At 50.4% G+C, this 144,179-nt stretch overlaps 1 protein-coding gene and 2 pseudogenes across 1 annotated transcript; 1 reads left to right on the top strand and 2 right to left on the bottom strand.

Annotated features, from left to right (window-relative positions):
* Positions 1–31,696: 31,696 nt before the first annotated feature.
* LOC134935966 (zinc finger protein 84-like) lies at positions 31,697–79,429 on the bottom strand. The gene is made up of 2 exons (XM_063930827.1): positions 79,099–79,429; positions 31,697–34,833 (listed from the first exon to the last, which is right to left on the bottom strand). The coding sequence occupies exon 2, from the start codon at positions 34,650–34,652 to the stop codon at positions 33,108–33,110; it is 1,545 nt and encodes a 514-aa protein (XP_063786897.1). The 5' UTR covers positions 34,653–34,833; positions 79,099–79,429; the 3' UTR covers positions 31,697–33,107.
* A 44,059-nt stretch (positions 79,430–123,488) lies between these two features.
* LOC134939151 (5S ribosomal RNA) lies at positions 123,489–123,606 on the bottom strand (annotated as a pseudogene).
* A 1,426-nt stretch (positions 123,607–125,032) lies between these two features.
* Positions 125,033–125,150, top strand: LOC134939150 (5S ribosomal RNA; annotated as a pseudogene).
* Positions 125,151–144,179: the final 19,029 nt, after the last annotated feature.

The raw sequence follows: 144,179 nt of genomic DNA, 5'->3' as shown, positions 1-144,179 counted from the left end.
CTATAAGGGAAAACACTCTCTATAGGTGATATCCCTGTGGTATATAGCGCTCTGGTGTGTGCTGGCATACTCTCCCTCTGTCTCCCCAAAGGGCTTTGCGGGGTCCTGTCCTCTGTCAGAGCATTCCGTGTGTGTGTGTGCTGTGTGTCGGTACTGCTGTGTCGACATGTATGATGAGGATAATGATGTGGAGGCGGAGCAAATGCCTGTGAATGTGCTGTGACCCCCTGCGGGGTCGACACCTATGTGGATGGACTTATGGAAGGAATTACGTGACAGTGTCAACTCCTTACACAAAAGGTTTGACGACATAGAACAGCCGGCTACTCAGCTTGTGCCTGTTCCAGCGTCTCAAATGTCATCAGGGGCTTTAAAACGCCCGCTACCTCAGATGACAGATGTCGACACGGATACTGACTCCAGTGTCGACGACGATGAGACTAGTGTACCCTCCAATAGGTCCACCCGTTACATGATTGAGGCAATGAAAAATGTATTACACATTTCTGATAATACCCCAGGTACCACAAAAAAGGGTATTCTGTTTGGTGAGAAAAAACTACCAGTAGTTTTTCCTGCATCTGAGGAATTAAATGAGGTGTGTGAGGAAGTGTGGACTTCCCCAGATAAGAAATTGATTATTTCTAAACGGTTATTGGCTGCGTACCCTTTCCCGCCAGAGGATAGGTCACGTTGGGAAACACCCCCTAGGGTAGATAAAGCGCTGACACGCTTATCAAAAAAGGTGGCAATACAGTCTCCGGATACGGCCGCCCTAAAGGAACCTGCTGATAGAAAGCAGGAGACTACCCTTAAAGCTATTTACACACACACGGGCATTATATTGAGACCAGCTATTGCATCGGCATGGATGTGCAGTGCTGCAGCTGCGTGGTCAGATTCCCTGTCGGATAATATTGACACTATGGATAGGGACAATATTTTGCTGATGATAGAGCATATAAAAGACGCCGTCTTATACATGCGTGATGCACAGAGGCATCAAAAATAAGTGCTATGTCCATTGCCGCCAGAAGGGGGTTATGGACTCGGCAATGGTCAGGAGATGCCGACTCGAAGTGGCACATGGAAGTTCTGCCCTATAAGGGAGTGGAACTATTTGGGGATGGTCTTTCAGACCTCGTTTCCACAGCTACTGCTGGGAAATCTACTTTTTTGCCACAGACTACCCCACAGCAAAAGAAAGCACCATATTATCAGGTACAGTCCTTTCGGCCCCAGAAAAGCAAGAGGGCTAGAGGCTCATCCTTTCTGCCGAGAGGAAAAGGTAGAGGGAAAAAGCTGCAACATACAGCTAGTTCCCAAGAGCAGAAGTCCTCCCCTGCGTCCGGTAAGTCCACAGCATGACGCTGGGGCTGCCCAGGCGGACCCGGGTACGGTGGGGTAACGTCTCAGAAATTTCAGCGCACAGTGGGCTCTCTCACAGGTGGATCCCTGGGTCCTTCAAGTAGTATCTCAGGGGTACAGGCTGGAATTCGAGACGTCTCCCCCCCCCGCCGTTTCCTAAAATCTGCCTTACCAGCAACTCCCTCTGCCAGGGAGGCAGTGTTGGTGGCTATTCAAAAACTGTATTTACAGCAAGTGATTGTCAAGGTACCCCTCCTTCAACAAGGAAAGGGTTACTATTCCACAATGTTTGTGGTACCGAAACCGGACGGTTCGGTGAGACCCATCTTAAATTTAAAATCCTTGAACACTTATATAAAAAGTTTCAAGTTCAAGATGGAATCGCTCAGGGCGGTTATTGCGAGCCTGGACGAGGGGGATTACATGGTCTCCCTGGACATTAAGGATGCGTACCTGCATATCCCCATTTACCCTCCTCACCAGGAGTACCTCAGATTTGTGGTACAGGACTGTCACTATCAGTTCCAGACGCTGCCGTTTGGGTTATCCACGGCACCAAGGGTCTTTACCAAGGTAATGGCCGAAATGATGATGCTCGTTCGCAAGAAGGGAGTTTTCATTATCCCGTACTTGGACGATCTCCTGATAAAGGCGAGGTCCAAGGAACAGTTGGTAGTGGGTGATAATGTCGATTTGATTACCTTATAATATTCACTATGGATGGGTAAGAGACTAAGTACGCAATTGGCGTATGAGGTACCGTAAGGATACGCACTTAGCGTAGCAGACGCTTAGCCGTGGTCGAGACACACGAGCAGCACGTTCGCTCACGGCTTAATGCATAGAGTCAAGCACGCTATATGCTGTCGACTACCGTAATGATACGCTACCAGCGTAGCGGACGCTCGAGACCACGAGCGGCGCAGACGCTCACAAGATGACAATCAGTAAACCTTGAATGTAACACACAGGAAGGATACTCTTATGCTGTAAACCTTGTACTGAAACACTGTAGCGATATAACGCTGCTTAACCTAGTTAATACTAAAGCTGTTTGAGCGATCGAGACGCTCCTATTACCCTCTGCAATGTAATGAATACACAATACCGTGCTAAGGATCCAACACCTTTACTAACAAGCTTTTAGTTATATCGAAAAAGGGGAAAGAGTTGACAAGTCATAACAGAATATCTAGACAGAAATATACACACTAGAGAACGATCGCAAATACAAATATATAGACTAAGTGTGAATGGCTAACATTATACGGGTAACAAAGTGGCAACAGAGAAACATACCATACGGGGAACACTTGCAGGCGCAATCGGAATCCAGTCCTCCAATTATCAGAGATAAATGTTGAAGAGAGAGAGTACTGGCCGGTCTGGGGACAGTGACCCTTATATACACAACATACAGTGTACTTCAAAGGGCCCTACAACCTTATTGTTCATTGGACACAGGAATGTCTCTCTGCACTATAACAAAAGGTCATAGGTGGATTTGAACAGGTGGGCTGCGACTATTTCAAACAGCTCAGGTGGGAGGGAATCTCCGGATTCCCGCCGCATGGATAATGAACTGCAAATATAGGATATGTCCAGAAAATACTAATGGCCATAACTATACGCAGGAGCGTTTAATCTATACCTAACCAACACCGGATTGTTGCTATTAAAATACCCTTCGGTTAGGTACCAGACACCACTGTTCAACCTTAGACAGACCCTTTGTATCACGAAAAGAGGGATTCCCATGTCCATGAGCAAGTCACTTTAACCAAACTTACAGTTATTACTAAGGGGAACATTACCAATAAAACCTGCTATATGGATTTATTAAGGAGCGATTGAGTCGCTCGCTAGACGTACACAAACTCTACCGTAAGTGCACATACCATGCGCTCGAGCGCACGCCCGCACAGGCGCCGTCACGCATTTGCGAGTATGTGCACGCACGCCAGTGAAAGTGCATGTGCAGCGGGTAAGCGCATGAGGTGCATATATGGCAACGTGCAGCGTGATATTTTTCTGACTTTGACAGTGGGGTAGCACTTTCTCGGGAAGTGCTGTAACAGCACGGCTGGATTCTCAATATTCCAAAGTCACAGCTGGTCCCGACGACACGTCTTCTGTTCCTGAGAATGATTCTGGACACAGACCAGAAGAAAGTGTTTCTTCCAGTGGAAAAAGCCGAGGAGTTGTCATCTCTAGTAAGAAACCTCCTCAAACCAGGACAGGTGTCGGTACATCAATGCACACGAGTCCTGGGAAAAATGGTAGCTTCGTACGAAGCAATTCCATTCGGAAGGTTCCACGCAAGGATCTTCCAGTGGGACCTCTTGGACAAATGGTCCGGGTCCCATCTCCAGATGCAGCAGTGGATAACCCTGTCGGCAAGGACCAGGGTGTCGCTGCTGTGGTGGCTGCAGAGGGCTCATCTACTAGAGGGCCGCAGATTCGGAATACAGGACTGGGTCCTGGTGACCACGGATGCCAGCGGGCTGGGGTGCAGTCACACAGGGAAGAAATTTCCAAGGACTGTGGTCAACTCAGGAGATTTCACTTCACATAAATATTCTGGAGCTAAGGGCCATTTACAATGCCCTAAGCCAAGCAAGACCCCTGCTTCAGAACCAGCCGGTACTGATCCAATCAGACAACATCACGGCGGTCGCCCATGTAAACAGAGCGGCACAAGAAGCAGGAGCACAATGGCAGAAGCCACAAGGATTCTCCGATGGGCGGAAAATCACATGTTAGCACTGTCAGCAGTGTTCATTCCGGGAGTGGACAACTGGGAAGCAGACTTCCTCAGCAGGCACGACCTCCACCCGGGAGAATGGGGACTTCATCCAGAAGTCTTCCAAATGCTGGTAAACCGTTGGGAAAGACCACAGGTGGACATGATGGCGTCCCTCCTCAACAAAAAGCTAAAAAGGTATTGCGCCAGGTCAAGGGACCCTCAGGCGATTGCTGTGCACGCTCTAGTAACACCGTGGGTGTACCAGTCGGTTTATGTGTTTCCTCCTCTGCCTCTCATTCCCAAGGTACTGAGAATAATACGAAGGTGAGGAGTGAAAACTATACTCGTGGTTCCCGATTGGCCAAGAAGAGCTTGGTACCCAGAACTTCAAGAGATGCTTTCAGAGGACCCATGGCCTCTACCGCTACGGCGGGACCTGCTGCAGCAGGGGCCACGCCTGTTCCAAGACTTACCGCGGCTGCGTTTGACGGCATGGCGGTTGAACGCCAGATCCTGAAGGAAAAAGGCATTCCGGAGGAAGTCATCCCTACCCTGATCAAGGCCAGTAAGGATGTCACTGCAAAACATTATCACCGCATTTGGCGGAAATATGTGGCTTGGTGTGAGGCCAGGAAGGCCCCAACGGAGGAATTTCAACTGGGTCGATTCCTGCATTTCCTGCAAGCAGGGGTGACTTTGGGCCTCAAATTGGGGTCCATTAAGGTCCAGATTTCGGCTCTGTCGATTTTCTTCCAGAAAGAACTGGCTTCACTGCCTGAAGTTCAGACTTTTGTGAAAGGAGTTCTGCATATTCATCCTCCTTTTGTGCCCCCGGTGGCACCTTGGGATCTCAATGTGGTTTTGGAGTTCCGGAAATCACATTGGTTTGAGCCACTTAAGACTGTGGATTTGAAATATCTCACGTGGAAAGTGGTCATGCTGTTGGCCCTGGCTTCGGCCAGGAGTGTGTCAGAATTGGCGGCTTTGTCTTGTAAAAGCCCTTATCTGATCTTTCATATGGATAGGGCAGAGTTGAGGACTCGTCCTCAGTTTCTCCCGAAGGTGGTATCAGCTTTTCACTTGAACCAACCTATTGTGGTGCCTGCGGCTACTAGGGACTTGGAGGATTCCAAGTTACTGGACGTAGTCAGGGCCCTGAAAATTTATGTTTCCAGGATGGCTGGAGTCAGGAAAACTGACTCGCTGTTTATCCTGTATGCACCCAACAAGCTGGGTGCTCCTGCTTCTAAGCAGACTATTGCACGCTGGATTTGTAGTACAATTCAGCTGGCGCATTCTGCGGTGGGATTACCGCAGCCAAAATCTGTAAAAGCCCACTCCACAAGGAAGGTGGGCTCATCTTGGGCGGCTGCCCGAGGGGTCTCGGCTTTACAACTTTGCTGAGCTGCTACTTGGTCAGGGGCAAACACATTTGCAAAATTCTACAAATTTGATACCCTGGCTGAGGAGGACCAGGAGTTCTCTCATTCGGTGCTGCAGAGTCATCCGCACTCTCCCGCCCGTTTGGGAGCTTTGGTATAATCCCCATGGTCCTTACGGAGTCCCCAGCATCCACTAGGATCTCAGAGAAAATAAGAATTTACTTACCGGTAATTCTATTTCTCGTAGTCTGTTGTGGATGCTGGGCGCCCATCCCAAGTGCGGATTGTCTGCAGTACTTGTAAATAGTTACTGTTACTCAAATCGGGTTGTTATTGCGAGCCATCTGTTCAGAGGCTCTGTTGTTATCATACTGTTAACCGGGGTTCCTATCACGAGTTATATGGTGTGATTGGTGTTGCTGGTATGAGTCTTACCCGGGATTCAAAATCCTTCCTTATTGTGTTCGCTCTTCCGGGCACAGTGTCCTAACTGAGGCTTGGAGGAGGGTCATAGGGGGAGGAGCCAGTGCACACCAGATAGTCCTAAATCTTTCTTTAGATGTGCCCAGTCTACTGCGGAGCAGTCTATTCCCCATGGTCCTTACGGAGTCCCCAGCATCCACTACGGACTACGAGAAATAGAATTACTGGTGAGTAAATTCTTATTTTAATTTATTTTCCTTTTTCAAATGTTCTACATATACTATCAGTAGTCAGTTATACGGTGTCCATTTTATGGAGTTGTGGTTGCTGCAATGGTCAAAGACATGTAATTATCAGTACGAGGTCTCATTTCTCCTTTTAAAATACAAATTCTATATACAACATTCCGTCTTCTTAAACGTGTCCTTTCTTTTTGGAATATGAAATATCTGCAATGAGCTTTATAATGATTAGCGGCAATCATATGTAAAGTACATTTATTTACGGGTAGACTGTAGCAAAGATAAGTGCAAATCTGGATTAATTGAACATCTGACGTGCATAACCAGGAGTCCCTGTGCCTTTGGGATTTCTGAAATATAAATAATTAATATATGATGAAGCACACATCGTTGTAGCCAACATACGGCTGTTAATAATTATGCCAGCTGACAGTCAATTGGGATGAAGCAAGGAGATCCTGACTGACTGCCATCGAGGCTGTGAACAGTGTAGATCTAATGCAGACACCTGATGTTAGCAGTTTTACTAGCTCGGAGTATGCCGCTATGATCTGCTGTTTTAACATATGCTCAGACAGATACCAGTGCAGTCAATATGTGATTAATACGATCAGTAGTAATAAAAACTAGTAATGAGTCAAGATGTAACTAAATAGTTACTACCTATAATATCGGAGCGAGAACGATTCCCCAGAGAATAGAGGACGTCACTGATTGCGTCCGCCTCCGGGGGAGTGGTTGACGGCTTATAAGGAATTTGGACTGACGATACGTAGAAGCTGTTCCCCCTCTGTGAACAAGCCACGGGCGAAACGTACGTTAGAGGAAGGAGTGTTCAGGGCGCCCTGCCAGTGCGCACGGCGGGCTGCCCCCTGGTACAGGTCGTATGCATTAATTATCTTATGTGAAGCTATTAGTTATAACTTTAATACCGATCCAAAAACAGCGTGATGCAAGGTATATGGTTTGAGTACGATATATGGTGAAATTGCCTATTGAAACACCTGTGGCTGTGAGTGTTGGATCAAAATATTGTTTGTGACTGCTTCACAAAATAAGTATGCTAATACAGGTTGAGTCTCCCTTATCCAAAATGCTTGGGACCAGAGGTATTTTGGATATGGGATTTTTCCGTATTTTGGAATAATTGCATACCATAATGAGATATCATGGTGATGGGACCTAAATCTAAGCACAGAATGCATTTATGTTTCATATACACCTTATACACACAGCCTGAAGGTCATTTTAGTCAATATTTTTTATAACTTTGTGCATTAAACAAAGTGTGTCTACATTCACACAATTCATTTATGTTTCATATACACCTAATACACACAGCCTGAAGGTCATTTAATACAATATTTGTAATAACTTTGTGTATTAAACAAAGTTTGTGTACATTGAGCCATCAAAAAACAAAGGTTTCACTATCTCACTCTCACTCAAAAAAGTCCATATTTCGGAATATTCCGTATTTCGGAATATTTGGATATGGGATACTCAACCTGTATCTATATCTTTTTCTCCGTAACATTTATGAATGACCCTGATGTTAGAATATATCCGCATAAATCCTGAAGTCTCAACTTATGAGACAGGTATGCTTTAAATTACATTATTGAATACCCTCTATGATTAAGCAAATGATTAGTATAAAACTATATGCTCAGAGTAACACCTTAGAAAAATAGAATGTTGTTGGGAGCAATAGAACATTTCTGTGATGAAAATGTGTGTTAGCTAATTGGAGGAATGGTATTTAAGATTCTATGGTAGTCACAAAATAAGAGGAATGAGTAATTAAAGTGAACAGGGTACAAAAGCCGCAATTTGAAGTAAGAATATCTATGAATCATTTGTCCTTAGCAGATATAATTTGAGAAAAACACTGATGGTAGTTACTGGGAGAATATTTATCTGCTCAGTGATAAATATATGATGAACTCTGGTGTTAATATGCTTTAAATTATAATAAGACAAAATTCATACTTCTATTTTTCAGCACCACAGTAGCAAAGTGTCAGTAACCCACAAACTGGTTGCACTGATCATAGTATCATCAGCCAGTATACAAGGCGAATGGGACACATTGCATACTGATTGGCTGTATCTTTGTTTCCAATGACTAGCAATAGTAATGGTCTCTCACCATGCATATAATGTCTTATCACATGCATGGCAGCAGAACCACGAAACCTGCGATATAGTCATGTCTCTTCTCTTTATCTATACTTTTGAAAAAAATTTCAAACACCAGAGCAGATGAAGTGTGGGTAGCCCTCTCATTGGCTGCACTGACTTTAAGGTTATCAGCCAAAAGTAGAAGCGAATGATACACACTCCATAAAAGCTCTGGCACTGTCTATGACTCTAAAGACTGGCACAAGTAAAGGTCTCTCACCTACGTATATAATGCAAAAGCACATACGAGGCAGCAGAACCATGAAAAATGCCCCATAGGTCTTGACTAACTTACTAACAGGGTCATTCAATAATACAAATTTCCAATAAACTGAGTGGGCTGAGGCCCGTAGGAGTTTACAAAATACCTGTACCTTTTATTCTGTTACATGTTGTAGTGTATGTAGTGTGTTTATATTTTGCCTTTTTAGAACAAAAGAGTGTAATCTCTAAATTACGTTTTAATACTAATCCAATAAAAGTTAAGTTTTAGTTGAATGTGTCTCTACTTCTATCTTTCTCTTATACTTTCCTCCCTATATTGATCCAATGGTGTAGCACATAGATTTAAATACCAACTGAGTGCCCTACTATAGGAGAGTTCTTGTCTACCTCTCTTGGTATAGTTTTGTATAAAAGTTGAATTTAACTCTCAGGGAGCACCCCCCATCTGTTTCAATTAAAACACAGACACATGAGTGCACGATATAGAAATTTGGGGTTAGGGTATCATTGAATATTTTTCTTATTGTCCTTTCTTCTTTGATATTGATAATATCATTGTCCCTAAGACTGTGCGGTCAGCTATTTCTCTCTTTTTTCAACACGGTACAATTGTCAGCAGCACAATACCTCTTGCCCAAACCCCTGTGCAGTGTAGAACAAAAAAGGAAGAATAGGAGGTGGATGGTTGTGCTGTAAGAATTTATGCAGGCCTGGGGATAGTCTGGGAGTTCCCTGCAAACTCCAAACAGTAAAAATGCACTAAAATTGGTTAAGTGACTCCTCCCACTTAGCGTTAATCCAATGCTACACTTTTTGCAGGAACTTCTATTTTCTCAATAAAATGTAATGTACCGGCTTGATGTGAATAAAATATGAATTTTAATACTACACAATGATTAAAAGTGAGACAAAAACAGAACCCAACATGGGAAACACAGTCCTACCAAGATGATAATCGGAGCCGCAGGTGTTATGAATGCAGTTATTTCCAGGGAACAATACCCTGCATGTGGATCCGTCAGGCGTGTTCACCAGTGGTCCCTTTCACAGTCAAGGATGTCCAGAAGCACAGGAAAGTACTGGAAAGCAGGTGCCGACACGTTTCGGGACATCAAAGTGCCTTTTTCAAGGCTGTCTGAAAAAGGGACTTTGATGTCCCGAAACGCGTCGGTACCTGCTTTCCAGTTGGCGGGGGCAGGCCTGGTGTCTTGGTATAGATTTATTGATATTTTCTTTGTATGGAGAGATCATGAGTTTAGACTCCATTTGTGAAGAACGGAACAATAATGATTGTAATATAAAATTTATTTTCAATCAGTAGTTTGTAAATATTTTAGATTTACTTATCTACATAAAAAGATAATACAGGTTGAGTATCCCATATCCAAATATTCCAAAATACGGAATATTCCGAAATACGGACTTTTTTGAGTGAGATAGTGAAATCTTTGTTTTCTGTGGCTCAATGTACATAAACTTTGTTTAATACAGTTATTAAAAATATTGTATTAAATGACCTGCAGGCTGTGTGTATAAGGTGTATATAAAACATAAATGAATTGTCTAAATGTACACACACTTTGTTTAATGCACAAAGTTATTAAAAATATTGGCTAAAATTACCTTCAGGCTGTGAGTATAAAGTGTATATGTAACATAAATGCATTCTCTGCTTAGACTTAGGTCCCATCACCATGATATCTCATTATGGTATGCAATTATTCCAAAATACGGAAAAATCAGATATCCAAAATACCTCTGGTCCCAAACATTTTGGATAAGGGATACTCAACATGTACTATAGAAACGAAGATATACAAAAAAAAAACCACTGATGGCAACTCATTTATTGAATCTACAAGTCAAAAAGGAACAAGTGAAGGAAATGTCGGACTGCTTTATACAAGTGATATAAGGAGGAAAAGTTAAATCTCGCCATAGAAAAGGTTGATAAAATTAGTAGAGAAGATCTAATAAAATAACATGTTAAAAAAGATCAACCAAGAAATGGTTTGAATGGTCTTTTGTAGCGGGGAACAGCTCCCTACATAGACAAATAGAAAAAGTTATCAAGAGAAATTGGAAACTTTTAGAACAGGATCCCTGCTTAAAGGGTCATATCCCGAATAAACCAACATTTATCTAGAGAGTCTAAGTCGTTAAAAAATAAACTAGTAAAGAGCACACTAGAAGAAAATAAAAGCAGTGATCGCATTAGAGGTTTTCATAGATGTGGTTCTTGCCTTGTTTGTACAACTGTTAAAATGAGCAGTACTAAATAAAGGTTTCATTAAATGTTTCAACAGTATAAAATTAATCAATGTATTACCTGTACATCAAAGAATATTATTTATGCGACAGAATGTAAGTGTGTTTTGTTATATTTCGGCAACACAACACGTATGTTAAAATAAGATTTTACTCACAGGTAAATCTATTTCTCGTAGTCCGTAGTGGATGCTGGGACTCCGTAAGGACCATGAGGAATAGCGGCTCCGCAGGAGACTGGGCACAACTAAAGAAAGCTTAAGGACTACCTGGTGTGCACTGGCTCCTCCCTCTATGACCCTCCTCCAGACCTCAGTTAGGATACTGTGCCCGGAAGAGCCGACACAATAAGGAAGGATTTTGAATCCCGGGTAAGACTCATACCAGCCACACCAATCACACCGTATAACTCGTGACACTATACCCAGTTAACAGTATGAAATATAACTGAGCCTCTCAACAGATGGCTCAACAATAACCCTTTAGTTAAACAATAACTATATACAAGTATTGCAGACAATCCGCACTTGGGATGGGCGCCCAGCATCCACTACGGACTACGAGAAATAGATTTACCGGTGAGTAAAATCTTATTTTCTCTGACGTCCTAAGTGGATGCTGGGACTCCGTAAGGACCATGGGGATTATACCAAAGCTCCCAAACGGGCGGGAGAGTGCGGATGACTCTGCAGCACCAAATGAGCAAACTCTAGGTCCTCAGCCAGGGTATCAAACTTGTAAAATTTAGCAAGTGTGTTTGACCCCGACCAAGTAGCTGCTCGGCAAAGTTGTAAAGCCGAGACCCCTCGGGCAGCCGCCCAAGAAGAGCCCACTTTCCTCGTGAAATGGGCTTTTACAGATTATGGGTGCGGCAGTCCAGCCGCAGAATGTGCAAGTTGAATCGTGCTACAGATCCAGCGAGCAATAGTCTGCTTAGAAGCAGGAGCACCCAGCTTGTTGGGTGCATACAGGATAAATAGAGAGTCAGTTTTCCTGACTCCAGCCGTCCTGGAAACATATTTTCAGGGCCCTGACTACGTCCAGTAACTTGGAGTCCTCCAAGTCCCAAGTAGCCGCAGGCACCACAAAAGGTTGGTTCACATGAAAAGCTGATACCACCTTAGGAAGGAATTGGGAACGAGTCCTCAATTCCGCCCTATCCATATGAAAAATCAGATAAGGGCCTTTGCATGACAAAGCCGCCAATTCTGATACCCGCCAGGCCGACGCCAAGGCCAACAGCATGACCACTTTCCACGTGAGGTATTTTAGCTCTACGGATTTAAGTGGCTCAACCCAATGCGACTTCAGAAAATCCAACACCACGTTGAGATCCCACGGTGCCACTGGAGGCACAAAACAGGGCTGAATATGCAGCACTTCCTTAACAAAAGTCTGAACTTCAGGCAGTGAAGCCAGTTCTTTTTGGAAGAAAATGTACAGAGCCGAAATCTGGACCTTAATGGAACCCAATTTTAGGCCCATAGTCACTCCTGACTGTAGGAAGTGCAGAAATCGACCCAGTTGAAATTCCTCCGTTGGGGCCTTCCTGGCCTCACACCAAGCAACATATTTTCGCCATATGCGGTGATAATATTTTGCGATCACATCTTTCCTAGCCTTAATCAGTGTAGGAATGACTTCCTCCGGAATGCCTTTTTCCTTCAGGATCTGGTGTTCAACCGCCATGCAGTCAAACACAGCCGCGGTAAGTCTTGGAACAGGCAGGGCCCCTGCTGCAGCAGGTCCTGTCTGAGCGGCAGAGGCCATGGGTCCTCCGAGATCATTTCTTGAAGTTCTGGGTACCAAGCTCTTCTTGGCCAATCCGGAACCACGAGTATAGTTCTTACTCCTCTCCTTCTTATTATTCTCAGTACCTTGGGTATGAGAGGCAGAGGAGGGAACACATACACCGACTGGTACACCCACAGTGTCACTAGAGCGTCCACAGCTATCGCCTGAGGGTCCCTTGACCTGGCGCAATATCTTTTTAGCTTTTTGTTGAGGAGGGACGCCATCATGTCCACCTGTGGCCTTTCCCAATGGTGTACAATCATTTGGAAGACTTCTGGATGAAGTCCCCACTCTCCCGGGTGGAGGTCGTGCCTGCTGAGAAAGTCTGCTTCCCAGTTGTCCACTCCAGGAATGAACACTGCTGACAGTGCTAACACATGATTTTCCGCCCATCGGAAAATCCTTGTGGCTTCTGCCATCGCCATCCTGCTTCTTGGGCAGCCCTGTTGGTTTACATGGGCGACCGCCGTGATGTTGTCTGACTGGATCAGCACTGGTTGGTGTTGAAGCAGGAGTCTAGCCTGACTTAGGGCGTTGTGAATGGCCCTTAGTTCCAGAATATTTATGTGTAGGGAAGTCTCCTGACTCGACCATAGTCCTTGGAAGTTTCTTCCCTGTGTGACTGCCCCCCAGCCTCGAAGGCTGGCATCCGTGGTCACCAGGACCCAGTCCTGTATGCCGAATCTGCGGCCCTCTAGAAGATGAGCACTCTGCAGCCACAACAGCGACACCCTGGCCACTGGAGACAGGGTTATCAGCCGATGCATCTTAAGATGCGACCCGGACCACTTGTCCAACAGATCCCACTGGAAGATCCTTGCATGGAACCTGCTGAATGGAATTTCTTCGTAAGAAGCTACCATCTTTCCCAGGACTCGCGTGCATTGATGTACCGACACCTGTATTTGTTTTAGGAGGTCTCTGACTAGAGATGACAACTCCTTGACCTTCTCCAGGAGAAACACTTTTCTGTTCTGTGTCCAGAACCATACCCAGGAACAGTAGACACGTCGTAGGAACCAGCTGCGACTTTGGAATATTCCGAATCCAGCCGAGCTGTTGTAGCACTCCTCCTCCTCCTGAGATAGTGCTACTCCGACCAACAACTGCTCCCTGGACCTCGCCTTTATAAGGAGATCATCCAAGTACGGGATAATTAAAACTCCCTTTTTTCGAAGGAGTATCATCATTTCGGCCATTACCTTGGTAAGTACCCTCGGTGCCGGGGACAGACCAACGGCAACGTCTGGAATTGGTAATGACAGTCCTAAACCACAATTTTGAGGCACTCCTGGTGAAGAGGGTAAATGGGGACATGCAGGTAAGCATCCTTGATGTCCCGTGATACCATGTAATCCCCTTCGTCCAGGCTTGCAATAACCGCCCCGAGCGATTCCATTTTGAACTTGAACCTTTGTATATAAGTGTTCAAGGATTTCAATTTTTAGAATGGGTCTTACCGAACCGTCTGGTTTCGGTACCACAAACATTGTGGAATAGTAACCCCGGTCTTGTTGAAGGAGGGGTACCTAGATTATCACATGCTGGAAGTACAGCTTGTGAATTGCCGCCAGTACTACCTCTCGAGGGCAGCAGGCAAGGCTGATTTGAGGTAACGGCGAGGGGGAGTCGCCTCGAACTCCAGCTTGTATCCCTGATACTACTTGCAGAACCCAGGGATCCACCTGTGAGCGAGCCCACTGGTTGCTGAAGTTCCCGAGACGCGCCCCCACCGCACCTGGCTCCACCTGTGGAGCCCCAGCGTCATGCAGTGGACTCAGAGGAAGCAGGGGAACATTTTTGATCCTGGGAACTGGCTGTCTGGTGCAGCTTTTTCCCTCTTCCCTTGTCTCTGTGCAGAAAGGAAGCGCCTTTGACCCGCTTGCTTTTCTGAAGCCGAAAGGACTGTACCTGATAATACGGTGCTTTCCTAGGCTGTGAGGAAACCTGAGGTAAAAAATTTTCTTCCCAGCTGTTGCTCTGGATACGAGGTCCCAGAGACCATCCCCAAACAATTCCTCACCAAGGCAGAATCTTCATGTGCCTGCTAAAGACAGCATCGCCTGTCCACTGCCGGGTCCCTAATACCCTCCTGGCAGAATGGATATTGCATTAATTCTGTATGCCAGCCGGCAAATATCCCTCTGTGCATCCCTCATATATAAGACAACGTCTTTAATATGCTCTATGGTTAGCAAAATAGTATCCCTATCCTGACACACGCCTAGCCGAAGCCAAGGCTAATAGCATGACCACCTTCCACGCAAGATATTTTAACTCAACGGTTTTAAGTAATTCAAACCAATGTGACTTTAGGAAACTCAACACCACGTTAAGATCCCAAGGTGCCACTGGTGGCACAAAAGGGGGCTGAATATGCAGCACTCCCTTTACTAATGTCTGAACTTCAGGCAGAGAAGCCAGTTCTTTTTGAAAGGAAATAGACCGGGCCGAAAACTGGACCTTAATGGAACCCAATTTCAGGCCCAAAAACATTCCTGACTGCAGGAAGTGAAGGAAACGGCCCAGCTGGAATTCCTCCGTGGGAGCCTTCCTAGCATCACACCAAGCAACATATTTTCGCCATATACGGTGGTAATGTTTCGCTGTCACGTCCTTCCTAGCCTTTATCAGCGTAGGAATAACCTCATCCAGAATGCCTTTTTCTGCTAGGATCTGGCGTTCAACCGCCATGCCGTCAAACGCAGCCGCGGTAAGTCTTGGAACAGACAGGGCCCCTGTTGCAACAAGTCCTGTCTTAGAGGCAGAAGCCATGGGTCCTCGGTGAGCATCTCTTGCAGATCTGGATACCAAGTCCTTCTTGGCCAAACCGGAACAAAGAGTATTGTTCTCACTCCACTTTTCATTATAATTCTCAGCACCTTGGGTATGAGAGGAAGAGGAGGAAATACATAAACCGACAGGAACACCCAGTGTCACCAGTGCAACCACAGCTATTGCCCGAGGGTCTCTTGACCTGGCGCAATATCTCTGCAGCTTTTTGTTGAGGCGGGATGCCATCATGTCCACCTGTGGCAGTTCCCACCGACTTGCAATCTGCATGAAGACTTCTTGATGAAGTCCCCACTCTCCCGGGTGGAGGTCGTACCTGCTGAGGAAGTCTGCTTCCCAGTTGTTCACTCCCGGAATGAACACTGCTGACAGTGCGCGTACGTGATTCTCCGCCCAGCGAAGAATTCTGGTGGCTTCTACCATCACCACCCTGCTCCTTGTGCCGCCTTGGCGGTTTACATGAGCCACTGCGATGATATTGTCTGACTGAATCAGAACCGGTTGGTTGCAAAACAGGGACTCCGCTTGACGAAGGGCATTGTATATGGCCCTTAGATCCAGGATACTGATGTGAAGGCAAGTCTCCTGACGTGACCACAGCCCTTGGAAATATCTTCCCTGTGACTGCCCCCCACCCTTGGAGGCTTGCATCCGCGGTCACCAGGACCCAGTCCTGAATGCCGAATCTGCGACCTTCGAGAAGGTGAGCACTCTACAGCCACCACAGGAGAGGCCCTGGGGGATCGGGTGAATAACCGATGCATCTGAAGATGTGATCTGGACCACTTGTCCAGTAAGTCCCACTGGAAGGTCCTCGCATGGAACCTGCTGAAGGGAATGGCCTATTATGATGCCACCATCCTTCCCAGGACTCGAGTGCAGTGATGCATTAACACCTGTTTTGGTTTTAATAGATTCCTGACCAGTGTCACGAGCTCCTGAGCTCTCTCTATCGGGAGATAAACCTTTTTCTGGTCTGTGTCTAGGATCATGCCTAGGAGAGGCAGATGAGCTGTAGGAACCAACTGCGACTTTGGAATATATAGAATCCAGCCGTGTTGCCGTTACACTTCCAGAGAAAGTGATACGCTGTTCAGCAACTGCTCTCTTGATCTCGTTTTATGAGATCGTCCAAATACGTGATAATAGTGACACCTTGCTTCCGCAGGAGCACCATCATTTCCGCCATTACCTTGGTGAATATTCTCCAGGCCGTGGAGACCAAACGGCAACATCTGAAATTGGTAATGACAAACCCGTACCACAATTCTGAAGTACGCCTGATGAGGTGGATAAATGGGGACCTGAAGGTATGCATCCTTTATGTCCAGAGTTACCTTTCAGGCTTACAACGACCGCTCTTAGCGATTCCATCTTGAACTTGCACTTTTTCAGGTATATGCTCAGGGATTTTAAATTCAATATGGGTCTGACCGAACCATCTGGTTTCGAGACTACAACATGGTCAAATAATAACCCCCTTCTTGTTGAAGGAGGTGAACCTTGACCACAACCTGTTGAAGATACAATTTGTGAATTGCAGTTAACACTGTTTCCCTCTCTTGGGGGGAAGCCGGCAGGGTCGTCGGTGAGGGGGCATCTTCTCAAAGTCCAGCTTGTATCCCTGAGACACAATATCTATTGCCCAGGGATCTAAAGGGCCCTACACATTAAACGATGCGCCGCAGAGGTGCCCGACGGCCGACTCGGCGGCTGGGGGGGGGGCGCAGTGACGGGGGAGTCACTCCCCCGTCACGCGGCTGCATTGAAGTGCAGGCAAATATGGACAAGATCATCCATATTGGCCTGCATGCACAGCCGACGGGAGACCAGCGATGAACGAGCACGGGGCCGCGCATCGTTCATCGCTGGAGTCTCCACACAAAGATATGAACGAGTTCTCGTTCATTTATGAACGAGATCGTTCATATCTTTCAGAAAATCGGCCAGTGTGTAGGGCCTATAACAGGGAGCGAACCCACTTGTGGCTAAACTTCCGAAAGGCGTGCCCCCACCGGGCCTAGCTCCGCCTGTGGAGCCCCAGCGACATGCGGTGGATTTTTGTAGAGGACGGGGAGGACTCCTGTTTCTGGGAGCTAGCTGTGTTGTGCAGCTTCTTTTCTCTGCCCCCGCCTCTGGCAAGAAAGGACGCATCTCGGACTTTGTTTCTTTATTCGAAAAGCTGCATTTGATAATGTCGTGCTTTCCTAGGCTGTGCAGGGATATAAGGCAACATATCAGAATGACCAGCTATAGCTGTGGAGACCAGTCCGAGAACCATTCTCCACACAATCCTCAGCCTTCCATATGCCTCTTAAGTCGGCATCATCTGTCTATTGCATATTGTACAGGACACGTCAAGCCGAAATCGACATAGCTGTGACTCTAGGACCCAGTATACTCATGTCTCTATGGGCATGTTTTATATATACATCACTCTTAAGACAGCATCTTTAATATAATAAGAATTTACTTACCGATAATTCTATTTCTCGGAGTCCGTAGTGGATGCTGGGGTTCCTGAAAGGACCATGGGGAATAGCGGCTCCGCAGGAGACAGGGCACAAAAAGTAAAGCTTTTAACCATGTGGTGTGTACTGGCTCCTCCCCCTATGACCCTCCTCCAAGCCTCAGTTAGGTACTGTGCCCGGACGAGCGTACACAATAAGGAAGGATCTTGAATCCCGGGTAAGACTCATACCAGCCACACCAATCACACCGTACAACTTGTGATCTAAAACCCAGTTAACAGTATGATAACAGAGGAGCCTCTGAAAGATGGCTTCCTACAACAATAACCCGATGAAGGCAACAATAACTATGTACAATTATTGCAGATAATCCGCACTTGGGATGGGCGCCCAGCATCCACTACGGACTCCGAGAAATAGAATTATCGGTAAGTAAATTCTTATTTTCTCTATCGTCCTAGTGGATGCTGGGGTTCCTGAAAGGACCATGGGGATTATACCAAAGCTCCCAAACGGGCGGGAGAGTGCGGATGACTCTGCAACACCGAATGGAATGAGAGAACTCCAGGTCCTCTTTTGCCAGGGTATCAAATTTGTAGAATTTTACAAACGTGTTCTCCCCCGACCACGTAGCTGCTCGGCAGAGTTGTAATGCCGAGACCCCTCGGGCAGCCGCCCAAGATGAGCCCACCTTCCTTGTGGAATGGGCCTTAACAGATTTAGGCTGTGGCAGGCCTGCCACAGAATGTGCAAGTTGAATTGTGCTACAAATCCAACGAGCAATCGACTGTTAAAAGCAGGAGCACCCAGCCTGTTGGGTGCATACAGTATAAACAGCGAGTCAGATTTTCTGACTCCAGCCGTCCTTGAAATGTATATTTTTAAAGCTCTAACAACGTCCAACAACTTGGAGTCCTCCAAGTCGCTTGTAGCCGCAGGCACTACAATAGGCTGGTTCAGGTGAAACGCTGATACCACCTTAGGGAGAAAATGCGGACGCGTCCGCAGTTCTGCCCTATCCGAATGGAAAATTAGATATGGGCTTTTGTAAGATAAAGCCGCCAGTTCTGACACTCTCCTGACTGAAGCCAGGGCTAGTAGCATGGACACTTTCCATGTGAGATATTTCAAATCCACCTTTTTTAGTGGTTCAAACCAATGGGATTTGAGAAAATCTAAAACTACGTTTAGATCCCACGGTGCCACCGGAGGCACTACAGGGGGCTGTATACGCAGTACACCCTTAACAAAAGTCTGGACTTCAGGAACTGAGGCCAATTCTTTTTGGAAGAATATTGACAGGGCCGAAATTTGAACCTTAATAGATCCCAACTTGAGACCCATAGACAATCCTGATTGCAGGAAATGCAGGAATCGACCCAGTTGAAATTCCTCCGTCGGAGCACTCCGATCCTCGCACCACGCAACATATTTTCGCCAAATGCGGTGATAATGTTTCGCGGTTACTACCTTCCTTGCTTTAATCAAAGTAGGAATGACTTCTTCCGGAATGCCTTTTCCCTTTAGGATCCGGCGTTCAACCGCCATGCCGTCAAACGCAGCCGCGGTAAGTCTTGAAACAGACAGGGACCTTGCTGAAGCAGGTCCCTTCTCAGAGGTAGAGGCCACGGATCGTCCGTGATCATCTCTTGAAGTTCCGGGTACCAAGTCCTTCTTGGCCAATCCGGAGCCACTAGTATCGTTCTTACTCCTCTTTTCCGTATAATTCTCAATACCTTTGGTATGAGAGGCAGAGGAGGAAACACATACACCGACTGGTACACCCAAGGCGTTACCAGCGCGTCCACAGCTATTGCCTGCGGGTCTCTTGACCTGGCGCAATACCTGTCCAGTTTTTTGTTGAGGCGAGACGCCATCATGTCCACCATTGGTCTTTCCCAACGGGTTACAAGCATGTGGAAAACTTCTGGATGAAGTCCCCACTCTCCCGGGTGAAGGTCGTGTCTGCTGAGGAAATCTGCTTCCCAGTTGTCCACTCCCGGGATGAACACTGCTGACAGTGCCATCACATGATTCTCCGCCCAGCGAAGAATCCTCGCAGCTTCTGCCATTGCACTCCTGCTTCTTGTACCGCCCTGTCTGTTTACATGGGCGACTGCCGTGATGTTGTCCGACTGGATCAACACCGGTTTTCCTTGAAGCAGAGGTTCTGCCTGACTTAGAGCATTGTAGATTGCTCTTAGTTCCAGAATGTTTATGTGAAGAGACATCTCCAGGCTCGACCACACGCCCTGGAAGTTCCTTCCTTGTGTGACTGCTCCCCAGCCTCTCAGGCTGGCGTCCGTGGTCACCAGGATCCAATCCTGTATGCCGAATCTGCGGCCCTCCAATAGATGAGCGCTCTGCAACCACCACAGAAGAGATACCCTTGTCCTTGGAGACAGGGTTATCCGCCGGTGCATCTGAAGATGCGACCCTGACCATTTGTCGAGCAGATCCCTCTGGAAAATTCTTGCGTGGAATCTGCCGAATGGAATTGCTTCGTAAGAAGCCACCATTTTTCCCAGGACTCTTGTGCATTGATGTACAGACACCTTTCCTGGCTTTAGGAGGTTCCTGACAAGTTCGGATAACTCCTTGGCTTTTTCCTCCGGGAGAAATACCTTTTTTGAACCGTGTCCAGAATCATCCCTAGGAACAGCAGACGTGTTGTCGGAATTAACTGGGATTTTGGAATATTCAAAATCCACCCGTGCTGTTTTAGCACTTCTTGAGACAGTGCTACTCCCATCTCTAGCTGTTCTCTTGACCTTGCCCTTATTAGGAGATCGTCCAAGTATGGGATAATTAACACGCCTTTTCTTCGAAGAAGAATCATCATCTCGGCCATTACTTTGGTAAAGATCCGAGGTGCCGTGGACAATCCAAACGGCAGCGTCTGAAACTGATAGTGACAGTTTTGTACGACGAACCTGAGATACCCCTGGTGTGAGGGGTAAATTGGGACGTGGAGATACGCATCCTTGATGTCCAAGGATACCATAAAGTCCCCTTCTTCCAGGTTCGCTATCACCGCTCTGAGTGACTCCATCTTGAACTTGAACTTTTTTATGTACAGGTTCAGGGATTTCAGATTTAGAATAGGTCTTACCGAGCCGTCCGGCTTCGGTACCACAAATAGAGTGGAATAATACCCCTTTCCCTGTTGTAAAAGGGGTACTTTGACTATCACCTGCTGAGAGTACAGCTTGTGAATGGCTTCCAAGACCGTCACCCTGTCGGAGGGGGACGTTGGTAAAGCAGACTTCAGGAAACGGCGAGGTGGAGACGTCTCTAGTTCTAACCTGTACCCCTGAGATATTATCTGCAGGATCCAGGGATCTACCTGCGAGTGAGCCCACTGCGCGCTGAAATTCTTGAGACGACCCCCCACCGCCCCCGAGTCCGCTTGAGAAGCCCCAGCGTCATGCTGAGGCTTTTGTAGAAGCGGGGGAGGGCTTCTGTTCCTGGGAAGGAGCTGCCTGTTGCTGTCTCTTCCCCTTTCCTCTGCCTCGTGGCAGATATGAATATCCCTTTGCTCTCTTGTTTTTAAAGGAACGAAAGGGCTGCGGTTGAAAAGTCGGTGTCTTTTTCTGTTGGGGAGTGACTTGAGGTAAAAAGGTGGATTTCCCGGCTGTAGCCGTGGCCACCAAATCCGATAGACCGACTCCAAATAACTCCTCCCCTTTATACGGCAAAACTTCCATATGCCGTTTTGAGTCCGCATCGCCTGACCACTGTCGCGTCCATAAACTTCTTCTGGCCGAAATGGACATAGCACTTACCCGTGATGCCAGCGTGCAGATATCCCTCTGTGTGTGCATCACGCATATAAAGAAATGCATCCTTTATTTGCTCCAAAGACAGTAAAACATTGTCCCTATCCAGGGTATCAATATTTTCAATCAGGGACTCTGACCAAGCTACTCCAGCACTGCACATCCAGGCTGTCGCTATAGCTGGTCGTAGTATAACACCTGTATGAGTGTATATACTTTTTTGGATATTTTCCATCCTCCTATCTGCTGGATCTTTAAGTGCGGCCGTCTCAGGAGAGGGTAACGCCACTTGTTTTGATAAGCGTGTGAGCGCCTTGTCCACCCTAGGAGGTGTTTCCCAGCGCGCCCTAACCTCTGGCGGGAAAGGGTATAAAGCCAATAACTTCTTTGAAATTAGCATTTTTTTATCGGGGGCAACCCACGCTTCATCACACACCTCATTTAATTCTTCTGATTCAGGAAAAACTATAGGTAGTTTTTTCACACCCCACATAATACCCTGTTTAGTGGTACCTGTAGTATCAGCTATATGTAACGCCTCCTTCATTGCCAAAATCATATAACGTGTGGCCCTACTGGAAAATACGGTTGATTCGTCACCGTCACCACTGGAATCAGTGCCTGTGTCTGGGTCTGTGTCGACCGACTGAGGCAAAGGGCGTTTTACAGCCCCTGACGGTGTTTGAGGCGCCTGGACAGGCACTAATTGATTGTCCGGCCGTCTCATGTCGTCAAACGACTGCTTTAGCGTGTTGACACTATCCCGTAATTCCATAAATAAAGGCATCCATTCTGGTGTCGACCCCCTAGGAGGTGACATCCCCATATTTGGCAATTGCTCCGCCTCCACACCAATATCGTCCTCATACATGTCGACACACACGTACCGACACAGCAGACACACAGGGAATGCTCTAAACGAAGACAGGACCCACTAGCCCTTTGGGGAGACAGAGGGAGAGTCTGCCAGCACACACCAAAAGCGCTATATATGACAGGGATAGCCTTATAATAAGTGCTCCCTATATAGCTGCTTTAAATATATATATATATATATATATAATGCCACAATTTTGCCCCCCCTCTCTTGTTTTACCCTGTTTCTGTAGTGCAGTGCAGGGGAGAGACTGGGAGCCTTCCTGACCAGCGGAGCTGTGAGAGGAAAATGGCGCCGTGTGCTGAGGAGATAGGCCCCGCCCCTTTTTCGGCGGGCTCGTCTCCCGCTCTTCAATGGATTCAGGCAGGGGTTAAATATCTCCATATAGCCCCCGGAGGCTATATGTGAGGTATTTTATGCCTAAAAAAGGTTTCTCATTGCTGCCCAGGGCGCCCCCCCCCAGCGCCCTGCACCCTCAGTGACTGCCGTGTGAAGTGTGCTGAGAGCAATGGCGCACAGCTGCAGTGCTGTGCGCTACCTTAAGAAGACTGAGGAGTCTTCTGCCGCCGATTCTGGACCATCTTCTGTCTTCAGCATCTGCAAGGGGGCCGGCGGCGCGGCTCCGGTGACCCATCCAGGCTGTACCTGTGATCGTCCCTCTGGAGCTTGATGTCCAGTAGCCAAGAAGCCAATCCATCCTGCACGCAGGTGAGTTGACTCCTTCTCCCCTAAGTCCCTCGCTGCAGTGATCCTGTTGCCAGCAGGACTCACTGTAAAATAAAAAACCTAGCTAAACTTTTTCTAAGCAGCTCTTTAGGAGAGCCACCTAGATTGCACCCTTCTCGGCCGGGCACAAAAACCTAACTGAGGCTTGGAGGAGGGTCATAGGGGGAGGAGCCAGTACACACCACATGGTTAAAAGCTTTACTTTTTGTGCCCTGTCTCCTGCGGAGCCGCTATTCCCCATGGTCCTTTCAGGAACCCCAGCATCCACTAGGACGATAAATATATATATATATATATACATATATATCTCTCTATATATACATATATATCTATATATACATATATATCTATATACATACTAGGGTCTCAATCTCTGCTGATAAGGTACCCGTCCACGCTGCCACAGCGCTATAAACCCATGCAAACACAATCGCCGGTCTGAGTAGTGCACCAGAATGTGCACGCTATCTGCAGGATCCCTGAGAATAGCTGTAACATCAGGGCTGCCTTTTGTGACACCCTAGGGGAAGATTCCCATCATATCCTGGCCCTAGTGGGGAAAGGATACTGCCTGAGAATTCTTTGTGGGAAGCTGCAGTCTCTTGTCTGGAGATTCCCGATCTTTTTCCTCATGAGAGGAGGGAAATTTACCTCAGCTTTCTTCCCCTTACACCTGTGTACCCTTGTGTCAGGGACAGATGAGTCATCAGAGATATGCAAATCATCTTTTATTACAATAAACATATATTGAATACTTTTCTGCCAATCTGGCTGTAACTTTGCATTATCGTAGTCGACACTGGAGTCAAACTCCGTGTCGATATCAGTGTCTATTATTTTGGATAGTGATCACAGAGATTCTCTCTGCGACATAGGTACAGACATGGGTAGATTCCCTGTCTGTTCTCTAATCTTTTGTGCAATAAATTCACCTTAGCACTTAATTCCACATATCCAAACAGGTGTCGGCGTTGTCGACGGAGACACCCTCACACACACATTTGCTCCTTCTCCTCCTTAGGGGAGCCTTTTACCTCAGACATGTCGACACACACGTACCGACACACCACACACTCAGGGAATGCTCATCTGAAGACAATTCCCCCACAAGGCCCTTTGGAGAGACAGAGAGAGAGTATGCCAGCACACACCCCAGCGCTATTAACCCAGGAATAACACAGTAACTTAATGTTAACCCAGTAGCTGCTGTTTATATTGATTTTTGACCCTAATTTATGTGCCTCCCCCCTCTCTTTTTCACCCTCTTCTACCGTGTAACTGCAGGGGAGAGTCTGGGGAGCTTCCTCTCAGCGGTGCTGTGGAGAAAAAACATGGCGCTGGTGAGTGCTGAGGAAGAAGGCCCGCCCCCTCGACGGCGGGCTTCTGTCCCGCTTTCATGTATAATTTTGGCGGGGGCTCATACATATATACAGTGCCCAACTGTATATTATGTAACCTTTTGCCAAAGAGGTTTCTAATTGCTGCCAAGGGCGCCCCCCCCCCCCCCTGCACCCTACAGTGACCGGAGTATGTGGGTTAGTGTGGGAGCAATGGCGCACAGCTGCAGTGCTGTGCGCTACCTCATGTAAAGACAGGAGTCTTCTGCCGCCGATTTTGACGTCTTCTTGCTTCTGCCGGCTTCTGTCTTCTGGCTCTGCGAGGGGGACGGCGGCGCGGCTCCGGACGACCAAGGTTGAGATCCTGTGTTCGAACCCTCTGGAACTAATGGTGTCCAGTAGCCTAAGAAGCGCAACCTAGCTGCAGTTAGGTAGGTTTGCTTCTCTCCCCTCAGTCCCACGTAGCAGAGAGTCTGTTGCCAGCAACTCTCTGAAAATAAAAAACCTAACTAAAATACTTTCTTTTCAGCAAGCTCAGGAGAGCCTACTAAAAGCACCCAGCTCTGTCCGGGCACAGATTCTAACTGAGGTCTGGAGTAGGGACAGAGGGAGGAGCCAGTGCACACCCAGAATCCAAAGCTTTCTTAAAGTGCCCATGTCTCCTGCGGAGCCCATCTATTCCCCATGGTCCTTACGGAGTCCCCAGCATCCACTAGGACGTCAGAGAAAAGTTAAGTCTTTCCGACCATATAGATAACATTCGGAAGGGACTAGATACCCACACAGTGTCATCACATTTCAAACAGTGTCATAACTGTAAAGAATGTGAAATAAAAAATGTTTGGGTAATTGAACAATCCCCCATACATGCAAACAAAAGAATACAAAAAATAAGTTAGCAAGAACTGAAATGCAGTGGAACTTCACCTTAAATAGTTTGGTCCCTAATGGACTTAATAGTGACTTCAAATTAAAATGCTTTTTAAACGGATATACTGTTGTGCTTTTTAACTGTTAAATACATACTTATGAATTGTATAATACATATATTTTTCAAGAATTTGATAGTGTATTATTTTTACTTTTTATATATACCCTTACAAAATCATCATTGGGATAAACAATTCTATCTTGGAGTAATATGGTATAATGGGGAAATTCCGGGCACGCGACTTTTGGAACGCATTTGAGCCGCAAAAACTACTTACGGTAATTGAACAGCAGTGGAACGCAAAACCATTAACCGGAAGGCGCAGCGGCCATACTAGATCCGGACTATATGGAATGCACAAGCGGCTGCCACCCAACTTCCGGATCAAATAACCTGGTACAAAATCAGCTGCATACATTTAATGAAGGGGAGGTGGCGTTTCAGACATGTAGGGGTACATAAGGATAAAATAAGAATTTACTTACCGATAATTCTATTTCTCGTAGTCCGTAGTGGATGCTGGGACTCCGTAAGGACCATGGGGAATAGCGGCTACGCAGGAGACAGGGCACAAAAGTAAAAGCTTTAGGACTAGGTGGTGTGCACTGGCTCCTCCCCCTATGACCCTCCTCCAAGCCTCAGTTAGGATACTGTGTCCGGACGAGCGTACACAATAAGGAAGGATTTTGAATCCCGGTTAAGACTCATACCAGCCACACCAATCACACTGTACAACTTGTGATCTGAACCCAGTTAACAGCATGATAACAAAGGAGCCTCTGAAAAGATGGCTTCCAACAATAATAACCCGATTGTTATAACAATAACTATGTACAAGTATTGCAGATATTCCGCACTTGGGATGGGCGCCCAGCATCCACTACGGACTACGAGAAATAGAATTATCGGTAAGTAAATTCTTATTTTCTCTGACGTCCTAAGTGGATGCTGGGACTCCGTAAGGACCATGGGGATTATACCAAAGCTCCCAAACGGGCGGGAGAGTGCGGATGACTCTGCAGCACCGAATGAGAGAACTCCAGGTCTTCCTCAGCCAGGGTATCAAATTTGTAGAATTTAGCAAACGTGTTTGCCCCTGACCAAGTAGCTGCTCTGCAAAGTTGCAACGCCGAGACCCCTCGGGCAGCCGCCCAAGATGAACCCACCTTCCTTGTGGAGTGGGCCTTTACAGATTTTGGCTGTGACAGGCCTGCCACAGAATGTGCAAGCTGAATTGTACTACAAATCCAACGAGCAATCGTCTGCTTAGACGCAGGAGCACCCAACTTGTTGGGTGCATACAGTATAAACAGCGCGTCCGACTCCAGCCGTCCTTGAAATATATATTTTTAGGGCTCTGACAACATCTAGCAACTTGAAGTCCTCCAAGTCCCTAGTAGCCGCAGGCACCACAATAGGTTGGTTCAGGTGAAACGCTGAGACCTTAGGGAGAAACTGAGGACGAGTCCGCAGTTCTGCCCTGTCCGAATGGAAAATCAGATATGGGCTTTTGTAAGATAAAGCCGCCAACTCTGACACTCGCCTGGCCGAAGCCAGGGCCAGCAGCATGGTCACTTTCCATGTGAGATATTTCACATCCACAGATTTGAGCGGTTCAAACCAATGTGATTTGAGAAATTCCAGAACTACATTGAGATCCCACGGTGCCACTGGAGGCACAAACGGGGGCTGTATATGTAGTACTCCTTTGACAAACGTCTGGACTTCAGGAACTGAAGCCAATTCTTTCTGGAAGAAAATCGACAGGGCCGAAATTTGAACCTTAATGGACCCCAATTTGAGGCCCATAGACACTCCTGTTTGCAGGAAATGCAGGAATCGACCCAGTTGAAATTCCTCCGTCGGGGCCCTTCTGGCTTCACACCACGCAACATATTTTCGCCAAATGCGGTGATAATGCTTTGCGGTCACCTCCTTCCTGGCTTTGATCAGGGTAGGGATGACTTCCTCCGGAATGCCTTTTTCCTTCAGGATCCGGCGTTCAACCGCCATGCAGTCAAACGCAGCCGCGGTAAGTCTTGGAACAGACAGGGTCCTTGCTGTAGCAGGTCCCTTCTTAGCGGCAGAGGCCATCGGTCCTCTGTGAGCATCTCTTGAAGTTCCGGGTACCAAGTCCTCCTTGGCCAATCCGGAGCCACGAGTATAGTTCGTACTCCTCTCCGTCTTATAATTCTCAGTACCTTGGGTATGAGAGGTAGAGGAGGGAAAACATACACTGACTGGAACACCCAAGGTGTTACCAGAGCGTCCACAGCTATTGCCTGAGGGTCCCTTGACCTGGCGCAATACCTGTCTAGTTTTTTGTTGAGGCGGGACGCCATCATGTCCACCTTTGGTTTTTCCCAACGGTTCACAATCATGTGGAAGACTTCTGGATGAAGTCCCCACTCTCCCGGGTGGAGGTCGTGTCTGCTGAGGAAGTCTGCTTCCCAGTTGTCCACTCCCGGAATGAACACTGCCGACAATGCTATCACATGATTTTCCGCCCAGCGAAGAATCCTTGCAGCTTCTGCCATTGCCCTCCTGCTTCTTGTGCCGCCCTGTCTGTTTACGTGGGCGACTGCCGTGATGTTGTCCGACTGGATCAACACCGGCTGACCTTGAAGCAGAGGTCTTGCTAGGCTTAGAGCATTGTAAATTGCCCTTAGCTCCAGTATATTTATGTGAAGTGAAGCCTCCAGGCTTGACCACACATCCTGGAAGTTTCTTCCCTGTGTGACTGCTCCCCAGCCTCTCAGGCTGGCATCCGTGGTCACCAGGACGCAGTCCTGAATGCCGAATCTGCGGCCCTCTAGAAGATGAGCCCCCTGCAACCACCACAGAAGAGACACCCTTGTCCTTGGAGACAGGGTTATCCGCTGATGCATCTGAAGATGCGATCCGGACCATTTGTCCAGCAGATCCCACTGAAAAGTTCTTGCGTGGAATCTGCCGAATGGAATCGCTTCGTAAGAAGCCACCATTTTTCCCAGGACCCTTGTGCATTGATGCACTGACACTTTTCCTGGTTTTAGGAGGTTCCTGACTAGCTCGGATAACTCCCTGGCTTTCTCCTCCGGGAGAAACACCTTTTTCTGAACTGTGTCCAGAATCATCCCTAGGAACAGCAGGCGTGTCGTCGGGATCAGCTGCGATTTTGGAATATTTAGAATCCACCCGTGCTGTTGTAGTACCACTTGAGATAGTGCTACTCCGACCTCTAACTGTTCTTTGGACCTTGCCCTTATCAGGAGATCGTCCAAGTAAGGGATAATTAATACGCCTTTTCTTTGAAGAAGAATCATCATTTCGGCCATTACCTTGGTAAAGACCCGGGGTGCCGTGGACAATCCAAACGGCAGCGTCTGAAACTGATAGTGACAGTTCTGTACCACGAACCTGAGGTACCCTTGGTGAGAAGGGCAAATTGGGACATGGAGGTAAGCATCCTTGATGTCCAGGGACACCATAAAGTCCCCTTCTTCCAGGTTCGCTATCACTGCTCTGAGTGACTCCATCTTGAATTTGAACCTTTGTATGTAAGTGTTCAAGGATTTCAAATTTAGAATAGGTCTCACCAAGCCGTCCAGCTTCTGTACCACAAACAGTGTGGAATAATACCCCTTCCCTTGTTGTAGGAGGGGTACTTTGATTATCACCTGCTGGGAATACAGCTTGTGAATGGCTTCCAATACCGCCGCCCTGTCGGAGGGAGACGTCGGTAAAGCAGACTTCAGGAACCGGCGAGGGGGAGGCGTCTCGAATTCCAATCTGTACCCCTGAGATCCTACCTGCAGGATCCAGGGGTCCGCTTGCGAGTGAGCCCACTGCGCGCTGAAACTCTTGAGACGACCCCCCACCGTACCTGAGTCCGCTTGTAAGGCCCCAGCGTCATGCTGAGGACTTGGCAGAAGCGGGGGAGGGCTTCTGTTCCTGGGAAGAGGCTGACTGCTGCAGTCTTTTTCCCTTTCCTCTGCCCCGGGGCAGATATGACTGGCCTTTTGCTCACTTGCCTTTATGGGAACGAAAGGACTGAGGCTGAAAAGACGTTGTCTTTTTCTGCTGAGAGGTGACCTGGGGAAAAAAGGTGGATTTCCCGGCTGTTGCCGTGGCCACCAGGTCCGAGAGACCGACCCCAAATAACTCCTCCCCTTTATACGGCAATTCCATATGCCGTTTGGAATCCGCATCACCTGACCACTGTCGTGTCCATAAACATCTTTTGGCAGAAATGGACATCGCACTTACTCTTGATGCCAGAGTGCAAATATCCCTCTGTGCATCACGCATATAAAGAAAAGCATCCTTTAAATGCTCTATAGTCAATAATATATTGTCCCTGTCCAGGGTATCAATATTTTCAGTCAGGGACTCCGACCAAGCCACCCCAGCACTGCACATCCAGGCTGAGGCGATTGCTGGTCGCAGTATAACACCCGTATGTGTGTATATACTTTTTAGGATATTTTCCAGCTTCCTATCAGCTGGCTCCTTGAGGGCGGCCGTATCCGGAGACGGTAACGCCACTTGTTTTGATAAGTGTGTGAGCGCCTTATCCACCCTAGGGGGTGTTTCCCAGCGCGCCTCATCACACACTTCATTTAATTCATCTGATTCAGGAAAAACTACGGGTAGTTTTTTCACACCCCACATAATACCCCTTTTTGTGGTACTTGTAGTATCAGAAATATGCAAAACCTCCTTCATTGCCGTGATCATGTAACGTGTGGCCCTACTGGAAAATACGCATGTTTCTTCACCGTCGACACTGGAGTCAGTGTCTGTGTCGACCGACTGAGGTAATGGGCGCTTTAGAGCCCCTGACGGTGTTTGAGACGCCTGGACAGGTACTAACTGATTTGCCGGCTGTCTCATGTCGTCAAGTCTTTTGTAAAGTGCTGACGCTATCACGTAATTCCTTAAATAAGACCATCCAGTCAGGTGTCGACTCCCTAGATGACATCCCTATTATAGGCAATTGCTCCGCCTCCACACCATTATCCTCATACATGTCGACACACACGTACCGACACACAGCACACACACAGGGAATGCTCTGATAGAGGACAGGACCCCACTAGCCCTTTGGGGAGACAGAGGGAGAGTTTGCCAGCACACACCAGAGCGCTATAATATGTATAGGGACAACCTTACAATAAGTGTCTATCCCTTATAGCTGCTTATATATTTTTATCTAGCCAAATTAGTGCCCCCCCCTCTCTTTTTTACCTTTTCTGTAGTGCAGGGGAGAGTCTGGGAGCCTTCCTACCAGCGGAGCTGTGTGGAAAAATGGCGCTTGTGTGCTGAGGAGATAGGCTCCGCCCCCTTCTCGGCGGCCTTTTCTCCCGCTTTTTTTAGGAAAACTGGCAGGGGTTAAATACATCCATATAGCCCAGGAGCTATATGTGATGTATTTTTAGCCATATTTAGTGTTTTCATTGCTGCTCAGGGCGCCCCCCCAGCGCCCTGCACCCTCAGTGACCGCAGTGTGCTGAGAGCAATGGCGCACAGCTGCAGTGCTGTGCGCCACCTTGTATGAAGACAGGACGTCTTCTGCCGCCGATTTCTGGACCTCTTCTGTCTTCAGCATCTGTAAGGGGGCCGGCGGCGCGGCTCCGGGACCCATCCTTGGCTGGGCCTGTGATTGTCCCTCTGGAGCTAATGTCCAGTAGCCTAAGAAGCCCAATCCACTCTGCACGCAGGTGAGTTCGCTTCTTCTCCCCTTAGTCCCACGATGCAGTGAGCCTGTTGCCAGCAGGACTCACTGAAAATAAAAAACCTAAAATAAACTTTTACTCTAAGCAGCTCAGGAGAGCCACCTAGATTGCACCCTTCTCGGCCGGGCACAAAAATCTAACTGAGGCTTGGAGGAGGGTCATAGGGGGAGGAGCCAGTGCACAACACCTAGTCCTAAAGCTTTTACTTTTGTGCCGTCTCCTGCGGAGCCGCTATTCCCCATGGTCCTTACGGAGTCCCAGCATCCACTTAGGACGTCAGAGAAAGTGTGTTATACCAGCCATGCCCGCTTTTGAAAAATTATCTACATCCGAAATGCGTTAAGCGGAGGCTGGGGACTGCATCTACCAGGCACTGTGACTCTCTCCACCATTAGTATCTCCCTGCGTGTAAGACTGACATCTGGAATCTCTCTTGCCTTGCTGTTTGACCAACTCAGCAAACAGAAGGCATCAATACGAAATCCTGCCGGACGGGATCCCGGCGGTCGGAATACCGACACCGGGATCCCAACTGGCACAATCTCGCTGCGCTTGCCATGCTGCGGGCACAGTGCCTCGCTACGCTCGACACACTTATTTATTCTCCCTCTATAGGTGTCGTGGACACCCACAGAGGGAGAATATGTCTGGATTGTGCCGGTTAGGGTCCCAGTGTCGGTATTTCGACCGTCTGGATTCAGTCCGGCGGGATCTTGACCGCATCCCATACAGAAGGAGGAACCTGTGTCACTAATGGATTGTGCAGCCCTGATGTTTTATGTGCTTGTTTGTATTTTAACCTTGTGAGTGCATGTGTTTTATATTAAAAATTGATCCGATACAAGGATCTCTGCGCTACTGGTTGTTTCTATCTGTGTCTTAATTCTGCATCCTGAGGTACTTGGAGCAGATAGAGACGTATCTTGTAGGTGATCAAAAGGCATAAGAAACATTGTCTACTGCAAGATAGATCTATTTGAATTGATATCTACATGGTAATCCCTAAAGAGTGCCTGAAGTGAAGAAAAAAAAACCTTTTTGAAACACTGATTACAAGGAAGAAAGGTGAAAACTTCCTCTTGTTCTTTACTGGCTGAACTTTGGGACCAGTAGCACTCTGTATCATCCTAAAAATTGTTTTGTTATGCTAAAGGGGTGTTATTAGCCTGGTACACAATGTACTGTACTCTCCATGAGACCTGGTTAATAACAGGATGTGGAAAGCAAGGATGTACTGTAACCCACAGCAACAACAAAAATCAGCTATAAGCGGTCTACAAAGGTTATGATTGGTTACTATGTGATACAGGTAACACATATGCAAAACAGAGGTAAGGCAGCAATAAAAAGGCATGAGAGAAAGAAAAAATTAGGCGACCAGGGTAGACCTGTAGGGTGATATAGGGCAGCGTGCAGGGTTGCTGCAGAAACATCTAGAATAGCTCGGTCAATCTGAAACAGAATCCCAGGACTGAGAGCCGTTGATGGAACTCACTACTGGATATACAACTCTTTCCTCTACTAGTCCCAGCAGCTGCATGAGCAGAATAGCCGTATATTTACAGAGTTCAGTAATGGCAGCACCATCTGCAGCTCTAGTACCGAACAGAGAGAACATCCCAAGGGGTAAGTGTCCCCAAGTCCACTTGTCCGATCTCTCCTGTCTTAATCAGGACTGATTTATATAAAACACATTGCTCATTCTGAAATTAATAATGATCTCCCTTGAATGCATATTGTAGTGATTCAAGTTACCGTCCTTATGAAACACATGCTGCATTCAGGCCCTCAGAGTGAGAGATTAAAAAGGTACTGTTTTACTAGTAACACTACATGCATTTAGATCATTTTAAAGGTTTCTCTCCTGTGTGACTCCTCTGATGTATAACAAGTTGTTGCTTGGAGTTAAAACATTTGCTACATTCACAGCATTTAAATGGTTTCTCTCCTGTGTGACTCCTCTGATGACTGAGAAGATTAGGCTTCCGGGAAAAACATTTGCTACATTCAGAGCATTTAAATGGTTTCTCTCCTGTGTGACTCCTCTGATGACTGAGAAGATTAGGCTTCTGGGAAAAACATTTGCTACATTCAGAGCATTTAAATGGTTTCTCTCCTGTGTGACTCCTCTGATGTATAACAAGTTCTTGCTGGTAGGTAAAACATTTGCTACATTCACAGCATTTAAATGGTTTCTCTCCTGTGTGACTCCTCTGATGACTGAGAAGATTAGGCTTCCGGGAAAAACATTTGCTACATTCAGAGCATTTAAATGGTTTCTCTCCTGTGTGACTCCTCTGATGACTGAGAAGATTAGGCTTCTGGGAAAAACATTTGCTACATTCAGAGCATTTAAATGGTTTCTCTCCTGTGTGACTCCTCTGATGACTGAGAAGATGAGGCTTCTGGGAAAAACATTTGCTACATTCAGAGCATTTAAATGGTTTCTCTCCTGTGTGACTCCTCTGATGACTGAGAAGATGAGGCTTCTGGGAAAAACATTTGCTACATTCAGAGCATTTAAATGGTTTCTCTCCTCTGTGACTCCTCTGATGAATAAGAAGATTAGGCTTCCCGGAAAAACATTTGCTACATACAGAGCATTTAAATGGTTTCTCTCCTGTGTGACTCCTCTGATGTATAACAAGTTCTTGCTGGTAGGTAAAACATTTGCTACATTCAAAGCATTTAAATGGTTTCTCTCCTGTGTGACTCCTCTGATGTATAACAAGTTGTTGCTTGGAGGTAAAACATTTGCTACATTCAGAGCATTTAAATGGTTTCTCTCCTGTGTGACTCCTCTGATGTATAACAAGTTGTCCCTTGGAGGTAAAACATTTGCTACATTCAGAGCATTTAAATGGTTTCTCTCCTGTGTGACTCCTCTGATGTATAACAAGTTCTTTCTTGGAGGTAAAACATTTGCTACATTCAGAGCATTTAAATGGTTTCAGTCCTGTGTGACTCATCTGATGTATAACAAGTTGTTGCTTGGAGGTAAAACATTTGCTACATTCAGAACATTTAAATGGTTTCTCTCCTGTGCGACTCCTCTGATGAGTGAGAAGATGTGACTTACGGGAAAAACACTTGCTACATTCAGAGCATTTAAATGGTTTCTCTCCTGTGTAACTCCTCTGATGCATAATAAGTTGTTGCTTGGAGGTAAAACATTTGCTACATTCAGAACATTTAAACGGTTTCTCTCCTGTGTGACTCCTCTGATGACGGAGAAGAGGCGACTTACTGGAAAAACACTTGCTACATTCAGAGCATTTAAATGGTTTCTCTCCTGTGTGACTCCTCTGGTGTACGAGAAGATGTGACTTACATGTAAAGCTTTTGTCACACTCGGAGCACAGATATCTCTCTCCTGTGAGACTCATCATATAGGAGATGAGAAACAAATTAGGTTTTGAATGTTTCTTCTATCCAGAAAGTGAGAAGATTCTGTGACTCTCCCAGAGGTGGAAGGAGAAATGGTGTCTCTAGTTGGCTTGATCAGAGAACAAGGTCCCTTTCCCCAACGTCTTCTAATATTCTTAGAGAGAATCCTGCTCCTTATGAGTCCTGTAAGAAAGTTAATAGAGCAGAAAGGTTACCAGGTAATTCTACTTTTATAGCAGAAGTGTTATATTGTATTAGGAAGATAATGTATATTTATTTACAATAACAATAATCAATCACTGACCATTGTGTTATCTTTGTGTATGTTGCCAAATTGCTGGGACTATTTGCAGTGAGATGTGCAGCACAGAGACCTCTACCCTCCTGCAGCAGGTACCAATACTTATATATATGGTCTATTAATGTTCTATGATAATTGTATAACCCCCATCCTCTGACCATAGAATGTGCAGATCACACATTACTCATCCCCCTGCACTGACCATAGATAGGTAACGCATGCTATGGATACGGTCACAATTACTGTCACCAGTAAGACGCCATTCTCTCTGCACGCACCACGGGAATGGCGACAATGTGATAATCTCACAGTCACTCCGCTCAGTGTGATGTGTGCAGAGGAATCCGGGGTCACTGTTACACATTGCTATTTATGAGATGGGGGAGGGTTTGGTGCTAGGAATTAGGAGATAGCTATTAAAGAAAAAATAAGATTTAAAACCTACCGGTAAATCTTTTTCTCGTAGTCCGGAGGATGCTGGGGACTCCGTAAGGACCATGGGGATAGACGGGATCCACAGGAGACATGGGCACTTTAAGAAAGACTTTAGATCTGGGTGTGCACTGGCTCCTCCCTCTATGCCCCTACTCCAGACCTCAGTTGTAGGAACTGTGCCCAGGGAGACTGACATTTCGAGGAAAGGAATTACTTTACTAGTGGTGAGATATTTACCAACTCACACTCTCAACCATGCCGCACACATGGCATTTAACATAACACATGCCAACAGGCATGAACTAATTGCAGAACATGCTGAAACCAAGATAATACAACTTGTGTAACTGTAATAACTAAACTGCAGGCAAAGTACGCACTGGGACAGGCGCCCAGCATCCTCTACGGCAGGGCTGGCCAAACCGGTCCTCGAGATCTACCAACAGTTCAGGTTTTCCAGGCCTCCTTGAGATCTGTAGAATTGTCAGTTAGGAATGAATGCAGCACATCTTAATTAGTAATGACTACACCTGTGCACCAGCTAGGTGGTCTGGAAAATGTGTACTGTTGGTAGATCTCGAGGACTGGTTTGGCCAGCCCTGCTCTACGGACTAGGAGAAAAGGATTTACCGGTAGGTTATCAAAATCCTATTTTCTCATACGTCCTAGAGGATGGTGGGGACAACATCAAGACCATGGGGTCTATACCAAAGCTCCAGTACGGGCGGGAGAGTGCGGATGACCCTGCAGCACCGATTGACCAAACTTTAGGTCCTTACCGTTCAAGGTGTCAAACTTGTAGAATTTTGCAAATGTGTTTGACCCCGACCAAGTAGCTGCTCGGCAAAGTTGTAATGTCGAGACCACCCGGGCAGCCGCCCAGGAGGAGCCCCCTTCCTAGTAGAATGGGCCTTCACCGACATCGGTATCGGCAATCCAGCCGTAGAATGAGCCTGCTGAATTGTACCTCTGATCCAGCGCGCAACAGTCTGCTTGGAAGCAGGACACCCAATCCTGTTGGGAGCATACAGGACAAACAAAACCTGTTTTCCATATGCGAGCTGTTCTAGCGACATAAATCTTCAAAGCTCTAACCACATCTAGAGACTTTGACTCAGCGAACGTGTCAGTAGCAACTGGCACCACAATAAGTTGGTTTATGTGGAAAGAGGAAACCACCTTTGGAAGAAAATGTTGACGAGTTCTCAACTCTGCCCTATCTTCATGGAAGATCAGGTAAGGGCTCTAGTGGGACAAGGCCCCCAATTCAGACACCCGCTTTGCAGATGCCAACGCCAAAAGCATCACCACTTTCCAAGTGAGAAACTTCAACTCTATTTCTTGTAGAGGCTCAAACCAACCTGATTGAAGGAACTGCAACACCACATTAAGGTCCCATGGTGCCACTGGAGGCACAAATGGAGGCTGGATGTGCAGAACCCCTTTCACGAACACCAGAACTTCTGGAAAGGAGGCCAATTGTTTTTGAAAGAAAACTTATAAGGCCAAAATATGGACCTTGATTGACCCCAATCTAAGGCCCGCATCCACACCAGCCTGCAGAAAATCTCCCAACGCAAACTCTTCTGTAGGAGCCTTCTTGGATTCCCACCAAGACACATATTTTCTCCAAATACGGTGGTAATGTTTAGACGTTACTCCTTTCCTGGCCTGAATAAGAGTGGGGATGACTTCCTTGGGAATACCCTTTCGGGATAGGATCCGACGCTCAACAGCCATGCCGTCAAACGTAGCCGCGGTAAGTCTTGATACACACACGGCCCCTGCTGTAGTAGGTCCTCTCGAGGAGGAAGAGGCTGAGGATCTTCTATGAGCAACTCCTGAAGATCTGGATACCAAGCCCTCCTTGGCCAGTCTGGGGCAATGAAGATTGCTCAAACTCTTGTTATTATTATTTTGAGAACTTTTGGAATCAGTGGAAGTGGAGGGAAAACATATACCGACCAAAACACCTACTGGGTCATCAGTGTATCCACTGCCATTGCTTGAGGGTCTCTCGACCTGGAACAATATCTCTGAAGCTTCTTGTTTAGACGAGATGCCATCATGTCTACTTGAGGAACTCCCCAAAGACTCATCACCTCTGCGAAGACTTCTTGGTGGAGGCCCCACTCTCCTGGATGGAGATCGTGTCTGCTGAGGAAGTCTTCTTCCCAGTTGTCCACTCCCGGAACGAAAATTGCTGACAGAGCTCTAACATGTCTTTCTGCCCAGAGGAGAATCCTTGTCACCTCTGCCATTGCCGCTCTGCTTTTCGTTCCGCTTTGCCTGTTTACGTACACGACTGCTGTTACATTGTCCGACTGGATCTGCACGGGATCTTGAAAAAGATGTACCGCTTGTAGAAGGCCGTTGTAAATGGCTCTCAATTCCAGAACGTTTATGTGAAGGCAGGCTTCCTGACTTGACCATTTTCTTTGGAAGCTTACCCCCTGTGCGACAGCTCTCCAGCCTCGGAGACTTGCATCCGTGGTTATTAGGACCCAGTCGTGAATCCCAAACCTGCGTCCCTCTAGTAGGTGAGAACTGTGTAGACACCACAGGAGCGAAATCCTGGCTTTGAGGGACAGGATTATTTTCCGGTGTACGTGTAGGTGGCATCCGGACCACTTGTCCAACAGGTCCCACTGGAATACTCTGGCATGAAATCGGCCAAACTTTAGGGCCTCGTAGGCCGCTACCATTTTCCCTAACAACCGAATGCATTGATGGATCAACACGCTTGTTGGTTTCAATATTTGTTTGACCATTTTATGGATTTCCAGAGCCTTTTCTACTGGAAGAAATACTCTCCGTACATCTGTGTCCAGAATCATCCCTAAAAAGGACAATCTTGTCGTCGGTTCCAACTGCGACTTTGGAAAATTCATGATCCAACCGTGTTGTTGGAGTATTGACAGGGAGAGTGCGATGTTCTGCACCAACTGTACCCCTGAATCTCGCTTTTATCAGGAGATCGTCCAGATAAAGAATTATGGGGCAGATATATTAACCTGGAGAAGGCATAAAGAAGTGATAAACCAGTGATATGTGCAAGGTGATAAAGGCAGCAGCCAATCAGATCCTAACTGTTAATTTACATATTGGAGCTGATTGGCTGGTGCTCTTATCACCTTACACATATCACTGGTTTATCACTTCCTTATGCCTTCTCCAGGTTAATACATCTGCCCCTATAATGACTCCTTTTTAACGAAGGAGGACCATCATCTCCGCCATCACCTTGGTGAATACCCTCGGTGCCGTGGAGAGTCCGAACGGCAACGTCTGAAACTGGTAATGGCAATCCTGTACTGCAAATCTCAGATAAGCTTAGTGAGGAGGATAAATGGGAACATGCAAGTAAGCATCTTTTATGTCTACTGACACCATGAAGTCCCCCTCTTCCAGACTGGAAATCATTACCCTCAGAGATTCCATCTTGAACTTGAACCTTTTCAGGTAGAGATGCAGATTTTCAGGTTTAAAATCGGTCTGACCGAGCTGTCCGGCTTCGGAACTACGAAGAGGCTTGAATAAAAAAAACCTTCTCCTTACTGTGCCAAGGGTACCAGGACAATGACCTGATCCTGACATAATTTTTGAATTGTCATTGTTACTGCCTCTCTTCCCGGAAGAGAAGCTGGCATGGTCGATTTGAAAAATCGGCAAGCGTGGACGTCTTGAAACTCTAGTTTGTACCCATGGGACACTAAGTGTAAGACCCGTTGGTCCAGGCCAGATTGAATCCAGATTTGGCTGAAAAGTTTCAGACGTGCTCCAACCCAAGCGGACTCCCGCAAGGGAGCCCCAGCGTTATGCTGCAGATTTGGCAGAAACAGGGGTGGACTTCTGCTCCTGCGATCCGGGAGACGCTGCGGATTTCTTTCCTTTTCCCCTTCCCCTACGTGCAAAAAAAGGGGAGACATTTGGCATTTTTGTATTTGTTGGGCCGAAAGGACAGAGAGTGATGTGTTTTTTTTGCCATTTAGTACCATGGGGTATAGTCGGGTCCCTTGGGAGCCATGGGCACTTAAGAGTTTAGTAGTGCGGGTTGGCTCCTCCCTCTATGCCCCAACCAGACCCAGTCTAGAAACTGTGCTCTGGGAGACGGACATACTTTGAGAAAAGGAAATTACACAGATAGTGGTGAGATTCCCACCAGCTCACACATAAACAATAGGAAAGCCAAGCTAACCAACTTGAAACAATTCAGCAACAGCTGAACAACAGAACTTAACCAAGTAAAAATGCAGTACTGAACCAAGTAACAATGCAGTACTGAACCAAGTAACAACGCAGTACTGAACCAAGTAACAACGCAGTACTGAACCAAGTAACAATGCAGGAAACCGAAGCGCTGGCCGGGCGACCAGCATCCTCTACGGACTACGAGAAAAAGGATTTACCAGTAGGTAATTAAAATTAGGATTTTAATACCTACCGGTAAATCCTTTTCTCTTAGTCCGTAGAGGATGCTGGGGACTCCAAAAGGACCATGGGGTATAGACGGGTTCAGCAGGAGACATGGGCACACTATAAGACTTTGAATGGGTGTGAACTGGTTCCTCCCTCTATGCCCCTCCTCCAGACCTCAGTTAGAGAAACTGTGCCCGGAAGAGCGGACAGTACAAGGAAAGGATTTTGGAATTCAGGGCAAGACTCATCCAGCCACACCAATCATACCGTATCACTTGTGATAACTGGGTAAGTTTAACAGTATGAACAACAATAGAGCATCAGATCAACCCTGATGCAACTATAACATAACCCTTATGTAAGCAATAACAATATACAAGTATTGCAGAAGAATTCCACACTTGGGACGGGCGCCCAGCGTCCACTACGGACTACGAGAAATAGAATTACCGGTGAGTAAATTCTTATTTTCTCTAACGTCCTAGTGGATGCTGGGGACTCCGTAAGGACCATGGGGATTATACCAAAGCTCCCAAACGGGCGGGAGAGTGCAGATGACTCTGCAGCACCGAATGAGCAAACTCAAGGTCCTCCTCAGCCAGGGTATCAAACTTGTAGAACTTTGCAAAAGTGTTTGACCCTCACCAAGTAGCTGCCCGGCAAAGCTGTAATGCCGAGACCCCTCGGGCAGCCGCCCAAGAAGAGCCCACTTTCCTTGTGGATCCTTTACTGATCTTGGATGCGGCAATCCTGCCGCAGAATGAGCCTGCTGAATCGTGTTACAGATCCAGCGAGCAATAGTTTGCTTTGAAGCAGGAGCACCCAGCTTGTTGGGTGCGTACAAGATAAACAGCGAGTCAGTCTTCCTGACTCTAGCCGTCCTAGTGACATACATCTTCAAAGCTCGGACTACGTCCAGCAACTTGGAATCCTCCAAGTCACGAGTAGCCGCAGGCACCACAATAGGTTGGTTCAGATGAAAAGATGACACTACCTTAGGCAGAAACTGCGGACGAGTCCGCAATTCTGCCCTGTCCATATGGAAAATCAGATAGGGGCTTTTACATGATAAAGCCGCCAATTCTGACACCCGCCTAGCCGAAGCTAAGGCCAACAGCATAACCACTTTCCAAGTGAGATACTTCAGTTCCACTGTCTTAAGTGGTTAAAACCAGTGAGATTTTAGGAAATCCAATACCACGTTGAGATCCCAAGGTGCCACTGGAGGCACAAAAGGGGGCTAAATATGCAGCACTCCCTTGACGAACGTCTAAACCTCCGGTAAGGAAGCCAGTTCTTTTTGAAAGAAAATGGATAGGGCTGAAATTTGGACTTTTATGGATCCTAATTTTAGGCCCTTAGTCACACCTGACTGTAGAAAGTGAAGGAATCTACCCAGCTGGAATTCCTCTGTAGGGGCCTTTCTGGCCTCACACCAAGCCACATTTTCACCATATCCAGTGATAATGTTTTGCCGTCACGTCCTTCCTAGCCTTTATCAGCGTAGGAATTACCTCATCCAGAATGCCTTTCTCTGCTAAGATCCGGCGTTCAACCGCCATGCCGCCAAACGCAGCCGTGGTAAGTCTTGGAACAGACAAGGCCCCTGCTGCAACAGGTCTTGTCTTAGAGGCAGAGGCCATGGTTCCTCTGTCAGCATTTCTTGCAGTTTCGGGTACCAAGACCTTCTTGGCCAATCCGGAGCTATGAATATTGTTCTCACTCCTCTTCTTCTTACGATTCTCAATACCTTTGGTATGAGAGGAAGAGGAGGAAACACATAAACCGACTGGAACACCCACGGTGTTACTAGTGCATCCACTGCTATCGCCTGTGGTCCCTTGACCTGGCGCAATATCTTTTCAACTTTTTGTTGAGTCAGGATGCCATCATGTCCACCTGTGGCAGTTCCCAACGATCCGCAATCTGCGAGAAGACTTCTTGATGAAGTCCTCACTCTCCCGGGTGTAAGTCGTGTCTGCTGAGGAAGTCCGCTTCCCAGTTGTCCACCCCCGGAATGAACACTGCTGCCAGTGCTTGTACGTGATTCGCCGCCCAACGAAGAATCCTGGCTGCATCCGCCATCGCTACCCTGCTTCTTGTGCCGCCCTGGCGGTTTACATGGGCGACTGCCGTGATGTTGTCTGACTGGATCAGCACCGGCCGGTCCTGAAGCAGAGGTCCCGCTTGACTCAGGGCGTTGTATATGGCCCTTAGTTTCTGGATATTGATGTGCAGACAAGCCTCCTGACTTGACCACAGCCCCTGGAAGTTACTTCCTTGAGTGACTGCCCCCCAACCTCGGAGGCTTGCATCCGTGGTCACCAGGATCCAGTCCTGTATGCCGAACCTTCGGCCCTCGAGGAGGTGAGCACTCTGCAACCACCACAGAAGAGACAGCCTGGCTCTGGGGGACAGGGCGATCATCCGATGCATCAGAAGATGTGATCCGGACCACTTGTCCAGCAGATCCCATTGAAAAATCCTCGCATGGAATCTCCCGAAGGGGATGGCTTCGTACGAGGCCACCATTTTCCCCAGGACTCGCGTGCAGTGATGCACCGATACCTGCTTTTGTTTCAGGAGTCCTTTGACCAGAGACATGATCTCCTGCACCATCTCCTCCGGGAGAAACACCCTTTTCTGGTCCGTGTCCAAAATCATGCCCAGGAAGGGCAGACGCGTCGTAGGACTCAGCTGCGACTTTGGGATATTCAGAATCCAGCCGTGCTGACGCAACACTTCTTGAGAATGTGCTACGTTGAGCAGCAACTGCTCCCTGGATCTCGCTTTTATCAGGAGATCGTCCAAGTACGGGATAATTGTAACTCCTTGCTTCCGAAGGAGCACCATCATCTCCGCCATCACCTTGGTAAACAAAGAACAAAAACAAAATTGGGCGCTAATGTTTAAATCAAACGCTAGCCGCACGTTCCTGGGGCCTGGTTCGTAAGCCTCCAATTAATTAGAACAAAACAACTTGGAACTGCGCTTAGCATTTAATTATAGCTATTTTATTATTTATAAAATTAAATAAAAAATGATGATAAAAATAAAATTAAACAGATTATACAATTATACAATTACCGGCCGGATTTCTTGTATTATACAGTTAATACATAAAACATTTGGTGTGTATAAAATACATGATTATTGCGCACAGCGAGAATTCCTCTCCTGTAAATGTATATTCATGCACAACGAGGTATACTCCACTAATTAAAAGAAACCGCTTAAATGACAGTTATGACTTCGCAGGCGTCCCTGCACTGTAAATTGCCTCATATACTGTCCGTTTAGTTAAAGAAGAAAAATTGGTGAGTTATTACTTGGATAAATGAATCGTTCCAGGCTGTCCTGAAGATGCAGATAACAGCACAATATTTGGACGGATCTTATATACTCTGTCCTTCCTTTTAGCAGCGGAATATAACAACAGTCTCTGTGTAAAATATAAGGGAGTTCAGGTATCAGAATGTCCAAATATCAGCACAACGGTATTCTCTAAGCTGTTATATTGAGCTGATATTGTGATCCTCCCTTTAGCCCCAGGTGCCGCATCAGCCTCTATATTAAGATGTAATTTCGCTCAGATGCAGGAGAGCCCTCCTTATTCCCCCTTAGCACTGGGGTCCGGACAACCGGGTACTGAGACAGATGATATAATGGAGGCAGCAAGCGTTTCCTGGAATGATTGAATATGCCGGCCGGCTATAAACTCACTTGTTTTCACATACGCGTTTCTCCGCCTTCATGTGTCCTCGGCGGCTTCCTCAGTGTGTATGGTGGTAAACACTCTCGGTGCCGTAGATCGGCCAAACGGCAGCGTCTGGAACTGGTAATGACAGTCCTTTACCACAAACCTGAGGTACTCCTGATGAGGATAAATGGGGACATGCAAGTAAGCGTCCTTGATGTCCAGAGACACCATAAAATCCCCCTCTTCCAGGCTTGCAATGACCGCTCTGAGCGACTTCATTTTGAACTTGAATTTCCGCAGGTAAATGTTCAGGGACTTCAAATTCATAATGGGTCTGACCGAACCGTCTGGTTTCGGTACCACAAACATCGTGGAGTAGTAACCCTTTCCTTGTTGAAGGACGGGAACCTTTACAATCACCTGCTGGAGGTATAGCTTGTGAATTGCCGCCAGCACTACCTCCCTTTCCGTGGGGGAAGCTGGCAAGGCCGATTTTAGGAAACGGTGAGGAGGCGTCACCTCGAATTCCAGCATGTATCCCTGAGACACAATTTGTATAGCCCAAGGATCCACCTGTGAGCGAACCCACTGGTGGCTGAAATTTCGGAGACGCGCCCCCACCGCTCCTGGCTCCGCCTGCGGTGCCCCAGCGTCATGCGGTGGATTTAGTGGAAGCAGGGGAGGACTTCTGTTCCTGGGAACTGGCTGTGTGATGCAGCTTCTTTCCTCTACCCCTGGCAAGAAAGGAAGCACCCCTGACTCTCTTGCTTTTTGGTGGACGAAAGGACTGCATTTGATAATACGGTGCTCTTAGGTTGTGAGGAAACATACGGCAAGAACTTTGACTTCCCATCAGTAGCTGTGGTGACCAGGTCCGAGAGACCGTCCCCAAACAATTCCTCACCCTTATATGGCAAAACCTCCATATGTCTTTTAGAAACAGCATCTCCTGGCCATTGCCGAGTCCATAAGACCCTCCTAGCCGCAATGGACAATGTGTTTACCCTAGAACCCAGTAGGCAAATATCCCTCTGAGCGTCCCGCATATATAGGACGGTGTCCTTGATATGCCCCAGGGTTAATAAAACAAGAGTCCCTATCCAGGGTATCTAATTCTTCAGACAGTGTATCTGTCCATGCCGCCACTGCGCTACACATCCAGGCCGAAGCAATAGCTGGCCTCAGGAGGGTACCCGAACGCGTATAGACAGACTTCAGGATACCTTCCTGCTTCCTATCCGCAGGATCCTTTAAGGCGGCCGTATCCTGAGATGGCAGAGCCACCTTCTTAGACAAGCGCGTTAACGCCTTGTCTACCCTGGGAGACGACTCCCAGCGTAACCTGTCTTTTGGCGGGAAGGGATACGCCATTAGCAATCTCTTGGATATGACCACCTTCCTTTCAGAAGATTCCCAGGCCTTCTCACATAATTCATTTAATTCATGTGACGGGGGAAAAGTCACCTCTTGCTTCTTTTCCCCATACATATGTAATACATCCTTCATCGCTATAATCATGTAACGGATGGCCTTACTCATTTTAGGCTGTAATTTAGCCGCCTCCTCGTCGACACTGGAGTCCGACTCCGTGTTGACATCTGTGTCAACTAACTGGGATAGTGGACGCTTGTGAGCCCCTGAGCTGTGGGATCAGACACCGGCTGAGACCCTGACTGTCCCAATGCTTCAGCTTTGTCTAACCGTTTATGCAGAGTTTACATTCTCATTCAACACCTTCCACATATCCATCCAGTCGGGTGTCGGCGGCGACACCCCATCCATATGCACTTGCTCTGCCTCCACGTACCCCTCCTCATCAAACATGTCGACACTGACGTACCGACACACCGCAGACACATAGGGAATGCTCTGACTGAGGACAGGACCCCACAAAGGCTTTTAGGGAGACAGAGAGAGAGTATGCCAGCACACACCACAGCGCTATATATCCCAGGGATTACACTATAAAGAAGTGTCCACCCCGTAGCTGCTGATAATAAACACAATAATAATGTTTTTTTTGCGCCTAAATTTATGTGCCCCCCCTCTCTTTTGCCCTTGTTGTACCTTGGATACTGCAGGGGAGAGCCTGGGGAGCTGCTTCCAGCGGAGCTGTGAAGAAACAATGGCGCTGGTTAGTGCTGAGGAAGAAGCTCCGCCCCCTCAGTGGCGGGCTTCTGTCCCGCTCTCATGTGAAAAAAAATAAGAATTTACTCACCGGTAATTCTATTTCTCGTAGTCCGTAGTGGATGCTGGGAACTCCGTAAGGACCATGGGGAATAGCGGGCTCCGAAGGAGACTGGGCACAAAAGTAAAGCTTTAGGACTACCTGGTGTGCACTGGCTCCTCCCCCTATGACCCTCCTCCAAGCCTCAGTTAGGATACTGTGCCCGGATGAGCGTACACAATAAGGAAGGATTTTGAATCCCGGGTAAGACTCATACCAGCCACACCAATCACACCGTATAACTCGTGATATGAGACACAGTTAACAGTATGAAACAATAGAGCCTCTCAACAGATGGCTCAACAATAACCCGATTTAGTTAACAATAACTATGTACAAGTATTGCAGATAAACCGCACTTGGGATGGGCGCCCAGCATGTCTACGGACTACGAGAAATAGAATTACCGGTGAGTAAATTCTTATTTTCTCTGACGTCCTAGTGGATGCTGGGAACTCCCTAAGGACCATGGGGATTATACCAAAGCTCCCAAACGGGCGGGAGAGTGCGGATGACTCTGCAGCACCGAATGAGAGAACTCCAGGTCCTCCTCAGCCAGGGTATCAAATTTATAGAATTTTGCAAATGTGTTTGCCCCTGACCAAGTAGCAGCTCGGCAAAGTTGTAAAACCGAGACCCCTCGGGCAGCCGCCCAAGATGAGCCCAACTTCCTTGTGGAATGGGCGTTGACAGATTTTGGCTGTGGCAGGCCTGCCACAGAATGTGCAAGCTGAATTGTATTACAAATCAAACGAGCAATAGTCTGCTTAGAAGCAGGAGCACCCAGCTTGTTGGGTGCATATAGGATAAACAGCGAGTCAGATTTTCTGACTCTAGCCGTTCTGGAAACATATATTTTCAGTGCCCTGACAACGTCTAGCAACTTGGAGTCCTCCAAGTCCCTAGTAGCCGCAGGCACCACAATAGGCTGGTTCAGGTGACACGCTGACACCACCTTTGGGAGAAACTGGGGACGAGTCCTCAATTCTGCCCTATCCATATGGAAAATCAGATAAGGGCTTTTACAAGACAAAGCCGCCAATTCTGATACTCGCCTGGCAGAAGCCAAGGCCAATAACATAACCACCTTCCACGTGAGATATTTCAGATCCACGGTTTTTAGTGGTTCAAACCAATGTGATTTTAAGAAACTCAACACCACGTTGAGATCCCAAGGTGCCACAGGGGGCACAAACGGGGGCTGAATATGCAGCACTCCTTTAACAAATGTCTGAACTTCAGGCACTGAAGCTAGTTCTTTTTGAAAGAAAATCGACAGAGCCGAGATCTGTACCTTAATGGAGCCCAGTTTTAGGCCCATATTTACTCCTGCTTGCAGGAAATGCAGAAATCGACCTAGTTGAAATTCCTCCGTTGGGGCCTTTTCGGCCTCACACCATGCAAAATACTTCCGCCATATGCGGTGATAATGAGTTGCTGTGACCTCTTTCCTGGCTTTAATAAGCGTAGGAATGACTTCCTCCGGAATGCCCTTTTCCTTCAGGATCCGGCGTTCAACCGCCATGCCGTCAACGCAGCCGCGGTAAGTCTTGGAACAGACAGGGCCCCTGCTGTAGCAGGTCTTGTCTGAGCGGCAGAGACCACGGGTCCTCTGAGATCATCTCTTGAAGTTCCGGGTACCACGCTCTTCTTGGCCAATCCGGAACCACGAGAATTGTGTTTACTCCTCGCTTTCTTATTATTCTCAATACCTTTGGTATGAGAGGTAGAGGAGGGAACACATAAACTGACCGGTACACCCACGGTGTCACTAGAGCGTCCACAGCTATCGCCTGAGGGTCTCTTGACCTGGCGCAATACCTCTCTAGTTTTTTGTTTAGGCGGGACGCCATCATGTCCACCTGTGGACGACCCCATTGATTTACAATCATTTGGAAAACTTCTGGATGAAGTGCCCACTCTCCCGGGTGGAGGTCGTGCCTGCTGAGAAAGTCTGCTTCCCAGTTGTCCACTCCCGGGATGAACACTGCTGACAGTGCTAGTACATGATTCTCCGCCCATCGGAGAATTCTTGTGGCTTCTGCCATTGCCATCCTGCTTCTTGTGCCGCCCTGTCGATTCACATGGGCGACTGCCGTGATGTTGTCTGACTGGATCAGCACCGCCTGGTGTAGGAGCAGGGATTTTGCTTGACTTAGGGCATTGTAAATGGCCCTTAGTTCCAGAATATTTATGTGAAGGGCAGTCTCCTGACTTGACCATAGTCCTTGGAAGTTTCTTCCCTTTGTGACTGCCCCCCAGCCTCGTAGGCTGGCATCCGTGGTCACCAGGACCCAGTCCTGTATGCCGAATCTGCGGCCCTCCAGAAGATGAGCACTCTGCAGCCACCACAGAAGAGACACCCTGGTTCTTGGGGACAGGGTTATCAAGCGATGCATCTGAAGATGTGATCCGGACCACTTGTCCAACAGGTCCCACTAAAAGATTCTGGCATGGAACCTGCCGAATGGAATTGCTTCGTAAGAAGCTACCATCTTTCCCAGGACCCGCGTGCAGTGATGCACCGATACCTGTTTTGGTTTTAGGAGGTCTCTGACTAGAGAAGACAACTCCCTGGCTTTCTCCTCCGGGAGAAACACTTTTTTTTGGACTGTGTCCAGAATCATTCCCAGGAACATTAGACGTGTCGTGGGGACCAGCTGTGACTTTGGGATATTCAGAATCCAGCCGTGCTGGCGCAGCACTTCCTGAGATAGTGCTACTCCCACTAACAACTGTTCCTTGGATCGTGCCTTTATTAGGAGATCGTCCAAGTATGGGATAATTAAAACTCCCTTTTTTCGAAGGAGTATCATCATTTCCGCCATAACCTTGGTAAATACCCTCGGTGCCGTGGAGAGTCCAAACGGCAGCGTCTGGAATTGGTAATGGCAATCCTGTACCACAAATCTGAGGTACTCCTGGTGAGGATGGTAAATGGGGACATGCAGGTAAGCATCCTTGATGTCCAGGGATACCATGTAATCCCCCTCGTCCAGGCTTGCAATAACCGCCCTGAGCGATTCCATCTTGAACTTGAATTTTTTTATGTATGTGTTCAAGGATTTCAAATTTAAAATGGGTCTCACCGAACCGTCCGGTTTCTGCACCACAAATAGTGTGGAATAGTAACCCCGGCCTTGTTGAAGTAGGGGTACCCTGATTATCACCTGCTGGGAATACAGCTTGTGAATCGCTGCTAGTACCGCCTCCCTGTCTGAGGGAGCAATCGGCAAGGCGGATTTTAGGAACCGGTGGGGTGGAGCCGCCTCGAATTCCAGCTTGTATCCCTGAGATACTATTTGAAGGATCCAGGGATCCACCTGTGAGCGAGCCCACTGATCGCTGAAATTCATGAGGCGGGCCCCCACCGTACCTGGCTCCGCCTGTGGAGCCCCACCGTCATGCGGCGGACTTGGAAGAGGAAGCGGGGGAGGACTTTTGATCCTGGGAACCTGCTGTTTGCTGCAGCCTTTTTCCCCTACCTCTGCCTCTAGACAGAAAAGACCCTCCTTTTCCCCGCTTGTTTTTCTGGGTCCGAAAGGACTGAACCTGATAAAATGGCGCCTTCTTAGGCTGTGAGGGGACATGGGGTAAAAATGCTGACTTCCCAGACGTTGCTGTGGAAACTAGGTCGGAGAGACCATCCCCAAATAATTCCTCCCCTTTATAAGGCAAAACTTCCATGTGCCTTTTGGAATCTGCATCTCCAGTCCACTGGCGAGTCCATAAGCATCTCCTAGCAGAGATGGATAATGCACTTACTTTAGATGCCAGCCGGCAGATTTCCCTCTGTGCATCTCTCATGTATAAGACTGAGTCTTTGATATGGTCAATTGTTAGCAGAATCGTGTCTCTGTCTAATGTGTCAATATTTTCTGACAGTTTATCTGACCACGCAGCGGCAGCACTGCACATCCATGCTGACGCAATAGCTGGTCTAAGTATAATGCCTGAGTGTGTATATACAGACTTCAGGATCGCCTCCTGCTTTCTATCAGCAGGTTCCTTAAGGGCGGCCGTATCCTGGGACGGTAGTGCCCCCTTTTTAGACAAACGTGTGAGCGCTTTATCCACCCTAGGGGGTGTTTCCCAACGTAACCTATCCTCTGGCGGGAAAGGGAACACCATTAGTATCTTCTTAGGAATTACCAATTTCTTATTAGGGGAAGCCCACGCTTCTTCACACACTTCATTTAATTCATCTGACGGGGGGAAAACTACAGGTAGTTTTTTCTCCCCAAACATAATACCCTTTTTTGTGGTACCTGGATCAGAGCCGGATTAAGCCTTTGGGGGGCCCAGGGCACCTAAAATAGGGGGCCCCTGCATGTGTGTGTGGGGGGGGGGGAATCATGTATGCCTAGGGTGGTGGTGGAGGAGGGGGGGCAACTCCCAGGGGGGGGGGGATCAATAACTATTGGGGGTGAGGGAGGAATAATATACCGTTAAATTATGCTGGAGGAGATGGCAGGTCAAAATAATAATAATAAAAAAAATACATTGGCCGCAGGGTGGGGTAGTGTTTTTTTTGTTTAGTGCTTTTTAACGGGGGGGGGGGGGGGGGGGGGCTTTTCTTGCTTCATAGGGATATGGGGTAACTATTATAAAGGTTTAAGTCCCTGCCCATTGAGATTTAACACAGTATCCAGTCTGCACTGCCACGGACTATAACAGTAAACTCATTACTGTGTGGGGTAGGCGCTCACCTCCGGACTATCTTGCTTGACAGCCCTCCTTATCAGTGCAGCAGAGAGGTCTGTTCTGTCTCCTGTCCAGTCCGCTGATCCGGGTCCCTCTCTCCTCGGTGACGCTGGGAAGAGGCATGGTCCCTGCAAGCCAGGCAGCTGCTACTGCTGTAGCTACTGCTGTGAGTAACCCTTTGTGCAGCGTGACTGTGTATGCTGTGCAGGTAGTAGGGTCAGATGGATCTAAGCAGCTCTGTCCGGGGGGCCCCTTCAGGGAGGAGAGCCCGGGGTACTAACCCCCTGTGACCCCCCCTTAATCCGGCTCTGACCTGGATGTAAATCAGAAATATTTAACACCTCTTTCATTGCCTCAATCATGCAGTGAATGGCCTTAACGGGCATTAAATTTGACTCATCGTCGTCGACACTGGTGTCAGTATCCGTGTCGACATCTACTTGTGCCATCTGAGATAGCGGGCGTTTCAGAGCCCCTGATGACTTTTGAGACACCTGGACAGGCACGAGCTGAAGACTCGGCTGTCCCACAGTCGGCATGTCGTCAAATTTTTTATGTAAGGAGTCTATACGTGCACTCATTTCCTGCCATAAACTCATCCACTCAGGTGTCTGCCCCCCAGGGGGTGACATCCCTGCTAAAGGCATCTGCTCCCCCTCCACATCATTATCCTCCTCAAACATGTCGACACAGCCGTACCGACACACTCCACACACACAGGGAATGCTCAAACAGAGGACAGGACCCACAAAAAGCCCTTTGGGGGGACAGAGAAAGAGTATGCCAGCACACACCAGAGCGCTATATATATATATATATATATATATATATATATACATACACATACATACATACAGGGACTAACTGAGTTATGTCCCTAATAGCTGCTTTTCAATAATGTATATACTGCCAAATTTAATGCCCCCCCTCTCTTTTCCTTCTTACTGGTACTGTAGATTGCAGGGAAGAGCCAGGGAGCTTCCTTCCAGCGGAGCTGTGAGGGAAAAATGGCGCCAGTGTGCTGAGGAGATAGGCTCCGCCCCTTTTTCGCTGCCTATTCTCCCGCTTTTTATGGAATTCTGGCAGGGGTATTTACCTCATATATAGCCCCTGGGGCTATATATTGAGGTATTTTAGCCAGCCAAGGTGTTTTTATTGCTGCCTCAGGGCGCCCATCCCCAGCGCCCTGCACCCTCAGTGACCGGAGTGTGAAGTGTGAGAGAGGAGCAATGGCGCACAGCTGCAGTGCTGTGCGCTACCTTGGTGAAGACAGAGTCTTCATGCCGCCAATTTTCCGGACCATCTTCTTGCTTCTGGCTCTGTAAGGGGGACGGCGGCGCGGCTCCGGGACCGAACATCAAGGCTGGGCCTGCGGTCGATCCCTCTGGAGCTAATGGTGTCCAGTAGCCTAAGAAGCCCAATCCGGCTGCAAGCAGGCGAGTTCGCTTCTTCTCCCCTTAGACCCTCGCTGCAGTGAGCCTGTTGCCAGCAGGTCTCACTGAAAATAAAAATATCTAAGACTATTACTTTCTAAGAGCTCAGGAGAGCCCCTAGTGTGCATCCAACCTCGGCCGGGCACGAAATCTAACTGAGGCTTGGAGGAGGGTCATAGTGGGAGGAGCCAGTGCACACCAGGTAGTCTAAGATCTTTCTAGAGTGCCCAGCCTCCTTCGGAGCCCGCTATTCCCCATGGTCCTTACGGAGTTCCCAGCATCCACTAGGACGTCAGAGAAATGGTGGGGTTTTCACATATATATAGTCTAGGACTGTATATATGTCCATATTTTGCACAAAGGTATATAAATTGCTGCCCAGGGCGCCCCCCTCCATCGCCCTGCACCCTACAGTGACCGGAGTGTGTGGTGTGCAGTGGGAGCAATGGTGCACAGCTGCGGTGCTGTGCGTTACCTTACAGTGAAGACGGAGTCTTCATGCCGCCGATTTCAATGACTTCAGTCTTCTCCTGGTCTTCTGTACTTCTGGCTCTGCGAGGGGGACGGCGGCGCGGCTCCGGGAACGGACGATCGAGGTATGGTACCTGTGTTCGATCCCTCTGGAGCTAATGGTGCAACCTAGCTGCAGTTAGGTAGGTTCGCTTCTCTCCCCTCAGTCACACGCAGCAGTGAGTCCGTTGCCAGCAGAAGTTCACTGAAAATAAAAAAAACTAACAAATACTTTCTTTACTAGCAGGCTCAGGAGAGCCCACTAGGAGCACCAAGCTCTGGCCGGGCACAGATTCTAACTGAGGTCTGGAGGAGGGGCATAGAGGGAGGAGCCAGTGCACACCAGGTAGTACCTAATCTTTCTATAGAGTGCCCAGTCTCCTGCGGAGCCCGTCTATTCCCCATTGTCCTTATGGAGTCCCCAGCATCCACTAGGACGTTAGAGAAATGTGCTCGCGTAGCGGGCATGTGTGTGGGGTTAGTACATGGTGTATGCATTACAATATTTTTCGACTTTGACACTGCTCTCTAGAATTGTATCACTCCAAGGTTTTTGGTCTTTGTGTGAATAATAAATAATCTGCAGGCTTTCTCGTGGTACCAAGAGAGGTAATTATACACATCTTAACAATTGCTAATTATTTGCTGCCGGGACTTCCATGATCTGATAGCCTCTAAGTGCATGTTGCCTCTGCACTTATAAGAAATCCTGCAGATTATTTATTATTCACACAAAGACCAAAATCCTTGGAGTGATACAATTCTAGTGAGCAGTTACAATAACTATATTTTTTAACAGTGTTACCAATTTCTATTGCATTGATTCAATAATTTTAGATACTATAATAACAAATTTATCTGTGGATACTGTGTTTTGTTTATTGAAAATATGCATAGTTTTTTCAGAGTATATACAAATGTATAACTTTTTATAAAGTTTTATTGGTGTGTTATTAATTAAATTAAAAACATTTTTTTTATATATTAATCTTGTTTGTCAGCTCTCCACAAATATGTTCTACCAATAACACCATTAGCACAGCCTTTTCCTTCTCTTGGATTTATGCGGCCGAAAATAAGAATTTACTTACCGATAATTCTATTTCTCGCAGTCCGTAGTGGATGCTGGGAACTCCGTAAGGACCATGGGGAATAGCGGCTCCGCAGGAGACTGGGCACAAAAAGAAAGCTTTAGGACTACCTGGTGTGCACTGGCTCCTCCCCATATGACCCTCCACCAAGCCTCAGTTAGGATACTGTGCCCGGACGAGCTGACACAATAAGGAAGGATTTTTGAATCCCGGGTAAGACTCATACCAGCCACACCAATCACACCGTACAACTTGTGATCTGAAACCCAGTTAACAGCATGATAACAGCCTCTGGATAGATGGCTCACAACAACAATAACCCGATTTTTGTAACAATAACTAAGTACAAGTATTGCAGATAATCCGCACTTGGGATGGGCGCCCAGCATCCACTACGGACTACGAGAAATAGAATTATCGGTAAGTAAATTCTTATTTTCTCTGACGTCCTAGTGGATGCTGGGAACTCCGTAAGGACCATGGGGATTATACCAAAGCTCCCAAACGAGCGGGAGAGTGCGGATGACTCTGCAGCACCGAATGAGAAAACTCAAGGTCCTCCTCAGCCAGAGTGTCAAATTTGTAGAATTTTACAAAGGTATTTGACCCTGACCAAGTAGCAGCTCGGCAAAGTTGTAAAGCCGAGACCCCTCGGGCAGCCGCCCAAGATGAGCCCACCTTCCTTGTGGAGTGGGCTTTTACAGATTTTGGCTGTGGCAGGCCTGCCACAGAATGCGCAAGCTGAATTATACTACAAATCCAGCGAGCAATAGTCTGCTTAGAAGCAGGAGCACCCAGCTTGTTGGGTGCGTACAGGATAAACAGCGAGTCAGATTTTCTGACTCCAGCCGTCCTGGAAACATATATTTTCAGGGCCCTGACAACGTCTAGCAACTTGGAGTCCTCCAAGTCCCTAGTAGCCGCAGGCACCACAATAGGCTGGTTCAGGTGAAACGCTGAAACCACCTTAGGGAGAAACTGAGGACGAGTCCTCAATTCCGCCCTGTCCGAATGGAAAATCAGATAAGGGCTTTTACAGGATAAAGCCGCCAATTCCGACACGCGCCTGGCCGAAGCCAGGGCCAACAGCATGACCACTTTCCACGTGAGATATTTTAAATCCACAGATTTATGTGGTTCAAACCAATGTGATTTTAGAAACCCCAAAACTACATTGAGATCCCAAGGTGCTACTGGAGGCACAAAAGGAGGCTGTATATGCAGCACTCCCTTGACAACCGTCTGAAACTCAGTAACTGAAGCCAGTTCTTTCTGGAAGAAAATCGACTGGGCCGAAATCTGAACCTTAATGGATCCCAATTTGAGGCCCATAGACACTCCTGTTTGCAGGAAATGCAGGAATCGACCCAGTTGAAATTCCTCCGTCGGGGCCTTCCTGGCCTCGCACCCCGCAACATATTTTCGCCAAATGCGGTGATAATGCTTTGCGGTTATATCCTTCCTGGCTTTGATCAGGGTAGGGATGACTTCCTCCCGGAATGCCTTTTTCAGGATCCGGCGTTCAACCGCCATGCCGTCAAACGCAGCCGCGGTAAGTCTTGGAACAGACAGGGTCCATGCTGGAGCAGGTCCCGTCTTAGAGGTAGAGGCCATGGGTCCTCTGTGAGCATCTCTTGAAGTTCCGGGTACCAAGCTCTTCTTGGCCAATCCGGAACCACGACTATAGTTTTCACTCCTCGCCTTATCATTCTCAGTACCTTGGGTATGAGAGGTAGAGGAGAAAACACATAAACCGACTGGTACACCCATGGTGTCACTAGAGCGTCCCCATCTATCGCCTGAGGGTCTCTTGACCTGGCGCAATATCTTTTCAACTTCTTGTTGAGGCGGGACGCCATCATGTCCACCTGTGGTCTTTCCCACCGGTTTACCAGCATTTGGAAGACTTCTGGATGAAGTCCCCCTTCTCCCGGGTGGAGGTCGTGCCTGCTGAGGAAGTCTGCTTCCCAGTTGTCCACTCCCGGAATGAACACTGCTGTCAGTGCTAACACATGATTCTCTGCCCATCGGAGAATCCTTGTGGCTTCTGCCATCGCCATCCTGCTTCCTGTGCCGCCCTGTCTGTTTACATGGGCGACCGCCGTGATGTTGTCTGATTGGATCAGTACCGGCTGGTTCTGAAGCAGGGGCCTTGCCTGGCTTAGGGCATTGTAAATGGCCCTTAGCTCCAGGATATTTATGTGAAGAGAAATCTCCTGATCTGACCACAGTCCTTGGAAATTTCTTCCCTTTGTGACTGCACCCCAGCCCCGAAGGCTGGCATCCATGGTCACCAGGACCCAGTCCTGTATTTCGAATCTGCGGCCCTCTAGTAGATGAGCCCTCTGCAGCCACCACAGCAGCGACACCCTGGTTCTTGACGATAGTGTTATCCGCTGTTGTATCTGGAGATGGGACCCGGACCATTTGTCCAACAGGTCCCACTGGAACGACCTTGCGTGGAACCTTCCGAATGGAATTGCTTCGTAGGAAGCTACCATTTTTCCCAGGACTCGTGTGCATTGATGTACCGACACTTTTCCTGGTTTTAGGAGGTCTCTGACTAGAGATGACAACTCCTCTGCTTTTTCCACTGGAAGAAACACTTTTCTGGTCTGTGTCCAGAATCATTCCCAGGAACAGAAGACGTGTCGTCGGGACCAGCTGTGACTTTGGAATATTGAGAATCCAGCCGTGCTGTTGTAGCACTTCCCGAGAGAGTGCTACCCCCACTACCAACTGTTCTTTGGACCTCGCCTTTATCAGGAGATCATCTAAGTACGGGATAATAAAAACTTCCTTCTTGCGAAGGAGTATCATCATTTCGCTCATTACCTTGGTAAAGACCTTCGGTGCCGTGGACAACTCCAATGGCAGCGTCTGGAACTGATAGTGACAGACCTGTACCACACCTCTGAGGTACTCCTGGTGAGGAGGGTAAATGGGGACATGCAGGTACGCATCCTTGATGTCCAGGGAGACCTTGTAATCCCCCTCGTCCAGGCTCGTAATGAGCGATTCCATCTTGAACTTGAATCTTCTGATATAAAAATTCAAGTATTTTAATTTTAAGCTGGGTCTCACCGAACCGTTCCGTTTCGGTACCACAACCATTGTGGAATAGTAACCCCTTCCTTGCTGAGGTAGGGGCACCTTGACAATCACTTGTTGTGATTATAGTGTTGAATAGCCATCAACACCTCCTTCCTGGCAGAGGGAGGTGCCGGCAAGGCAGATTTTAGGAAACGGCGGGGGGACGAACGTCTCAAACTCCAGCCTGTACCCCTGAGATACAACTTGAAGGACCCAGGGATCCATGTGAGAGAGCCCACTGGGCGCTGAAATTTCTGAGACGGGCCCCCACCATACCCGGGTCCGCCTGAGCAGCCCCAGCGTCATGCTGTGGGCTCACCGGACGCAGGGAGGACTTCTGCTCTTGGGAACTAGCTGTGTGCTGCAGCTTTTTCCTCTACCTTTGCCTCTCGGCACAAAGGATGAGCCTCTAGCCCTCTTGCTTTTCTGGGGCCGAAAGGACTGTACTTGATGATACGGTGCTTTCTTTTGTTGTGGGGTAACCTGTGGCAAAAAAAGTAGATTTCCCAGCAGTAGCTGTGGAAACGAGGTCTGACAAAACCATCCCCAAACAGTTTTACCCCCTTATAGGGCAAACTTCCATGTGTCGATTCGAGTCGGCATCGCCTGACCATTGCAGAGTCCATAACCCCCGTCTGGCGGCAATGGACCTAGCGCTTATTTTTTATGCCAGCCGGCAAATATCCCTCTGTGCATCACGCATGTATAAGACTACGTCTTTTATATGCTCTATTGTCAGCAAAATATTGTCCCTATCCATAGTTATTTTCCGACAGGGAATCTGACCACGCAGCGGGAGCACTGCCCATCCATGCCGAGGCAACGGCTGGTCGCAATATAATGCCCTAGTGTGTGACTATATTTTATAGGGTAACCTCCTGCTTTCTATCAGCAGGATCCTTCAGGGCGGCCGTATCCGGAGACGGTAGTGCCACCTTTTCTGATAAGCGTGTAAACGCTGTATCTACCCTATGGGGTGTTTCACCACGTGACCTATCCTCTGGCGGGAAAGGGTACGCTGCCAATAACCGTTTAGAAATTATCAATTTCTTACCGGGGGAAGACCACGCTTCCTCACACACCTCATTTAATTTCTCAGATGCAGGAAAAACTACTAATAGTTTTCTCTCATCAAACACAATACCCTTTTATGTGGTACCTGGGGTATAATCATAAATGTGTAATACATTTTTCATTGCCTCAATCATGTAACGGGTGGACCTATTTGGAGGGTACACTAGTCTCATCATCGTCGACACTGGAGTCGGTATTCGTGTCGACATCTGTGTCTGCTATCTGAGGTAGCGGGCGTTTTTAGAGCCCCCCATGACATCCGAGACGCTGGAACAGGCACAAGCTGAGTAGCCGGCTGTTCTGTGTCGTCGACCTTTTATGTAAGGAGTTGACACTTTTACGTAATCCTTCCATAAGTTCCACCACACCGGTGTCGACCCCGCAGGGGGTGACAACATATTTACAGACATTCGCTCCGCCTCCACATCATTATCCTCCACATACATGTCGACACAGCCGTACCGACACACAGCACACACACAGGAATGCTCAGATAGAGGACAGGACCCCACAAAGCCCTTTGGGGAGACAGAGGGAGAGTATGCCAGCACACACCAGGGCGTATATATCACAGGGATATCACCTATAAAAAAGTGTTTTCCCTTATAGCTGCATATATATTGTATACTGCGCCTAAATTGTGCCACCCCTCTCTTTTTAACCCTTTCTGTAGTGTATTAACTGCAGGGGAGAGCCAGGGAGCTTCCCTCCAACGGAGCTGTGAGGGGAAAAATGGCGCCAGTGTGCTGAGGGAGATAGCTCCGCCCCTTTTTTGCGGACTTTTCTCCCGCATTTTTATGGATTCTGGCAGGGGTTAATGTACATCCATATAGCCCTGGGGGTTATATGTGATGTATTTTTGCCAGCCACGGTGTTAATATTGCTGCTCAGGGCGCCCCCCCCCCAAGGCGCCCTGCACCCATCAGTGACCGCAGTGTGAGGTGTGCATGAGGAGCAATGGCGCACAGCTGCAGTGCTGTGCGCTACCTTGATGAAGACTGATGTCTTCTGCCGCCGATTTTCCGGACCTCTTCTTGCTTCTGGCTCTGTAAGAGGGCCGGCGGCGCGGCTCTGGGACCGGACTCCGAGGCTGGGCCTGTGTTCGGTCCCTCTGGAGCTAATGGTGTCCAGTAGCCTAAGAAGCCCAAGCTGGCTGCAAGCAGGCAGGTTCGCTTCTTCTCCCCTTAGTCCCTCGATGCAGTGAGCCTGTTGCCAGCAGGTCTCACTGAAAATAAAAAACCTAAAACTAACTTTTTCTAAGAAGCTCAGGAGAGCCCCCTAGATTGCACCCTGCTCGGTTGGGCACAAAAATCTAACTGAGGCTTGGAGGAGGGTCATAGGGGGAGGAGCCAGTGCATACCAGGTAGTTCTAAAGCTTTCTTTTTGTGCCCAGTCTCCTGCGGGGCCGCTATTCCCCATGGTCCTTACGGAGTTCCCAGCATCCACTAGGACGTCAGAGAAAGGACTGCATCTTATAATGTGGCGCTTTCTTAGGCTGTGAGGAAACATAAGTTTAAAAAGTTGATTTACCTGCAGTAGCTGTGGAAACTAGGTCCGCTAGACCTTCCCCAAATAACTCCTCACCCTTGTAAGGCAAAACCTCCATATGCCGTTTCGAGACGGCATCACCCGTCCATTGTCTGGTCCACAGTGCTCGCCTGGCAGAAATCGCCGTAGCATTCGCTCTGGACCCCAGTATGCCTATATCCCTCTGAGCCTCTCATATAAAGGACTGCATCCTTAATGTGGCCCACGGTCAACAAAATAGACTCCTTATCCATCTTATCCATATCAGCAGATAAGGTATCTGTCCACGCCAGTACCACGCTACAAACCCAGGCCGACGCTATTGCCGGTCTGAGTAATGTACCGGTATGTGTGTAAATTGACTTCAAGGTAGTTTCCTACTTGTGGTGAGCAGGATCCCTGAGGGCAGCGGTATAATGAGACGGCAGCGCCACCTTTTTGGAAAGGCGCGTCAACACCTTATCCACTCTTGGGGAGGATTCCCACCGTATCCTGTCCTTGATCGGGAAAGGATACGCCGTAAGAATCCTTTTGGGAATCTGCAGTTTCTTATCTGGAGTTTCCCAAGCACTTTCAAATAACTCATTTAATTCAAAGGAGGGTGGAAAAGTAACCTCAGGCTTCTTTTCTTTAAACATGTGGATTTTAGGATTAGGCATTGTGGGGTCATCTATAATATGCAGCACATCCTTTATAGCAATAATCATATAATGAATACTCTTTGCCAATTTTGGCTGCAACCTCGCATCATCATAATCGACACTAGAGTCAGAATCTGAGTCGGTATCTGTGTCAACTATCTGAGAAAGTGGGCGCTTTTGAGACCCAGAAGGCCCCTGTGCCACAGGGAAAGGCAGGGTCTGACCCACCGAACCGTCCCTGGACTCTGCTTTGTCCAAACTCATGCGCTCCACCTCATCACTAGGAGAGCTTTCCGCTTCAGACATGCCGACACGCACGTACTGACACACCACACACTCAGGGAAAGCTCTATCTGAAGACAGTTTCCTCACAAGGCCTTTGGAGAGACAGAGAGAGAGTATGCCAGCACACACCCAGCGCCAATAACCCTGGAAATTTTTTTTTTACCCAGATATAGCGCTTTTTACATCTATTCACTGCGCCAAATTATGTGCCCCCCTCCCCTTCTTTAAAACCCTCTGTCACCGGTGATCAGCAGTGGAGAGTCCGGGGAGACAGCTTCTCAGCGTGTGCTGTGGAGAAAATGGCGCTGGTGAGTGCTGAGGGAGAAGCCCTGCCTCCTCAGTGGCGGGCTTCGGTCCCGCTCATTTTAAACAAACTGGCGGGGAATACTCATAATTAACAAAAATAAAGTGTATATATCAATATAGCCAGTCCTAGAGGTATAACATTGCTGACCCCCGCCCTGCACCCAACAGTGTGCGCTGTGTGTGTCCTGTGTGGGAGCAGTGGCGCGCAGCGTTACCGCTGCGCATTACCTCACTGAAGATCTGAAGTCTTCTGCCTTCCTATACTCACCCGGCTTCTATCTTACGGCTCCGCGAGGAGGACGGCGGCGCGGCTCCGGGACGAACCGCTAGGGGAGACCTGCGTTCCGACTCCCTCTGGAGCTAATGGTGTCCAGTAGACTAAGAAGCAGAGCCTATCACTTAAGTAGGGCTGCTTCTCTCTCTCCTCAGTCCCACTATGCAGGGAGCCTGTTGCCAGCAGGTCTCCCTGAAAATAAAAAACCTAACAAAATACTTTCTTTCAGGAAGCTCAGGAGAGCTCCCTGTAGTACACCCAGTCTCCTCTGGGCACAGTATTAAACTGAGGACTGGAGGAGGGGCATAGAGGGAGGAGCCAGTGCACACCCATACCTAAAGTTCTTTTTAGTACCCATGTCTCCTGCGGAGCCCGTCTATTCCCTATGGTCCTTACGGAGTCCCCAGCATCCTCTAGGACGTAAGAGAAAGAGTATTTAGCTCGTGGGAAGGAGGGAAAGTTACCTTACTTTTGTTTTCCTTATAGTAATAAGCCTTCTCCTAAAGTACAGGAGGGTCTTCCGTAACTTCCAAGACCTCCCTTATAGCAACAATCATATATTGAATGCTTTTTGCCAATTAAGGATCTATCCCCCTGGAATCACTATCGTGGACACAGGGATCAGAGTCCGTGTCGGTATCAGTATGTACAATATTTACAAACGGTCTCTTATGTGACCCTATGGATGAAAAAGCAGAACCCTCAAAAATCACGTCTTCCACTGATTTTCTCCAGGTTTCTGCATGAGACTCAGACTTATCTAATCTCCTACTGATATGACTCACACTATCACGTATTTCTTTCACCCATTCAGGATCGTGGTGTGCCGGCAGCGCCACCACATTATATCTCTGTGTCCCTAAAATGGCTCCATCAGGGAAAGAACTCCCTGCCTCAGACATGTCACACACGTGCACAAACACACCACAGACACTCCTGGACTTATAGGGGACAGACCCACAGTAAAATCTGTCAGGACACAGATAGGGGCAGCCAGTTCACAAACCCAGCTCAGTAACACAATGTCTGTGAAACATAAAATGCCCACTGACATGCAGCGCTTTTTATGATGTAAGTACACACTATAAAGCACCAATTTCACTGTGCCCACCCCCCCATTTTGCACCGATACTTGTATTCAGAAGTGGAGGAGAACCAGCGTGGTCTCTGCAGCCTAAGAGAGAGAAAATGGTGCTGAGCAGTGTGCTGGCTGACTGAGGAGGAAGCTCCGCTCCCATAATGGCACGTCTCTCCTCAGCATTTCTGAGGTAATTTTTTTATACTGGCGGGGGTTGGGCTGTTCCTTGGCATCTTATGCCCCTATTTCTGCCAGTTTTGTAGGTTATATGATGTCCAGGGAACTGGGGCACCCTGCAGTGCCTGTGTATGTGTGGGCAGCAATGGCGCGCTGCGCTCCCGCCAGCCACGTGGTACCTTTAGCCGTCACCTTGATTGAAGATCTCTCTTCTAACACTCACCTGTCTTCTGACTTCTGGTTCTGCAAGGGGGGTGACAGCGTGCTGTGGGACTGAGCATCTAGGCACAGCTAGCATTCAGTACCCTTCAGGAGCTAATGGTGTCCTGTCAGCCAGAAGCAGAGCCATGAAACTCTTTAGGAGGTTGGTTCTGCTTCTGCCCCCTCAGTCCCACGAAGCAGGGAGACTGTTGCCAGCAGATCTCTCTGAAAATAAAAAACCTAACAAAAGTATTTTCAGAGAAACTCAGTAGAGCACCTCAGAGTGCATCCAGTCTGCCTGGGCACATTTCTAAAACTGAGGTCTGGAGGAGGGGCATAGAGGGAGGAGCCAGTGCACACCCTTTGAAAAGTCTTAAAGTGCCCATGGCTCCTGCGGAACAGTCTATACCCCATGGTACTGAAGTAGACCCCGTATGGGGAATAGCGGAGACCACCAGGACCCAGTCCTGAATGCCAAATCTGCGGCCCTCTAGAAGATGAGCACTCTGCAACCACCACAGGAGGGACACCCTTGTCCTTGGTGACAGGGTTATCCGCCGATGCATCTGAAGATGCGACTCGGACCATTTGTCCAGCAGGTCCCACTGGAAAGTTCTTGCGTGGAAACTGCCGAATGGGATCGCTTCGTAGGAAGCCACCATTTTTCCCAGAATCCTTTCATTGATGTACTGAGACCTGGCTCGGTTATAAGAGGTTCCCGACTAGCTCGGATAACTCCGACTTTCTCCTACGGGAGAAACACCTTTTTTCTGGACTGGGCCCAGGATCGTCCCTAGAAAACAGAAGACGAGTCGTCGGAATCAGCCGCGATTTTGGAATATTAAGAATCCAACACGTGCTGCCGCAACACTACCTGAGATAGTGCTCCACCGACCTCCAACTGTTCCATGGATCATACCCTTATCAGGGGATCGTCCAAGTAAGGGATAACTAATATTCCCTTCCTTTGAAGGAGTATCATCATTTCGGCCATTACCTTGGTAAAGACCCGGGGTGCCGTGGACCATCCCTACGGCAGCGTCTGAACTTGATAGTCCTTGATGTCACGAGACATCATTTCTTTCAGGTTCGCAATCACTGCTCTGAGTGACTCAATCTTGAATTTGAACCTCCTTATGTAAGTGTTCAAGATTTTAGATTTAGAATCGGTCTCACCGAGCCGTCCGGCTTCGGTACCACACAGTGTGGAATAATACCCCATTCTCTGTTGCCAGAGGGGTACCTTGATTATCACCTGCTGGGAATACAGCTTGTGAATGGCTTCCAAACTGCCTCCCTGTCAGAGAGAGACGTCGGTAAAGCCGACTTTAGGAAACGGCGAGGGGGAGACGTCTCGAATTCCAATTTGTACCCCTGAGATATCACCTGAAGGATCCAGGGGTCTACTTGCGAGTGAGCCCACTGCGCGCTGAAATACATTGAGACGGTCCCCACCGTGCCTAAGCATGTAAAGCCCTAGCGTCATACTGAGGGCTTTGCAGAGGCGGGAGAGGGCTACTGTTCCTGGGAACTGGCTGATTTCTGCAGCCTTTTCCTCTCCTTCTGTCACGGGGCAGAAATGAGGAACCCTTTGCCCGCTTGCCAACGCAGGACTGCGCCTGCTAATATGGCGTCTTCTTATTTTGAGAGGCGACCTAGGGTACAAACGTGGATTTCCCAGCTGTTGCCGTGGCCACCAGGTCTGAAGGACCGACCCCAAATGACTCCTCTCCTTTATAAGGCAATACTTCCAAATGCCTTTTGGAATCCGCATCACCTGACCACTGTCGTGTCCATAACCCTCTACTGGCAGAAATGGACAACACACTTATACCTGATGCCAGTCGGCAAATACTCCGCTGTGCATCATGCATATATAGAAATGCATCTTTTAAATGCTCTATAGGCAATAATATATTGTCCCTATCTAGGATATCAATATTTTCAGTCAGGGAATCCGACCACGCCAACCCAGCACTGCACATCCAGGCTGAGGCGATTGCTGGTCGCAGTATAACACCAGTATGTGTGTAAATACCTTCCAGGATACCCTCCTGCTTTCTATCAGCAGGATCCTTAAGGGCGGCCATCTCAGGAGAGGGTAGAGCCCTTGTTCTTACAAGCGTGTGAGCGCCTTATCCCCCCTAGGGGGTGTCTCCCAACGCACCCTAACCTCTGGCGGGAAAGGATATACTGCCAATAACTTTTTAGAAATTATCAATTGTTATCGGGGGAAACCCACGCATCATCACACACCTCATTTAATTTCTCAGATTCAGGAAAACTACAGGTAGTTTTTCCTCAACGAACATAATACCCCTTTTTGGTGGTACTCGTATTATCTGAAATGTGTAAACATTTTTCATTGCCTCAAGCATGTAACGTGTGGCCCTACTGGAAATCACGTTTGTCTCTTCACCGTCGACACAGGAGTCAGTATCCGTGTCGGCATCTGTATCTGCCATCTGAGGTAACGGGTGCTTTAGAGCCGCTGACGGCCCATGAGACGTTTGGACAGGCACAAGCTGAGTAGCTGGCTATCTCATGTCATCAACTGTCTTAATACAGAGCTGACACTGTCACGTAATTTTCAACAGTTCATCCACTCAGGTGTCGACCCCCTAGGGGGTGACATCACTATTACAGACAATCTGCTCCGTCTCCACATCATTTTTCTCCTCATACATGTCGACACAACGTACCGACACACAGCACACACACAGGGAATGCTCTGATAGAGGACAGGACCCCACTAGCCCTTTGGGGAGACAGAGGGAGAGTTTGCCAGCACACACCAGAGCGCTATATATATACACAGGGATAACCTTATATAAGTGTTTTTCCCCTTATAGCTGCTGTATACACAATACTGCGCCTAATTAGTGCCCCCCTCTCTTTATTTAACCCTTTCTGCAGTGTAGTGACTGCAGGGGAGAGCCAGGGAGCTTTCCCTCCAACTGAGCTGTGAGGGAAAATGGCGCTTGTGTGCTGAGGAGATAGGCTCCGCCCCTTTTTCGGCAGCCTTTCTCCCGCTTTTTTATGGAATAACTGGCAGGGGTTAAATACATCCATATAGCCCAGGAGCTATATGTGATGTATTTTTAGCCATTAAAATAAGAATTTACTTACCGATAATTCTATTTCTCGTAGTCCGTAGTTGATGCTGGGAACTCCGTAAGGACCATGGGGAATAGCGGCTCCGCAGGAGTCTGGGCACATCTAAAGAAAGCTTTAGGATCACCTGGTGTGCACTGGCTCCTCCCCCTATGACCCTCCTCCAAGCCTCAGTTAGGATACTGTGCCCGGACGAGCGTACACAATAAGGAAGGATCTTGAATCCCGGGTAAGACTCATACCAGCCACACCAATCACACCGTACAACTTGTGATCTGAACCCAGTTAACAGTATGATAGCGTAGGAGCCTCTGAAAAGATGGCTCACAACAATAATAACCCGATTTTTGTAACAATAACTATATACAAGTATTGCAGCCAATCCGCACTTGGGATGGGCGCCCAGCATCCACTACGGACTACGAGAAATAGAATTATCGGTAAGTAAATTCTTATTTTCTCTGACGTCCTAGTGGATGCTGGGAACTCCGTAAGGACCATGGGGATTATACCAAAGCTCCCAAACGGGCGGGAGAGTGCGGATGACTCTGCAACACCGAATGAGAGAACTCCAGGTCCTCCTCAGCCAGGATATCAAATTTTTAGAATTTTACAAACGTATTTGCTCCTGACCAAGTAGCTGCTCGGCCAATTAGCCGAGACCCCTCGGGCATCCGCCCAAGATGAGCCCACCTTCCTTGTGGAGTGGGCATTTACAGATTTTTTGGCTGTGGCAGGCCTGCCACAGAATGTGCAAGCTGAATTGTACTACAAATCCAACGAGCAATAGTCTGCTTAGAAGCAGGAGCACCCAGTTTGTTGGGTGCATACCGGATAAACAGCGAGTCAGATTCCCTGACTCCAGCCGTCCTGGAAACATATATTTTTCCGGGCCCTGACAACGTCTAGCAACTTGGAGTCCTCCAAGTCCCTATTTGCCGCAGGCACCACAATAGGTTGGTTCAGGTGAACGCTGAAACCACCTTAGGGAGAAACTGAGGACGAGTCCTCAAATCTGCCCTGTCCGAATGGAAAATCAGATAAGGGCTTTTACAGGATAAAGACGCCAATTCTGACGCGCGCGTGGCCCAGGCCCGAGCCAACAGCATGACCACTTTTCCTGTGAGATATTTTAACTCCACAGATTTAAGTGGGTCAAACCAATGTGACTTTTTGGAACCCAAAAACTACATTGAGATCCCAAAGTGCCCCTGAAGGCACAAAAGGAGACTGTATATGCAGTACCCCTTTTACAAACGTCTGAACTTCAGGGACTGAAGCTAGTTCTTTTTGGAAGAAAATTGACAGAGCCGAAATTTGAACCTTAATGGACCCCAATTTCAGGCCCATAGACACTCCTGTTTGCAGGAAATGTAGGAATCGACCCAGTTGAATTTCCTCCGTCGGGCCTTACTGGCCTCGCACCACGCAACATATTTTCGCCAAATGCGGTGATAATGTTTTGCGATTACATCCTTCCTGGCTTTGATCAGGATAGGGATGACTTCATCCGGAATGCCTTTTTCCTTCAGGATCCGGCGTTCAACCGCCATGCCGTCAAACGCAGCCGCAGTAAGTCTTGGAACAGACAGGGTCCCTGCTGGAGCAGGTCCCTTCTTAGAGGTAGAGGCCACGGATCCTCCGTGAGCATCTCTTGAAGTTCCGGTCACCAAGTCCTTCTTGGCCAATCCGGAGCCACGAAAATAGTGCTTACTCCTCTCCATCTTATCAATCTCAGTACCTTGGGTATGAGAGGCAGAGGAGGGAACCCATACACTGATTGGTATACCCACAGTGTTACCAGAGCGTCAGCTATTGCCTGAGGGTCCCTTGACCTGGTGCAATACCTGTCGAGTTTTTCCCAACGGTTTATAAACATGTGGAAGACTTCTGGGTGAAGTCCCCACTCTCCCGGGTGGAGGTCGTGCTGAGGAAATCTGCTTCCCAGTTGTCCACTCCCGGAATGAATACTGCTGACAGTGCTATCACATGGTTTTCCGCCCAGCGAAGAATCCTTGCAGCATCTGCCATTGTCCTGCTTCTTGTGGCACCCAGTGTGTTTACGTGGGTGACTGCCGTAATGTTGTCCGACTGGATCAACACCGGCTGACCTTGAAGCAGAGGTCTTGCTAAGCTTAGAGCATTGTAAATGGCCCTTAGCTTCAGGATATTCATGTGAAGTGATGTCTCCAGGCTTGACCATAAGCCCTGGATATTCCTTCCCTGTGTGACTGCTCCCCAGCCTCGCAGGCTGGCATCCGTGGTCACCAGGACCCAGTCCTGAATGCCGAATCTGCGGCCCTCTAGAAGTTGAGCACTCTGCAACCACTACAGGAGGGATACCCTTGTCCTTGGTGACAGGGTTATCCGCTGATGCATCTGAAGATGCGACCCGGACCCTTTGTCCAGTAAGTCCCACTGGAAAGTGCGTGGGATCTGCCAAATGGGATTGCTTCGTAGGAAGCCACCATTTTTTACCCAGAACCCATGTGCATTGATGCACTGAGACTTGGCTCGGTTTTAGGAGGTTCCTGACTATGTCGGATAACTCCCTGGCTTTCTCCTCCGGGAGAAACACCTTTGTTCTGGACTGTGTCCAGGATCATCCCTAGGAACAGAAGACAAGTCATCGGAACCAGCTGCGATTTTGGAATATTGAGAATCCAATCGTGCTGCCGCAACACTACCTCAGATAGTGCTACACCGACCTCCAACTGTTCCCTGGATCTTACCCTTATCAGGGAATCGTCCAAGTAAGGGATAACTAAACTTCCCTTCCTTTGAAGGATTATCATCCTTTCGGCCATTACCTTGGTAAAGACCCGGGGTGCCGTGGACCATCCCTACGGCAGCGTCTAAACCGATAGTGACAGTTCTGTACCATAACCTGAGGTACCCTTGGTGAGAAGGGTAAATTTTGACATGAAGGTAAGCATCCTTGATGTCCCGAGACATCATGTAGTCCCCTTCTTCCAGGTTCGCAATCACTGCTCTGAGTGACTCAATCTTGAATTTGAACCTCTATATGTAAGTGTTCAAATATTTTTGATTTTTAGATTTAGAATCGGTCTCACCGAGCCGTCTGGCTTCGGTACCACAATAGTGTGGGATAATACCCCGTTCCCTGTTGCAGGAGGGGTATCTTGATTATCACCTGCTGGAAATACAGCTTGTGAATGACTTCCAAAACTGCCTCCCTGTCAGAGGGAGACGTCGGTAAAACCGACTTTTGGAAACGGCGAGGGGGAGACGTCTCAAATTCCAATTTGTACCCCTGAGATATTACCTGAAGTATCCCGGCGTCTACTTGCGAGTGAGCCCACTGCGCACTGAAATTCATTGAGAACGGGCTCCCACCTTGTAAAGCCCTAGCGTCATACTGAGGGCTTGGCAGAGGCGGGAAAGGGTTTCTGTTCCTGGGAACTGGCTGATCTCTGCAGCCTTTTTCCTCTCCCTCTGTCACGAGCAGAAAAGAGGAACCTTTTGTCCGCTTGCCAACAAAGGACTGCGCCTGATAATACGGCGTCTTATTTTGAGAGGCGACCTGGGGTACAAACGTGGATATCCCAGCTGTTGCCGTGGCCACCAGGTCTGAAAGACCGACCCCAAAGGTCCCCTTTTTTAAGGCAATACTTCCAAATGCAGTTTGGAATACGCATCACCTGACCACTTTACTGGTAGAATTGGACAACGCACTTATACTTGATGCCAGTCGGCAAATATCCCGCTGTGCATCATGCATATATAGAAATGCATCTTTTAAATTGCTCTATAGGCAATAATATACTGTCCTTATCTAGGATATCAATATTTCCAGTCAGGGAATCTGACCACGCCAACCCAGCACTGCACATCCAGGCTGAGGCGATTGCTGGTCGCAGTATAACACCATTATGTGTGTAAATACATTTTAGGATACCCTCCTGCTTTCTATCAGCAGGATCCTTAAGGGCGGCCATCTCAGGAGAGGGTAGAGCCCTTGTTCTTACAAGCGTGTGAGCGCCTTATCCCCCCTAGGGGGTGTTTCCCAACGCACCCTAACCTCTGGCGGGAAAAGGTATACTGCCAATAACTTTTTTAGAAATTATCAATTGTTATCGGGGGGAAACCCACGCATCATCACACACCTCATTTTATTTCTCAGATTCAGGAAAACTACAGGTAGTTTTTCCTCACCAAACATAATACCCCTTTTTGGTGGTATTCATATCATCAGAAAAGTGTAAACATTTTCCATTGCTTCAATCATGTAATGTGTGGCCCTATTGGAAATCACGGTTGTCTCTTCACCGTCGACACAGGAGTCAGTATCCGTGTCGGCGTCTGTATCTTTTAGAGCCCCTGACGGCCTATGAGACGTCTGGACATGCACAAGCTGAGTAGCCGGCTGTCTCATGTCAACCACTGTCTTTTATACAAAGCTGACACTGTCACGTAATTTCAACAGTACATCCATTCAGGTGTCGACCCCCTAGGGGGTGACATCACTATTACAGACACTCTGCTCCGTCTCCACATCATTTTTCTCCTCATACATGTCGACACAAACGTACCGACACACAGCACACACACAGGGAATGCTCTGATAGAGGACAGGACCCCACTAGCCCTTTTGGGGAGACAGAGGGAGAGTTTGCCAGCACACACCAGAGCGCTATACATATACATATATATATATATATATATATATATATATATATATATATATATATATATATATATATATAGGGATAACCTTATATAAGTGTTTTTCCCCTTATAGCTGCTGTATTGTTTATACTGCGCCTAATTTGTGCCCCCCTCTCTTTTTTAACCCCTTTCTGTAGTGTAGTGACTGCAGGGGAGAGCCAGGGAGCTTCCCTCCAACTGAGCTGTGAGGGAAAATGGCGCCAGGTTGCTGAGGAGATAGGCTCCGCCCCTTTCTCTGCGTCCTTATCATCCGTTTTTCTGTATGTTTTGGCAGGGGTTAAATGCATCCATATAGCCCAGGAGTTATATGTGATGCATTTATTTTAGCCATAAAAGGTTTTTATTGCGTCTCAGGGCGCTGCCCCCCCAGCGCCCTGCACCCTCAGTGACCGGAGTGTGAAGTGTGCTGAGAGCAATGGCGCACAGCTGCGGTGCTGTGCGCTACCTTAAGGAAGACAGGACGTCTTCTCCCGCCGATTTTCCGGACCTCTTCTTTCTTCAGCATCTGTAAGGGGGCCGGCGGCGCGGCTCCGGGACCCATCCAAGCTGGGCCTGTGATCGATCCCTCTGGAGCTAATGTCCAGTAGCCAAGAAGCCCAATCCACTCTGCACGCAGGTGAGTTCGCTTCTTCTCCCCTTAGTCCCACGCTGCAGTGAGCCTGTTGCCAGCAGGACTCACTGAAAATAAAAAACCTAAGATAAACTTTTACTCTAAGCAGCTCAGGAGAGCCACCTAGAGTGCACCCTTCTCGGCCGGGCACAAAAATCTAACTGAGGCTTGGAGGAGGGTCATAGGGGGAGGAGCCAGTGCACACCACCTAGTCCTAAAGCTATTCCCCATGGTCCTTACGGAGTCCCAGCATCCACTTAGGACGTCAGAGAAAAAATGGGTGTGGCCAGTTAAAATAAGAATTTACTTACCGATAATTCTATTTCTCATAGTCCGTAGTGGATGCTGGGACTCCGTCAGGACCATGGGGAATAGCGGGCTCCGCAGGAGACAGGGCACATCTAAATAAAGCTTTTAGGATCACATGGTGCGTACTGGCTCCTCCCCCTATGACCCTCCTCCAAGCCTCAGTTAGGTACTGTGCCCGGACGAGCGTACACAATAAGGAAGGATCTTGAATCCCGGGTAAGACTCATACCAGCCACACCAATCACACCGTACAACTTGTGATCTGAACCCAGTTAACAGTATGATAACAAAAAACGAAGTAGCCTCTGAAAAGATGGCTCACAACAATAGTAATAACCCGATCTTTGTAACAATAACTATGTACAAGTATTGCAGACAATCCGCACTTGGGATGGGCGCCCAGCATCCACTACGGACTATGAGAAATAGAATTATCGGTAAGTTTATTCTTATTTTCTCTAACGTCCTAGTGGATGCTGGGACTCCGTCAGGACCATGGGGATTATACCAAAGCTCCCAAACGGGCGGGAGAGTGCGGATGACTCTGCAGCACCGAATGAGAGAACTCCAGGTCCTCCTTAGCCAGAGTATCAAATTTGTAAAATTTTACAAACGTGTTCTCCCCTGACCACGTAGCTGCTCGGCAAAGTTGTAATGCCGAGACCCCTCGGGCAGCCGCCCAAGATGAGCCCACTTTCCTTGTGGAGTGGGCCTTTACAGATTTAGGCTGTGGCAGGCCTGCCACAGAATGTGCAAGTTGGATTGTGCTACAGATCCAACGTGCAATCGTCTGTTTAGACGCAGGAGCACCCATCTTGTTGGGTGCATACAATATAAACAACGAGTCAGATTTTCTGACTCCAGCTGTCCTTGAAATATATATTTTTAATGCTCTGACAACGTCCAGTAACTTGGAGTCCTCCAAGTCGCTAGTAGCCGCAGGCACCACAATAGGCTGGTTCAAGTGAAAAGCCGAAACCACCTTAGGGAGAAAATGAGGACGTGTCCGCAGTTCTGCCCTGTCCGAATGGAAAATCAGATATGGGCTTTTGTATGATAAAGCCGCCAACTCTGAAACTCTCCTGGCTGAAGCCAGGGCCAATAGCATGGTTACCTTCCATGTAAGGTATTTTAAATCTACCGATTTTAGAGGCTCAAACCAATGAGATTTGAGAAAATTCAAAACTACGTTCAAATCCCACGGTGCCACTGGAGGCACTATTGGGGGTTGTATATGTAGTACACCTTTGACAAAAGTTTGTACTTCAGGCACTGATGCCAATTCCTTCTGGAAGAAGATTGATAAGGCCGAAATTTGAACTTTAATGGACCCCAATTTTAGGCCCATAGACAATCCTGCTTGCAGGAAATGTAAGAATCGACCCAATTGAAATTCTTCCGTTGGAGCCTTCTTGGCCTCACACCACGCAACATATTTTCGCCAAATGCGGTGATAATGTTGTACAGTCACTTCCTTTCTAGCCTTAATCAAGGTAGGAATAACTTCCTCTGGAATGCCCTTTTCTTTTAGAATCCGGCGTTCAACCGCCATGCCGTCAAACGCAGACGCGGTAAGTCTTGGAACATACAAGGTCCCTGCTGAAGCAGATCCCTTCTTAGAGGTAGAGGCCATGGATCCTCCGTGAGCATCTCTTGAAGTTCCGGATACCAAGTTCTTCTTGGCCAGTCCGGAGCCACCAGTATTGTTCTTACTCCTCTTTTCCGTATAATTCTCAGTACCTTTGGTATGAGAGGCAGAGGAGGGAACACATACACTGACTGGTACACCCACGGTGTTACCAGAGCGTCCACAGCTATTGCCTGAGGGTCTCTTGACCTGGCGCAATATCTGTCCAATTTTTTGTTGAGGCGAGACGCCATCATGTCCACCTTTGGTCTTTCCCAACGGTTCACAATCATGTGGAAGACTTCTGGATGAAGTCCCCACTCTCCCGGGTGAAGGTCGTGTCTGCTGAGGAAGTCTGCTTCCCAGTTGTCCACTCCCGGGATGAACACTGCTGACAGTGCTATGACATGATTCTCCGCCCAGCGCAGAATCCTTGCAGCTTCTGTCATTGCTCTTCTGCTTCTCGTGCCGCCTTGTCGGTTTACGTGGGCGACTGCCGTGATGTTGTCCGACTGGATCAACACCGGCTGACCCTGAAGCAGCGATTTTGCCAGGCTTAGAGCATTGTAGATCGCTCTTAGCTCCAGTATATTTATGTGAAGGGACGTCTCCAGGTTTGACCACACGCCCTGGAAGTTTCTTCCCTGTGTGACTGCTCCCCAGCCTCGTAGGCTGGCATCCGTAGTCACCAGGACCCAGTCCTGTATGCCGAATCTGCGGCCCTCTAACAGATGGGCACTCTGCAACCACCACAGGAGAGACAACCTTGTTCTTGGTGACAGTGTTATCCGCTGATGCATGTGCAGATGCGATCCGGACCATTTGTCCAGCAGATCCCACTGAAATGTCCGTGCATGGAATCTGCCGAATGGAATCGCTTCGTAAGAAGCCACCATCTTTCCCAGGACTCTTGTGCATTGATGTACTGACACAGTTCCTGGTTTTAGGAGGTTCCTGACAAGTTCGGATAACTCCCTTGCTTTCTCCTCCGGGAGAAACACCTTTTTCTGAACCGTGTCCAGAATCATTCCCAGGAACAGCAGACGAGTTGTCGGGGTCAATTGAGATTTTGGAAGATTCAGAATCCACCCGTATTGCTGAAGCACTACCTGGGTTAGTGCTACACCGACTTCCAGCTGTTCTCTGGACTTTGCCCTTATCAGGAGATCGTCCAAGTAAGGGATAATTAATACGCCTTTTCTTCGTAGAAGAACCATCATTTCGGTCATTACCTTGGTAAAGACCCGAGGGGCCGTGGACAAACCAAACGGCAGCGTTTGAAACTGATAATGACAGTCTTGTATCACGAACCTGAGATACCCTTGGTGTGAGGGGTAAATTGGGACATGCAGATAAGCATCTTTTATGTCCAGGGACACCATGAAGTCCCCTTCTTCCAGATTCGCTATCACTGCTCTGAGTGACTCCATCTTGAACTTGAATTTCTGTATGTACAGGTTCAAGGATTTCAGGTTTAGAATAGGTCTTACCGAACCGTCCGGCTTCGGTACCACAAATAGTGTGGAATAATACCCCTTTCCCTGTTGTAGGAGGGGTACCTTGACTATCACCTGCTGAGAATACAGCTTGTGAATGGCTTCCAAAACCGACGTCCTTTCTGAGGGAGACGTTGGTAAAGCAGACTTTAGGAACCGGCGAGGGGGAGACCTTTCGAACTCCAACATGTAACCCTGAGATATTATCTGCAGGATCCACGGGTCCACTTGTGAGCGAGCCCACTGATTGCTGAAAATCTTGAGTCGACCCCCCACCGTTCCTGAGTCCGCTTGTAAAGCCCCAGCGTCATGCTGATGGCTTTGTAGAACCCGGGGCGGGCTTCTGGTCCTGGGCAGGGGCTGCTTGCTGCCCTCTCTTACCCTTTCCTCTGCCTCGCGGCAGATAAGACTGTCCTTTTGGTCGCTTGTTTTTATAGGAGCGAAAGGACTGCGGCTGAAAAGACGGTGTCTTTTTCTGTTGGGAGGGGGTCTGAGGTAAAAAAGTGGATTTGCCGGCAGTTGCCGTGGCCACCAGGTCCGAAAGACCGACCCCAAATAATTCCTCTCCTTTATATGGCAATACTTCCATATGCCTTTTGGAATCCGCATCACCTGACCACTGTCGCGTCCATAAACTTCTTCTGGCAGATATGGACATCGCGCTTACTCTTGATGCTAGAGTACAAATATCCCTCTGAGCATCTCGCATATAAAGAAAAGCATCCTTTAATTGCTCTAGAGTCAATAAAATACTGTCCCTATCCAGGGTATCAATATTTTCAGTCAGAGAATCCAACCACACTACCCCAGCACTGCACATCCAGGCTGAGGCTACTGCCGGTCGCAGTATAACACCAGTATGTGTGTATATACTCTTCAGTGTAGTTTCCAGCCTCCTATCTGCTGGATCCTTGAGGGCGGCCGTATCAGGAGACGGCAACGCCACTTGCTTTGATAAACGTGTGAGCGCCTTATCCACCCTAGGGGGTGTTTCCCAGCGCGCCCTAACCTCTGGTAGGAAAGGGTATAATGCCAATAACTTCTTGGAAATTAGCAGTTTTCTATCTGGGTTAACCCACGCTTCGTCACACACGTCATTCAATTCCTCTGATTCTGGAAAAGCTACAGGTAGTTTTTTTCACCCCCCACATAATACCCCTTTTTGAGGTACCAGCAGTATCAGAGATCTGCAAAGCCTCCTTCATTGCCGTGATCATATAACGTGTGGCCCTATTGGAAAATACGTTTGTTTCTTCACCGTCGACACTAGATTCATCTGTGTCGGTACCCGTGTCGACTGACTGAGGTAAGGGACGTTTTACAGCCCCTGACGGTGTCTGAGACGCCTGAGCCGGTACTAACTGGTTTTCCGGCCGTCTCATTTCGTCAACTGACTTTTGTAATGTGCTAACATTATCACGTAATTCCATAACTAAAGCCATCCATTCCGGTGTCGACTCCCTAGGGGGTGACATCACCATTACCGGCAATTGCTCTGCCTCCACACCAACATCGTCCTCATACATGTCGACACACACGTACCGACACACAGCAGCCACACAGGGAATGCTCTAATCGAAGACAGGACCCTCTTAGCCCTTTGGGGAGACAGAGGGAGAGTTTGCCAGCACACACCAAAAGCGCTATAAATGTATATAAACAACCCTAGAAGGTGTTGTTTTTGATATAAGCGCTTTTAATATATCAATATCGCCAAATTATGCCCCCCTTCTCTTTGTTACCCTGTTTCTGTAGTGCAGTGCAGGGGAGAGTCCTGGGAGCCTTCCTCACCAGCGGAGCTGAGCAGGAAAATGGCGCTGAGTGCTGAGGAGAATAAGCTCCGCCCCTTTTTCGGCGGGCTTTTCTCCCGGGTTTTAAGAAAACTGGCCTGGGTTAAATACATACATATAGCCTTAATGGCTATATGTGATGTATTTATTTTGCCACTAAAGGTATTTAATATTGCTGCCCAGGGCGCCCCCAGCAGCGCCCTGCACCCTCCGTGACTGAATCAGTGAGACGTGTAGCAACAATGGCGCACAGCTGCAGTGCTGTGCGCTACCTTCATGAAGACTGAGGAGTCTTCTGCCGCCTGCTTTCCGGACCTCCGTCTTCAGCGTCTGTAAGGGGGATCGGCGGCGCGGCTCCGGGACGAACCCCAGGAGGACCTGTGTTCCGACTCCCTCTGGAGCTAAGTGTCCAGTAGCCTAAGACTCCAATCCATCCTGCACGCAGGTGAGTTGGAAATCTCTCCCCTAAGTCCCTCGATGCAGTGATCCTGTTGCCAGCAGGATTCACTGAGATTTAAACCTAAAAAAAACTTTTTCTAAGCAGCTCTTTAGGAGAGCCACCTAGATTGCACCCTTCTCGGACGGGCACAAAAACCTAACTGAGGCTTGGAGGAGGGTCATAGGGGGAGGAGCCAGTACGCACCATGTGATCCTAAAAGCTTTATTTAGATGTGCCCTGTCTCCTGCGGAGCCCGCTATTCCCCATGGTCCTGACGGAGTCCCAGCATCCACTAGGACGTTAGAGAAAATGGGACGTGATACACATATGCCCCCAATAGTGCGGTGCCAGATCCACAATTGCCCCCACAGTGCCAGGTATACAAATGCCCCCACAGTGCCAGGTATACAAATGCCCCACACAGTGCCAGGTATACAAATGCCCCTCACAGTGCCAGGTATACAGATGCCCCCACAGTGCCAGGTGTACAAATGCCCCCCACAGTGCCAGGTATACAAATGCCCCCCACAGTGCCAGGTATACAGATGCCCCCCACAGTGCCAGGTATACAGATGCCCCCACAGTGCCAGGTATACAGATGCCCCCACAGTGCCAGGTATGCAGATGCCCCCACAGTGCCAGGTATACAAATGCCCCCACAGTGCCAGGTATACAAATGCCCCCACAGTGCCAGGTATACAAATGCCCCCACAGTGCCAGGTATACAAATGCCCCCACAGTGCCAGGTATACAAATGCCCCCACAGTGCCAGGTATACAAATGCCCTCACAGTGCCAGGTATACAGATGCCCCCCACAGTGCCAGGTATGCAGATGCCCCCACAGTGCCAGGTATACAGATGCCCCCCACAGTGCCAGGTATGCAGATGCCCCCACAGTGCCAGGTATGCAGATGCCCCCACAGTGCAAGGTATACAGATGCCCCCCACAGTGCCAGGTATGCAGTTGCCCCCCACGGTGCCAGGTATGCAGTTGCCCCCCACGGTGCCAGGTATGCAGTTGCCCCCCACGGTGCCAGGTATGCAGTTGCCCCCCACGGTGCCAGGTATGCAGTTGCACTCCCCCCTCCCCTCCGTGCTGCTTACCTGAGACACGGAGGAGAGCGCGGCTGTCGAGTGGAAGCGGCGGCGCCGTGTAGTACTTCAAACCAGCCGCCGGTTCGAGAGCCAATCAGAGCTCGCGGACCGGCAGCCGCGGCTCCTGATTGGCTGCCGGTCCGCGAGCTCTGATTGGCTCACGGACCGGCGGCTGGTTTGAAGTTCTACACGCCGCTGGTCCCACTCGACACAGCCGCGCTCTCCTCCATCTCCCTGTGCTGACAGCTGAGACACGCTGCCGCCGGACTGAGCGGCAGCGTGTCTCACTGACAAGCTGGTGGGCCGGACCATACGGCTTTGCGGGCCGTATACGGCCCGCGGGCCGGAGGTTCCCCACTCCTGTGTTATGTAGATGGCAGGTATAGTAATATTAATCTTTCACTGTATATGAAGGTATAGTAAAGTTACCTTATTTATTAAATGTTGCAACTTTTCTCAATATCGTGGCTGTCACATCAGATAAACATGTATCCACTGTGTATTAATTTCATAATACAGTTGGCGATATGCCCACAGTACCACATATGACCCCACAGTGCCATGTGCCCACAATGCTAGATATGACCCCACAGTGCCAGATACAGATACGCCCCCACTGTGCCATGTGCCCAGTGCCAGATATGCCCCCAGTGCCACATATGACCCTACAGTGCCAGATACAAATATGACCCCCACAGTGCTAGATATGCCCCCACAGTGCCATATGCCCACAGTGCCAGATATGCCCCCATAGTACTGCTCACCGTTTTGCTGTGTGTGGAGAGCGCAGCGCGCGCCTCTCCTGCCTGCCGCCCTGCCTCTCAGTCTGGTCTCCGACGGTGATGGCAGCTTGTATATCTCAAATCAGGCACCGGTCCGCAAGCTCTGATTGGCTAACGAACCGGCACCGGATTTGAGCTATATACTCCGCCGTCAATGCCGGAGACCAGACTGTGGGGCAGGGCGACAGGCAGGAGAGGCGCGCGCTGCGCTCTCCTCGTGTGAATGGGCGGCAGATCGCGATCGACTGTTTGGCCACGCCTGCACTTACATATGTGATTAGTATTCCACAAGGACAGCTCTCCCAATAAAAGTTGTCCTTTGCGATGCACTACCATCACTGGATACCGGATATCATATGGCAGCCGCGGGGCATGCTGGGAGGGATTTGATCAGATCCCTCTCACTTCACAGTGCAGAAAGAAGCCCATAGGCTTTTATAGGGAAACGCCAGCTACTCTCTGCACCGAAGACCCGGGATGCAGAGCTTGGTACATATGGAAACGCGGTAAAACCCTGAAAACAGAGTTTCGCCCGCATTTTTCTTCTAGTTCATCCCGTCCTGTGATATAAACGGGCCCTAGCGCATTACGCCGACGCACACGTCGTCTATAGCTTATGCATGAATAACCTACGGGAGAAATGCGCTAGCGGCATTGCCATTAAATCAAATACAGGTTATGGGGAACGTATAGTGATATAGCGGTCAGACATATCTGGTGTAATGTGCCCTGCTGTCTACCAGTGTGTATGGGTGCAGGGATATATCCCTTATACACAGCAATCACTATACTATTATAGAGAGAGGAGGATATTACACAGCAGTGCAGGCAATGAGAGAAGCTGCCCCCCGACTAGCAGCACACATGATGAGGGGGGCGGGGGCACATCTGGGTCACGTGCTGGGGCAGGAGCCGCCAGTTACTCCACCCCTTCCCTACACACAGGAGTACACTGCCCACTCCACCGTACATTCTACCCCACTCAGCCCCAGGGCCCGCACACACTAAGCGGCGGCTCACCTCACTGACTCCACGCAACTGCCGGCCCAGGCTTTCAATCACCGCGCACGTTCCCGCTCTCCCGCCATCTGCTGCTTTGTGAGCGAGCGCTCGCCGGGTGGTCAGTCAGTCAAGGGGGGCGCGCCCGCGAGATTACACTGGGCGGGGACACGATGGACTAAGGGAGGTTTGTGGGCGGCGACACAATGCAACGGGCTGGAGACTGGGCGGGGACACGAGGGAATAGGGGAGGAGATTCGGCGAGGACACGGGGACGCGCAGCTTTCTCCCATCGAGCTGGGTTCCCGCCACGGACGTTGCCGCTCTCGTGACGTCGCCGAGTCATGTGACTGTCCAGCAGTAGTGGCGGCGCTCAGGTGACGTCCCATAATGGGAGAAACTAGATCCCCTTTAGTTTCAGTAACTGAAGAGGAACTTATGATAAGCCCTCTATTTCCCCTTCTGTTTATGTACGTTTTTTACCCCCTGCTGTTCAGATGCAGAATTAGAAGTGGATCTACCTCATTGTTTATAAAAACAATAATTCCACTTCAGTTAATGTTACAGCTATATCTACTGCACGGGAAATAACATTCGCCCCCTACAGGTCAGGAATGGAATTAGAAGTAGATCTTTCTCATTACATGATATTTGGTACACTTAGACCCCTTTCACATCGCACAAATAACCATACTTGCCTACTTTTGAAAAAGCATTTCAGGGAGATTGTGAAAGTAACACCTATGAGCGCAGGCGAGTACTACTACATCGGGGAGGCGTGTCATGAAAATGACTTACATCCAAATGTAAATGAGCCCCAAAGTTACTAAGATCTATTTGTTGAAGAAAAGACACTGATATTTTGCAGGATTTGTTTGTGTATTGTGTCTTACAAGAGGTTCAATATACTGTAAGGGGCCATAGGGATCCATTGTGCCTTATAACCAATGCAGGGAAATGGCACTAAGGATCCCATTTGAATGTATGTATCTCTGATTTATTTTTCCCCCAAGAATGAGGGAGATTGATGGACTTTTCAGGGAGTGAGGGAGATTGCTGCTATTTCAGGGAGTCTCCTGCAGAATGAGGGAGGGTAGGCAACTATGACAAATAACCCGGTACCGACACGGCATATTGCCGTGTCGAACCGGGTCAGTGTGCGATGTGAAAGCACACTGGCCGATTTAGCGGGTCGCCTGACCCGGTAAGTCAACTCGGTAAAAAAGAAGGGTTTTACCCCATACCCTCCAACTGTACCTTTTTAATAGGTACAGTACCTTTTTTTCATGGTCTGTACCGATTTTTGACTCTCCAAACTTCCATTGAAAGTATAGGAAAAGGGGCGTGGCCACGCCCCCTTTACCCGCGGACACGCCCCTTTTCCGGATTTGTACCGATTTTTCTGTGTAAAATGTTGGAGGGTATGTTACCCGGGTTGATTACCGGGTCAGGTGCGGTGTGAATAGGAGCCGTGTCGATGCAACACGGTTCCCATTCACAGCATAGGGAGAGGCGGCGCTGGAGATAAGCTCATCCCCCGGCGCCGCCTCCATACCCGCCCCTGCTGCTCCCTCCGCTGCTATGGCAACCGACCCGGTATATTGCCGGGTCGGAAAGCCAGCAGCGGAGTGCAAATGCCGGATCCCACCCGGTAAGTACACGTTTGTCTTACCGGGTAGGATCCGGCATTTGCAGTCTGAATGCAGCATTATAAAGGAGTATCCCCTCTACCATTGTACCAAATATGGGGTGAATCGGTCCGGTAGAACCGGAGATATGCAGGGCTAAACATGGCAAATTTATGGCCCACTTAGGGAACTGGAGCGACTGTAAGCGTCAGCCGGTGTCTTGTGAACCTGTTCCGAAACAAAAATCTCTACTTGGAAAAAAGGAAAAAAGCACCTCAACTTCTTCCGACCGGTGCATGAGATGTTTTTGAATCCGGGGAACGACCCGGTCCCGGTTGGCTTAATAGTCCGCATATCCCATTGCGGTGCTGTTCAGCTGAGGCCAACCTAGGGAACCAGAGTATTTGTGCACTTGAGCCAGTGTCCTGGGAACTTGCGCTGAAACAAAACTCTGTACTTAGAAAAAAGCACCTCAACAACTTTTGACCGGTGCATGGGTGTGTTTGAACCCTGGGGGGTCACAGTCCCGGAGGGCTTAATAGTCCAGAAATTAGGGGGTGGGGGGAGGCCCAGTTCCTTCCAGTGTACCGATTTCCCCCAAACCTCGCCCATTTCTAGATAGACATCCTGGGGGCATGTCTGGCAATTTTGGTGTGATTCTGATTTATGGAACATGGTCAACCAACCGGAGAACGGCAAGGACTTTACCCCGTCAGAGCCCGGGTAAGTCAATGGCAAAGTACCGGTGCCTGGATGTCCTAGATCTCCGGTTCTGGAGGAGTTATTTACATAAAATTTAGACAGGTAGATGAGTATCCGCTCTATCAGTGTACCAAATCTGGGCTGATTTGGTCCAGCAGAACTGGATATAGACCGGCAAAGTGACGTTTCTCTACCCGGGAGAGGACGGGTTAAGCCCTGCCCAAGTACTGGTGACTGAAAGTCATGTATCTCTGGTTCTAGATAAGCTAAATACTTTCAGAACCGAAAAATATAGACCGGCAAAGTCACCAATCTCTACCCAGGCACAGCCTGGGTAAAGTCAATGGGAAAGTACCAATACCTGGAAGTCCTGTAACTCCGATTCTGAAGGAGCTAATTACATGAAAATTGTTAGACATCTAAATCCCCTCTACTAGCGTGCCAAATCTGGGGTGATTCGGTCCAGCAGAACCAGCGATATAGACCAGCAAAGTGACCTCTCTCTACCCGGGAGAGGACGGGTTAAGTTCTGACCAAGTACCGGTGACTGGAAGTCCTGGATCTCCTGTTCTGAAGGAGGTAAATTTGGTACACTAATAGCCAAGTATCCCCTCTTCTAGTGTGCCAAATTTGGGATAAATCGATCTGGTAGAACAGGAGATATAGACCATTAAAGTTACCACCACTCACTTATTCACAGAAATGCATTGGATGAAAGATAGGCCCCAACCGCATCCTGCCTCGATTTTGCTCATTCCCTGGGATATATTGGTTTCGTTGTAATTTGAATGCTGAATATTTCTGCTTTCAGGGGAAACCGGAACCAAGTTTCTATGTGCCCGGAATTAAAGGTTATGACCCGTTAAGTAAGCAAAAAAAGCTTTGCCATTGTAAGTCAATGGGACCGAATGGACCGGATTTGAGCCCGAAAAATATCCGGTTCAAAAAAAGTTTTTAGAAAATGGAGAGATACGTTTTGAAGAGGGGGAGCTCAGCTTTCAAACCCCATATTTGTAGACCTTCAGGAACCAGAGCTACACAATTTGAAAACCCAAGTTAATTTTGAACTGCGGTTCTGCAACTTTGAGCTTGAATATCTACGGTTCTGGATGGGCTAGGTTTCAACGGTTCCTGAATCCCCAGGGTCCCCTCTTTCCAACGAGCCCCTTCTCATAATTTTAGGGTGCACGGGGGCGGAACGCGGTCAAGCCGCCACTCACTAGTCCAGTTTCCAAAGTGAGGATTTGGTCATTTTTTTAACTTTTGGCCAGGGGGTCAAATTTGAATGGTTGGATCTCTGGTTCCCGAGTATGTAGAGACATGCGTTCAGTGTCCCCTGATAGCTTAGAGTCCCCTTTAATTTTAGAGTCTACAACTGAATATATAACCCTAAAGTTGGAAGAGATATCAGAGTTGAACCGCAAATTAACGGGTCTCATTATAGTCTATCGTATTTCGGTCAAGTTTGAACAGTTGTATCTCCGGTTCCTGTGGTCTTTAAAAAATCCAAGATTAGTTTTGTAGCGCTGGATCTCTTTTCTCAGCATACCAATCTGCTTGTATATAGGGTGTCATTCCGAGTTGATCGCACGCTGCATCTTTTTGCAGCCCGTGTGATCAACTACACGCCGCCTATGGTTTTCTTGCATAGCAAGGATGCGATCACTTGTGCAGCCCTGCTATGCAAATAAAGTTTTGTGCAGAAAAAGACCAGGGTATGAGTTACTTACCCTGTGCGATGAATCCAGCATTGATGGTCCTGGAATTGACGTCAGACATCCGCCCTCCAAACGCCTGCGTTCGCCGCCCCACTCCCAGAAAACGGTCAGTTGACGCCCCGGAACGCCTTCCTCCTGTCAAACTTCTTGCGGTCGTCACTGCGACCGCTTTCTTCAATAGTGGCACCATTGCCTGGCGACGCCGGACAATGACGCGCCTGCCCAATACAATCGCAGCGCATGCGCAGTTCCGACCCGATCGCACAGCTGCGACGAAGCACAGCGTGTGATCGGGTCGGAATGACCCCCATAGACTCCAAAGAACCTCCTATAGTGATTATATGTTTTGTAGTCCTGGATCTCTTCTCTCAGCATACCAATCTGCTTGTATATAGACCCCAAGGAACCGAAGCTACACCGGTTGGAAGCCGGTGACCATAACAGTGAACTGCTCCATTACAGTCTATAGTAATTCTACGTTTTGTAGCCCTAGATCTCTTCTCTCAGCTAACCGTGAACCGCTCCATTAAAGTCAACTTTGCCCTGTTGCATCTCCGGTTCCAGGGGGTCCATAAAAAAAATAGGATTTTAATACCTACCGGTAAAACATTTTCTCTTAGTACGTAGAGGATGCTGGGAACTCCAAAAGGACCATGGGGTATAGACGGGATCCGCAGGAGACATGGGCACACTATAAGACTTTAGAATGGTGTGCACTGGCTCCTCCCCCTATGCCCCTCCTCCAGACCTCAGTTATAGGAACTGTGCCCAGAGGAGACGAACATTTCGAGGAAAAGGATTTTGTTAAACTAAGGGTGAGATACATACCAGCTCACACAACACCACACTGTTGTAAACGTCGATTTACATATAGGACTAAAAGCAACACTTTAAAAACACATTAAATACACTTTAAAATGGAGCCGCTGTGGCCACTTGTGATCAAACCTTAGCCTGCGTACTTTTTACACCGTTAGCGTACAAAGCCCCGTACCGTGTACGTACTTTGCGTACAAACACTGCGCTGGCCGTACAAAGTACACGCAGTGAGTACACACCCAAAGACACGCCATGAGTGCTCTGCAGCTACAAGTGTGACTGAAATACACTTATAACCTTAGCAGGGAAAAGAGACACGACACCAGATTGTATTTAAGATGCTGGGTTCCGACACACCAACATATAATTGCTGAAAGGGGGTTACAATAACAACAATACAATACAATACAACAGAATAATGGCTACAGTCAATGGTACATACGTTTTGGTTTCGCCTGCGCTTCCCGGCTCGGTCCTCAGTCATCAAGGTAGATGACCTTCAGAGTCTGTGTGTGACCAGGCATGCAGCTGGCTTTTTATACAATAGTCCAAAACCTAACACAATGGAAACTGTAATATTTGTCCATTGGACACAGTGATGGTCATTTACAGTACAGGAGAGGTCATAGGTCGGTTTGAATAGGTGGGCGATGTCTGTTCCAGGTGCACTTGCAGATGGTCTCCTCTGGGTTCCCGCCGCATACCAAGTGTACAGTAAATACAGTTAATATTTATATTCTGCTCCTGCGCATAACTATTCGCAGGAGCGTGCGATCTTCTGCAAACCAACACCGGAATATTGCTCTTAAAATACCCTACAGCTAGATACCAAACACCACCTTATAACCTAGTGCTGTCCCCTCCTATCCTGTAAAGGTGAATCCCTTTGTTCTGATACCATTTAAACTAGTGTAATTTGCTGGTGTGGTGCAGGGAGACTATGTGTACATTGTGCACTATTTGGATTAAATATGTAATGTGTTTTTATGTCTTTTCCATGCGATTACAAACACTACCGTAATTACTCATACCACGCGCTAATACACAGGACCACGGGTGCGACCATACGTAAATTGCGAATATGTGCACGCATGGCAGAACAAGTACGCGCACGGAGGCCATCTGTGTGTAGTTTGTACGTGATGTGTGTACTGCAATATTTTTCGACTTCGACACCGTACAACATGGCATTTAATTAAACCCAGTTAACAGTGTGAAAAAAAAACAGATCAGCAACAGCCTGACCCCTACCAAACACAACCTTTGTGTAACTTAAGCAATAACTATATACAAGTACTGCAGATAGAGTCCGCACTGGGACGGGCGCCCAGCATCCTCCACAGACTAAGAGAAAAGGATTTACCGGTAGATTATTAAAATCCTATTTTCTCCTTCATCCTAGAGGATGCTGGGGACTCCAAGAGGAAAATACCAAAGCTCCAAACCGGGCGGGAGAGTGCGGATGACTCTGCAGCACCGATTGAGCAAACATGAGGTCCTCATCAGCCAGCGTAACAAACTTGCAAAAGTGTTTGACCCCGACCAAGTAGCTGCTCGGCAAAGCTGTAATGCTGAGACGCCTCAGACAGCCGCCCAAGATGAGCCCACCTTCCTAGTGGAACGGCAATCCAGCCGTAAAATGAGCCTGCTGAATCGTATTACAGATCCACAGCGCAATAGTCTGCTTAGAAGTAGGAGCGCCAACCTTGTTGGACGCATATAGGACAAACAGCGCCTCACCCAAGCCGTTCTGGCTACATACATTTTCAAAGCTCTGACAACATCAAGAGACTTTGAATCAGCCAAGGCTTCAGTAGCCACAGGCACCACAATAGGTTGGTTCATATGAAACGAAGAAACCACCTTCGGTAGAAAATGTTGACGAGTTCTCAACTCCGCTCTATCCTCATGGAAGATCAGATAGGGGCTTTTGTAAGACAAAGCCGCCAATTCGGACACCCGCCTTGCAAGGCCAATAGCATGACCACTTCCCAAGTGAGAAATTTCAACTCAACCATTTGTAAAGGTTCAAACCAATGTGACGTAAGGAACTGTAACACCACGATAAGGTCCCATGGAGCCACTGGGGGCACAAATGGAGGTTATATGTGTACTAGTGATGTGCACCGGAAATTTTTCGGGTTTTGTGTTTTTGTTTTGGATTCGGTTCCGTGGCCGTGTTTTGGATTCGGACGCATTTTGGCAAAACCTCCCTGAAAATTTTATGTCAGATTCGGGTGTGTTTTAGATTCAGGTGTTTTTTTTACAAAAAAACCCTCAAAAACAAGTTAAATCATAGAATTTGGGGGTCATTTTGATCCCAAAGTATTATTAACCTCAATAACCATAATTTACACTCATTTCCAGTCTATTCTGAATACCTCACACCTCACAATATTATTTTTAGTCCTAATGTTTGCACCGAGGTCGCTGGATGACTAAGCTAAGCGACCCAAGTGGCCGACACAAACACCTGGCCCATCTAGGAGTGGCACTGCAGTGTCAGACAGGATGGCAGATTAAAAAAATTGTCCCCAAACAGCACATGATGCAAAGAATAAAAGAGGTGCACCAAGGTCGCTAGATAGCTAAGCTAAGCGACCCAAGTGGCCGACACAAACACCTGGCTCATCTAGGATTGGCACTGCAGTGTCAGACAGGATGGCAGATTTAAAAAATAGGCCCCAAACAGCACATGATGCAAAGAAAAAAAGAGGCGCACCAAGGTGGCTGTTTGACTAAGCTAAGCGACACAAGTGGCCGACACAAACACCTGGCCCATCTAGGAGTGGCACTGCAGTGTCAGACAGGATGGCACTTCAAAAAAATAGTCCCCAAACAGCATATGATGCAAAGAAAAAAGAGGCGCAATGAGGTAGCTGGGTGACTAAGCTAAGCGACCCAAGTGGCCGACACAAACACCTGGCCCATCTAGGAGTGGCACTGCAGTGTCAGACAGGATGGCAGATTTAAAAAATAGGCCCCAAACAGCACATGATGCAAAGAAAAAAAAGAGGTGCACCAAGGTTGCTGGATGGCTAAGCTAAGCGACCCAAGTGGCCGACACAAACACCTGGCCCATCTAGGAGTGGCACCGCAGTGTCAGACAGGATGGCACTTCAAAAAATAGGCCCCAAACAGCATATGATGCAAAGAAAAAAAGAGGTGCACCAAGGTCGCTGGATGGCTAAGCTAAGCGACCCAAGTGGCCGACACAAACACCTGGCCCGTCTAGGAGTGGCACTGCAGTTTTCTAGCGAGAGGATGAGTGCTTCCATCCTCATGTGAATCTGAACCACTAGCCATGAACATAGGCCAGGGTCTCAGTCGTTCCTTGCCACTCCGTGTCGTAAATGGCATATTGGCAAGTTTACGCTTCTCATCAGACACTTTTAATTTTGATTTTTGGGTCATTTTACTGAACTTTTGTAGTATACTTGACGACACAGAGGTAGAGTAGTGGACTACTGTACTGTACTGCTATATATATACTGGTGGTCAGCAAAATTCTGCACTGTCCACCTACTATATACTGCACACTACTAAAATGCAGCACAGGTATGGATGCATAGTATACTTGACGACACAGAGGTAGAGCAGTGGCCTACTGTACCGTACTGCTATATATTATATAGTGGTGGTCAGCAAAATTATGCACTGTCCTCCTAATTATATATATATATATATATATATATATATATAGTTACTGTGCAAAACTTAAATGCACCACAGGTATGGATGGGATAGTATACTTGACGACACAGAGGTAGGTAGAGCAGTGGCCTACTGTACCGTACTGCTATATATTATATACTGGTGGTCAGCAAAATTCTGCACTGTCCTCCTACTATATACTGCAACGCAGCACAGCTATGGAGCGTTTTTCAGGCAGAGAACGTATAGTGGTGGTCACTGGTCTGCAAAACTCTGCACTGTCCTCCTACTATATAATACTGTTGGTCCCCAGTCCCCACAATAAAGCAATTAGCACACTGAGCACAGATATTTGCAGCACACTGAGCACAGATATGGGGCGTTTTTTAGGCAGAGAACGTAGATATTTGCAGCACACTGAGCACAGATATTTGCAGCACACTGAACATAGAAACTGAGAGGACGCCTGCCACGTCCTCTCACGATCATCTACAATGAGCGAGTGAAAAATGGCGGTGACGCGCGGCTCCTTATATAGAATACGAATCTCGCGAGAATCTGACCGCGGGATGATGACGTTCGGGCGCGCTCGGGTTAACTGAGAAAGGCGGGAGAATCCGAGTCTGCTCGGACCCGTGCAAAAAAGGGTGAAGTTCAGGGGGGGTTCGGATTCCGAGGAACCGAACCCGCTCATCACTAATGTGTATTACGCCTTTCACGAACGTCTGAACTTCAGGAAGCGAGGCCAATTCCCTTTGAAAGAAAATTGATAAAGCCGAAACCTGCACTTTAATGGAGCCTAACTTCAGTCCCGCACCACACCTGCTTGCAAAAAGTGGAGAAACCGCCTCAGGTGAAACTCTTCTGTAGGAGCCTTCTTGGATTCACACCAAGACACATATTTTCTCCAGATACGGTGATAATGCTTCGCCGTCACCTCCTTTCTAGCCTTAAGTAGGGTGGGGATGATTTCCCCGGGAATACCCTTCCTAGCTAGGATTTGGCGTTCAACCGCCATGCTGTCAACGCAACCGCGGTAAGTCCTGGAACACGCACGGCCCTTGCTGTAGCAGATCCTCTCTTAGAGGAAGAGGCCAAGGATCTCCTGTGAGTAATTCCTGAAGATCCGGATGCCAGGCCCTACGAGGCCAATCTGGAACAACGAGTATCACCTGAACCCCTGTTCTTCTCATGATCCTTATCACCTTTGGGATGAGTGGAAGTGGAGGGAACACATAGACCGACTGAAACACCCACGGTGTCACCAGAGCATCCACTGCTACTGCTTGACCTGGAACAATATGTCTGAAGCTTCTTGTTGAGGCGAGATGCCATCATGTCTATTTGAGGAATTCCCCAATGACTTGTCACTTCTGCAAAGACCTCTTGATGAAGACCCCACTCTCCTGGGTGGAGATCATGTCTGCTGAGGAAGTCTGCTTCCCAGTTGTCCACGCCTGGAATGAAGACCGCTGACAGGGAGCTTGTATGTTTTTCTGCCCAGCGAAGGATCTTGGTGGCCTCCGCCATCGCCGCTCTGCTCTTTGTTCCGCCCTGGCGGTTTATGTGCACCACGGCTGTTATGTTGTCCGACTGAATCAGGACGGGCAGGTCGCGAAGAAGATGTTCCGCTTGTAGCAGGCCGTTGTAGATGGCCCTTAATTCCAGAATGTTTATGTGCAGACAAGCTTTCTGGCTTGACCATCTTCCCTGGAAATTATTTCCCTGTGTGACTGCTCCCCAACCTCGGAGACTTGCGTCCGTGGTCACCAGAATCCAGTCTTGGATGCCGAACCTGCGACCCTCTAGAAGGTGAGAACTTTGGAGCCACCACAGGAGAGAAACCCTGGTCCTGGGGGACAGAGTTATTTTCCAGTGCATCTGCAGATGGGACCCCGACCACTTGTCCAGTAGGTCCCACTGAAACGTTCTTGCACGGAACCTGCCAAATGGAATGGCCTCGTAGACCGCCACCATTTTCCCCAGCACTCGAGTGCATTGATGAATCGACACTCTTGGCGGTTTCAGAAGCTCCCTGACCATGTTCTGGATTTCCTGAGCTTTTTCCAACGGAAGAAAAATCCTCTGCAGTTCTGTGTCCAGAATCATGCCCAAAAACGACAACCGAGTTGTCGGAATCAACAGCGACTTTGGCAAATTCAGGAGCCAGCCATGCTGTTGCAGCACCCGCAGTGAGAGCGCAACGTTTTTTAGTAACGGCACCTGTGATCTCGCCTTTATCAGGAGATCATCCAAGTATGGGATAATTGTGACCCCTTGCTTGCGCAGGAGCACCATCATTTCCGCCATTACCTTTGTGAAAATCCTCCGGGCCATGGAAGGAGCAACGGCAACGTCTGAAATTGGTAGTGACAATCCTGAACAGCGAACCTCAGGTATGCCTGATGAGATCATCAAAGTACGGGATAATTGTGACACCCTGCTTGCGCAGGAGAACCATAATTTCCGCCATTACCTTGGTGAAAATTCTCGGAGCCGTGGACAGACCAAACAACAACGTCTGAAATTGGTAATGACAATCCAGAACAGCAAACCTCAGGTAAGCCTGATGTGGAGGATATATGGGGACGTGTAAGTAGGCATCCTTTATGTCGACCGACACCATAAAATCCCCCTCCTCCAGACTGAAGATCACTGCTCGGAGAGATTCCATCTTGAATTTGAATTTTTTTAGATAGAAATTGTGGGATTTTAGGTTCAGAATCGGTCTGACTGAGCCATCCGGCTTCGGGACCACGAACAGTCTCAAATAAAAGCCTTCCCCCTGTTGTGACGGGGGTACTGTGACAATGACTTGATTTTGACACAGCTTTAGTATCGCAGCTCATACTACCTCCCTTTCTGGAAGAGAAGCTGGCAAGGACGATTTGAAAAATCGGTGAGGGGGCACGTTTTGAAACCCTTGGGTTACTATTTCTAATATCCAAGGATCCAGGGATGAGTGAGCCCAGACCTGACTGAAGAGTTTGAGACATGTCCCCCACCGGTGCGGACTCCCGCAGAGGAGCCCCAGCATCATGCGGTGGATTTGGTAGAAGTCGGAGAGGACTTCTGTTCTTGGGAACTTGCCACAGCCTGTGACCTTTTTCCCCTTCCTTTTGTAACAAGGAAAGAGGACCCTCGTCCTTTTTTGTATTTATTGGGCCGAAAGGACTGCATCTGATAGTGGGGCGTTTTATTTTGTTGTTCAGGAACATAAGGTAAAAATTATGACTTACCCGCGGTAGCCGTAGATACCAGGTCAGTGAGGCCGTCACCAAACAAGACACTACCATTAAATGGCAGAGACTCCATAGTCTTCTTAGAGTCAGCATCAGCATTCCATTGATGAATCCACAATGCCCTCCTAGCCAAGACTGCCATGGCATTGGCCCTTGATCCCAAAAGGCCAAGATCCCTCGCAGCTTCTTTTAAATATGCTGCAGCGTCCCTGATATGACCCAGAGTCAAAAGCACGCTATCCCTGTCCAGGGTATCTATTTCAGATGACAAGTTATCTGCCCACTTTTCAATAGCGCTACTCACCCATGCCGAAGCAACGGCAGGCCTGAGTAGCGAACCTGTAGTGACATAAATGGATTTTAGTGTATTTTCCTGCTTACGATCCGCAGGATCCTTTAGGGTTGCCGTGTCAGGAGACAGAAGCGCTACCTTTTTGGACAGACGCGAGAGAGCTTTGTCCACCGTAGGGGTTGACTCCCACTTTTCCCTGTCCCCAGAGGGGAACGGATATGCCACCGGAATTCTTTTTGGAACCTGCACCTTGTCAGGATTTTTCCAAGCCTTTTCAAAAAGAGCGCTCAGTTCATGAGAGGGAGGAAATGTTACCTCAGGTTTCTTTCCTTTAAACATACAGACCCTTGTATCAGGAACAGCACGGTCCCCCGTGAAATGTAATACATCTTTTATCGCCACAATCATGTACCGAATGCTCTTAGCAAGTTTAGGATTTAATCTGGCATCACTATAGTTGACACTGGAATCAGAGTCCGTGTCGGTATCTGCTATCTGGGTAAATGCACGTTTCTGTGACCCTGAAGGGGTCTGAGTTTGCAACAATGCATCCTCCATGGATCTTCTCCATGTCTGGTTCCTAGACTCAGATTTATCTAATCTTTTAGTCAATCGAGCCACATTTGCATTCAAAACACTCAACATATTTACCCAATCAGCTGTCGGCGGTGCCGACACACTCACTCCCACATTCTTTTCTGTCCCCACTCCAGCCTCCTCCTTGGAAGCGCCATCAGCCTCAGACATGTCGACACACGCGTACCGACACCCACAACCACACTGGGGCTATAGGGGACAGGCCCACAGCAAAGCACGTTAGAGAAACACAGAGGGAGTTCTGCCAGCTCACAACCCAGTGCCTATCCCGGTACTGAAGCGTGTAAAATACAGGCCAGACCTGTTAGCGCTTTTATAGTTAATAAAATAGCACCAAATCTCTTGCCCCCCCCCCCCCCCCCCCGTTTTGCACTCTGTTACTTGTACAGTAGTGTGGGAGGCCAGGCTCAGCGTCTCTGCAGCTGTGAAGAGAAAATGGCGCTGGTCAGAGCAGTGAGGGCTAAGCAACGCCCCTTAATGGCGCACTTCAGTCCCGCTTAATTTTATATATTTATACTGGCGGGGGTCTGTATTTAGTGCCCAGGCACTGTATACTCTTGTGCCAGAGTAAAATGAGGTTTTATGCTGCCCAGGGCGCCCCCCCTGCGCCCTGCAGGGCCGTTTTGTATGTGGGAGCATGGCGTGCAGCGCGTTACCTCAAAAGCCGTCTTCTGCCGTTGTAAGAGGGCGGCGGTGCGTGTGGTGGTGCCTGCTGCCGTGCAGGTGTAGTTTCGGTACTCACCAGGCGCCGCTCTCTCTCACCTTCAGGTACCGGAACCTTCAACGGACCTGGCAATCTTCAGTAGGATCCGGACACAGCGATTCCCTCTCGGAGCTGACAGACGAACGAGCTGAGGAGAAAATAGTCTACCTTAAGGGGGGTATCAACCCTTCTTCCACAGGAAAAGGGGATACCCCAGGGGTGACGGCGACCTTCACCTGTTGGGTGAAAGGTCATCACTGGCACAAAGCCTCAGCCACCCAGAAGTCACACACTCGCACTCTCACGCGTAGTGCGATGAAGGGGTTCTCACGTCCGTGAGCAAACCCCTATTCCAGCGCTTGGGGACAGACAAAGGGACAAACGTACACAGATGCTACTCACCGTCAGTTCCGCACTGCGAACGTCTTCTTTTCTTACAGGTCCCTGTAAGGAGGCAAACAAACAAGCAAACAGCCGTGCAGAGCCTAACTCCAACCTAGTGTCACACCCCTATACTAACTACAACGGCAGAGCCCTCAAACTAGCTCTGTGGGTGTGGTGCAACAAAACTAAACACACTTAACAAGCTCACACTTTGCCCCGCACGGTAACAACATATCCAATCACAATCCACAGCGCAAGCAACTACCACGATGCTGTCCCTTTAAGTACCTGAATCAGAACACCAGGTAGTGGGGGCCGCACAGCTCACCCACCTCCCGTACTTTCTTTCCAGGGGCTCAGGCCGAGTGGGCCTGCCTGCCTAAACACCTTGGGGTGGATTGGGCCTAGTGCCCAGTGCCACCTCTATTCACTTCGGGGGAACCGCTTATTTATTGGGCCTAACGCATACTTACCGACTTTTTGGCTGCTCTCTCCGGTTGAGAGCAGGCGTGGCGGAGGCGGGCCGGGGCGTGACTACGGGGATCGTGTTGTGTAAGCCCCGCCCCCCGCTGTGTAATGCCGCTATTATGGCATTATACAGCAGGGGGCGTGGCTATGATGACGCGATTCAACAAGAATCGCGCCATCGCCTGCCCGGACCGCCCACTTTACTCGCTAAGTGGGCGGCCGGGCTGGGGGGGACCTCTGTAATCGGGAGACTTGCCTGCTCTTCCGGGGGGCCGGGAGGGTCACACGATTTTCGGGAGCCTCCCGGCCATTCCGGGAGAGTAGGCAAGTCTGGCCTAATGCACCCTATTTGCGCACGGACCCGAGGCCCGACATTACCCACAGGCCTAGCGCACGCCTAACTCGTCACTCGTTGGGTGACCTGGGCCTAATGCCCATCCCTGATGGTCTAGGGAAGAAAAGGGATGGGGGGGGGGGGGTGAAAGTTGCCACACTGAGGCCTCACCTGCACCGGGGGTCTCCGGCGCCCTCTTCTGCCGCTGACCCGTCCTGGCCAGCGGCGCCGCCTCCGCTCTTCCGCGTCCAGCCGCCGCTGGCCATCTTCTTTCAAGAGACCGACGTCTTCTGACCTCTTCAACGGCCACCGGAGCTCTTCACCACTCTTCGGCGCTGCCTCCCGTCCTCTTCTCCACACGGCGTCTTTTTTCTTCTCCCGCCCGTCTTCTGCCACGCTCCTCCGCGCGCCCGGCCTCTTCGGCTCCCGCCCGGCGTCTTACGTCTGACGTCAGACGCTGGGGGCGGGCCTGTGACACGTCTCTGATTGGCTGCCGCGATTGGCTCCAGGAGGGTGCCAACATTTGAATGCCTCTGCAGCTGGAATGTGTCCTGTAAAACAGGACACATCTCCACGCCGTCACTGAAGTCTTCTGGTCTTCTTCTACTCACCCGGCTTCTGACTTCTGGCTCTGCAAGGGGGGTGACGGCGCGGCTCCGGGAACGGGCATCTAGGCGTACCTAGCAATCAGACCTGCTGGTGCTAATGGTGTCCAGTAGCCTAAGAAGCAGAGCCTTGAAACTCACAGAAGTAGGTCTGCTTCTCTCCCCTCAGTCCCACGATACAGGGAGCCTGTTGCCAGCAGGTCTCCCTGAAAATAATAAACCTAACATAAGTCTTTTTCTGAGAAACTCTGGAGAGCCTCTCAGTGTGCATCCATTCTCACTGGGCACAGAATCTAACTGGAGTCTGGAGAAGGGGCATAGAGGGAGGAGCAAGTTCACACCCCTTTTAAAGTCTTAAAGTGCCCATGTCTCCTGCGGATCCCGTCTACACCCCATGGTTCTTGAAGCATCCCCAGCATCCTCTAGGACGTATGAGAAATAAATCTAAAAAAAACTCCTAGGAGCTCCCCTAGCTGTGACCAGCTCCTCTGGGCACATTTTCTAAACTGGGCCTGGTGGGAGGGGTCAGCCCACACTATTAAACTCTCAGAATGCCAGTGGCTTCTAGCGGACCCCATCGTACTAAAGGGAACCCCAGCATCCTCTAGGACGTAAGAGAATTATTATTTTTTTAAAAGACGAACCCGCACACCCCAGATAAATGAAAAGTACCTGGGTCTCAGAGTACCGGCGTCCGGCCATCACACGGTCCCGCCACTGCGGTGTCCCCCCAGCGGCCGCTTGAAGATAGTTTAAAAAATAAATAAAGGAACAAAAAAATAAGAATTTACTCACCGGTAATTCTATTTCTCGTAGTCCGTAGTGGATTCTGGGGACTCCGTAAGGACCATGGGGAATAGACGGGCTCTGCAGGAGACGGGGCACTCTAAAGAAAGATTTAGGACTATCTGGTGTGCACTGGCTCCTCCCCCTATGACCCTCCTCCAGACCTCAGTTAAGATACTGTGCCCGGAAGAGCTGACACAATAAGGAAGGATTTTGAATCCCGGGTAAGACTCATACCAGCCACACCAATCACACCGTACAACTCGTGATAGGAACCCCGGTTAACAGTATGATAACAACGGAGCCTCTGAACAGATGGCTCGCAATAACAACCCGATTTGTTTAACAATAACTATTTACAAGTATTGCAGACAATCCGCACTTGGGATGGGCGCCCAGCATCCACTACGGACTACGAGAAATAGAATTACCGGTGAGTAATTTCTTATTTTCTCTGACGTCCTAGTGGATGCTGGGGACTCCGTAAGGACCATGGGGATTATACCAAAGCTCCCAAACGGGCGGGAGAGTGCGGATGACTCTGCAGCACCGAATGAGCAAACTCAAAGTCCTCCTCAGCCAGGGTATCAAATTTGTAAAATTTAGCAAAAGTGTTAGACCCTGACCAAGTAGCCGCTCGGCAAAGTTGCAGTGCCGAGACCCCTCGGGCAGCCGAAGATGAGCCCACCTTCCTTGTGGAGTGGGCTTTTACAGATTTTGGCTGCGGTAATCCCACCGCAGAATGCGCCAGCTGAATAGTGCTACAAATCCAACGAGCAATAGTGTGCTTAGAAGCAGGAGCACCCAGCTTATTGGGTGCATACAAGATAAACAGCGAGTCAGTTTTCCTGACTCCAGCCGTCCTGGAAACATAAATTTTCAGGGCCCTGACTACGTCCAGCAAGTTGGAATCCTTCAAACCCTAGTAGCCGCAGGCACCAAAATAGGTTGGTTCAAGTGAAAAGCAGATACCACCTTCGGGAGAAACTGAGGACGAGTCCTCAACTCTGCCCTATCCATATGGAAAATCAGATAAGGGCTTTTACACGACAAAGCCGCCAATTCTGATACACGCCTGGCCGAAGCCAGGGCCAACAACATGACCACCTTCCACGTGAGATATTTTAAATCCACGGTTTTAAGTGGCTCGAACCAGTGTGACTTCAGGAATCCCAAAACCACATTGAGATCCCAAGGTGCCACTGGAGGCATGTAAGGAGGCTGAATATGCAGAATTCCCTTGACAAATGTCTGAACTTCAGGCAGTGAAGCCAGTTCTTTCTGGAAGAAAATCGACAGAGCCGAAATCTGGACCTTAATGGACCCCAATTTGAGGCCAATCGTCACCCCTGCTTGCAAGAAATGCAGAAATCGACCCAGTTGAAATTCCTCCGTTGGGGCCTTCCTGGCCTCACACCAAGCCACATATTTTCGCCAAATGCGGTGATAGTGGTTAGCAGTGACATCCTTCCTGGCCTTGATCAGGGTAGGGATGACTTCCTCCAGAATACCTTTTTCCTTCAGGATCCGGCGTTCAACCGCCATGCCGTCAAACGCAGCCACGGTAAGTCTTGGAACAGGCAGGGCCCCTGCTGCAGCAGGTCCCGCCATACCGGTAGAGGCCATGGGTCCTCTGAGAGCATCTCTTGAAGCTCCGGGTACCAAGTTCTTCTTGGCCAGTCCGGAACCACGAGTATAGTTCTCACTCCTCCGCTTCGTATTATTCTCAGCACCTTGGGAATAAGAGGCAGAGGGGGAAACACGTAAACCGACTGGTACACCCACGGTGTCACTAGAGCGTCCACAGCTATCGCCTGAGGGTCCCTTGACCTGGCGCAATACCTTTTTAGCTTTTTGTTGAGGCGGGATGCCATCATATCCACCTGTGGTCTTTCCCACCGGTTTACAATCAATTGGAAAACTTCTGGATGAAGTCCCCACTCTCCCGGGTGAAGGTCGTGTCTGCTGAGGAAGTCTGCTTCCCAGTTGTCCACACCCGGAATGAACACTGCTGACAGTGCTAGCACGTGATTTTCCGCCCATCGGAGAATCCTTGTGGCTTCTGCCATTGCCCTCCTGCTTCTTGTGCCGCCCTGTCTGTTTACATGGGCGACCGCCGTGATGTTGTCTGATTGGATCAGTACCGGTTTGTTTTGAAGCAGGGGTCTTGCCTGGCTTAGGGCATTGTAAATGGCTCTTAGCTCCAGGATATTTATGTGTAGTGAAATCTCCTGATTTGACCACAGCCCTTGGAAATGTCTTCCCTGTGTGACTGCTCCCCAGCCCCGAAGGCTGGCATCCGTGGTCACCAGGACCCAGTCCTGTATTCCGAATCTGCGGCCCTCTAGGAGATGAGCCCTCTGCAGCCACCACAGTAGAGACACCCTGGTCCTTGCCGACAGGGTTATCCGCTGCTGCATCTGGAGATGCGACCCGGACCATTTGTCCAACAGGTCCAACTGGAAAATCCTTGCATGGAACCTTCCGAATGGGATTGCTTCGTACAAAGCTACCATTTTTCCCAGGACTCGCGTGCATTGATGTACCGACACCTGTCCTGGTTTTAGGAGGTTTCTGACTAGAGATGACAACTCCTCGGCTTTTTCCACTGGAAGAAGCACTTTTTCTGGTCTGTGTCCAGAATCATTCCCAGGAACAGAAGACGTGTCGTCAGGACCAGCTGTGACTTTGGGATATTGAGAATCCAGCCGTGCTGCTGCAGCACTTCCCGAGAAAGTACTACCCCCACTAACATCTGTTCCTTGGACCTCGCCTTTATCAGGAGATCGTCCAAGTACGGGATAATTAAAACCCCCTTCTTCTGAAGAAGTATCATCATTTCGGCCATTACCTTGGTAAAGACCCTCGGTGACGTGGATAACCCAAACGGCAGCGTCTGGAACTGGTAGTGACAGTCCTGTACCACAAACCTGAGGTACTCCTGGTGAGGAGGGTAAATGGGGACATGCAGGTAAGCATCCTTGATGTCCAGGGAGACCATGTAATCCCCCTCGTCCAGGCTCGCAATAACCGCCCTGAGCGATTCCATCTTGAACTTGAATCTTTTGATATATGTGTTCAAGGATTTTAAATTTAAGATGGGTCTCACCGAACCGTCCGGTTTCGGTACCACAAACATTGTGGAATAGTAACCCTTTCCTTGTTGAAGGAGGGGTACCTTGATAATCACTTGCTGTGCATACGGCTTTTGGATAGCCACCAACACTGCCTCCCTGGCAGAGGGAGTTGCTGGTAAGGCAGATTTTAGGAAACGGCAGGGGGGAGACGTCTCGAATTCCAGCCTGTACCCCTGAGATACTACTTGAAGGATCCAGGGATCCACCTGTGAGAGAGCCCACTGGGCGCTGAAATTTCTGAGACGGGCCCCCACCGTACCCGGGTCCGCCTGTGAAGCCCCAGCGTCATGCTGTGGACTTACCGGACGCGGGGGAGGACTTCTGCTCTTGGGAACTAGCTGTATGCTGCAGCTTTTTCCCTCTACCTCTGCCTCTCGGCAGAAAGGATGCGCCTCTAGCCCTCTTGTTTTTATGGGGCCGAAAGGACTGTACTTGATAATACGGTGCTTTCTTTTGCTGTGGGGTAGCCTGTGGCAAAAATGTCGATTTCCCAGCCGTAGCTGTGGAAACGAGGTCTGAAAGACCATCCCCAAACAGTTCCACCCCCTTATAAGGCAAAACTTCCATGTGCCTTTTTGAATCGGCATCGCCTGACCACTACCGAGTCCATAACCCCCTCCTGGCGGCAATGGACATTGCGCTTATTTTTGATGCCAGCCGGCAAATATCCCTCTGTGCATCACGCATGTATAAGACAGCGTCTTTTATATGCACTATTGTCAGCAAAATATTGTCCCTATCCAGAGTATCAATATTATCCGACAGGGAATCGGACCACGCAGCTGCAGCACTGCACATCCATGCCGATGCAATAGCTGGTCGCAATATAATGCCCGTGTGCGTGTTTATAGCTTTAAGGGTAGCCTCCTGCTTTCTATCAGCAGGTTCCTTTAGGGCGGCCGTATCCTGAGACGGTAGTGCCACCTTTTTTGATAAACGTGTAAGCGCTTTATCTGTCCTAGGGGGTGTTTCCCAACGTGACCTATCCTCTGGCGGGAAAGGGTACGCTGCCAATAACCGTTTAGAAATTATCAATTTCTTATCGGGGGAAGTCCACGCTTCCTCACACACCTCATTTAATTCCTCAGATGCAGGAAAAACTACTGGTAGTTTTTTCTCACCAAACATAATACCCTTTTTTGTGGTACCTGGGGTACTATCAGAAATGTGTAATACATTTTTCATTGCCTCAATCATGTAACGGGTGGACCTATTGGAGGGTACACTAGTCTCATCGTCGTCGACACTGGAGTCAGTATCCGTGTCAACATCTGTGTCTGCCATCTGAGGTAGCGGGCGTTTTAAAGCCCCTGATGACATTTGAGACGCTTGGACAGGCACAAGCTGAGTAGCCGGCTGTCCTATGTCATCAAACCTTTTGTGTAAGGAGCTGACACTGTCACGTAATTCCTTCCATAAGTCCACCCACACAGGTGTCGACCCCGCAGGGGGTGACATCACATTCACAGGCATTTGCTCTGCCTCCACATCATTATCCTCATCATACATGTCGACACAGCAGTACCGACACAGCACACACACCGGGAATGCTCTTACAGAGGACAGGACCCCACAAAGCCCTTTGGGGAGACAGAGGGAGAGTATGCCAGCACACACCAGAGCGCTATAAAACACTGGGATATCACTATACAGAGTGTTTTCCCCTATAGCTGCTTATATTTTATAAACTGCGCCTAAATTTATTGCCCCCCCCTCTCTTTTTTACCCTTTCTGTAATGCAGGACTGCAGGGGAGAGCCAGGGAGCGATCCTTCCAGCGGAGCTGTGAGGGAAAATGGCGCTTGTGTGCTGAGGGAGATGGCTCCGCCCCTTTTTCGGCGGGCTTTCTCCCGCTGTTTGTGTAACTCTGGCAGGGGTAATTTACATCTATACAGCCTCTGTGGCTATATATGGTGTCAGTTTTGCCAGCCAAGGTGTTAATATTGCTGCTCATGGCACCCCCCCCAGCACCCTGCACCCATCAGTGACCGAAGTGTGAGGTGTGCATGAGGAGCAATGGCGCACAGCTGCAGTGCTGTGCGCTACCTTGGAGAAGACAGAAGTCTTCAGCCGCCGATTTTCCGGACACTTCTTGCTTCTGGCTCTGTAAGGGGGACGGCGGCGCGGCTCCGGGACCGGACGACGAGGTCGGGTCCTGTGTGCGATCCCTCTGGAGCTAATGGTGTCCAGTAGCCTAAGAAGCCCAAGCTACCACCAGTTAGGTAGGTTCGCTTCTTCTCCCCTTAGTCCCTCGTTGCAGTGAGCCTGTTGCCAGCAGGTCTCACTGTAAAATGAAAAACCTAACAAATACTTTCTTTCTAGGAGCTCAGGAGAGCCCCTAGTGTGCATCCAGCTCAGCCGGGCACAGAAATCTAACTGAGGTCTGGTGGAGAGTCATAGGGGGAGGAGCCAGTGCACACCAGATAGTCCTAAATCTTTCTTTAGAGTGCCCAGTCTCCTGCGGAGCCCGTCTATTCCCCATGGTCCTTACGGAGTCCCCAGCATCCACTAGGACGTCAGAGAAATAAGTAAATGACTAGTACCCAGGCTGCTGGTTCCTCACCTGAAGTAGAGGGAGGGGGGGGGGGAAATACATTTAAAAAGGGAAAAAAATATTACCATAAAAACAATTATATCAATATAAAACAGGGAGAAACTTCCCGGCCTCTTGGTTGCAGGCCGCCTGGAGTGTTTTTCCCACAATCCCCGCTGCGGCGCCCCCCGCTGGCCATCTGAAACAGAGAGAGGATTTAAAAAATGTTTTTTCTCTGACGTCCTAGTGGATGCTGGGAACTCCGTAAGGACCATGGGGAATAGCGGCTCCGCAGGAGACTGGGCACAAATAGAAAGCTTTATTACTACCTGGTGTGCACTGGCTCCTCCCCCTATGACCCTCCTCCAAGCCTCAGTTAGATTTTTGTGCCCGAACGAGAAGGGTGCACACTAGGGGCTCTCCTGAGCTTCTTAGTGAAAGTTTTAGTGTAGGTTTTTTATTTTCAGTGAGACCTGCTGGCAACAGGCTCACTGCATCGAGGGACTAAGGGGAGAAGAAGCGAACTCACCTGCGTGCAGAGTGGATTGGGCTTCTTAGGCTACTGGACACCATTAGCTCCAGAGGGACCGATCACAGGCCCAGCCTTGGAGCTCGGTCCCAGAGCCGCGCCGCCGGCCCCCTTTCAGAGCCAGAAGACAGAAGAGGTCCGGAAAATCGGCGGCAGAAGACGTCCTGTCTTCCACAAGGTAGCGCACAGCACCGCAGCTGTGCGCCATTGCTCTCAGCACAATTCACACTTCGGTCACTGAGGGTGCAGGGCGCTGGGGGGGGGCGCCCTGAGAAGCAATAGAAACACCTTGGCTGGCGAAAAATGCATCACATATAGCTCCTGGGCTATATGTATGAATTTTAACCCCTGCCAGTTTTCCAAAAAAAGCGGGAGAAAGGCCGCCGAGAAGGGGGCGGAGCCTATCTCCTCAGCACACAAGCGCTATTTTCCCTCACAGCTCCGCTGGAAGGACGTCTCCCTGACTCTCCCCTGCAGTCCTGCACTACAGAAACAGGGTAAAAAAGAGAGGGGGGGCACTAATTGGCATATATTAACAATACAGCAGCTATATTAGGGAGAAACACTTATATAAGGTTGTCCCTATATATTTATATAGCGCTCTGGTGTGTGCTGGCAAACTCTCCCTCTGTCTCCCCAAAGGGCTAGTGGGGTCCTGTCCTCTATCAGAGCATTCCCGGTGTGTGTGCTGTGTGTCGGTACGTTTGTGTCGACATGTATGAGGAGGAAAATGATGTGGAGGCGGAGCAATTGCCGGTAATAGTGATGTCACCCCCTAGGGAGTCGACACCTGACTGGATGGTTTTATGGAAGGAATTACGTGACAGTGTCAGCACTTTACAAAAGACAGTTGACGACATGAGACAGCCGGCTAATCAGCTAGTGCCTGTCCAGGCGTCTCAAAAACCGTCAGGGGCTCTAAAGCGCCCGTTACCTCAGATGGTCGATACAGACCCAGACACGGATACTGACTCCAGTGTCGACGGTGAGGAGACAAACGTGACTTCCAGTAGGGCCACACGTTACATGATCACGGCAATGAAGGAGGTTTTAAACATTTCTGATTCTGCAAGTACCACAAAAAAGGGTATTATGTGGGGTGTGAAAAAACTACCCGTAGTTTTTCCTGAATCAGATGAATTAAATGAGGTGTGTGATGAAGCGTGGGTTTCCCCCGATAAAAAACTGATAATTTCTAAAAAAATTATTGGCATTATACCCTTTCCCGCCAGAGGTTAGGGCGCGTTGGGAAACACCCCCTAGGGTAGATAAAGCGCTCACACGCTTATCAAAACAAGTGGCGTTACCGTCTCCTGATACGGCCGCCCTCAAGGAACCAGGTGATAGAAAACTGGAGAATATCCTAAAAAGTATATACACACATACTGGTGTTATACTGCGACCAGCAATCGCCTCAGCCTGGATGTGCAGCGCTGGGGTGGCTTGGTCGGATTCCCTGACTGAAAATATTGATACCCTGGATAGGGACAGTATATTATTGACTATAGAGCATTTAAAAGATGCATTTCTATATATGCGAGATGCACAGAGGGATATTTGCACTCTGGCATCAAGAGTGAGTGCGCTGTCCATTTCTGCCAGAAGAGGGTTATGGACGCGACAGTGGTCAGGTGATGCGGATTCTAAACGGCATATGGAAGTATTGCCTTATAAAGGGGAGGAGTTATTTGGGGTCGGTCTATCGGACCTGGTGGCCACGACAACGGCTGGGAAATCCACCTTTTTACCCCAGGTCGCCTCTCAGCATAAAAAGACGCCGTCTTTTCAGGCTCAGTCCTTTCGTCCCAATAAGGGCAAGCGGGCAAAAGGCTCCTCATTTCTGCCCCGGGGCAGAGGAAGGGGAAAAAGACTGCATCAGGCAGCCTCTTCCCAGGAACAGAAGCCCTCTCCCGCTTCTGCCAAGTCCTCAGCATGACGCTGGGGCCTTACAAGCGGACTCAGGCACGGTGGGGTCCCGTCTCAAGAATTTTAGCACGCAGTGGGCTCACTCGCAAGTGGACCCTTGGATCCTTCAGGTAGTATCTCAGGGGTACAAATTGGAGTTCGAGACGTCTCCCCCTCGCCGTTTCCTGAAGTCTGCTTTACCAACGTCTCCCTCCGACAGGGAGGCAGTATTGGAGGCAATTCACAAGCTGTATTCCCAGCAGGTGATAATCAAGGTACCCCTCCTGCAACAAGGAAAGGGGTATTATTCCACGCTGTTTGTGGTACCGAAGCCGGACGGCTCGGTGAGACCTATTTTAAATCTGAAGTCTTTGAACACCTACATACAGAGGTTCAAATTCAAGATGGAGTCACTCAGGGCAGTGATCGCGAACCTGGAAGAGGGGGACTATATGGTGTCTCTGGACATCAAGGATGCCTACCTCCATGTCCCCATTTACCCGTCTCATCAAGGGTACCTCAGGTTTGTAGTACAAAACTGTCACTATCAGTTTCAGACGCTGCCGTTTGGGTTATCCACGGCACCCCGGGTCTTTACCAAGGTAATGGCCGAAATGATGATTCTTCTTCGAAGAAAAGGCGTCTTAATTATCCCTTACTTGGACGATCTCCTGATAAGAGCAAGATCCAGAGAACAGTTAGTAGTCGGAGTAGCACTATCTCAAGTAGTGCTACGGCAGCACGGCTGGGTTCTAAATATCCCAAAATCGCAGCTGACTCCGACGACACGTCTTCTGTTCCTAGGGATGATTCTGGACACAGTCCAGAAAAAGGTGTTCCTTCCGGAGGAGAAGGCCAGGGAGTTATCCGAACTAGTCAGAAACCTCCTGAAACCAGGGCAAGTCTCAGTGCATCAATGCACAAGAGTCCTGGGAAAAATGGTAGCTTCCTACGAAGCGATTCCATTCGGCAGATTCCACGCAAGAACGTTCCAGTGGGATCTGCTGGACAAATGGTCCGGATCGCATCTTCAGATGCATCAGCGGATAACCCTGTCCCCAAGGACAAGGGTGTCTCTTCTGTGGTGGTTGCAGAGTGCTCATCTTCTAGAGGGCCGCAGATTCGGCATTCAGGACTGGGTCCTGGTGACCACGGATGCCAGCCTGAGAGGCTGGGGAGCAGTCACACAAGGAAGAAATTTCCAGGGCTTGTGGTCAAGCCTGGAGACATCACTTCACATAAATATCCTGGAGCTAAGGGCCATCTACAATGCTCTAAGCCTAGCACGACCCCTGCTTCAAGGTCAGCCGGTGCTGATACAGTCAGACAACATCACGGCAGTTGCCCACGTAAACAGACAGGGCGGCACAAGAAGCAGGAGGGCAATGGCAGAAGTTGCAAGGATTCTTCACTGGGCGTAAAATCATGTGATAGCACTGTCAGCAGTGTTCATTCCGGGAGTGGACAACTGGGAAGCAGACTTCCTCAGCAGACACGACCTCCACCCGGGAGAGTGGGGACTTCACCCAGAAGTCTTCCACATGATTATGAACCGTTGGGAAAAACCAAAGGTGGACATGATGGCGTCCCGCCTCAACAAAAAACTAGACAGGTATTGCACCAGGTCACGGGACCCTCAGGCAATAGCTGTGGACGCTCTGGTAACTCCGTGGGTGTACCAGTCAGTGTATGTGTTCCCTCCTCTGCCTCTCATACCCAAGGTACTGAGAATCATAAGAAGGAGAGGAGTAAGGACTATACTCGTGGCTCCGGATTGGCCAAGAAGGACTTGGTACCCGGAATTTCAAGAGATGCTCACGGAGGACCCGTGGCCTCTACCTCTAAGAAGGGACCTGCTGCAGCAAGGACCCTGTCTTTTCCAAGACTTACCACGGCTGCGTTTGACGGCATGGCGGTTAAACGCCGGATCCTGAAGGAAAAAGGCATTCCGGATGAAGTCATCCCTACCCTGATCAAAGCCTGGAAGGATGTAACCGTGCAGCACTATCACCGTATTTGGCTTAAATATGTTGCGTGGTGCGAGGCCAAGAAGGCCCCTACAGAGGAATTTCAACTGGGTCGTTTCCTGCATTTCCTGCAAACAGGACTGTCTATCGGCCTAAAATTAGGGTCCATTAAGGTTCAAATTTCGTCCCTGTCGATCTTCTTCCAAAAAGAGCTGGCTTCAGTTCCTGAAGTTCAGACGTTTGTTAAAGGGGTGCTGCATATACAGCCTCCTTTTGTGCCTCCAGTGGCACCTTGGGATCTCAATGTGGTTTTGGGGTTCCTAAAATCACATTGGTTTGAACCACTCACCACTGTGGACTTAAAATATCTCACATGGAAAGTGGTAATGCTGTTGGCCCTGGCTTCAGCCAGGCGCGTGTCAGAATTGGCGACTTTATCCTATAAAAGCACTTACCTAATTTTTCATACGGATAGGGCAGAATTGAGGACTCGTCCTCAATTTCTCCCTAAGGTGGTTTCAGCGTTTCACCTGAACCAGCCTATTGTGGTACCTGCGGCTACTAGGGACTTGGAGGACTCCAAGTTGCTGGACGTAGTCAGGGCCCTGAAAATATATATTTCCAGGACGGCTGGAGTCAGAAAATCTGACTCGCTGTTTATTCTGTATGCACCCAACAAGCTGGGTGCTCCTGCTTCTAAGCAGACTATTGCTCGTTGGATTTGTAGTACCATTCAGCTTGCACATTCTGTGGCAGGCCTGCCGCAGCCAAAATCTGTAAAAGCCCATTCCACAAGGAAGGTGGGCTCATCTTGGGCGGCTGCCCGAGGGGTCTCGGCTTTACAACTTTGCCGAGCAGCTACTTGGTCAGGGGCAAACACGTTTGCTAAATTCTACAAATTTGATACCCTGGCTGAGGAGGACCTGGAGTTCTCTCATTCGGTGCTGCAGAGTCATCCGCACTCTCCCGCCCGTTTGGGAGCTTTGGTATAATCCCCATGGTCCTTACGGAGTTCCCAGCATCCACTAGGACGTCAGAGAAAATAAGAATTTACTTACCGATAATTCTATTTCTCGTAGTCCGTAGTGGATGCTGGGCGCCCATCCCAAGTGCGAATACTTGTACATAGTTATTGTTAACTAAATCGGGTTATTGTTGTAGTGAGCCATCTTTTCTAGAGGCTCCTCTGTTTATCATACTGTAAACTGGGTTCAGATCACAAGTTATACGGTGTGATTGGTGTGGCTGGTATGAGTCTTACCCGGGATTCAAAATCCTTCCTTATTGTGTACGCTCGTCCGTGCACAGTATTCTAACTGAGGCTTGGAGGAGGGTCATAGGGGGAGGAGCCAGTGCACACCAGGTAGTACTAAAGCTTTCTATTTGTGCCCAGTCTCCTGCGGAGCCGCTATTCCCCATGGTCCTTACGGAGTTCCCAGCATCCACTACGGACTACGAGAAATAGAATTATCGGTAAGTAAATTCTTATTTTTTTTTAAAAGAACAGTTTAAATTGAAAAAAAAAAATCTGTATCAATAAAAAACAGGGAGAAACTACCCAGCCTGTAGAGTGCAGGCCGCGTGGAGTGTTTCATCCCTCAGTCCCCACAGCAGCGCCCCCCGCTGGCCGCCTGGTGGCACGGCAGGCATTTTCGAAAAAGACGAGTCCTTCAATAAATGGAAAGGGAGATCAGTAAAGACAAAAATAGAATTGAAATTATAAAAAAAAAATCTGCCTATATCTACTACATACATACAGTACATACATACGTACTCACGTCCGTATAGATAGAAAATGAAAATAATGAACGGATGGATGGAAGAGAAGAACAACCCGGGCTCTCACAGGCCACGGGGGAGTCCTTCGCTGGAAAGGAAGCCCGGCGAGGTAGCTGCCGCGGGGCATGGACGGACTGTGGTCTAAGTCGCCCCCCGGGCAGACCAGGGAAAAACTCCCATTCCCGCGCTCCGCCGTACTCTGAGGCGCCGAGCGGATGGGGCGCCTCTGGCCAAGTCCTCGGCCGGGACTTAGCTCGCTGGTGAGAGAGGGAGAGGTAGGGCCTCTCCCCCCGCCCGTCGAATCAGAGCACCCGGTACAAGACCCCCGCTGGTGCAGAGCAGACGTTGGGCACCTGCGGTTGCTGATGGATGGAACAGACCATGCCACATGGGGTCGGTTGTGGGGACGCCCGTCTCTGGCTCGGAGCGTTCGGGCGGACGCCTGGGGTCCAGACGCACTCACCGGCGGAGGGTTTCCGGCCTCTCATTGGTCAGAGGGAGGGTTGGGTTCGCCTGGAGCCGGACAAGACCCCTGGGTTACGGCTAAGCGATCGTCCCTCCCTTCCGGGGGGCGCCACATCGATTGGGTTGCGAAAAAAAAGAGAAGAGTGGCCCTTCTCTCGCGTTACTCACCCTCAGTTTTCTCTTTTCCGGCTTGACTCTGTTCGCCGCCTGTGATTCTTTCGGGGGGGTTCTCTTGGGTGTAGCAAGATGGGGTGGTGTGCCCTCCAATGTTTCCACGGGGCTCACGGAGGCGCCCATCCGCACTCATCAGCAGGACTTTCGCAAATCACAGTACCCAATTCAGTCCGCCGGGGGGCAATCCCGCTGGAGGAGAGGGAGACGGGCCGGGTGGCAGGCTCTGCCGGACGCCCGGCGCGGCCCTATCTCGGCCTCGGAGGGGGAGTCGGGAAACGGGGAGGCTGGAAGTCCCGGAGACAGCGCTGCGTCTGCGGTTCCACCGACCACCGGGGGGACACCGTGCGACCGATCGGGACTTCCGGGCTCCCCGGCAGGGATCTCCCTCCCCGACCCTCTCCCCGGTTTGGAAGTCCGACAGCATCCGCTCTCCGCAGCTTAGGCAGGCGGATGGGGTGAGCTGGTCCAGGGCTCCTGGAGCCCTGCCTGGGCAGCCTCAGAACGGGAGAAGGCCGCGGCCCTGCCACTCTCCGAGCTCTGTGCCTCCTCTGCCATGGGTCCTTCCGCTGGAGCTCCAGGGAACTGGGCTTTTCGGACCCGGACAGAGCCACAGGCCTCACCCGTCCCTACAGATTCGCCTGAGGTGTGCTCCGGAGGGTAGCGACAGGAGAGGCCGAGGGCGCGCTCGACCCAGGCTTCCTCCTCTCCTCCCCAAACCCCTGGAAGGGCCACCCCGGTACGCACTCATCTGCGACACTTCCGCGCGGGAGGCGGATGCTCCCCAAGAGCTCCGTGCCCCCCGCAGCCTGCTCCCCAAGACCTCCATTCCCCCCTGCAGGCTGCTCCCCAAGAGCTCCGTCCACCCTCCCCCCCCCCGCAGCCTGCTCCCCAAGAGAGTCCGTTCCCCCTGCAGACTGCCCCCAAGTGCTCCTTGCCCCCCCCGAAGCCTGCTCCTCAAGTGCTCCGTGCCCCCCTGCAGCCTGCTCCCCAAGTGCTCCATGTCCCCCCCGCAGCCTGCTCCCCAAGTGCTCCGTGCCCCCCGCAGCCTGCTCTCCAAGTGCTCCGTGTCCCCCCAGCAGCCTGCACCCCAAGTGCTCCATGTCCCCCACCGCTGCTCCGTGCCTCCTGCTCCCCAAGTGCTCCGTGCCCCCCTGCAGCCTGCTCCCCAAGTGCTCCGTGTCCCCCCCCGCAGCCTGCTCCCCAAGGGCTCCGTGCCCACCTGCAGCCTGCTCCCCAAGTGCTCCGTGCCACCCTGCTCCCCGAGAGTTCTGTGCCCCACCTGCAGCCTGCTCCCCTAGTGCTCCGTGCCACCCCTGCAGCCTTCTTCCCTAGTGCTCCGTGTCCCCCTGCTCCCCAAGAGCTCCGTGCCCCCCTCCCCTGCTCCCCAGGTGCTCCGTGCCCCTCTGCAGCCTAGTCCCCTAGTGCTCCGTGCCCCCCTCCCGTGCTCCCCTGCAGCCTGGTCCCCTAGAGCTCCATGCCCCCCTGCAGCCTGGTCCCCTAGAGCTCCGTGCCCCCTGCAGCCTGGTCCCCTAGAGCTCCGTGCCCCCCTGCAGCCTGGTCCCCTAGTGCTCCGTGCCCCCCTGCAGCCTGGTCCCCTAGTGCTCCGTGCCCACGTCCCCTGCTCCCGTACTGCTCCGTGCCCACCTCCCCTGCTCCCCAAGTGCTCTGTGACCCCCTCCCCTGCTTCCCAAGTGCTCCATGCCCCCCTGCAGCCTGGTCCCCTAGTGCTCCATGCCCCCATCCCCTGCTCCCCAAGTGCTCCGTGACCCCCTACCCTGCAGGCCTGCTCCCCAAGTGCTCCGTGCCCCCCCTGCAGCCTGCTCCCCAAGTGCTCCTTGCCCCCCCTGCAGTCTGCTCCAAGTACTCTGTGCCCCCCGCAGCCTGCTCCCCAAGTGCTCCGTGCCCCCCACCGCTGCTCCGTGCCCCCTGCAGCCTGCTCCCCAAGTGCTCCGTGCCCCCCTGCAGCCTGCTCCCCAAGTGCTCCGTGTCCCCTCCCCCCACAGCCTGCTCCCCAAGGGCTCCCTGCAGCCTGCTCGCCAAGTGCTCTGTGCCCCCCGCAGCCTGCTCCCCAAGTGCTCCGTGCACCCCTGCAGCCTGCTCCCCAAGAGTTCCGTGCCCCACCTGCAGTCTGCTCCCCTAGTGCTCCGTGACCCCTGTGCAGCCTGCTTCCCTAGTGCTCCGTGCCCACCCCCCTGCTCCCCAAGAGCTCCGTGCCCCCCTCCCCTGCTTCCCAGGTGCTCCGTGCCCCTTTGCAGCCTAGTCCCCTAGTGCTCCGTGCCCCCCTCCCCAAGTGCTCCATGCCCCCCTCCCCTGCTCCACAAGTGCTCCGTGCCCCCATGCAGCCTGGTCCTTTAGAGCTCCGTGCCCCCCTGCAGCCTGGTCCCCTAGTGCTCCGTGCCCCCCTGCAGCCTGGTCCCCTAGTGCTCCGTGCTCCCCTCCCCTGCTCCCCAAGTGCTCCGTGCCCCCCTGCAGCCTGCTCCCCAAGTACTCCGTGTGTCCCCCGCATCCTGCTCCCCAAGTGCTCCGTGTCCCCCCGCAGCCTACTCCCCAAGAGCTCCGTGTCCCCCCCCCGCAGCCTGCTCCCCAAGTGCTCCGTGCCCCCCGCAGCCTGCTCCCCAAGTGCTCCGTGCCCCCCACCGCTGCTTCGTGCCCCCTGCAGCCTGCTCCCCAAGTGCTCCGTGCCACCCTGCAGCCTGCTCCCCAAGTGCTCCGTGTCCCGCCTGAGCCTGCTCCCCAAGGGCTCCGTGCCCGCCTGCAGCCTGCTCCCCAAGTGCTCCTTGCCCCCACAGCCTGCTCCCCAAGTGCTACATGCACCCCTGCTCCCCAAGTGCTCCATGCCACCCTGCAGCCTGCTCCCCAAGAGTTACGTGCCCCACCTGCAGCCTGCTCCCCTAGTGCTCCATGCCCCCCCTGTTGCCTGCTTCCCTAGTGCTCCGTGCCCCCCCCTGCTCCCCAAGAGCTCCGCCCCCCCCTCCCCTGCTCCCCAGGTGCGCTGTGCCCCTCTGCAGCCTAGTCCCCTAGTGCTTCGTGCCCCCCTCCCCAAGTGCTCCATGCCCTCCTCCCCAAATGCTCCATGCCCCCCATCCCTGCTCCACAAGTGCTCCGTGCCCCCCACCGCTGCTCCGTGCCCCTGCATCCTGCTCCCCAAGTGCTCCGTGTCCCCCCCGCAGCCTACTCCCCAAGGGCTCCATGCCCCCCTGCAGCCTGCTCCCCAAGTGCTCCGTGCCCCCCGCAGCCTGCTTTCCAAGTGCTCTGTGCACCCCTGCAGCCTGCTCCCCAAGGGCTCCGTGCCCCCCTGCAGCCTGCTCCCCAAGTGCTCCGTGCCCCCCGCAGCCTGCTTTCCAAGTGCTCTGTGCACCCCTGCAGCCTGCTCCCCAAGGGCTCCATGCCACCCTGCTCCCCAAGAGTTCCGTGCCCCACCTGCAGCCTGCTCCCCTAATGCTCTGTGCCCCCCCTGCAGCCTGCTTCCCTAGTGCTCCGTGCTCCCCAAGAGCTCCGTGCCCCCCATCCCTGCTCCCCAGGTGCTTCGTGCCCCCTGCAGCCTGCTCCCCAAGTGCTCCGTGTTCCCCCCGCAGCCTGCTTCCCAAGGGCTCCGTGCCCCCCCTGCAGCCTGCTGCCCAAGAGCTCCGTGCCCCCCAGCAGCCTGCTCCCCAAGAGCTCCGTGCCCCCCACAGCCTGCTCCCCAAGAGCTCCGTGCCTCCCCTGCAGCCTGCTCCCGTGCCCCCTCCCCTGCTCCCCAGGTGCTCCGTGCCCCCCTGCAGCCTGGTCCCCTAATGCTCCGTGCCCCCCTCCCCTGCTCCCCAAGTGCTCCGTGACACCCTCCCCTGCTCCCAAAGTGCTTCATGACCCCCTGCAGCCTGGTCCCCTAGTGCTCCGTGCCCCCCTCCCCTGCCCCCCAAGTGCTTCGTGACCCCCTGCAGCCTGGTCCCCTAGTGCTCCGTGCCCCCCCCCCTGCTCCCCAAGTGCTCTGTGCCCCCCCTGCAGGATAGGGTGCTCCGTACCCCCTGCAGCCTAGTCCCCTAGTGCTCCGTGCCCCCCCCTGCAGCCTGGTCCCCTAGTGCTCCGTGCCCCCCCTGCAGCCTGGTCCCCTAGTGCACCGTGCCCCCCCTGCAGCCTGGTCCCCTAGTGCTCCGTGCCCCCCCTGCAGCCTGGTCCCCTAGTGCTCCGTTTCCCCCACCCCTGCTCCCCAAGTGCTCCGTGCCCCTCCCTGCAGCCTGGTCCCCTAGTGCTCCGTGCCCCCCTGCAGCCTGGTCCCCTAGTGCTCCGTGCCCCCCCTGCAGCCTGGTCCCCTAGTGCCCCCCCTGCAGCCTGGTCCCCTAGTGCTCCGTTTCCCCCTCCCCTGCTCCCCAAGTGCTCCGTGCCCCTCCCTGCAGCCTGGTCCCCTAGTGCTCCGTGCCCCCCTGCAGCCTGGTCCCCTAGTGCTCCGTGCCCCCCCTGCAGCCTGGTCCCCTAGTGCCCCCCTGCAGCCTGGTCCCCTAGTGCTCCGTGCCCCCCTGCAGCCTGGTCCCCTAGTGCTCTGTGCCCCCCTCCCCTGCTCCCCAAGTGCTCTGTTCCCCCCTATCCCCTGCTTCCCAAGTGCTCCGTGCCCCCCTGCAGCCTGGTCCTCTAGTGCTCCATGCCCCCCTGCAGCTTGGTCCTCTAGTGCTCCGTGCCCCCCTGCAGCCTGGTCCCCAAGTGCTCTGTGACCCCCTCCCCTGCTTCCCAAGTGCTCCGTGCCCCCCTGCAGCCTGCTCCCCAAGTACTCCGTGTCCCCCCCCGCAGCCTGCTCCCCAAGTGCTCCGTGTCCCCCCCGCAGCCTACTCCCCAAGAGCTCCCTGCCCCCCCCCCCCCCGCAGCCTGCTCCCCAAGTGCTCCGTGCCCCCCGCAGCCTGCTCCCCAAGTGCTCCGTGCCCCCCACCGCTGCTCCGTGCCCCCTGCAGCCTGCTCCCCAAGTGCTCCGTGCCACCCTGCAGCCTGCTCCCCAAGTGCTCCGTATCCCCCCGGAGCCTGCTCCCCAAGGGCTCCGTGCCCCCCTGCAGCCTGCTCCCCAAGTGCTCCGTGCCCCCACAGCCTGCTCCCCAAGTGCTCCGTGCACCCCTGCAGCCTGCTCCCCAAGTGCTCCGTGCTACCCTGCAGCCTGCTCCCCAAGAGTTACGTGCCCCACCTGCAGCCTGCTCCCCTAGTGCTCCATGCCCCCCCTGTAGCCTGCTTCCCTAGTGCTCCATGCCCCCCCCCCCTACTCCCCAAGAGCTCCGCGCCCCCCCCCTCCCCTGCTCCCCAGGTGCGCTGTGCCCCTCTGCAGCCTAGTCCCCTAGTGCTTCGTGCCCCCCTCCCCAAGTGCTCCATGCCCTCCTCCCCAAATGCTCCATGCCCCCCATCCCTGCTTCACAAGTGCTCCGTGCCCCCCACCGCTGCTCCGTGCCCCCGCATCCTGCTCCCCAAGTGCTCCGTGTCCCCCCCGCAGCCTACTCCCCAAGGGCTCCGTGCCCCCCTGCAGCCTGCTCCCCAAGTGCTCCGTGCCCCCCGCAGCCTGCTTTCCAAGTGCTCTGTGCACCCCTGCAGCCTGCTCCCCAAGTGCTCCGTGCCACCCTGCTCCCCAAGAGTTCCGTGCCCCACCTGCAGCCTGCTCCCCTAATGCTCCGTGCCCCCCCTGCAGCCTGCTTCCCTAGTGCTCCGTGCTCCCCAAGAGCTCCGTGCCCCCCTCCCCTGCTCCCCAGGTGCTTCGTGCCCCCTGCAGCCCAAGTGCTCCGTGCCCCCCTGCAGACTGCTCCCCAAGTGCTCCGTGTCCCCCTCCCGCAGCCTGCTTCCCAAGGGCTCCGTGCCCCCCCTGCAGCCTGCTGCCCAAGAGCTCCGTGCCCCCCTGCAGCCTGCTCCCCAAGAGCTCCGTGCCCCCCACAGCCTGCTCCCCAAGAGCTCCGTGCCCCCCCTGCAGCCTGCGCCCGTGCCCCCTCCCCTGCTCCCCAGGTGCTCCGTGCCCCCCTGCAGCCTGGTCCCCTAATGCTCCGTGCCCCCCTCCCCTGCTCCCCAAGTGCTCCGTGCCCCCCTCCCCTGCTCCCAAAGTGCTTCATGACCCCCTGCAGCCTGGTCCCCTAGTGCTCCGTGCCCCCCCACTGCTCCCCAAGTGCTCTGTGCCCCCCCTGCAGGATAAGGTGCTCCATACCCCCTGCAGCCTGGTCCCCTAGTGCTCCGTGCCCCCCCCCTGCAGCCTGGTCCCCTAGTGCACCGTGCCCCCCCTGCAGCCTGGTCCCCTAGTGCTCCGTGCCCCCCCTGCAGCCTGGTCCCCTAGTGCCCCGTGCCCCCCCTGCAGCCTGGTCCCCTAGTACTCCGTGCACCCCCTGCAGCCTGGTCCCCTAGTGCTCTGTGTCCTAGTGCCCCGTGCCCCCCTGCAGCCTGGTCCCCTAGTACTCCGTGTCCCCCTCCCCTGCTCCCCAAGTGCTCCGTGCCCCCCCCTGCAGCCTGCTCCCCTAGTGCTCCGTGCCCCTTCCCGCATCAGCCTGCTCTCCAAGGGCTCCTTGTCGTCCACTCGCTGCAGCCTGCTCCCTCCATGTGAAAAATTGAGGTCTTAAGAAGAGAGCAAAAGACAAAAGGCTGTTATATGCCTTTTCCGGGGCACACTTAAAAAGATATGTGAAGAATTGTAAGAATATGTGTGAATTAAAACGTAACCTTTATTGGGATATACTTACTAAAAGGGAGGAGGCAGAAAAGGATATTTTATGCAAATTTTGGGCGAAAAAACATTTTTTTGGAAGAGCAAAAATATGTTTACTCCCTTAGTGAATCCAAAAGGATTTTGTGGTATATTTCTGAATTGAACAAATGTTGGCCCTCATTCCGAGTTGTTCGCTCGGTATTTTTCATCGCATCGCAGTGAGAATTCTCTTAGTGCGCATGCGTAATGTTCGCACTGCGCATGCGCCAAGTAACTTTACTATGAAGAAAGTAATTTTACTCACGGCTTTTTCATCGCTCCGGCGATCGCATTGTGATTGACAGGAAATGGGTGTTACTGGGCGGATGTATGGCGTTTTATGGGCGTGTGGCTGAAAACGCTACCGTTTCCGGAAAAAACGCAGGCGTGTCTGGAGAAACGGTGGGAGTGCTTGGCCGAACGCTGGGTGTGTTTCTGACGTCAGCCGGGACCGAAAAGCACTGAACTGATCGCACAGGCAGAGTAAGTCTGGAGTTACTCAGAAACTGCTAACTCGTTTTTGATCGCAAAAATGCGCATACATCGGTCGCACATTTAAGAAGTTTAGATTCACTCCCAGTAGGCGGCGGCTTAGCGTGTGTAACTCTGCTGAAATCGCCTTGCGAGCGAACAACTCGGAATGAGGGCCGTTAATGGGAGTAAGTGGACTCCATGGGGTTAAGCTATCCCATATCAGAATATCCCAGCCAAGTAGAAAGCCTGAGGGTGCACAGACAACTGGAAGGGCTCATATTATTACATTACTAATACTGTATTCTGTGCAGATTTACCAATCTCTTAGCATGCTCCCTCCATGTGCCTAATTTGCTCTGTTCCACAGCTCTATAGAAGAGAATTTGTTACCTGTCATAACAGCTAACTCCTTTTGAAGTGCGCGCCAAGAAACGCTGCAGTGTGAGAGTCACATGGTCTGGTCACATGGCCTGTGACGTCACCGGCTTACATCTACGGAAGGGGAACTAGTCCCTTCCGTCCCATAATCCTTTGCACCCTCACACACAAAAACAATCTCCTATCATCACAGAGCCCTCTCCTGCCAAGCAGTGGGTTCCCCATCACTCCTCCTGCTGCCTGGTACCTGTGCCGGGCCCAGTGTGGTGTCAGCCCCTGTATTGCCCCATATGCTGTTTTTCTGCTGCGGGGTACACTGGGCTCCACAAGGAATGGACAATGGGGTGTTGAGTGGGATCTTGATCCGAGGCACCAACAGGCTCAAAGCTTTGACTGTTTCCAGAATGCATAGCGCCGCCTCCTATATCACCCCGCCTCCCTGCACAGGAGCTCAGTTTTGTAGTTGGTGCTGCAGTAGCAGGCACTTAATAGAGGGGCTGCTCCAGGCAGCCCTAAGAAGAGCTTTTTTTCTGAGGAAAAAAGTGAAGACTTCAAGGGCAGCAGCGGTTGATACATGTCAGTGGACATTCACGGCCGTAGCTCCGGCTCTCCCCAGCGGCGCTGTACACTCCCGAGCCCTGGTTGCCGGGTAACTACAGCAGGAGGCTGCGGTTTTCTTCTTGTCAGGCACACACGACGGGGGCTCTCTGGGATCGCGTGGCCACGCTTCAGGAGGTGGTAAGTGGGTCCTGCTTGCGGGACCCGGTCTTTATCGCGATCTGGCGTGGTCAGTGGGAGGCGGGCCGCGCGCGCTGGCGGTGGACACTGTGGCAGTACAGGCGATCCCACTAGATCATCAGGGCATGGGACAGGTCAGGTTTTCTCTATAAACCGTTTTATTAGAGCCCGCAGTACCCGGTGGTTTTGCCAGCAGGGGGATAGGGCTTAGACCTGTAGCCCCTCCCCCAACCCCAGGGCGCCATTTTCTGCAAATGTTCCGCCCTGGAGCTGCATATCTGTCTCTCCCTCACTCTCTGGCAGTGTCTGCGGCGCCATTATTCCTCAGCTCACTGTTCCTGGGAATGCTTGGGCAAATCCTATGTAAAGCCACCTGGTTGTCAGTGCTATGACTTTACAAGACACTTAGGCATCCGCTCTCCGCAGCTTAGGCAGGCGGATGGGGTGAGCTGGTCCAGGGCTCCTGGAGCCCTGCCTGGGCAGCCTCAGAACGGGAGAAGGCCGCGGCCCTGCCACTCTCCGAGCTCTGTGCCTCCTCTGCCATGGGTCCTTCCGCTGGAGCTCCAGGGAACTGGGCTTTTCGGACCCGGACAGAGCCACAGGCCTCACCCGTCCCTACAGATTCGCCGGAGGTGTGCTCCGGTGGGTAGCGACAGGAGAGGCCGAGGGCGCGCTCGACCCAGGCTTCCTCCTCTCCTCCCCAAACCCCTGGAAGGGCCGCAGCCACCCCGGTACGCACTCATCTGCGACACTTCCGCGCGGGAGGCGGATGCTCCCCAAGAGCTCCGTACCCCCCGCAGCCTGCTCTCCAATACCTCCGTTCCCCCCTGCAGGCTGCTCCCCAAGAGCTCCGTTCCCCCCTGCAGCCTGCCCCCAAGTGCTCCTTGCCCCCCCCGCAGCCTGCTCCTCAAGTGCTCCGTGCCCCCCACAGCCTGCTCTCCAAGTGCTCCGTGTCCCCCCAGCAGCCTGCTCCCCAAGTGCTCCGTGTCCCCCACCACTGCTCCGTGCCCCCCTGCAGCCTGCTCCCCAAGTGCTCCGTGTGTCCCCCGCAGCCTGCTCCCCAAGTGCTCTGTGCCACCCTGCTTCCCAAGAGTTCTGTGCCCCACCTGCAGCCTGCTCCCATAGTGCTCCGTGCCACCCCTGCAGCCTTCTTCCCTAGTGCTCCATGTCCCCTGCTCCCCAAGAGCTCCGTGCCCCCCTCCCCTGATCCCCAGGTGCTCCGTGCCCCTCTGCAGCCTAGTCCCCTAGTGCTCCATGCCCCCCTCCCGTGCTCCCCTGCAGCCTGGTCCCCTAGAGCTCCGTGCCCCCCTGCAGCCTGGTCCCCTAGAGCTCCGTGCCCCCCTGCAGCCTGGTCCCCTAGTGCTCCGTGCCCCCCTGCAGCCTGGTCCCCTAGTGCTCCGTGCCCCCCTCCCCTGCTCCCCAAGTGCTCTGTGACCCCCTCTCCTGCTTCCCAAGTGCTCCGTGCCCCCCTGCTGCCTGGTCCCCTAGTGCTCCATGCCCCCATCCCCTGCTCCCCAAGTGCTCTGTGACCCCCTACCCTGCAGGCCTGCTCCCCAAGTGCTCCGTGCCCCCCTGCAGCCTGCTCCCCAAGTGCTCCTTGCCCCCCCTGCAGCCTGCTCCAAGTACTCTGTGCCCCCCGCAGCCTGCTCCCCAAGTGCTCCGTGCCCCCCACCGCTGCTCCGTGCCCCCTGCAGCCTGCTCCCCAAGTGCTCCGTGCCCCCCTGCAGCCTGCTCCCCAAGTGCTCCGTGTCCCCCCCCCCCCCACAGCCTGCTCCCCAAGGGCTCCGTGCCTCCCTGCAGCCTGCTCGCCAAGTGCTCTGTGCCCCCCGCAGCCTGCTCCCCAAGTGCTCCGTGCACCCCTGCAGCCTGCTCCCCAAGAGTTACGTGCCCCACCTGCAGTCTGCTCCCCTAGTGCTCCGTGACCCCCGTGCAGCCTGCTTCCCTAGTGCTCCGTGCCCCCCCTGCTCCCCAAGAGCTCCGCGCCCCCCTCCCCTGCTTCCCAGGTGCTCCGTGCCCCTTTGCAGCCTAGTCCCCTAGTGCTCCGTGCCCCCCTCCCCAAGTGCTCCATGCCTCCCTCCCCTGCTCCACAAGTGCTCCGTGCCCCCATGCAGCCTGGTCCCCTAGAGCTCCATGCCCCCCTGCAGCCTGGTCCCCTAGTGCTCCGTGCCCCCCTGCAGCCTGGTCCCCTAGTGCTCCGTGCCCCCCTCCCCTGCTCCCCAAGTGCTCTGTTCCCCCCCATCCCCTGCTTCCCAAGTGCTCGGTGCCCCCCTGCAGCCTGGTCCTCTAGTGCTCCATGCCCCCCTGCAGCTTGGTCCTCTAGTGCTCCGTGCCCCCCTGCAGCCTGGTCCCCAAGTGCTCTGTGACCCCCTCCCCTGCTTCCCAAGTGCTCCGTGCCCCCCTGCAGCCTGCTCCCCAAGTACTCCGTGTCCCTCCCGCAGCCTGCTCCCCAAGTGCTCCGTGTGTCCCCCGCAGCCTACTCCCCAAGAGCTCCTTGCCCCCCCCCCCCCCCGCAGCCTGCTCCCCAAGTGCTCCGTGCCCCCCGCAGCCTGCTCCCCAAGTGCTCCGTGCCCCCCACCGCTGCTCCGTGCCCCCTGCAGCCTGCTCCCCAAGTGCTCCGTGCCACCCTGCAGCCTGCTCCCCAAGTGCTCCGTGTCCCCCCGAGCCTGCTCCCCAAGTGCTCCGTGCCCCCCTGCAGCCTGCTCCCCAAGTGCTCCGTGCCCCCACAGCCTGCTCCCCAAGTGCTCCGTGCACCCCTGCAGCCTGCTCCCCAAGTGCTCCGTGCTACCCTGCAGCCTGCTCCCCAAGAGTTACGTGCCCCACCTGCAGCCTGCTCCCCTTTTGCTCCATGCCCCCCCTGTAGCCTGCTTCCCTAGTGCTCCATGCCCCCCCCCTACTCCCCAAGAGCTCCGCGCCCCCCTCCCCTGCTCCCCAGGTGCGCTGTGCCCCTCTGCAGCCTAGTCCCCTAGTGCTTCGTGCCCCCCTCCCCATGTGCTCCATGCCCTCCTCCCCAAGTGCTCCATGCCCTCCTCCCCAAATGCTCCATGCCCCCCATCCCTGCTCCACAAGTGCTCCGTGCCCCCCACCGCTGCTCCGTGCCCCCGCATCCTGCTCCCCGAGTGCTCCGTGTCCCCCCCGCAGCCTACTCCCCAAGGGCTCCGTGCCCCCTGCAGCCTGCTCCCCAAGTGCTCCGTGCCCCCCGCAGCCTGCTTTCCAAGTGCTCTGTGCACCCCTGCAGCCTGCTCCCCAAGTGCTCCGTGCCACCCTGCTCCCCAAGAGTTCCGTGCCCCACCTGCAGCCTGCTCCCCTAATGCTCCGTGCCCCCCCTGCAGCCTGCTTCCCTAGTGCTCCGTGCTCCCTAAGAGCTCCGTGCCCCCCTCCCCTGCTCCCCAGGTGCTTCGTGCTCCCTGCAGCCCAAGTGCTCCGTGCCCCCCTGCAGACTGCTCCCCAAGTGCTCCGTGTCCCCCCCCGCAGCCTGCTTCCCAAGGGCTCCGTGCCCCCCCTGCAGCCTGCTGCCCAAGAGCTCCGTGCCCCCCTGCAGCCTGCTCCCCAAGAGCTCCGTGCCCCCCACAGCCTGCTCCCCAAGAGCTCCGTGCCCCCCCTGCAGCCTGCGCCCGTGCCCCCTCCCCTGCTCCCCAGGTGCTCCGTGCCCCCCTGCAGCCTGGTCCCCTAATGCTCCGTGCCCCCCTTCCCTGCTCCCCAAATGCTCCGTGACCCCCTCCCCTGCTCCCAAAGTGCTTCATGACCCCCTGCAGCCTGGTCCCCTAGTGCTCCGTGCCCCCCCCTGCTCCCCAAGTGCTCTGTGCCCCCCCTGCAGGATAGGGTGCTCCATACCCCCTGCAGCCTGGTCCCCTAGTGCTCCGTGCCCCCCCCCTGCAGCCTGGTCCCCTAGTGCACCGTGCCCCCCCTGCAGCCTGGTCCCCTAGTGCTCCGTGCCCCCCCTGCAGCCTGGTCCCCTAGTGCTCCGTGCCCCCCCTGCAGCCTGGTCCCCTAGTGCTCCGTTTCCCCCTCCCCTGCTCCCCAAGTGCTCCGTGCCCCCCCCCTGCAGCCTGGTCCCCTAGTGCTCCGTGCCCCCCTGCAGCCTGGTCCCCTAGTGCTCCGTGCCCCCCCTGCAGCCTGGTCCCCTAGTACTCCGTGCCCCCCCTGCAGCCTGGTCCCCTAGTGCTCCGTGTCCCCCCTGCAGCCTGGTCCCCTAGTGCCCCGTGCCCCCCTGCAGCCTGGTCCCCTAGTACTCCGTGTCCCCCTCCCCTGCTCCCCAAGTGCTCCGTGCCCCCCCCCCCCTGCAGCCTGGTCCCCTAGTGCTCCATGCCCCACCTGCAGCCTGGTCCCCTACTGCTCCGTTTCCCCCTCCCCTGCTCCCCAAGTGCTCCGTGCCCCCCCCTGCAGCCTGGTCCCCTAGTGCTCCGTGCCCCCCCTGCAGCCTGGTCCCCTAGTGCCCCGTGCCCCCCCTGCAGCCTGGTCCCCTAGTACTCCGTGCCCCCCCCTGCAGCCTGGTCCCCTAGTACTCCGTGCCCCCCCCTGCAGCCTGGTCCCCTAGTGCTCCGTGTCCCCCCTGCAGCCTGCGCCCCCTCCCCTGCTCCCCAGGTGCTCCGTGCCCCCCTGCAGCCTGGTCCCCTAATGCTCCGTGCCCCCCTCCCCTGCTCCCCAAGTGCTCCGTGACCCCCTCCCCTGCTCCCAAAGTGCTTCATGACCCCCTGCAGCCTGGTCCCCTAGTGCTCCGTGCCCCCCCCCCCTGCTCCCCAAGTGCTCTGTGCCCCCCCTGCAGGATAGGGTGCTCCATACCCCCTGCAGCCTGATCCCCTAGTGCTCCGTGCCCCCCCCTGCAGCCTGGTCCCCTAGTGCACCGTGCCCCCCCTGCAGCCTGGTCCCCTACTGCTCCGTGCCCCCCCTGCAGCCTGGTCCCCTAGTGCTCCATGCCCCCCCTGCAGCCTGGTCCCCTAGTGCTCCGTTTCCCCCTCCCCTGCTCCCCAAGTGCTCCGTGCCCCCCCCATGCAGCCTGGTCCCCTAGTGCTCCGTGCCCCCCTGCAGCCTGGTCCCCTAGTGCTCCGTGCCCCCCCTGCAGCCTGGTCCCCTAGTACTCCGTGCCCCCCCTGCAGCCTGGTCCCCTAGTGCTCCGTGCCCCCCCCGCAGCCTGGTCCCCTAGTACTCCGTGCCCCCCCTGCAGCCTGGTCCCCTAGTGCTCCGTGTCCCCCCTGCAGCCTGCGCCCGTGCCCCCTCCCCTGCTCCCCAGGTGCTCCGTGCCCCCCTGCAGCCTGGTCCCCTAATGCTCCGTGCCCCCCTCCCCTGCTCCCCAAGTGCTCCGTGACCCCCTCCCCTGCTCCCAAAGTGCTTCATGACCCCCTGCAGCCTGGTCCCCTAGTGCTCCGTGCCCCCCCCCCCCCTGCTCCCCAAGTGCTCTGTGCCCCCCCTGCAGGATAGGGTGCTCCATACCCCCTGCAGCCTGGTCCCCTAGTGCTCCGTGCCCCCCCCTGCAGCCTGGTCCCCTAGTGCACCGTGCCCCCCCTGCAGCCTGGTCCCCTAGTGCTCCGTGCCCCCCCTGCAGCCTGGTCCCCTAGTGCTCCGTGCCCCCCCTGCAGCCTGGTCCCCTAGTGCTCCGTTTCCCCCTCCCCTGCTCCCCAAGTGCTCCGTGCCCCCCCATGCAGCCTGGTCCCCTAGTGCTCCGTGCCCCCCTGCAGCCTGGTCCCCTAGTGCTCCGTGCCCCCCCTGCAGCCTGGTCCCCTAGTACTCCGTGCCCCCCCTGCAGCCTGGTCCCCTAGTGCTCCGTGTCCCCCCTGCAGCCTGGTCCCCTAGTGCCCCGTACCCCCTGCAGCCTGGTCCCCTATTACTCCGTGTCCCCCTCCCCTGCTCCCCAGGTGCTCCGTGCCCCCCCCCCCCTGCAGCCTGGTCCCCTAGTGCTCCATGCCCCACCTGCAGCCTGGTCCCCTACTGCTCCGTTTCCCCCTCCCCTGCTCCCGAAGTGCTCCGTGCCCCCCCCCTGCAGCCTGGTCCCCTAGTGCTCCGTGCCCCCCCTGCAGCCTGGTCCCCTAGTGCCCCGTGCCCCCCCTGCAGCCTGGTCCCCTAGTACTCCGTGCACCCCCTGCAGCCTGGTCCCCTAGTGCTCTGTGTCCTAGTGCCCCGTGCCCCCCTGCAGCCTGGTCCCCCTAGTACTCCGTGTCCCCCTCCCCTGCTCCCCAAGTGCTCCGTGCCCCCCCTGCAGCCTGCTCCCCTAGTGCTCCGTGCCCCTTCCCGCATCAGCCTGCTCTCCAAGGGCTCCTTGTCGTCCACTCGCTGCAGCCTGCTCCCTCCATGTGCCTAATTTGCTCTGTTCCACAGCTCTATAGAAGAGAATTTGTTACCTGTCATAACAGCTAACTCCTTTTGAAGTGCGCGCCAAGAAACGCTGCAGTGTGAGAGTCACATGGTCTGGTCACATGGCCTGTGACGTCACCGGCTTACATCTACGGAAGGGGAACTAGTCCCTTCCGTCCCATAATCCTTTGCACCCTCACACACAAAAACAATCTCCTATCATCACAGAGCCCTCTCCTGCCAAGCAGTGGGTTCCCCATCACTCCTCCTGCTGCCTGGTACCTGTGCCGGGCCCAGTGTGGTGTCAGCCCCTGTATTGCCCCATATGCTGTTTTTCTGCTGCGGGGTACACTGGGCTCCACAAGGAATGGACAATGGGGTGTTGAGTGGGATCTTGATCCGAGGCACCAACAGGCTCAAAGCTTTGACTGTTTCCAGAATGCATAGCGCCGCCTCCTATATCACCCCGCCTCCCTGCACAGGATCTCAGTTTTGTAGTTGGTGCTGCAGTAGCAGGCACTTAATAGAGGGGCTGCTCCAGGCAGCCCTAAGAAGAGCTTTTTTTCTGAGGAAAAAAGTGAAGACTTCAAGGGCAGCAGCGGTTGATACATGTCAGTGGACATTCACGGCCGTAGCTCCGGCTCTCCCCAGCGGCGCTGTACACTCCCGAGCCCTGGTTGCCGGGTAACTACAGCAGGAGGCTGCGGTTTTCTTCTTGTCAGGCACACACGACGGGGGCTCTCTGGGATCGCGTGGCCACGCTTCAGGAGGTGGTAAGTGGGTCCTGCTTGCGGGACCCGGTCTTTATCGCGATCTGGCGTGGTCAGTGGGAGGAGCGCTGCATGCGCTGGCGGTGGACACTGTGGCAGTACAGGCGATCCCACTAGATCAAAGAAATTGTATGGTTCCTGTATAGTGCAGGAGCCAAAGAGAAGAAGAAAAACTACAAGTCTCTTCTGGGGCACTCTTCTGTAATAATTTAGGTGATATTATAGTATTAAGAAATAACTTTTATTGATATTCCTCTTAAAATATATGGCTATGAGGCAAAAAAATATATAAGTAGAACAAAATGAAGTTGCTATCTATTGATAAGAGGATAATCCATCCAATTTCAGTAGAATTGACTGTATAAGGTGATACAGATCAACAAAAAATGACCGGCTCCGTTTAAGCAAAGTATATATTCACATATATGTCTCTCTGGTATTGAAGGTGCTGTGATCCAGATGTAAGTGATATAATTATCTTGTTTTAATTTCCAAATAGTTGAGAGTGTTGTTGCATGGGATCACACTGTTAGTGTACTAGAAAGGAGAGATATTTCTCAGTATAGTACCGCTGGGCTCACTGTGTTCCTTTGAGTGAGATTCAGTTTTGATGGGTTATGACTGGTATTGACTGGTGCTTGGGCTCCAGGTCTACTTGATTATAGCAGGATAAAAATACCTGCAGTGCCAGGTATTCTCTGGTGGTCTCCCAACCAAGTACTGACCTGGCCCACAGTGCTTGGCTTCCAAGATCAGACGAGGTTGGGCATACTCAGTGTGGTATGACCGCAGGTGATTTATCCTGCTTTATAATGCCCAGAACTGAGTACGGTGTATTGTCAATTAATCAGGAACTCTTATAGTCCGGATGTCGTGGACTCTTGGAGGTCCAGAATTTGGAAGTACGATAATGTATGTAAATGGTGTGGGGGAGGACTATTGAAAATAAGTCCTAAGCCACAGTTCAGTTTGCTGTTGGGTATAATGTTGTCCCAAAAGCTTCTAGTTGCACAAGGTTGTTTTCCTTCCTAATCAGTCATAAATTGATGATAATTGATGTAAACTTGTGTTTATACAGCAATCCCATAGAAATATGGAAAACCAGGTGCAACAAATGAGAAATGTATCCCCTTTTCGCTGTATAAAGGTTTTTTTTATATAAATAGTCACAGACAATTAGTATAGATAATAGTTACTGTGAAATCGTAGGAAATCACAGTAATGTCTGAAAAAATGATACAGCGAATGGAATTGCAGTTATTTTTTGAAAAATTATTTTTTGCAAAAGATACTTGTGGTAAATGAAATAATGTAGTTGAGGCTTCAAAATTGAAGTATATTCCTACTGTTAGGTGGAGAGGTCAGAATACCCCCCTTGATGGAGTTGTCAGCGGGAACCGTCACTCTGGATCCAGGGTAAGCGATGAGTCCAGCAGAGAGACACACACGCGCCGGTGTCCGCGGTCCGTCGACCGGAAGTTCGGAAACCGGAAACGGCAGTGGCGCGACGTACGTTTCGCTCTTGGAGCTTGTTCACGGATTGCCGCGGACCGCGGACACCGGCGCGTGTGTGTCTCTCTGCTGGACTCATCGCTTACCCTGGATCCAGAGTGACGGTTCCCGCTGACAACTCCATCAAGGGGGGTATTCTGACCTCTCCACCTAACAGTAGGAATATACTTCAATTTTGAAGCCTCAACTACATTATTTCATTTACCACAAGTATCTTTTGCAAAAAATAATTTTTCAAAAAATAACTGCAATTCCATTCGCTGTATCATTTTTTCAGACATTACTGTGATTTCCTACGATTTCACAGTAACTATTATCTATACTAATTGTCTGTGACTATTTATATAAAAAAAACCTTTATACAGCGAAAAGGGGATACATTTCTCATTTGTTGCACCTGGTTTTCCATATTTCTATGGGATTGCTGTATAAACACAAGTTTACATCAATTATCATCAATTTATGACTGATTAGGAAGGAAAACAACCTTGTGCAACTAGAAGCTTTTGGGACAACATTATACCCAACAGCAAACTGAACTGTGGCTTAGGACTTATTTTCAATAGTCCTCCCCCACACCATTTACATACATTATCGTACTTCCAAATTCTGGACCTCCAAGAGTCCACGACATCCGGACTATAAGAGTTCCTGATTAATTGACAATACACCGTACTCAATTCTGGGCATTATAAAGCAGGATAAATCACCTGCGGTCATACCACACTGAGTATGCCCAACCTCGTCTGATCTTGGAAGCCAAGCACTGTGGGCCAGGTCAGTACTTGGTTGGGAGACCACCAGAGAATACCTGGCACTGCAGGTATTTTTATCCTGCTATAATCAAGTAGACCTGGAGCCCAAGCACCAGTCAATACCAGTCATAACCCATCAAAACTGAATCTCACTCAAAGGAACACAGTGAGCCCAGCGGTACTATACTGAGAAATATCTCTCCTTTCTAGTACACTAACAGTGTGATCCCATGCAACAACACTCTCAACTATTTGGAAATTAAAACAAGATAATTATATCACTTACATCTGGATCACAGCACCTTCAATACCAGAGAGACATATATGTGAATATATACTTTGCTTAAACGGAGCCGGTCATTCATTTTTTGTTGATCTGTATCACCTTATACAGTCAATTCTACTGAAATTGGATGGATTATCCTCTTATCAATAGATAGCAACTTCATTTTGTTCTACTTATATATTTTTTTGCCTCATAGCCATATATTTTAAGAGGAATATCAATAAAAGTTATTTCTTAATACTATAATATCACCTAAATTATTACAGAAGAGTGCCCCAGAAGAGACTTGTAGTCTTTCTTCTTCTCTTTGGCTCCTGCACTATACAGGAACCATACAATTTCTTTGTATCAGTTTACTGAACTACCTCTGGGAGCACCACCAACCCAGTGCCGGCTATGAATTACTCAAACATACGGCCATATGTTGGTTAACAAATAAATCATAGGGTTACCCTATGCCAAAATAACCAGTAAGTTTTCATATTGAGAGATCCTGTGCAGACTCCACCACTCCCCGTCCCCTTCATAGCGATCCCACTAGATCATCAGGTTATGGGACAGGTCAGGTTTTCTCTATAAACCGTTTTATTAGAGCCCGCAGTACCCGGTGGTTTTGCCAGCAGGGGGATAGGTCTTAGACCTGTAGCCCCTCCCCCAGCCCCAGGGCGCCATTTTCTGCAAATGTTCCGCCCTGGAGCTGCATATCTGTCTCTCCCTCACTCTCTGGCAGTGTCTGCGGCGCCATTATCCCTCAGCTCACTGTTCCTGGGAATGCTTGGGCAAATCCTATGTAAAGCCACCTGGTTGTTAGTGCTGTGACTTTACAAGACACTTAGGTATTCTACCTGCCTTTTTTTTTAGTCAGTGTTAGTTAAGAAAGAGTGCACTTAGTCAGGGTTTCCTAGTACAATTACCCTGTGGTATACATCCAGTTCTTACTGTGTACTGTTATATCTATTGTTATATAGCTGTGTAAGCTAGTCCAGTGCAGTGTTATTGTTAGTAATAACCTCTGCATTGTACAGACTGTGACTATTTGTGTGTGCATTTGATAGCTGAGTGGTGTCCATTTTGTGTCTTTCACTCAGCCTGCTATCCCTATATTCTATAACCTGAGGGGGCTTGGTGCGTCAGGTTTTATCTAATATAGGATTTTCACAAAGATATACTGTATTATGTATTTTTCTCTGTGATTTAGTCACCATATCTCTCCTTTATCTCTGCTGGTGCTGACTACACTGCGCAGGGGTTTGGGCTAGAGGTATCGTGCTGCTGACAAATTGTACTGTATTACCTGATACTGCAAGTTATATCATGTCTGCTTCTGAGGGTAACGGTTCTGGGGCTGAACACACTGCCGGTGTTGCTGAAGCCGCAGATACCTATGAGGAGAATATAGCAGCTTTGGGCTCTGGTTCTGGGGGCTCCTTGCCCCCAGTGGGACGGGGGCAAATAATGACCCACCATGGGCCGCTTTTTCAACGCTTCTGCATACACTAGTTCATAAACTAACACCCCCTTTGGGACCCCCAATGCCGGTGCAACCGTTTGTGGTCCCTGCAGCTAACCCGCCGTGGGCGGACGATTTATCTGCTCAAATAAAGAAGTTGAACCAGTCCCTGACTACTAAAAAGTCTGACCGTCGCTCGCCTACGTCCAAGGGGTTCAAGTGTCAGAAGGTGATTAAACAAGTTTTACCTCACTCTGACCACCTAGTGGATATACGTCAGGAACCCTGAGAAAACCCGGGTACGAAGTTTGTGCCTCAAAAGAAGATGCTGGCTCGCTATCCCCTCGCGCCGGAGCTCTCTAAGAATTGGGAAACGCCTCCTCCAGTGGACTCACATGTGGCTAGGTTGATGGTTTCCTCAGCTCTTCCGGTCACCACCGTCACGTCTCTAAAAGAGCCTATGGATAAACGTGTAGAGGGTTGTCTGAAAGCGATTTACACCCTCACGGGTGCTGGACAAAGGCCCACTATTGCAGCTACTTGGGCTGCAGAGGCCATTGAAGCATGGGCCTTGGAGTTAGATGCTGAAATCTCCTCTGACCATGCTAGACAATGCTTGTCTTATATTGTCACAGCTTCTCGTATATTAAAGAGGCGGCTTCTGATGCCGGTATCCTGGCAGGCAATGCCTCTACTACGTCAGTCCTGGCTCGCCGGATATTGTGGCTGAGATCCTGGTCTGTGGATCTGGACTCTAGAAAAACCCTGGAGGCACTCCCTTTTAAGGGAGATATTCTGTTTGGGGAGGATTTAAATAAGATTGTGGATGACTTGGCTACTGCCAAAACTGCCTGTCTGCCAAGTACTGCTCCTTCTGTGTCGAAGGCTAAAGGTACTGTACTTCCTTTCGTCCTTCAGGTAAAGCAAAAGGTCAGGTGTACAACAAGCGTACAACAAGCAGGCCCGCACTTCCAAACCTGGTAAGCCTAAGTCCAAAAGAGCCTGGGCGGCCCGTCAGCCAGCTTCCAAAACAGATAAGCCTGCCGCATGACGGGGCGGGCCTCCCTCTGGGTGATCCCAGGGTGGGGGGCCGGCTTCTAGGGTATACCCAGGAATGGTTGAAGACCACTTCAGATGCCTGGGTACGGGAAGTCGTCACTCGAGATTACGCCATAGCCTTCAAAAACCGACCCCCTCATCGATTTTGACAGACAGATGTCCCGTTGGACAAGACATAGGCAAACACTCTACATTCGGTGGTACAGACCCTCCTGGATACAGGATTCGTAGTACAGGTGCCTCTTGTGCAGAGGGGCAAGGGGTACTATTTTCTGCTGTTTCTAGTCCCGAAACCGAATGGGTCCTCCCGGCCCATTCTCATCCTCAAGGCATTGAACAGGTTTGTGAAGGTTTTCAAGTTCCGGATGGATACCCTTTGCTCTATAGTTCTGGGCTTCATGGTCTCCCTGGATATACAGGATGCTTACCTTCATATTCCTGTAGCAGTGTCTCATCAGCAATACCTGAGATTTGCGATTGGCAACTGCCATTACCAGTTTCGGGCGTTAACTACGGTTCCGCGAGTCTTTACAAAAGTCATGGCGGTGATGACGGTGGTACTCCGCCGTCAAGGGGTCAGGATACTGCTGTATTTGGACGACTTGTTAATCCTGGCAAAACTTCTCCTGCGTCATCTAGATGTGATGGTCCGGTTTCTGCAAGCCCACGGGTGGCTCATCAACTGGAAGAAGGTATCCCTGATCTCTGCTCAGAGCATGGTGCATCTGGGAGCACTATTGGACACTCACAACCAGGAGAAAGTCCTGAAACTTAAGGACAGGATTCGTTGCTTCCTATCTCGTCCGCAAATGTCGATACATTCGGCGATGCAGGTGCTGGGCCTCATGGTGTCAGCATTCGACATGGTGGAGTACGCTCAATTTCACTCTCACCCTCTCCAGAGGCTGATTCTAGCCAAATGGGATGGCCTGCCTCACCGGATCAGTTCTCAAATGATCTCATTGACTCCGGAGGTCCATCTGTCGCTGCTCTGGTGGCTCCGGGACCAACAACTGTGCAGGGGCCATCCATTCTGGATATCCGACTGGGTCCTGTTGACGACAGATCTAAGAGGTTGGGGCACGATGCTGGAGCAACACTCCCTTCAGGGGCGGTGGACCAAGGAGGAGTCCCTCCTCTCGATCAATATTCTGGAGTTGCGGGCGGTCTTTAATGCCTTGAACCTAGCCCAGCATTTAATTCAGAACCGTCCTGTTCAAGTACAGTCGGACAACGCCACCACAGTGGCTTACATAAATCATCAAGGTGGCACTCGAAGCCACCTAGCAATGAAGGAAGTCTCACAGATTCTACAGTGGGCAGAACGCCATCTACCGGCCATATCGGAAATATTCATTCTGGGAGTCCTGAATTGGGAAGCGGACTTTCTCAGGTGTCAGGACGTGCATGCCGGCGAGTGGGGCCTCCATCCAGAACTGTTTCAACTCCTAGTGGAAAGGTGGGGCCTTCCAGACGTTGATCTGATGGCGTCTCAACACAATCACAAGGTTCCGGACTTCGGAGCAAGGACAAGGGATCCTCAAGCAGCATTCGTGGATGCACTGGCGGTACCGTGGAGATTTCGGCTGCCGTACGTGTTCCCTCTGGTGTCACTCCTGCCCAGGGTAATTCGGAAGTTCAAGCAAGAAAAAGGAATTTTGCTTCTCATAGCTCCAGCGTGGCCCAGACGGCACTGGTCCTCAGACCTGCAAGGCCTATCGTCATAGCGTCCAATTCTACTTCCACAACGCCCAGACCTCCTCATTCAGGGACCCTGTGTCTACCAGGACCTAGCCCAGCTGTCTTTGACGGCGTGGCTCTTGAAGCTTCCGTCTTGAGGGCTAAAGGGTTTTCCGAGGCAGTCATTCAAACTATGTTGCGGGCCCGGAAACCGTCTTCGACTCGGATTTACTATAGGGTCTGGCATTCTTACTTTGTTTGGTGCGCATCTAACGATTATGACCCTTCCAAGTTTAGTATAGCCAAGTTGTTGGCTTTTCTTCAGCAGGGCCTGGACTTAGGCCTGTGTCTGGCCTCCCTCAAGGTTCAAATATCTGCCTTGTCGGTGTGGTTTCATAGAAAAATTGTGACCTTACCTGATGTGCATACCTTTACTCAGGGCGTGTTGCGTATCCAACCTCCCTATGTCTCGCCTGTGGCTCCTTGGGACTTGTCGGTGGTTTTGGAGGCGTTACAAGAGTCTCCGTTTGAACCTCTTGGTTCAGCTGACCTTAAGTGGCTTTCCCTTAAGGTGGTGTTTCTGCTGGCTATTGCTTCAGCTAGAAGAGTGTCAGATTTGGGTGCCTTGTCCTGTAGTTCCCCATATCTGATATTTCACCGTGGCCGGGCAGTTCTTAGGACTCGTCCTGGCTATCTATATCTACCTAAGGTGGTTTCTTCGTTCCACCTTAATCAGGAGATTGTAGTTCCGGCACGTTTCTCCTGATCTGTCTCCCAAAGAGCGGTCTTTGGATGTGGTACGGGCTCTACGTATCTATGTGAAGAGAACTGCTCCTATTAGGAAATCTGATTCTCTTTTTGTTGTGTTTGGGTTTCACAAACGGGGCTGGCCTGCTCACAAGCAAACTCTGGCCAGATGGATTAGAATGGTGATTGCACATGCTTATGTGAAGGCTGGTCTCTCTGTTCCTGATCACATTAAGGCCCATTCTACTCAGTCTGTTGGACCTTCTTGGGCGGCCCAACATGGTGCGACCCTTGGACAATTGTGCAAGGCGGCTACGTGGTCCTCTGTGAACACGTTCATAAGGTTCTATGCCTTCGATACAGCCATTTCCCAGGATGCTTCCTTTGGACGCCGGGTTCTTGTGCCCTCTACAGTGCGTCCCATCCCATAAGGAACTGCTTTAGGACATCCCCATTGTCCATTCCTTGTGGAGCCCAGTATACCCCGCAGCAGAAAACAAGTTTTATGGTAAGAACGTACCTTTGTTAAAACTCTTTCTGCGAGGTACACTGGGCTCCACAAGGCGCCCACCCTGACGCACTTAGCTTCTTTGGGTTGGTATGGCATTAGCCGCTGACACGTCTCCTGTCGTGAGAATGCGATGTTGTGGCTACTAACCATTGTCGTCTCTTTTCCTGCTACTGCATTGGACTGGTTAACTAAAAACTGAGTTCCTGTGCAGGGAGGCGGGGAGATATAGGAGGCGGCGCTATGCATTCTGGGAACAGTCAAAGCTTTGAGCCTGTTGGTGCCTCGGATCAAGATCCTACTCTACACCCCATTGTCCATTCCTTGTGGAGCCCAGTGTACCTCGCAGAACGAGTTTTAACAAAGGTAAGTTTGTACCATAAAACTCGTTATTCCATCACTAAGGGCCATTTACAGAGCTGTGGCCACACAGCGCCCTACTCTATGGGTTTGCTCAGGGTTTAACATAACAAGCATCTAGGGGCATGCAGATGGTGCAGCCGCCTGGGATGCCAGGCCGAGGTGGTGGTACCTTTGCTACCCTGGTGGCTCTTGTATTCGTCTTTAAGGGGTCTTGGACAGGGCCGGGTTAAGGGTGCTGGAAGCCAAGAGGAAAGGGGGGAGGGGCACACCAGTGCAACCTCAGTAGTAAATACTAGAAATACTAGCACAGCTGCAGCAGGAGCAGCATCCCGGGAAAGCTGCTGAACACAGATGGTCTCCTCGCCAGATTCACAGCTCAGCCGTTAAAGAGGAACCACTGCACTTCAACACAACTTTGTGTTCAGAAGGGCTCTAATGTGTGGGGATGCCAGGAGAACTGTCCATCACCCCCCCCTAATCTGGGCCTGGAGTGGCATCCTGCAGTCTGGAGAGCCACTAGGATTTCCCTCAGGAGGCTCTCAGCGTGTGTGTCTGTGGGGGTGTTTGGGGCAGGTTGGTTCCTTCCCCGAGTGTCCTCTTGCCCTGCCGTGGACTGGACAAATCCCTGCTAAAGCACTACTTACATGGCTGCAGTGACTGTCTGTGGCACCTCATTATACAAAGGCTCATACCACCTACTTCTGGGTATGTGTGGGGACGCTGCTGTAACACCTCCTGGGTAATGTTGGATAATTCCCACTGGTCCTTCACTATGGGCCCGTCTACACTGAGTAGTTGGCAGAGGGTTTCAGCTTGGAGACACCAGGCTCTATCCTGAACTGCCAGGGAATGTAGTAGCATTTAGTGCTTCGCTGGTAGTCACAGGATACAGGTAGATGCAGGAGTCTTAAGGCAAGATGTTTATTGCTCAAATATTTTGAAAATGGCAAGTCCTTTGCTGAAGGAGCTTTGTAAATCACATCATACAGATATTCTTCAGTAGTATTAATCCTGCCCATGGGGGGTAATTCCAAGTTTATCGCAGCAGGAATTTTGTTAACAGTTGGACAAAACCATGTGCACTGCAGGGGAGGCAGATATAACATGTGCAGAGAGTTAAATTTGGGTGTGATGTGTTCAATCTGCAAGCCAATTTGCAGTGTAAAAATAAAGCAGCCAGTATTTACCCTGCACAGAAACAAAATAACCCATCCAAATCTAACTCTTTCTGCACATGTTATATATGCCTCCCCTGCAGTGCACATGGTTTTGCCCAACTGCTAACAAAATTCCTGCTGCGATCAACTTGGAATTACCCCCATGGTTCCTTAAGCAATCAAGCAAAGTGCATACACATATTTAACATTGTGCCTAATTCAGTGGTGACCGCAGCAAATTTGTTAGCTAATGGGAAAAACCATGTGCACTGCAGGTGGGGGGGGGGGGGGGGGGGCAGATGTAACATGTGCAGAGAGAGTAGATTTGGGTGGGGTGTGTTCAAACTGAAGTCTAAATTGCAGTGTAAAAATAAAGCAGCCAGTATTTACCCTGCACAGAAACAATATAACCCACCCAAATCTAACTCTCTCTGCACATGTTACATCTGCCCCACCTGCAGTGCACATGGTTTTGCCTATTAGCTAACAAATTTGCTGCTGCCATCAACTCTGAATTACCCACATTGTCCCCAATGGACAGTTGGGAGTGGTAAGGGTCTCCTCTGTGCCTGAGACCATCTGGATAAGGGACTGCTGCCCAGGTGCTGGCAAGGCTGGAGGAAGGAGATGGTTCACTCAAAAACATACATCCAGGATTCTGCTGGTGAGCCCTATTATCTTCTCTGCCAAAATTTGGGCTCCAGAGTCAGGGAGATAAGAGCACCAGGTAACAGTCTCTTGACCACTGAGTGGGAACTCTTTGGAGATCCAGTGAAACAATTAGCCGACTGTGCTGGCCAGTTCTCACTGCATCTCCTCACGGGTGTGGATCATAGGATCGACAGTGTCTAGGTCGACAATGTTTGTTTCGACCACTATAGGTCGACCTAGTTAACTAGTAACTAGGTCGACAGGGATTCAAGGTCAACGTGGTTTCTAGGTCGACAGGTCAAAAGGTCGACATGAGTTTTTCAAGGGGGGGGGTTTGGTGTTGTTTTCTCCGTACAGTGACCGGGAACCCCAATTAGTGCACCGTGTCCCCTCGCGCCGCAACTGCAGCACTCGGCACATGTTACTATTCCCAATCGTAGTCCGCGTGGATCGTTAAGTATGAAAATGTTCAAAAAAAAAGACAAAACATTTGAAAAACTCATGTTGACCTTTTGACCTGTCGACCTAGAACATGTCGACCCAAACATTGTCGACCTAGACACCAGATCCCCTCCTCACACCACTATGATGCAGGAGGCTGCAAGAGAGGACATTCTGGTTCCTTGGGAGGGGGAAGAGGGGGACCAACAGCCCACTGAAGGCTAGTACCCCAAGATCCCCCAAATAGCACTACAAGAACCAGCAACTGGTGATCCCATACATGCCTCTCAGAATAGTGATACACAAAACTGGCAAGCTGCTCAAATCAATTTATTAGTGTATTATAGGTGCGTGCAACGGAGGGGCTAGTCTAGACAAGAAAACAAGCACAGATATACCCCAGCACACGAAAATGGACCACCAGTGTTAGGACCACCATATCAGAGATGCCATGAAGTGGCTGGGGGCTTGATCATATTTTGGCAAATATATGTAACTAAGATCTCTGCATTTTTACTATTATATAGGATGTAAATCTTTTTTACAGGTCCATTATAGTGTGCTGGGGGAATTCTGTGTTATTTTCTTCTTGTCTAGACTGTCTCCTCCATTGTAAGCACCTGTAATGCTTGCCATTTTTCTGTATGTACTGCTGCACGTCATATCTACAAGTAAGTGCTGTGCTGGAGGAGGTGTCCTACTGTTTATGATGTAACCGATATGATTACCACTTGACTGAGAATATTATTCCCCAAATACCAATCAGAATTTTTTTTTTTATCCCATTTAAAAATGTTTTAAAAGTATTTCTAATATATTTAAATATTTGCAAAAAAAAATATATATATATACATAGGGGGTATTTTGCCCCCTCCCCCTCCTGCATTTTCCTTGTTCATAGGCCCACATGTAAAATTACTTCCCATAGGACACCCGCACTGCTGTTCCTACAAACCTCGACGGGCGCTGCCACATTGGTAAATGGTCCAGTGTATCGGCATGAAAACCTACTCTGACTGGCAAAAAGATAGCATATTATGCCGTGGCACAATCCTCCTACACCCCCGCCAGTATAAAAAATACCTCATGTTTTCTGAGGGGAAGCGCGCCATTGCAGGGGGCGGGGCTTTCTCCTCAGTCAGCCAGCACACTGCTCAGCACCATTTTCTCCAAGCAAGCTGCAGGGAAAGAAACGCTGGTCCTCCTCCACTTCTGAATCAAGTATCAGGGTGTATATAAAGGGGACAGAGTGAAAAGTGGTGCTTAAAATCGTCATATAAAGCGCTAAAGTCTCTGTAGATACACAGTGATTTTTTTACATTGGCGATGAGTTGTGAAGTCCCTTCTGTGTCCTTATGACAGATTTTACTGTGAGTCTGTCCCCTATAAGCCCCAGAGTGTCTGTGGAGTGTTTGTGCACGAGTGTGACATGTCTGAGGCAGGGAGCTCTTCCCCTGAGGGAGCCATTTTAGGGACACAGTTGTAATGTGGTGACGCTGCCGGCACACAACAAGCCTGAATGGGTGAAAGAATTACGTGATAGCGTAAATCATATTAGTAAGAGATTGGATAAGTCTGAGTCTCATGCAGAAAGTTGGAGGAAATCTGTCGAAGATGTGATTTTTCTGAGTTCTGCTTTTTCATCCACAGTGGACCCATCTGAGTCACATAAAAGGTCATTTGCACATGTAGTACAAACTGATACCGACACGGACTCTGACTCCTGTGTCGACACTAGTGATTCCAGGGGAGTAGATCCAAAGTTAGCAAAAAACATACAATACATGATTGTTGCTATAAAAGAGGTGTTAGAAGTTTCGGAGCCCCCTCCTTTACCACAGGAGAATGCTTACTTCTATAAAGAAAAGAAAAGTAATGTAACTTTTCCTCCTTGTCATGAGCTGAACAGTCTCTTTGAAGGTGTCTGGGCAAATCCTGAAAATAAATTCCAGATTCCAAAAAGAATTCAGGTAGCTTATCCTTTCCCTGCAGAGGACAGGAAAAGGTGGGAATCACCCTCCGTTTTGGACAGTGCCTTGTCACGTTTAACAAAAAAGGTGAATCTCCCTGCGCCTGGGATGGCTTCTCTTAAGGAGCCGGCAGACCGAAAGTTGGAGACTACGTTGAAATCTAGTTATGTGGCCAATGGGACACTACTCAGACCTACCATTGCATGTGCGTGGGTGAGTAGTGCTATTGAAAAGTGGTCGGAAAACTTGTCATCAGACATTGACACAATAGATAGAGACGAGATTCTCCTAAAGTTAGGTCATATCAAGGACGCTGCTGCGTACATGCTAGAAGCAATGAAAGATATTGGTCTCTTGGGATCAAGAGCTGCTACCATGGCGATCTCAGTATGAAGGGCATTGTGGATTCGCCAATGGAATGCTGACGCAGATTACAAAAGAAATATGGAGGCTCTCCCGTATAAAGGCGAGGCCTTGTTTGGAGATGGCCTGGATTCCATAGTTTCTGCGGCTACAGCAGGGAAGTCGACATTCTTGCCTAACGCTCCTGGGCCGGCAAAAAAGACACATCACTCTCAGATGCAGTCCTTTTGGCCCAATAAATACAAAAAGGGTAAAAGTTCCCCTTTCTTTGCGGGTAAAGGAAGGGGAAAAGGAAAAAAGTCTGCAGTCTCCAGGATCGCAGGAGCAGAAATCAACCTCTGCTTCTGCCAAATCTACAGCATGACGCTGGGGCTCCCTTGAGGGAGTCCGCTCAGGTGGGGGCACGTCTGAAACTTTTCAGTAAGTTCTGGGTTCAATCTGGCCTGGACCCGTGGATCCTACAAATAGTGTCACACGGGTACAAACTGGAGTTTCAGGACATTCCCCAATGCCGATTTTTCAAATCGGCCTTCCCAGACAGGGAGGTGGTAGCAGCAGCAATACAAAAATTGTGTCAGGATCAAGTCATTGTCATGGTTCCCTTGTCACAGCAAGGAGAAGCCTTGTTCAAGCCTTTTATTCAATTTTATTTATTAATTATTATTATTTATTAATTATTATTATTTATTTATTAATTAATCAATTTTATTTATTTATTTTAATTTTAAGCCTTTTATTTATTTTATTCAAGCCTCTTCGTAGTTCCGAAGTCAGATGGCTCGGTCAGACCGATTCTAAACCTGAAAACACTGAATCTCTACCTGCAAAGGTTCAAGTTCAAGATGGAATCCCTGAGGGCAGTGATTTCCAGTCTAGAGGAAGGGGACTTCATGGTGTCAGTAGACATAAAAGATGCCTACTTACGTGTTCCCATTTATCCTCCACATCAAGCTTATCTGAGATTCGCAGTACAGGATTGTCATTACCAGTTTCAGACGTTGCCATTCGGACTCTCCACGGCACTGAGGGTATTTAACAAGGTGATGGAGGAGATAATGGTCCTCCTTCGACAGCAAGGAGTCACTATAATTCCTTACCTGGACGATCTCCTGATAAAATCAAGGTCCAGGGAAATGTTGGTGCAGAACATTGTACTCTCCCTGACAGTACTTCAACAGCACGGTTGGATCGAAATTTTCCAAAGTCACAGTTGGAACCGATGACAAGATTGTCCTTTCTAGGGATGGTACTGGACACAGAAGTACAGAGGGTATTTCTTCCAGTAGAAAAGGCTCTGGAAATCCAGAGAATGGTCAAACAGATTCTGAAACCAACAAGAGTGTCGATTCATCAATGCATTCGGGTGTTGGGGAAGATGGTAGCGGTCTACGAGGCCCTACAATTTGGCTGATTCGATGCCAGAGTATTCCAGTGGGACCTGTTGGACAAGTGGTCCAGATCCCATCTACATATGCATCAGAGGATAATCCTGTCATCAAAAGCCAGAATTTCGCTCCTGTGGTGGCTAAACAGTTCTCACCTCCTAGAGGGATGCAGGTTCGGGATTCAGGACTGGGTCCTGGTAACCACGGATGCAAGTCTCCGAGGCTGGGGAGCAGTCACACATGGGGAAAGCTTCCAAGGAAGATGGTCAAGTCAAAAAACTTGTTTTCACATAAATGTTCTGGAGTTGAGAGCCATTTACAACGGCCTTCTACAAGCGGTGCATCTTCTTCAAGATCAACCCGTACAGTTCCAGTCGGACAATGTAACAGCAGTCGCGTACATAAACTGTCAGGGCAGCACGAAAAGCAGAGCTGCAAAGGCAGAGGTGACAAAGATTCTCCTCTGGGCAGAAAGACATGCAAGAACTCTGTCGGCAATTTTCATTTCGAGAGTGGACAACTGGGAAGCAGACTTCCTCAGCAGACACGATTTCCATCCAGGAGAATGGGGCCTCCACCAAGAAGTCTTCGCAGAGGTGACAAGTCTTTGGGGGGGTTCCCCAAGTAGATATGATGGCATCTCGTCTCAACAAGAAGCTTCAGAGATATTGTTCCAGGTCAAGAGACTCGCAAGCAGTAGCTGTGGATGCACTAGTGACCCAGTGGGTGTTTTGGTCGGTGTATATCTTTCCTCCACTTCCACTAATTCCAAAAGTTCTCAAGATCATAAGAAGAACAAGGGTTCGAGCGATCCTCATTGTCCCAGACTGGCCAAGGAGGGCATACACACTGCCCAATCCATCGGGGACTGACGTACATGCCCACCCAGTTCAGCTGTCAATCACTACCGGCTGCCGCAGCATGTGTACGGGCGGTCGGCTGATCGCCCGTACACACCGACGGGCCAATATATCGGTAGATATATTGACCGTCGGCTGTGCTGCAGGGCCGACGCGATATGTCTGTGAATGACAGAGTTCACAGACATATAGCCCGTACAAACTGGCCGACGGAACCGCAATATATCGGCCGTTCAATAGAAGGGCCAATATATCGACCAGTGTGTACGGGCCATTAGTCACTCCCCCGGCTCTATGCTGCTTGACTGCTTTAGGAGCTTGGTCACTCCCCCAGCTCTTTCAGATTATTAGCTGCCTCCTGTGTCTTCCTACTGGAGTATCAGCATCTGGCCCCTCTTCATTGTCAGTCCTGCTGTCTCAGACAGCTGTAACTGGGAGCCGGGAACAAAGTAACCCTCTTCGGCACCACCAGCGCTACCACAGCCATCTCTGTCACAATCCTGACTAAAATAATAGCATTTGGTGACTTACCTCTGCCATCAGACCTGTAACCTTGTTTTCTGCTTGCTGGGATAAACAGCTCACCAGCTCCATGAGTTCTCTGTGTGCTGAGTTCACTTTCTGCTAATGAGCTGCATCTGTATTAAATACCTTCCGTGTGAATTCTGAACTCAGTAAGTCTCTGCATGATGTGTTTGCACAGCAATCATTGAGGATTCTTCATGCTTTCCTATACTTCCGTGCCATCATCCACAAGTCCAGTGGTCACCAGATACACCTCCCTGTGCTCTCAGCACCTGAGGCCATTACTGTCTGTCAATACACACAACACGCCGGAGTTCCCTCCAAAACCAGCTATGAATGTCGCCATGACAGTCTCCAGTCAGCTGATCTTCCAGGAGCCAATCCGGATTCTCTTTCGCATCATGTGAGTCGCTCATCCACTCAGCTGTAAGCACTGTGTATAAGTTCCAGGTCTCAGCAGTAGCGAGCTGTCAGTGCTTCAGTGTCTCTCAGCCTGGAGTGAGCTCCAGAATCTCCTGCTGGTAATAGACTCAGTGCAGTTACCATCTATCGCACTGCCTGGCTCCCTGGATGATATAAAGGGCCGTCACTGCCACTACATCCTGGCATCTCCAGACTCACTGGAAGTCCTCCAGTGATCCAGAGGGACTATCCTATATCCCTAGCAGCATTAGAGACTCTGCTGGTTCTTACCAGCTTCCAGTTCATCACTGCGCAAGGTAGTGCACCATAGTATCCGGAAAACCTGCCACTGCTGTCTACAACATTGCAGTATCCATTGTGCAGAACCACTGCATCACAGCTACTGGGAAACCAGCAGTGCTGACACTGCACTGCACAGTATATGGAATCCCTATTGCGCTACCTCAGCTATCCAGCATCTGGAAACCCATGTTGCTGACATCCTCACCTTTTGTCTACAAGCATTGCCGATATCCTCGGCTTCGTGAACAAGTATTGCTGACATCCTCAGCTTTGGTTACAAGTAATGCTGACATCCTCAGCTTTGGTTACAAGTAATGCTGACATCCTCAGCTTTGGTTACAAGTAATGCTGACATCTTCAGCTTCATCTACAAGCATTGTCGACTTCCTTGGCTACGTTTACAAGTATTGCTGACGTACTCAGCTATGGTTAAAAGTATTGCTGACATCCTCAGCTTCGCCTTAAGCATTGCCAACATCCTCAGCCTCGTCTACAAGTATTGCTGATGTCCTCAGCTTCGTCTACAGTCATTGCTGATATCCTTAGCTTCGTCTTCAAGTATTGTTGATGTCCTCAGCTCCGTCTCCAAGTATTGCCGACATCCTCAGCTTTGTCTACAGTCATTGCTGATACCATCAGCTCTCTCTACAGTCTCATCTACCATTGTTGCTGATGCACTCAGCATTTTCTACAGTTATTGCTGATGTCCTCAGTTCTCGTCTACAGTCGTAGCCATAGACTTCAACGTCTTCACAGCTACCTCACTGGTTCCAGCCAGTAACCCAAGCCTCTCCTGCATTGCTGGTCCTCCCGGCATTCCGTTACTCACCAGTCCTCACGTGACTCTCCATTAGGTGACATCCCAGCTACCTATTGCACTGGTGGCTTCCACCACCAGTGTTCTAGTACCCATAGCTGGTCACCTTTTCTCATAGAGTATACTACCTGACTGCCACGTCTGGATGAGTGGATCATTCATTAAGCCAGCCCGATTCTGTCCACTGCGCTCAAGACCAAAACCAGTGTCCAGTACTAGTCCAGGTTCACAAACTAATTCAGCCGTGACAACCTCCACCCGATATTTACAGACCAGGGCAGGTAGGAGGACAGCAACTGTGTGGATAGGAGCAGTGCCATAACTAGACATTTTAGCACTGTGTGCAAGAAACATCATTGGCACCTCCATATTTAAAATAGGGCCTGTGTGTGCCGTAGACATGCAGAAAAAATGTAGGGGTGTGGCTTCATGGGGAAGGGGGAAAACCAATTCATATGCTGCACAGTAGTCTCCTTTATTTAAATTACACCGCACAGTAGCGCCACTTACATGCATTACACCAGGTAGAGCCCATCACACATTACGCCAGATAGAGTCCCATTTCTCTAACGTCCTAGTGGATGCTGGGGACTCCGTAAGGACCATGGGAAATAGACAGGCTCCGCAGGAAACTGGGCACTCTAAAGAAAGATTAGGTACTATCTGGTGTGCACTGGCTCCTCCCTCTATGCCCCTCCTCCAGACCTCAGTTAGAATCTGTGCCCGGCCAGAGCTTGGTGCTCCTAGTGGGCTCTCCTGAGCCTGCTAGTAAAAGAAAGTATTTGTTAGGTTTTTTATTTTCAGTGAGCTTCTGCTGGCAACAGACTCACTGCTACGTGGGACCGAGGGGAGAGAAGCAAACGTACCTGTTCACAGCTAGGTTGCGCTTCTTAGGCTACTGGACACCATTAGCTCCAGAGGGTTCGAACACAGGCAGCTGTCCTCGATCGTCCGTTCCCAGAGCCGCGCCGCCGTCCCCCTCGCAGAGCCAGAAGAACAGAAGCATGAAGACGGCGAAATCGGCGGCTGAAGACTCCTGTCTTCATTTAAGGTAGCGCTGTGCGCCTTTGCTCCCACAGCACACCACACACTCCGGTCACTGTAGGGTGCAGGGCGCTGGGGGGGGGGGGGGGGGGCGCCCTGGGCAGCAATTGAAGTACCTTTTGGCATAAACTACATATATACAGTCAGGCCAATGATCGTTAGTAAGGGGTGTCAGAATAGTTCAAAATCTGCAATGGGTCCACTTCCCTCTGCTTTTCAGCCCTGTGTATGTTCCAATGTCCAGAGGGGTGATGCCCCCTGGTTAAAATTTTCTGCCGCTGGAGCCTGAAATACCTTCTGTTAGTACCTTTCAGATCCTTCGAGCAAGTGACATAAGTGACCAAAGGGCCATTTATGAAAAAGTGGATAGTTGTGTGTGACAAAAGGAATTTGTCAGAGGGAGGAATTGTCAGAGAAATTTGGACCCCTTATACTGGGACTGAATGCTTATAGGGTTAAAAGCTTGATGTATCAATATATTCCTAGGTGCAGAAAACTTATATTCTGAACCATGTATAAGTGTTCATCTTTTGTTTGCACCTGCTTCTTACTAATTATGGTTTATGTGTATGACCTACTGATAAGGGCCACTTTCTGTCATTAGGGGGCTGAGAGTGGTGTATAGTGCTTTATTACTAACTTGTGGCCCCTAAGTGACTGCCCGAGGTCTTTCCTGGCTCATAATTATGAATAAGTATTGTATTTGGATGACAGTAATAAAGACGAACTATGTTCCCGGTCACGTAAGCTATTTCTGATGTAATGTGTATTGGATACTATATAAACTGTGATGACTAACGCAAATTGTCTCACTGAGCCTGCGTGCTCTGCCGACACCCATCTGGGCCTAGATGCAAAATAAACCATATATGCTTTTTCATCTGATCCTGGCGTATCTCCTCGATTGATTGCTACCACAATGCCTTACTGTAAGCACAAACAATTGTTGTGTGTCGAGTCAATAGATCCTGGACTGTCATTGTTAGACTATAGGTCAGAACAAATAAGAACACAATATAACATACAAAACCCTAAAGATAGGCAAATGCCTGATTGTGTACTCAAACAACACAAGCCAAACAAGACCACCAAAAGGTGACATTCAATATTGTACAAACCATATATTGATACTGGAATTGAGTGATATGTCATATGTATTATGTATCCTGGTTTTATGATTTACACAGCACTGACCTGTACTCTACACAATGAGTTACACAACTGGTTAGACCCGTCTATAACCCATCATACTAATTCTGTCCCCAATATCCTTTATGGATGCTAGAGAAACTCACTCTTTGCCTGAAGGTTAAGCACAATTAACCCACAAAGAGCCCTTCAGGGAGACACCGTAATTTGGAGCCAGATGCCACCGCACCCTTATCGCTAATGCCAAGCTTAGCCGGGTCGCAGACTAAGTACCCTGATAGGTGACTTAGTACACAAATAATTGCTCCCCCCCTGGTACCGCTGAGGTAATCTGGAGTCTCTCCGGATGAGCTGCGCATCCCTGTCAGTCAGTGTCTGTATCCACTGCAGAGGGAAAATGGCACTGGTGAGCTGCTGGAACCGCTCATCGTGAAGGCCCAGCCCCCTCAAAAGCGCACGGTCTTCCTGCATTTTTATACTGGCTGAGGTAATCCGGTGCTTAAAATGGAGAGAAAACCGTTTTAAGGCCGAGTTTGCAGTGTGGGTACTGTGTACAGTGTACGGAGACGCAGCTGTGTACTGTGTCTGGAGACGCATTCCGCCCCAGTTAGAAGCCGTGTGTCTCCGTCACCTCATGCCGCCATAATGGCCGGCGCCCTGTTAACCGGGACGCAGGCTAAGTACTCACCACTCTTTAGGCTGTTAGGGATGGCAGCATGCTGCGGGAATGTACGCTCGACGTGGTGGGGCTTGTGAATAGTTCCCTCAGGAGTTCAGTGTCCTGTCAGCAGGGAACGGGACCATTAACCCTTCAAGAGGTTGGGCCATCGTCGTCCCCCAAAGCAGGCAGGCTGGTGCCAACCATCCCTGCCTGAAAATAACAAACATAAAATAAATGCAGAAAACTCTTCAGGAGCTTCCATAAGCGTGACTGGCTCCTCTGGGCACATTTTCTAAAATTAGTCTGGTAGGAGGGGCATAGGGGGAGTAGCCAGCCCACACTATCAAATTTTTAAAATGCCCATGGCTCCTAGTGGACCCATCTATACCCCATGGTACTAAATGAAACCCCAGTATCCTCTAGGACACAAGAGAAAATTAGCTTCACCTGTGGGTCTTTTAAAATGTGTCAGTGAGTAATGAATACACCTATTAAACTGCTAGGTGACCTAGAAAACATGAACTGTTGAGAATACTCGAGGACAGAGGTTGGGAACCACTGTACTATGTCATAGTAATGTGTATACTTGTACGGTCATACTAATTTAATTATGAAGGATCTTTATTATTAGTACCAGACTAATAATAAAGATCCTTCATAATTAAACATGTGCTCCCCATGAGACCGAGTTAATAACAGTATGTGAAAAAGGAGATTTATGGTAGAACTTACCATAGTTAAATCTCTTTCTGCGAGATACACTAGATTCCGCAGGGAACAACATCAGGGGTGTACAGTTGGATCTTGATACAAGGCACCAACAGGCTAAAGCTTTGAAAACGCATGGAAGATGGTATTAGGTATTTCCGGAAAGTCCCACTATGCTTGTCAGGAAACAACCAACGCGTTTCCACCATGTGCTGGGGTCTTTATCGAGGTTCAAAGTCTTCCATGCGTTTTCAGAACTGTTTAGCCATAGTTCTTAACTATCTGGTAATTAGCCTGTCTTTCTATTGCTCGAAGGGACTTGTGCAATATCTGATCGCCCATTGTATTTTATTGTTGTGTGTTATATATGTTTTACTATTAAAAATGGTATTTCACTATATGCACCTTCTATTTCCATTTGCATGATACTCACTTGTGAGTGACGGAGCCTTTGTGGAAAAACGAGCTTCAGCAGGAATTAAGAAGCACTAGTTAAGTCTCAGTTTCCATTACTCTTTTCTGTTGTGCACTTTATTGGTGAGGGGTGAAGGAAACCTCTAGGATTCTTTGA

The sequence above is a fragment of the Pseudophryne corroboree genome, chromosome 6 (assembly GCF_028390025.1).
Source record: "Pseudophryne corroboree isolate aPseCor3 chromosome 6, aPseCor3.hap2, whole genome shotgun sequence".
Classification (NCBI taxonomy): domain Eukaryota; kingdom Metazoa; phylum Chordata; class Amphibia; order Anura; family Myobatrachidae; genus Pseudophryne; species Pseudophryne corroboree.
Note: the sequence above shows the minus strand (reverse complement) of the source record. Positions and strands in the feature narration are given on the sequence as shown.

Excerpts from the sequence above, each read along its gene's own strand:
- LOC134935966 (XM_063930827.1), bottom strand. The coding sequence starts at position 34,652 with ATGATGAGTCTCACAGGAGAGAGATATCTGTGCTCCGAGTGTGACAAA.